This window comes from Urocampus carinirostris, chromosome 20, assembly GCF_059441175.1.
Source record: "Urocampus carinirostris isolate Australia breed hairy pipefish chromosome 20, RoL_Ucar_1.0, whole genome shotgun sequence".
Classification (NCBI taxonomy): Eukaryota; Metazoa; Chordata; class Actinopteri; order Syngnathiformes; family Syngnathidae; genus Urocampus; species Urocampus carinirostris.
In genome coordinates this window covers 28,283,646-28,424,970 of record NC_142368.1, presented here as the reverse complement: position 1 = coordinate 28,424,970, position 141,325 = coordinate 28,283,646, and the positions used below count along the sequence as shown (strand labels likewise).

General features: G+C 40.7%; 2 protein-coding genes, 1 long non-coding RNA gene, 2 other non-coding genes and 1 pseudogene across 7 annotated transcripts; 2 read left to right on the top strand and 4 right to left on the bottom strand.

Annotated features, from left to right (window-relative positions):
• Positions 1 to 310: 310 nt before the first annotated feature.
• LOC148346803 (5.8S ribosomal RNA) lies at positions 311 to 464 on the bottom strand. The gene has a single exon (XR_015848366.1). It is a non-coding gene; the product is annotated as a 5.8S ribosomal RNA (ribosomal RNA).
• A 14,173-nt stretch (positions 465 to 14,637) lies between these two features.
• LOC148346802 (18S ribosomal RNA) lies at positions 14,638 to 16,626 on the bottom strand. The gene has a single exon (XR_015848376.1). It is a non-coding gene; the product is annotated as an 18S ribosomal RNA (ribosomal RNA).
• Positions 16,627 to 21,275: 4,649 nt separating this feature from the next.
• ezrb (ezrin b) lies at positions 21,276 to 98,587 on the bottom strand. Of its 3 annotated transcripts, none has more exons than XM_088324648.1 (14): positions 98,457 to 98,587; positions 98,116 to 98,198; positions 88,481 to 88,564; positions 70,404 to 70,499; positions 65,259 to 65,533; positions 51,091 to 51,174; positions 50,877 to 51,023; positions 39,894 to 39,990; positions 39,106 to 39,269; positions 32,567 to 32,697; positions 29,244 to 29,404; positions 25,700 to 25,792; positions 24,090 to 24,554; positions 21,276 to 22,629 (listed from the first exon to the last, which is right to left on the bottom strand). In XM_088324648.1, the coding sequence occupies exons 2-14, from the start codon at positions 98,125 to 98,127 to the stop codon at positions 22,465 to 22,467; spliced, it is 1,974 nt and encodes a 657-aa protein (XP_088180774.1). In that variant the 5' UTR covers positions 98,128 to 98,198; positions 98,457 to 98,587; the 3' UTR covers positions 21,276 to 22,464. The 3 variants fall into 3 exon arrangements, with proteins under 3 accessions (XP_088180774.1, XP_088180773.1, XP_088180772.1); XM_088324647.1 differs by having other exon boundaries at positions 98,116 to 98,201; positions 98,457 to 98,585; XM_088324646.1 differs by having other exon boundaries at positions 98,116 to 98,275; positions 98,457 to 98,569.
• LOC148346801 (U2 spliceosomal RNA) lies at positions 36,561 to 36,645 on the top strand (annotated as a pseudogene).
• A 309-nt stretch (positions 98,588 to 98,896) lies between the features above and the next one.
• Positions 98,897 to 131,134, bottom strand: rsph3 (radial spoke head 3). The gene is made up of 8 exons (XM_088325020.1): positions 130,881 to 131,134; positions 119,597 to 119,678; positions 117,375 to 117,510; positions 115,083 to 115,228; positions 114,374 to 114,577; positions 109,579 to 109,741; positions 109,416 to 109,502; positions 98,897 to 100,975 (listed from the first exon to the last, which is right to left on the bottom strand). Exons 1-8 carry the CDS (start codon positions 130,997 to 130,999, stop codon positions 100,905 to 100,907), a joined length of 1,008 nt encoding a protein of 335 aa, XP_088181146.1. The 5' UTR covers positions 131,000 to 131,134; the 3' UTR covers positions 98,897 to 100,904.
• LOC148346799 (uncharacterized) lies at positions 107,508 to 116,274 on the top strand. Its single transcript, XR_015848276.1, has 2 exons — positions 107,508 to 107,730; positions 114,410 to 116,274. It is a non-coding gene; the product is annotated as an uncharacterized LOC148346799 (long non-coding RNA).
• Positions 131,135 to 141,325: the final 10,191 nt, after the last annotated feature.

Sequence of the window (141,325 nt, the reverse complement as noted above, 5' to 3'; positions counted from 1 at the left end):
TAAGTACCCGCCGTACTCACCGGCAGCCGAGAAGCACCTCCGGACGCGCGGACGCGCGACACCGACGGGCGGACGGACACGGAGCGCCGCCCGAGTCTGTATTTGAGGGTACGAAGGGACGGGGGGTCCCTGCGAAACCCCAGCCGCGGAGTGGGCGGGGACACGGGTCGCGCGCCACCCGCCGGACGGACCGGCGGAATGTCGCGGAGGGCCCGAGCCTCGCCCGCGCGGACCGGGTTCTCGCGCCACCCGCCGGGCGGACCGGCGGAATGTCGCGGAGGGCCCGGCCCGCGTCCGATCGATTGGAAAGCGCCACTCAGACAGGCGTGGCCCCGGGGTAAAACCGGGGCCGCAATGTGCGTTCAAAGTGTCGATGATCAATGTGTCCTGCAAATCACATTAGTTCTCGCAGCTAGCTGCGTTCTTCATCGACGCACGAGCCGAGTGATCCACCGCTAAGAGTCGTACGTTTGGGCCCTTTTACGTCCGCCCGGGACGATCGGAGACAAATTCACGACAGGGTTTGTACCGGAGACGAACGCGCCGCGGGTGCCGTTCGGTCGCTCCCGCGAGCGAGCCCCTAGCCCGCGGCGCGGGTACCGACGGGCGCGATACGCGCGACGCCGCGACGAGCCGAGCGGGTCAGGCGCGCGGCGCTGAGGCCGGCGCCCGGCGGCGCCCGAGACGTGCGTCGGCCCGGGTAGGTCGGGCGCTCGGCGCTGAGGCCGGCGCCCGGCGTCTCCCGCTCGGGCCTGACACGACTCGGCGACCGGACTCGCCGGGTAGGTCGGGGGCTCGGCGCTGAGGCCGGCCCCCGGCGTCTCCTACCCGGACCCCGGAAGGCCATCCGACTTGGAAGCCCCGCCGCGCCGCGAAGCGACGCTTTGGGTGTTGCTACCCGTCAGCGAGTGGGTTTGGTTTACAAGGGCGGCGCGACCGCGCTGACACCGAGGGGGGACTGGCCCCCGACCCGGCCGCGGCCTGCCCGGACTATGGATGGACAGAGGAGACCGCGGCGGACCGCGCGGAACCGAACCCCCGGTGTCCGGAGCCCCGGGAGGGACTCCGGTGTCCGGGGGCCGGCCCACGCGCGCGCTACGCGGCCCCTCGAGGGCTCCGGCCGACGGACGCGTTTGGCCGGGGAAAAAGGTAGCCGGGTGGGAGCACCGTTTCATCGCCCTGAACCTTCGTCTCGGGCGGGCGTCCCGACGCCGCCGCCATACGGCCGTTGTGATCCTGTTGTGGCAAATACACTTGCAAATGTAGAATGGATTTGCATACATGTGGAAATTTAGAAAGACTTGCTTACGTTTGTGGGAAAAGGTCGGGTAGACATCCTTGAAGATACTCTTGGCAGACATTAAGTTTCCTTGAAGATAGCGTGCAAGGGACGGGACGCTCTGTACTTGATACGTGATACAGGACCGCCTTTTGGGGTGTACTCAATCGAAGCCTAATCGTCACTACCAGCTTTAAATACATTGTCATGTTCCTAGCTCTGTGAGATCTTTATTGACGCATCAATAAAGTGACATCTCCCTCCATAACGAAGCGGGCTCCTGTCTATTTCTTTTATCCACTTATGAGAAGACTTTCTCTCGATTATCGGACCTCCAATTTCTACAACATTTGGCGCCGCAACGTGGATTGGCACTAATTAAGTAAAAAAGAAAAGGGAAAAGACTTCTCAGTGGAACGGTCTCGAATGAGCGGTTGAGGTAAGGAAGATTTTTTTTTCTCTCCTTACTTCGGTTTGCTTGTGGAGATTCGTGGGAGGACGGGAGCCTGTGACGTCGGAGCTAAATTATGAAAATGCGTGCACGTGGAATTTTCCGTCTATAATCTGGCCCAAGTTCGGACGGATGAGATATGTAAACTGAGTTGAGATTTATTTTTTTTTTTTTTGTCCCGGGAGTTCGGTGCTCAAAGAATCCTGTTTGTTTTGGGACGTAGGCTGCTTGAAAAAGGAAAAAAGGCTAATTTTACCTGGATAAAATGGTGCAGCGGCGTCGGTATTTGTATATTTATGATTGTCTTGAGATCTGTGTAAAGCTGTGATAAGACGTCGTCATTTGCTGAAGTGACAGTTCGAGAGTGAACGATCTATATATGGTTAATACGGGGCATGTTTTATGTGTTTCCCTAGTCGATTGATGATTTGGGAGGGATATGTAACCTTGCACTTAGGAAAAAGTGTGGTGCATGGAACCTCGCCATTTTCTACAATCTAAAAGGTTATACCGGCGTTAGAAAAATGAGCAGTAATCAGATGTTGTATTATTAAGATATATTCGCATAGAAACAAGCGATACACAGAATGTGTGAGAATTGCTGACATGTTTTCAGTCTGGGAGATGTCTCATTCGGGAATGTTGGTGTGTGTGCCAGCTGGCGTTAATTGTGCGTGTGTCTCTCTGTATGTGGATGTGTGTTCTGTTCGGTTCGGTTTCTCCCCCGGCCGCCTGAGTGAGTGTGCGCGGGTGATTTATACTTAACTGTTTTTTGTTTTTTTGTGTTGTTTGGCGTTGGGAGGGGAGTTAAGGACGCATGGATGAATGATGGAGTGACTGCTTCTTGCTTTTTGTGGGTTATCCTGCCCCCACCCCACCCCCGTCTTTCCCCCGTCTTTCGCTCTGTGTGAGTTGAGCTCAACCGTGTATATTCCCGCCCCACCCCCGTCTTTCCCCCGTCTTTCGCTCCTTTACTGTATGGAAAAAAAAAAAGTGGAGGGATTACTTAATTCGTCAAGTGCTCCGTTTGCGTGTGGCCTTTTGATTTGTGGGATCTTGTTCCGATAAACGTGATAAGTATAGTTTGGGTAAATTGAGGAAACAATTTGGCAAGCATTTTCAAAAGACAATGAGGGGCAGATTACTCGATCTTGAGGAAGACCATGACAAATTTAAGAATTTAATTGCTTAGGTGATCTCTTCATGGTCATTTAACCTAGACTAAACATCCGAGTTTGTAAACATAACCGATTTAACAGGATTCAGAAGTCAGACGGACTGTTGAAAAGGGCTGAAGATGGCAAAAAACAAACAAAGACGTTCACTCATCCGTTGTCTGCGCCGCTTGTCTACAGCAGGGTCGTGGGGACACTGGAGCACATCCAGGCTGTCCTCAAACAGTGAGCGGGGGGCAATCTGAACTGATTGCAGCCAGTTTCGAGGAGAAAGAGGTAGACAACTGGGCACCAAGGTCAGTGTGGCACTGATAAAGCTCATGGCACATTCCTGCAGCGGATTGCGAGTGGAACGTCACGATGGACTGAGCCAGACGGCCAAGGCCGTCGACGAGGCGGTGATAACGAACAACACGAGTCTGCATTGAATCACGCTAGAATCTTGTTGATTGACGTAGTGTTTACAAATCTGAGGAATATTGATACGTTTGGATTGTGAATTATTTTATTTTTAACACAGAAATACTGCTAAAATTGTATTTTGAATCTGCTTTCCAGGAAAACGGTGATGTGTCTCCAGATGCAGGAGCATCAGGAGGATTATTAAGGAGAATAGGTAACAGGGGAATACCTTTGACTTTATATCAGATACAGGCCACGGTAGACGGAGAGAATAATAATAATAGGAGTAGTAGGAATAATAGGAGCAGTGCCATCAAAAGATCTAGGTGCGGGAACAGTAATTAGGTTTTTGATTAGAGAAGTTATTCCGCTATTTGGCATACCGTCAGAAATAAGCTCGGATAACATTTGTTCAAAAGGTCGTGAAGGGCATCTTACAAAAACTACACATTAAACAACGGTTCGGTGAGGTTTATCAACAAAGTCAAGGGATGGTGGAAAAGAGTAAATGGAATATTAAAATCAAAGATAAACAAGATCTTTGTGAGTACTAGGCTCGACTGAGGGGATGCGCTACAGTTAGCGCTGATGAGTTATCGCATGCAAACTCATTGGATCACGCATTTAACACCGCATGAAATGCTAACAGGCAGACCAGCGCCGCATCTGGGAGGTCCCTATAAGGGGCCCCCACTTGAGCAACTACAAACTGAACTGAGAGACTGAATGGGACAATTGACGGCTGTCATCTACCGGCTGGTTAAGAGACAAGAGTCCAAGGTCGAACAACCATTTGAAAAGACGTCCCAGGGGATCTCGTCTACATCAAGGTTTCGACGAAAGAGGAACCATCCGAGGCGTGAGGGACCGTACACCGTCGTGAGGGCAACGCTGGCCGCAGTCCAGGTCGAGGGCAGCTCAAAATGGTACCATCTGAACCACGGTACCACGGCTCACGCTGCCACCGTCAACGAGACCAAGCAAGATCAACAGGGCAGTAACGTTAAAATTAGGAAAACAAGATGTGGATGACAAAGCTGTGTGTGATAATAAATTGTCTGATATGATTGTTACTAGGAGCAGAGCTCGAGAAATCGCAGCGGCGAATGGAAATTGCGGTTCCGAAAGTGCAACCGGAGATCCCGACAGCGACGCTGCAGTTGCAGACCATGACGCATCCTAGAGACAGCGGCCCGGTTAAGTGTGACACTACTGTATAACATGCCAAAACGGTTGAGGATTTGGAAAGTACAAGTACATTTTACCTCATGAAGGGCTCACTGGCCCTGAGGTATGGAAGCTCGAAAGTACCAAAATTAAAAATATTACAGGAAAAAAGATAAAATGTGAGATATGACGGAAATGTGTAAAATATAATGTTTAAAATATGGTGCCATAAGAAACATGCACTCGAAATCTTTTAAAGGGACAGTGTGTATACATTGACCCCAAGATGTCTTTGCACTGTGGAGTGCAACCGAAGTAAAAGTGCTGAACAGGATAAATAAGGAGAGTCACAGTGCCCAAAGAAGCACTATTTTCTTCTAATTATTACTCTAGTTTACAGTCACGTAGTCACACCAGCGGTCCCTGTTTTGGATGTAAGTTGCTAAAAATACTTTATAAGAAAGCTAATTAAACGATTTAGGTTCACTATCAAGACATTTCTAATAAAAACTCGCAGGAAAAAACCTTAACCGAGAACGAACGTTTTATCCAGAAGCTGTAGCAAAGAAACTCAAACGTTTTGATTGGGTAAGTGTTAGGAACTATAAACAGGACATGCGCACTTTTACTCCATTGCCCAGCGCCTGTGCTAAAAGTAAATACGTAAGTATCTTCAGTTGTAAGAATTTTTGACATTTTCACAAAATAACTTGGCTTGCATCAGGTTTTGAATCAATAATTTGAGACAAAATGACAGACAAAATGAGCCTCAGCACTCATAAGTGACGGCGGGAGGGAGTCGAATTTTAAGTCGCTCGACACTCAAAACGTCACACAGTGAAAATTAAAATCGCTAAATGAAAGTACCGTAAAAATACTACGACAGTAATACGGTAATAGAGAAATGCCCCTAGAGCAAGGGTGTCAAAGTCATTTGAACTCGGGGGCCACACGATAGAACAAACATTCTGTCGGGGGCCTGACTGATAGATTCAAGAGAAAGAAAATGAGAGAGAAATAAAAGAAAAAGAGGGAAGGAAAAGGAGAGGCGGAGAGAGCATGAGAAACAAAAGAGATAAAAAGTCATGAGAGAGGGGGAAAAGAAAGGGGGAGAAAGAAAGAAATCCAGAGAGAAATAGAAAGACAGAAGGAGAGAAAAGAAAGCGTGAAGGGTAGGAAGAAAGAGAAAAGAGAGGAAAGGAAAAAATGAAGTTAGAGCAAAAGAAGTTAAAAAGAGAGAGAGAGAGAAAGAGACAAAATAACAAAGAAAGAGAAAAAGAGAGACACAGAGAGTGAAAGAGACAGAGACAGAGTGGGAGAAAAGGGGTGGAAAAGAGAGAGAGAAAGCGAAAGAAATACAGAACAGTGTCTTTGTTCAAGGCACCTGGGTTTCATAATTCAACCTGCAGCCTCTTTGACACCTGTGCCCTAGAGGTATACTAAACAATATCACAAAACTAACGATTCAATATAGTACTTTGAAACAGAGACATAGTACACTACATCAATTAAAAATAAATAACTACAGAACTAAATACCAAGTTAAGTGCAAGAAGGGCATTTATGAGCTGGCTCTCTTCAATAAATTGAGAAAAAAGCAGTTTTGTCCAATGAAAAAGACTGACTTAACCAATTACCAACAGCAATGACGTAATCTCGAAGCGACGAGATCTCATTAGCTAAGGTCGGCGTGCAGGAAAATAAAATCTCATACAGCAAGACCAAAGTAACGATGATGTAATGCGTTGAATCTTTGTTATAGAGGAATTAAATGATAATGACAATTTAGAGGAAAAGTTTGCGTCCCCAGCATGGATGATGCATCTGGGACACAGGAACATGGTGAAATGAAAACACTGAGTGTATAATACAAGATAATTATACAGAATAGTTTAAAAAGAAAGAATGTTTAAATAACAAAACTAATCATCTCTCGTTGAATATGCGAATGGCAAAAGGGTAAGAATTTTTAAGACGTGTAGTTATGCTCCTAATAAAGCAAGGGCGAGTAAAACAAAGAAGACGACTGGAAACCGTCCATAATGTCAGTGTCCATCTTTTCGTTGGTTATAAATGGACAAATTCAAAAGAGGCGTAATACATAAAAAGATTGTTTCCTTAGTTTTTCTCATATTCAATAATAGATTACTAGTGGTATGTATGATTTCGAATTATCAAAAATTGAAAGAAGTTTGAAAATGACGACATATTATCACAGGGAAGAAAATTCGAGACTAGAAATCATTAATAACGTAGCTGAAGCTATTTCAGTCACTGAATGAAATATTTCTTTTAAAAAGAAAAGAAAAAGAAAAACAAAGGGAACTAAGACAATTGCGTAAAAACGAAGATTGTTGCGCGGAATAAAAGATTAAGATAGTAATATAAAATAAATACGATTCAACAAGATAATTCATGAGTGACAAGTAGGTATTGCTTTATATCGAATCAACAATAAGAGATTATGATTACAGAGGGATGAAAAGACAATTAGAAATTTTTGACATTGAGTTCACGAATGGCAGTTTTTTTTTGGGACAATTGATTCCACACTGAATTTTTTAGAATGAGTGTTACGTTCGACAAATGATTAATAAATGTGAAACAATAGCTGACTTATGGTTTGGTTAAGTTAAAATGAAACATTGTCTATGGAAAAGAGCATTTTGAGAAAAAGATTGATCAATCCTGGAAAAGGATTAAAGGAATTAAAAATAACGGATTAGTGGATTTAGAGACAACCATACAAGACGATTTTGGTGATTTAGAAATATAACTGCATGGGAAATGAATGGAAATTAATTAAACTAAGATAATTAATGTCTACTAGTACTTAAATTTAGAGAAAAATTTAGAAATTGAATAAACTGGCTAATTTACTAAAACATCTCAGTACGTAAGCACGATAAAACTTAACGAGACTCTAAGTGCCCCTGAATTACACAAAAAAGTTAACCTAGTATATTGTTTTGCTTTAATTCTGAAAGAAAAGGAAAAAGAAACACTAAGACAAACATACAACATAAGTTATTTAAACAAGGATAATTTGCTGAAAATTGGGTATGAAAAACTTGAGACAAAAGTATGAAAAACAACACATTAGGTGGTGTTTTTGGAGTTCCCCAGGGTCTTGAAAAGCACTATATAAATCCAGACCATTTATGATGGAATGGAATATGCCTTTACGGACATAGTTACAAAACGGGTTCACATATTGTAACTGACAATTAAATTTGGCATGACACTCCATCTTCAGAGTTAGGTAAAGGATCGGAAAAGATAAGGTTATAGTTATAATTAATACAATATTTACACAAGAATGTGCATTTAAAATGTTACATACAGTTGAGGTTTGTGTAAATATGCATTTGGTGAAAAATAGTCATTGTAGTGAAAAAAAAGTTGTCAGCATTGTGCAAAACATATAACAGTATTTTTATAGATAAGCTATGAGAATAAAAGGAAATAATTAAAAGGATCAATATCTAATTGGAGGCAAATAAACATAGACATAACATGTTGTTTTGCTTTAGAATAAGAAGATACGTACCACGCAATACATAAAATTTTGTTATAGAAAAAGATGCTGAGCACAGGGGTGAACGAATTAATCAGATAGATAGATAGATAGATACTTTACTCATCCCCTGAGGGAAATTCACATTTCCAGCAGCATCCCTGAGCTGAGAACAATACAATAATAAAGCCAAAAGAATACAATATACAAATACCCAGTGTGACGTGCAAATGCCCACTTTAGCATGTTATATAGAGTAACTAAATAGTGCTACACGGAATACATATTGCAGTAAGATTCGGTAATGTCCAATGTAGGTGGTGTTGTTTAATGTACGTATTTTTGCGAGATGAAACCCATATCCATAGGATAGAAAGTAATCCAAGTGTTGCAAGGCACTGATAAAGTAAGCAAAAATAAATAACCAAATAAATAAATCACAAAAGTAGCGAAAATAACACGGGAGCTGCTGGAGTGGCTACCATTCGTGACGGCGCCGGAAGTGACATTATCAAATACATTTTTCCACAATTGGGTCAGAATTAAACCTCTAGGGTTTAATCCAGCCATTCATGTGCAGTAAACCAAAGGAGAGCAAGAAATGGGATGGTAAAGTATTACGATAATGTAAATCCTACTACAGAAATTCTATGAAATTACTAGAAAACGGAATATAGAGCTTGAAAAACGGGACATAGTATATGGTACGGCTATAATTCTAAAAAGACCAACTACAGAAATTCTGCAAGAATACTGCTACAAAACTACAACGGCATTAATACTAGCGCTACTAAAAAAAAAAAATCCTTCAAAAATACTACAACAGACTTCGAAAATATTACAGAATCTTATTTAATCTTATTTTGTAAATATTATAAGATACTACTGCAGAAATGGTTGAGTTAAGTGCAGAGCGGACCAGAACTCAATCGCTTAACGACCAGTTACTTCTATTCAGCAAAATTGTCCAACGCTTAGGGAATAAACAAAACAGCAACTGGCTTACAGGCAAACAGGAACTCAGACTAGGAATACTCATAAAACAGGCTTTTACTCAGAACGGGCAAGCCCTTACGAAGGACACACGCAAATTAGACGGTCGCCACGGCGACCATGCTGGACATGACAGAAATACTACATACGTGCACAACTACAATGACACAGTTGTACCTCTACTTATAAGTTTAATTGGTTCTAGCAGTAAATATGGAATGATGAAACTATTGTAAATTGAAACACATTAACAATTTGAATCAGTTGGATTGAAACGGGATTAGTCCGTTCCGAAAGCAAACGAACCTTGTTGAATCAACTGCAATTGCCCTGAAGGTATGCTGGTGTTCAGTAGGGGTTCATACATATACACAAAATAGATAAACATGAAATAAATACAATGAAATATAACATCATAACTGTAAATGAGAAAAACTGGGTGTGTCCCCAGGCTCGTGACGCCAAAAGTTTGCCCACCCTTGACTTAGAACCATTGTTTTTGGGACGATGGACTGGTGGTTAATTGCGCTTTTAATGACGGATTTCTTTTTAGGTTCTTTTTAAGAAGCAGAATGTTGGAAAAAATTTTTGAGCTGATTGTAGGCGATGATGAAATAGGTCGATAAATTCTCTATAGAGCGTGACGTCTCGTTTGGTTTCATGTTATAGTCATCATAGTTCCATTCCACTCCATTTAGTTATTAGTATCGATACGACGACACACACACACGCACACTGCTGTCGTCTTAATAAAACTGAATCGTCTCTGCACCGCACAACACAGTGGCCACGATCACACTCTCAGTCCACTCTTGGCGCCCATACTCAGTCATCCCTCTCCTCAGAGCGCCCTAAACCTTGCTTCCTTGATTGAGTAGAAGGACGTGTATAAATAGTGCGATTGCGATAGAAGACAAGTTTGAATTACTGAAATTCCGAGTATTATGGGATGAGTCAGACGAAAGAGAGACATAGATTGTGAACTTAGGTTTTAACTCAGGGGGGAAGTTGAGACATTCCGTAAAAATAAGTTAAAACCTAGTTTTTTCCGAAATTGATGAAAAATTGTCTTCTGAATAAGCTCTCCATATAACTGTTTTTTGAGATTCAAATTACGAAATTTGGACGGATAGAAAAATATTACACAGAAGAAATGTTGTAATATTACAAAATTTGCAATGTTTGTCAAATTGATTAACAAAAATCAATTAAGATAACCATTCACCATTAGCAAATCGCCCACATTGAGAACATTTTGGGATGGTATTTTTCATTTTTGGCAAAATCATTCACTTTGAGCGTGAATTACCTGCTTCTTTGCAAAATACTGTTATTTTGAACAAGTTTACTTACTGAAGGGATCATATATAGGTTATGATTTTTATAAAAGGCAAAACAAAGAGTGAATCATAACAATAAAAACGTCTTTTCTTGGGTTAAATTGACAATTTAACAATCTATCCTGGTCATCTGCCTCGAGGGGAATGGCCAACAGCAAGATGACACGTTGAAAATCAAAAGAAAATGCAAATAAAAAGTGCATACAAATTTTTTCTCGAATGTGATCAATCTACAAAAGAGAACACTCAAACACTCAAATCAGGGTAAATGATTCTGACAGGGATAATGGTTAAACTGATCCAGTGACTGTATTTAGTGAAAAAGCAAAATTTGAAATTTAGAACTGACAATTTAAAAAATAAATTGTTTATCTTCTAGTTAGAATTTTGGGATAGAATGCTCAAAATGGATAGGGCATCTTATAGTGGGGATTTTGATTTCCACTTAAAATAAATATAAAGACGTGCAACCAATCGGAGTGCCGATGGACTACCGAAAACCAAATGTGTTAACGACAGTACAGACTAAAGTGACTGATAATATGCTAGACCTTAATGTGACGATACAGGCGAGAAGGGTACCGACACGCCGAAGTCCAGAAAAACCTACACCAACGCCGACAGCCAAAAATGTGTGCACGGCAAGTACGTAAAATTCGGGAAATTGTGTAGAAGAGGAAAACCATAACCCTAACTCGGTAGTTGTGTAGGCGCATGGTCTCAATGTGCACTGACTTAATTTGACTAATTAAAATTAAATTTTGTGGGCCATTTGTCTTGCTTTATGTTTTATGTTTGTTCAATGTTGTAAGTGTTTGTATTCTTTCCTGTAGTCTTATCTTTCTTGTCTATATGGTTGTCCAGCGTTTAATCGGCCCACGTAACTGAAAGGATTAACAGAAAAATATCGAAGGAAAAGGAAAAAGGGAACAATACAGTACTCATTGAGACGAGAAAAACGTTTTTAAAGAGGTAGACGGTTTAAAATGTATTGTTTTAGATAGAACCGATAGCACGTCTCGTTAGGAATCGAAAACGTTCGTTTTTTTAGAAATCGTTTTGACGCTAAGGGTGTGCAACATAACGTCCGAGAGCCTATGGAGTTCCCAGAAAAATAAATGTTTTTTCAGTTGGGAAACGATGAATTTAGGGGTGAAAAGTCTAGAAAAATTATGTTTGGTTATTTTAGGTGCTTTAGATTATGTTAATGCCAGAATAACACCAAGAAAGGATAGGATAATAACAAAAAGAAATAAGTTAACCTATTCCGGTTTTCAGTTCAAAATTGGAAAATTAAGGAATGTGAAGACGAGGAAAAATCCAATTGAGTGAATTGGAATGGAGTAATTTGAGAATGAAAAGCATTGTTGTACGAGAATAGTGGAAAAGCGTGAGTAAATTCTTTCTTTTCATTGAATATGGAGGGAAAATTCATTGAGTCGATTAAAAATGAGTAAGATGAAACATTGTAGATCAATGCACGTCATTTTCACATTAAGTAGGTGAGGCTAAGATAGTAGATTGAATTGGTTTGGAAAGAAAAATAAATAAATAAATAAATAAATAAGTGAGATGGTTATATGTCAATTTCCCATTAAACTAGTGGGCTAAAAAGCATGTGTTAGAGGGCGTAGGAGAAGGGAAAGTTATGTAGAAAATTGATTGTTGGCAGAGCAAGTAAGGAAGTTACAAATACAGAAAGATAAAAGTTAGTAAAAGAAGGTAAAAAGGGGAAGAGATAGTAGGCATTGAGGGAAAGAGAAGAGGGGGACGTACAAGTGGGAAAAGGAAGAAATGAAAAGGGGAAAAAGTAATTAAATGAAATATTTTTGTTGACAATTGGCCGGAGTTAAAGAGCATATATTCCGGATGGACGTGTATAGTTAGATACCATCGGACAACCGAGAGGAATTCCAGAGGAATTTAAAGCTGGGAATGAAATTAAGTCTGGATTAGAATCGATATGTATCTGGATAACTCCGAATAAGAACGCAGAATGGATTAATTACATTTATTACAACCAGCAACGTTTTATTAATTACACTAACGAGGCCTTTAGTGCAGTAGGAGAGCAATTACATGAGACATCTAGGTTGGCCTGGCAGGATCGTCGGGCCCTCGATTTTCTCTTAGCCAGTAAAGGAGGCGTGTGTCATATGATAAAGGAGGAATGCTGTACTTATATACCTTTATACACAGCCAAAGCAGGAGGCTTCACAAAAGCACTGTCAAAGATTCGTGAGTTGAGCAATGAAGTGACAGTAAATACTGAAAAGAACAGTATCTCTTTTGATTGGTTCTCGTCTACATTTGGGTACTGGGGTGGTATGTTAGCTAAAGGGGAAATTCTTGTACTAACTGTCGTAATAATTATGTGTATGTTGTGTTTCTGTACAATACCTATTCTTAAAAGAGGAATTCTTAAGACTTTTGGAGAACAAATGACAGTAGTGGCTAATACTAGGGTGGCAGAAGCTCAATGAGCACGGTTAGTGATTAAGTATCCAAGCCTATTCCTTAGTGAGGAAGAACAGATGACTCAACTAGATTCAACGCCTTGAATTTTATCTGGCAACGTTAATAGTCAGTCTACATTATAATAAAAAATGGAGCATCTGCGGAAAGAGACACATATGATGATCTGGACTAATAACAATATCAATTAGCACTACTGTTAAACACGTAACACACTATATAGCACTAGGAATAACAGCAACAAATATATATTGGTTTCTGATTGTGATTCTTTTGTTGGTATGTCACACTGCCGGGGAGCAAGCTGCTGTCTGGGATGGTCAGGATGCATCGTCGCTTCCGGGTTTTTGGCTGCATGGAAACTGAGCGTGATGCCTGCTGGGATGAACACTCACTCCAACATCTGACTTCACGACACCCGTTGACGAATACGACAATGCATGGTCTTCAAATTGTTCACGGGGGTCAGGCCAAAGGCCAATGTGGATATCACTATCCTGTCATGCACTCATCTTGAAATGTATCATTTATTCATTTACCTTTATCACGTACCGATCAACCGTCGACGGTCCGCGTGTATAATCCAGTGTGTACGGATAAAGATAAATGAAGGGGGGGTTAGTGCATGGGTCAGATGTTTGGAGTGTTGGGGGTTTTTGTAAATGAAACATGAACAATGAAAGTTAGAATGATCACAGCAGGCTGACCGCCAGAATTGTATTTTATTTTCGATTCGCGTAAACTCTGTCCGTGTATTGATATCTATGATTTGTAATACTTTGCCACTACTCTGTATTGATTTTCAATTTTAATTTCCATTCAAAATGGGAGTATAAACTCCCAAAAGGGGGGATAAGGTAACAGAAGAAAAAAAAAAAAAAAAAAAAAAAAGGGGGGATATGTTGTGGCAAATACACTTGCAAATGTAGAATGGATTTGCATACATGTGGAAATTTAGAAAGACTTGCTTACGTTTGTGGGAAAAGGTCGGGTAGACATCCTTGAAGATACTCTTGGCAGACATTAAGTTTCCTTGAAGATAGCGTGCAAGGGACGGGACGCTCTGTACTTGATACGTGATACAGGACCGCCTTTTGGGGTGTACTCAATCGAAGCCTAATCGTCACTACCAGCTTTAAATACATTGTCATGTTCCTAGCTCTGTGAGATCTTTATTGACGCATCAATAAAGTGACATCTCCCTCCATAACGAAGCGGGCTCCTGTCTATTTCTTTTATCCACTTATGAGAAGACTTTCTCTCGATTATCGGACCTCCAATTTCTACAACAATCCGTGCGGGGATCCGCTTGCTCGGCGACCCTCGCCGAGAGCAGCCCCGCGCCGCACGGACACGCGACACCGACGGGCGGACGGACGCCGGGGCGCCGGCCCGAACCGTTACCTTTAAAGGACGGGAGGTCGTCGAGGCGAGTGCCGCCCCGGAAGCGCGCGCCGGAAGCGCGAGAACTGCGCCGAGCTAGGGTCGTCGGCATAGGGGGATTCCCCGGTTACGGGGGTCCCGCTCACGGCCGCCGCCTTTCGCCCGTCGCTGGCGGTCGCCTGTCGTCGCGCCGCGCCGCGCTACTGGGGTCGTCGGACGAGCGCGCTACCCCGCTCGCACGGAGGTAGCGCGACAACGCCCGCCGCCTTTTCTCGCGTCGCGCCGCGTGGCGCCCGCCGAACTCGCTCCGACGCGCGGCCCGGGAGTGACCCGCGCCGCGCCCCCCGTCCCGTCCCGTCCCGGTCTACCCTCTTCCTCCGCCTGCGACGACCCGCCGCCCTCGGCGTCTGGCTCGTCGGGGGTGTACCGAGGCGGATCTGCTGCCGCTCGTACGTTAATGATCCTTCTGCAGGTTCACCTACAGAAACCTTGTTACGACTTTTACTTCCTCTAGATAGTCAAGTTCGACCGTCCTCGGATAGTCCCCGCCGGAGCCGGGGCCGGCCCCGGCGGGGACTATCCGAGGACCTCACTAAGCCATCCGATCGGTAGTAGCGACGGGCGGTGTGTACAAAGGGCAGGGACTTAATCAACGCAGGCTAATGACCCGCGCTTACTGGGAATTCCTCGTTGGTGGGAAATAATTGCAATCCCCAGGCCCTGTCACGAGCGGGGTTCATAGGATTACCCGCGCCTGCCGGCGCGGGGATAGACGACGCGCTTATACGCTCAGTGTGGCGCGCGTGCAGCCCCGGACATCTAAGGGCATCACAGACCTGTTATTGCTCATTCTCGTGTGGCTGAGAGCCACTTGTCCCTCTAAGAAGTTTTCTGCCGCCGACCGCGCGGGGGGCCGCGGTACTATTTAGTATGTTTGAGTCTCGTTCGTTATCGGAATTAACCAGACAAATCGCTCCACCAACTACGAACGGCCATGCACCACCACCCACGGTATCGAGAAAGAGCCTTCAATCTGTCAATCCTTTCCGTGTCCGGGCCGGGTGAGGTTTCCCGTGTTGAGTCAAATTAAGCCGCATGCTCCACTCCTGGTGGTGCCCTTCCGTCAATTCCTTTAAGTTTCAGCTTTGCAACAATACTCCCCCCGGAACCCAGACACTTGGTCGGTTTCCCGGGTGCTGCTCGGCGGGTCATGGGAATAACGCCGCCGGATCGCGAGTCGGCATCGTTTATGGTCGGAACTAGGGCGGTATATGATCGTCTTCGAACCTCCGACTTTCGTTCTTGATTAATGAAAACATTCTTGGCAAATGCTTTCGCTCTCGTCCGTCTTGCGCCGGTCCAAGAATTTCACCTCTAGCGGCGCAGTACGAATGCCCCCGGCCGTCCCTCTTAATCATGGCCCCAGTTCATGACAACCCACAAAATAGAACCGGAGTCCTATTCCATTATTCCCAGCTGCGATATGCAGGGGCGGCCGTGTGGCCTGCTTTGAACACTCTAATTTCCTCAAAGTAAACGCTTCGGGCCCCGCGAGTGACACCCAGCGAAGGGCATCACGGGGGCTTTTGCCGAGAGGCAGGGGCTGGGACAGACGGATGCACGCCTCGCGGCGGACCGTCAGCTCGCGTCCCGGGGTCCAACTAGGAGCTTTTTAACTGCAGCAACTTTAAAATACGCTATTGGAGCTGGAATTACCGCGGCTGCTGGCACCAGACTTGCCCTCCAATGGATGCTGGCCGATGGGTTTGTGTTCGGCTCATTCCAATTACGGAGACTCGAACGAGTCCCGTATTGTTATTTTTCGTCACTACCTCCCCGTGTCGGGAGTGGGTAATTTGCGCGCCTGCTGCCTTCCTTGGATGTGGTAGCCGTTTCTCATGCTCCCTCTCCGGAATCGAACCCTGATTCCCCGTTACCCGTGGTCACCATGGTAGGCGCAGAGTCTACCATCGAAAGTTGATAGGGCAGACATTCGAATGAGTCGTCGTCGCCGCGGGTGGGCGAGCGATCGGCACGAGGTTATCCTGAGTCAACACAAAGGGGGGGCCGGGCCGGCGGAACAAGGACCGGCGCGCGCGGAGCCGCCCGCGCCGCTTACGCCCCCGCCCGGAGAGGCGGAGGCCGGACGCGGGGGACGCGCGCGACGGCTGAGCCCCCGCCCGCCGGACACCGCGTGGGTTTTTGTGTCTGATAAATGCACGCGTCCCCGGGGCGAGGCCGGAGCCCCGCCCGCGAGTCGGCGCTCGTTTGCATGTATTAGCTCTGGATTTGCCACAGTTATCCAAGTAACGGTGGAGCGATCAAAGGAACCATAACTGATTTAATGAGCCGTTCGCAGTTTCACTGTACTGGCCATTCGTACTTAGACATGCATGGCTTAATCTTGAAAACAAGCATATGCTACTGGCAGGATCAACCAGAGTGCGTCTGCCGCCGGGGGGGGCGCTGCTGGTGGCGGTGCGGCCCTGGTCCGGGACGAGGCTGTGGCTACAGCCGGGCCCGGGGGGCCGCGCGACACTCGTATACGTTCGGACGGGCTGACGAGCGGGTGTCGTGAAACGATGTTTCGCGCGGAGCCCTAGCACGCGTGGCGTCAGGCTCCACGACGTTCGGACGTCTGGGTGTGGCTCGAGACGGAAGCTCGACCTCGGTTCGTCTTGGTTCTGCCGCCAAAAGGTTCACGCCGAGGCATGGTTTCGCAAGAGGGCCCCGCGAGTGCCAGCCGTGGATCCCGCCTCACTCCTAACTCGCATCGGATTCGTCCGGCCTCACTTTCGTTCGCACATCGGACAGTTATACGTGTGCTTTAGTAGCTTCCGTTTCCTTTTAGTGAGGCCGTCCGTACGTACCGCCCCAGCTCTTTCTGAGGCGGGTATCCACTCGGCTCGGGGGGGCCCAACGTTTGCCTAGTATCCTCGGCGCTGGAGCTTGACCCGCAAAGCCGGAGGAGCCGCACGCCCGAACACCGGCTTGCGCCGGCCGACGTGGGCCCTCCGAGGCGGGTCTCGTGTGCCAATCGCTCAGTTGGGGAACCGGCAGGCCCGTGGGCCGACGCCGGCTCACCCGGGGGTGAAGGGTGCTTCGACGGAGGCCCCCTGTCAGCCTCCGCGGAAGTCCGGTTTCAATACTTTAAAATTTGAAAAACTTAGAAATTTTTCGAGCACCGGGATCTTCCCTCGGTAATTGCGAGATGCGAGGCCGCCCCTAGCCTCTGCTCTGTCGGACTCAATGGCCACGGGTGGCCGCTGTTTAGCCCTGGTGCTCAATACTTTAAAATTTGAAAAACTTAGAAATTTTTCGAGCACCGGCATCTTCCCTCGGTAATTGTGAGATGCGAGGCCGCCCCTAGCCTCTGCTCTGTCGGACTCAATGGCCACGGGTGGCCGCTGTTTAGCCCTGGTGCTCAATACTTTAAAATTTGAAAAACTTAGAAATTTTTCGAGCACCGGGATCTTCCCTCGGTAATTGCGAGATGCGAGGCCGCCCCTAGCCTCTGCTCTGTCGGACTCAGTGGCCACGGGTGGCCGCTGTTTAGCCCTGGTGCTCACCTCTCAAAATTGCGAGTCCCTAATATAATTCTGGCTGTCGGCTGGAGAAGGGGGTATAAAATTGGCACTTGAGGGAACGCCGGGCCCTCAAGTTCGGGGCCCTCTAGCGGATTTTTGAGGTACTGCACTCCCATTGGAAATGCATTGGCCATAGGAATACATGGGCGCTCCGTCCACTACAATGTAATTCCCCCACAATATCTGCCCCCGCGTGGCCGCGCGATGCTACTGCTGCCCCGTTGGGAATGAATGGGCCTTTCGGAGGCCATAAATACAGCGCCGCTGCATGGATTTTGGCGGTACTGCGGCTGTCGTTGAAAATACATGGACCCGTCTGAATGAATGGGCCTTTCGGAGGCCATAAATCCAGCGCCGCTGCATGGATTTTGGCGGTACTGCGGCTGTCGCTGAAAATACATGGACCCGTCTGAATGAATGGGCCTTTCGGAGGCCATAAACTCAGCGCCGCTGCATGGATTTTGGCGGTGTTGCGGCTGTCGCTGAAAATACATGGACCCGTCTGAATGAATGGACAAAATATAAATCAGACACTACAGAACACAAGCATAATCCAAGATTACAAAATCATCTCAGCCTTTAAAAGAAACAAAAAGCTGAAAGACTACCGTACTTTCCGCACTATATGGCGCACCATGTTATAAGGCGCACCTTCAATGAAAGATATATTTTAAAACGTGTGCCATACATAAGACGCACCCCCTTATAAGGCGCATGGTCAGCTTTTGAAAAAAAACAAGACTTTTAGGTGCGCCTTATAGTGCGGAAAATACGGTAATATATTCCAATTCACTCAATTGGATTTTTCCTTACTCTTTCCAGTCCTTAATTTACCAATTTAATTAGGAATATTTGATCTTTTTTTTGTATCAATCTGGCATTATCTTGAATTAACGTATCCCATATCACTCACTCATGTTTTTTCTAACCTTCTCACTCCTTAATTTATCGATTTTAAACCAAACAAACTAAAAAAATTCGGACCGCAAAAAAAAAAAAATCGTTGGGACCACCAGTGGCCCCCGCTCCCTATGTTGAACACCCCTATGGTGAAAACCAATTCCTCATAAATATCCATTTTTTTCCGACTCCTTACCATATATCCTCAATTTTTCTTGAATATCGCTTATTAATTAATATCAGCTCTTTTGAAAGCGTTTTTTTTGACGTTTGAAAGCAGTTTTTTGACAATCTGCCCCCGTGTGTCTTGGCCAAATTTTCAACAAGACAGTCCAAATTGTAACACAGCCACATCGCTTCAACTTCACACTCTAAATTACAAAATCGAAATTTTTGTTGCTTCAACTGACTTTGTGTTACGTAAATACCAAATTTTACACAGTATCAGGACCACAAATAGCACCCAACTATTCACGTAGGAAGTATACCAAATTTTGCTTTCCTACCAAACCGCGAAATAATACCAGAACCTTCGTATTTCAGCGGGTCCATGAAATAGTACCGAGACCTTCCTATTCTAGCAGTAAATGAATCCCAGATTTTACACCTTTCTATAATCCATTTCCTCCGTTCAATTTAGTAGTCTTCCAATTCTGCCAAATGTATACTTTAAATAACAAATATTGTGCTTACCTTAAAGAACGTGGCCACCAGAGGAAAAACAGGTTGGAATTTGCGATGTATAATTTATCAGGTCGAACTCTAAGGTCTCTCGAAGTCTTTTCCCTATTAAAGTCACGTCGGGGGTTGCCAAAATTGTTCGGAAATAAATATTACAAATGTATCATTTACCAAATTGTTTTGACTTCATTAACCAAACACAGCCTTCATTCTCCTAACAATGCGTGCTCGATTCTTTTTGGGAAAATATGGACAAGAGACCGGCATTTGTACACGGGGGCAGATTTAATGTCTTAAAGTATTTAACTAAGTGATTTCCATCAAATTAGCCGAATTAGTGTCGCTTGAGTCTCCGTCAAGCCTCCTCTCGATTCTCCTTCGATCTTCTGAAGGTCTCCCGGCCCACACCTTTTTTCCGCCAGCTGGTGCGCCGGCTCCTCCCATGGGCGCGCCAGGAAAAGCCCCCACGTGGCCCCACCATCATGGAGAAGAGCGTCTCGATGTCTGGACCCAGAGAGTATCTGCGTAACGAAGGCCCCTCTTGCGTCGGGAAGCGCTGATTATCATATCAGCCCTTCGTCCCAGTTCCTGTTTTCTGTAAACATCATCCTCCACTAGGTTGCAATGACCTGCCCCACAGCTCAGCCAGTGAATATCTTTTGCATTTAAATGTAATTTGTATTTGAACGTACAAAAATCCTCCATGGTAAAATGTACAAAATCCTTCACAAGTTAAAATCTGACCTTTTTGCTTGCAAGATAAATTTTGGCCTTCATTCTAGCTATCTATCTAGATTTTTAGTTGGCTTTTTACTCTTTTAGATAGCTACCTAGCTAACTACTTACCTTTAGCGTTGTAGCTAAATATTATCTTACTTTCTTTTTAGCTATTAAGCAACCTCTAAATACATTTTTAAATTTTATGCATGCTATCTAGCTATAGTTCACCTTTTTGCTAGTTTTCAAATTAAATTTTGGCCTCATTTCTAGCTAGCTCTTTTTTAGCTTTCTATCTGGCTGTTTGGTTGGCTTATTACCTACAGTATGTACTTTTTTATCTTTGTAGCTAGCTATCTTCCTACATTTTTTCGCTATATTGCAAGCTATCTGGCAAATCTTTAATTTTTTTTTTCGGCACGCTGTCTAGCTAACATTTTATTTTTTTGGCTAGTTATCAAGATTTGGCCCTGTTTTCTAGCTATTGATCTAACTTTTTAGCTTGGTATCTGGCTATTTTCATACATATTTTTCAATTTAGCAAGCTAGCTAGCTAGCTTCTTGCATCGTTTGCATGCTATCTTGTCAACCTTTTATCTTTTTGCTAGTTATCAAGCTATTTGGCCTTATTTCTGTAGCTTTTTTTTAGCTTTCTATCTGGTTATTTTAGCTAGCTAATAAGGATGATTGGTTACTTTCAAACAGGGTTCTTACACCTTTTTTGATGGCCATATTTAAGCACTTTTCAGGCACAGTGCCTTCAAGAAATAAATGTTCTTTTGCATCATTTATTTATAGCAAAACATATTAAATTACTAATTGCTAAATTATTTCATGCTTAATGTTTTATTATTATTGATAACATATCATTACAAAAAGATGTGTGCAGAGCCAAAAGAGTCGTTTTTTAAAAATAGAGCTGTCCTCTTGGGTGCGACCAGGATGGAGCTCTGACGCTTCACATGACAACGCCATAATTGCAAGCCAACAGAGAAGGCGTTTTGCCGTCAATTTCAGGCACCTTTTAAAACAAAATCATTTATTGCGTGGTCCATCGAGTCAGACAGCCCAAAAACATGGCAATGGCAACCATTTCACGCATTTACAGCAATTCACCCACAATTCAAGCATTTCCTGACCTTGAAAACACATCATTAAATGTCAAGCATTTTCAAGACTTTCAAATTTGGAATTTTAATTACAAAGAGTTTAATCATACTTGTTTCTTTTTATTGGCATTATATCTCAAACACACGTACATTTTCATTACAGTTGCTGTTGGCGATGGCAATAACCAAAATACTCACAATAATCCTCTCAACCAATTACTTTTCTTTCTCTTTGCTTCAGAAAGGCACACGTGCTTTGAATTCCATTCCAGTTGAACAGGCAACGTAAACAACGGACTGTTTTAACGGCATGTCAGCGCAATAATTTATAACCAAAGTCTTCTATAGGAGGGGTGTCAAACTCATTTGACAAATAAATGAAAGAAAGACAGAAAGAGAGAATGAGAGAGAGAGAACAAGAGAGGAAAAGAGGGCAAACAAGAGACAGAGGGGAAAAGAAAGACAGAATGACAAAAAGAGGGGAAGAAAGAGAGAGTGATCTAGAGAGAAAGAGAAAGTGAAAGAGTTAAGAAGAGACGGATAAAGAGGAAAAGAGGAATAGAGAAAAAGAGAGAATAGGAGAAAAAGAAAAAGGGAAAAATACAGGGAAAAGAAAGAAAGAAGAGAGAAAAAGAGAGAAAGAGAGACTTGTAGAGAAAGAGAGAGAAATAAGGCAAAAGAGAGATACAGAAAGAAATCTAGAAAGAAAAGAAAAGATTGAAAAAGAGAAAGTGAGAAAGAGAGAGTGAGTGAGAGAAAAAAAGAGAGAAAGTGAAAGAGATAAAAGGAGAGACAAAGAGATAGAAAAAAGAACAAAAAGGGGAGGAAAAAAGAGAGAGACAGAAAAAAAGAAAGATAGAGAGAGAGAAAGTAATACAGCTCCAGTTGCTTTTCAAGTGGAACTTAGCTTTGTCAACATTAAGTGGACGTATTTCAAACTGCAGCTTATTTTTCCCCTGTGCTTTTCTGGGCTGAAAAAAAACGTGCATGATCTGGGTTGTGGGGTGCATGTTTGACACCTGTGTTCAAAAGTCTATCGATTGGTAACTTAAAAGCGAGGATCCGAAGAAATGGATATTTTGCTCAGTGTATAAATGTTCATTGATAGTATAGAAAAACAAAATATACAAACAGAGATGACCCCCCACATTTTTAATGTCCCATATACTTTATAAATATGAAACTCAACAAATCAGGGGAGCTTAGGTCGCCCCCCCTGGTGGTCGGGCAAAGAGGCCGAGAGAGCAAAAAGTGTTCCCATCTTAATGTGGCAGAGACCGCTCACCCTTTACAAAGCCTCAAACTCGTCAATTCTCTGCTTGGTGTTGCCTTGGCGGATTTGCTTGAGGGTTTTGTATTTATCACGGCCAGCTCGGACATTTTCCGAGTGGAGGAGATCATTTTGGGTGTTCCTAGAATGGTCCCGGGATTGGGCCAGCTCGTCCGTCAGATCCTGAAAGAGATCGGCAAAATTGCTTTAGATGATAATGATAATTTTGTATCAAAGATTGGTTACCTATGGCTTGCGAGCCATATATGGCTCTTTTCATGAGCACATAAGGCTCGGAGATAAAACCCTACTCATACAAATCTCATTTATAGCATTCCAAATCTGATTAGCGTGGATTCGAATCAAGTGCCCACATCGCTAACGCAGCGCTAACAATTTGAATCATTAAGTCCAGTATATAAAGAGCATACTTCCTACTTAAGGGTAAAATCTTGAGGATAAAATGTCAATCATGAGGGCGGGCCGCTTCGCTGTTTTTTTTTTTTTTTTAATCCACTCGTTGTGTGTTCTGTTTCTTTTTTTGTGGAGGAGCTACACAACTTGCACGATACCCTGACGACCCCGGAGTGGTAATTTTTGCCATCTCTGACAAGCCGTTCGTAATCAGTAAAGGCAAATATCGTGCTTTCGAGATCGGCAGGGGAGCGTGTGTGCTGCGCACTTAAGAGTTGAAGAGTGCACTTAAACGCCGGGGTGTTCATTGTCAGGAATTGCAAAAATCACCCTTCTGAGGTAGTCAGGGTACCGTGCAAATAAAATGTAAACATTTCAGGTTTTTTTCTTTCCTTTTTTCTCTCCTTTCTTTAATTGCTTTCTTTTTTTTCTTTTCTTATTTATCTTTTTTTCAACTGTTATAAGGTGCGTTGCGGTTGTTTTGAGTCTCTTTATTTTGTCTTCTTCTGTGGTGCTTTTACACTCGTTTTCGGTGGCACAACAAATTACAGTGACATCTATTGGGCAAATAATACATCCTGTCCCTTTAACTTTCCTATTAAGGCAGGGGCCTCAAACTGTAATCCTGGGGTCCGCACTTGGCCCCTGGACAGCGAGTTTGAGACCCCTGCTTTGTATGGAAACTCGATAAACAATTTAGGTTCACTGTTAAGGCACTTTAAGATAAAACCACAGAAAACCTATAAAGAGCCAGAAACACCAGCCAATCACAGTGAGGAGTTTGGTTTGGTGAGCAGTGGGAAAGGGTGGATCTATACAACAAAGCACACTCCCCTCACTCTCACACTTGCACGGTGCGCTGAAGGAAAATACAGCCATGAACTTCATGCTTGCAGTTTTTTGTGACATATTTTCAAAAGAACTCTGCTTGCATCTTGTTTTAAAACCAATATTTATGAAAAAAAGTCTTGATGATCTTAAATAACTGTGAGGGGGAGACGAGTTTAAAGTGGTATATTTGTTGATATGTGACACAAGAATAATGCCAGCGCCTATTTCATAAATTTGTCAAATAATCTAACGTCACACAGTGAAATAAAATGTGCTGAAAATTTGGCTTTCTTTTGGAGAGTGAGTTTGCTGAATTTTGTCATAAAATATATGGTATGGCTCCTCAAAGAAAAACATACAAAACAAAATATTTTCCTGAGCCCTTCATTAAAAGTTACCTTGAGCTGCTTCTTAAGGCGCTCATTTTTCTGCGCCTCGGTCTGGCGGTCTTCCTCTGTGCGCTGCAAGTTGTTGATGGCGTCATTGTGCAGATCAGCGCTGTGCATGCTGCCGTTCTCGTCGTCTTCGCTATTGTCGCTAAAGTTGTACATTAGGGAAGGCGGCGGCGGTGGCGTGGACATCCTCTCTACCGCAGCCTGCCTCCCTGTCTGCGTTCGAGACCAAACGGGCGGCGGCGGCACCACGGGCGGCGCCGGTTGTACGGGCACCGTTTGCATCTGTGGCTGCATGGACGCTAGCGTCTGAATTTGCATTGGCGTCAACATCTGCATCTGCGTGGGCGTTAGCATCTGCATCGGTGTCAACATCTGCATCTGCATTGGCGTCAGCATCGGCGGGGCGGCCGTCTTGACTTTATCCAGCTCCTGCTGGGTCTTGATCAAATCATTTTGAGCTTCCTTGGCCTAGTGAAGAGATTAAAAGTCGTTTCTAGTTTCTAAACTTGCAAAATGTAGGGAAATAGTACATGCTTTTGCATGAAATCTATGTATTATATGTTTGTATTTCATGATTATACAGGGATTAGGCATTGTCCAATGTGAGTTTATGAGGGCCGATACCGGTTATTAGTAGTATTAGAAATGGCTACGGCCACAAACGCGAAGTCAGCCGGGAATAATCACACAAAGTAATAAGGTAACCACCAATACATCAGGCTAGTCGACTAAAAAACACCCAGTGAGAAGCCAGAACAAATGGGAACCAGCAACCAAAAGCGGCAACGGCTAGGGCGACATACGCAAAACAATCCGGAAATAAACAAACCAAGGAACATGGTTAAACTGCCGCTAATGCCAGACTATCTGATAAAAATCACATGGATACATGGCCAGGCTAACCGGTAACCAACAACAAAAAGAGCTACCAAATAAAGTGATAAACGCGGCCGAGATAAACCAACTAAGAACCACGGCAAAACCGGCGCTGATGCCAGGCTAGACGATCAAAACCACTGGGTAGACAGCCAGGCTAACTGGAAAGCAACAGCGAAAAGAACAAAGGGTTATAGCGATAAACGTGAAACTAGCCGGGAATAAACCAGGGAACACGGCATTACCAGCACAATATTACACAAGGCTAGCTGGCCAAACAACACGGAGTGAGCAGCCAGTGAGCGCCAACCGGGAGCAAACAAATCAGGCCCGCTATGGGGTTAATCTTTTCTCTCTTTATTTTTCTACATCACTGTCTCTTGTTCTCTGTATTTACTCTCTGACTTTCTTCTTATCTTTCTTCCTCTATATCACTGTCACTCTTTCTCTCTTTATGTCTGACTTTTTGGGCTCTTTTTTTCTTTCTCTCTCTCTTTAACCTACTAATCTGGCCCCCATAAGTTTTTTTTTTTACTATGTGGCCCCCGAGCCCAAATGAGTTTGACACCCCTGCTTTAGAGTAAAGAAGTGAGACTACATTTCTCGAGTTCCCTGGCACATGGAATATTTTGCACCTTATTTGCATAATGGTGGGGAGGAACAGTACGCATTCTGTGTCTGGTTTAAAAACAAAATTCTGTTTAAACAATCCAAGGTCATTTAGACCAGGTTCTTACCCTGAGCTGCCACTCATCCACCTCGTTCTCCTTGCGTTTCCTGGCGTCCTCCAGCAGGGAGATTCTGGATGTGTGCTCCTTCAGCTGCGCAGCCTAAAATCATATTCTTAAGTGATGACCAAAGAAGACAATCTCTCGTAAAAACTAACCTAATTTCACAAACATAATGCGAACATAAAATTCCCAGATTTTCTTCAAAGTATGCGGCATGCCCTATCGTGCAGTGCCACATGTGTGTGATGAAAAGCAGCCAACGCACTGTAGCTGAGGACACCATGAGGCTGCCATTCACACTGCAGAGCATAATGCTCAATTCTCCAATGTTTTTGTGAGATTTTAACTAAATGCATACATCTGCGTGGACGCCACCATGTACAGCTTGCGCAGAAGAGGAAACGTGACTTCACAGGCAATGCATTGTTTGTAAAAGTACTCCTGGACGCTAACGTTGTAGCGTATTTAGCATTTTGAAAGTTATTGTGCTACCGGAAGCTGAACAGAGTCGTCCCCTCGATCATTAATTAAATCCAAAACCTCCCTTTCCCTCCATCGAATGCTTTCCGTGTTTTCGTCCGCTATGGTGTGTTTATTTCTACGCTACGCGGAAGAACACGGAAACTGAGCAGCCGCCCGAGAAGCCTTGAGCGGTGAATCATCCAGCAAAGCATAGCAATAAAAGATGACTTTTAAGAACCTGTTTTGCGTATCGTTACAGTGCAAGTTTAAATAAAAATGTTTCGTGTGTTTTACTTTGTAATGAATACTTAAATAAACCACTACGAAACACAGTTTTGCTCCTGCTGTATTTTTTGAATACGCACTTTTACGCTGGTGTGTGTTGTAAGGTGCAGTGCCTAAATTTGACTTCCCTGAGAAATCAGACTCCCCTTGTGTGAACGTGCAACACTTCCGACAGAACGTGTGTCACAATTGTAGTCTGTATAATGTGTTAAGGAATATTGATTGAAGTGATTAAAACAAAAAAGCAGTTGCAGTTTATATAAAACGTTCAAGAAAACGTCACCAACATTGCAGCGCTGAGAAGCATAGTTCACGCGAAGGGGATTCAGATTTTGCAAAGGAGTCGGATTTACGGACAACAGTGGCTGCCGCAGAGAGCATCTGTGCCCTATCGTGCCATGAGCCTTGTGTAGTGTTAAATACAGAAATAAAACCAGCTATGGAGACTGTGCCTTTTAACACGGTGCACCTTATGGTCTGAATTATACTGTACTGTATTTTCAGGGTGAAATATCATTGGACACTAGGGTTGTCCACTCACAATTTAAATACATCTTCTAGCATTGTTTTCCTTTCCGCTCAGACTAGCGTTTCTTTCTGAACCATGAGTTAGCTCTGTTGCCTTATATATCGAAAACGTACGCAGTTTTCTATGCTGAAGAATAGCTACATTTTTGGATGCGAAAAACTAGCATTATGTACAGCGCCAAATGTTAGCCTTGTCTTCTCATACGTCCATAACTCACATGATTATCTGCATCAAAAGAGTAACAGCCTTTCTTGCATGCTTAGACTTGCATTATGATCTGCTCTCAAAATTACCTTTGACTTCTTATAATTAGAAAACTATGTCATCCTCTACACTGAAATCTAGCATTGAGTTCGTTTAAGTCAGGGGTGTCAACTTCATTTTAGCTTGGGGGCCATATACAGTGGCTTGTGAAACTATTTGGGCCCCTTGAAATCTGTGACCTTTTGCCACATTTCAGACTTCAAACATCAAGATATAAAACTGTAATTCAAAAATAAGTGGGACACAATCATGAATTGGAAAACACATTATTGGATATATAAAACTTTTTTAACAAATAAAAAACGAAAAAGTGGGTGTGCAAAATTATTCAGCCCCATTGAGTTAATACTTTGTAGCGCCACCTTTTGCTGTGATTACAGCTGCAAGTCGCTTTGGGTATGTCTCTATCATTTTTGCACACCGAGAAACTGATATTTTTGCCCATTTCTCCTTGCGAAACGGCTCGAGCTCATTGAGGTAGGATGGAAAGCGTTTGTGAACAGCAGATTTCAATCCTTTCCACGGATTCTCAATTGGATTGAGGTCTGGACTTTGACTTGGCCATTCTAACACCTTGATATGTTTTTTGGTGAACCATTCTATTGGAGCTTTTGCTTTATGTTTTGGATCACTGTCTTGTTGGAAGACAAATCTCCGTCCCAGTCTCAGGTCTTTTGCAGACTCAATCAGGTTTTCTTCCAGAATGGTCCTGTATTTGGGTTGTTAACCATCTTCCCTGTCCCTGCTGAAGAAAAGCAGGCCCAAACCAGGCTTACAATGACACCATCGCCTGATCTTAAACCAATATGCTGACAAGGAAAAACTCAAAACCTCAGCGTGAGGAAAAAAGAAGCCTTGAGAAGAGGCCTCACAAGTGGTAATCCCCCTTCCAGGATGACCGAAGTGGAATAGATTTAGCATTGGGTCACACACACAGTATCAGAAAGGCAAAGAAAGAAAAGAGGCAGAGAAAAAGAAAGACAAACACAGAGAGAAAGAAAGAGAGAGACAAAGCAAAAAGAGAGAGAAAAATAGAAAGAGAGAACAGAGCGAAATAAAGAGAAACAAGGAAAAGTCAGAAAAAATACGGAGAGAAAGACAGAATGAGAGAGAAAAAGGGAGGAAAGAGAGAAAGGGGGAAATAAAGAAAGAGAGAGAGACAGAGAGAGTCAGAGAGACAGAGAGAGAGAGCGAACAGCTAGATTATTTTCTGCCACGCCTCCCCTCCCTTGGGATCTTTTAATTGATCCAATAATATTGGTTGGGACAAAACAACGATTGGTCAATATAAGTGGTAACACGTTACCTCTATCCACGACAAATCTCTGCCTTTTGGCACATTGTTCCTGAAAAAAAACCTCAAGCTTCTTACGAGTGATTGGGTTGTAATGTCCTTAAGGAACAACTTAACTTTTTTGACATGGTGCTGTCCACTGCAAACAAACAAACAAAGCAAGCATGTCAGTCTTTGCTGTCTCCCACCGTGGTTGCTACTTTCGCTCTGCCAATGAAACGCTACTCCGTCCAAGCAATTCCAATTTATCGTAGGAGAGGTAAAAAAAAAAAGTTCTCCAAAGTCAAACGCACCCTTGCTACCCTTGACAGAGCTTTGCGACCACGCAGGGGTCCCTGCACCAATATTTGAGAACCACTATTCTAGTGTTACCTTCTATGCAAAAAATGCCATTGTCATCCTCCACACCAAAAATGACCATCTTCTATGCTGAAAACTATCGTCGACTTTTTGTGCGGCAAATACTAGCGTACTTTTCAACTAAAAACTAGCATCAGAAATTAGTATTTCTTTCTTCTGTGCTAAAAACTATCATTACTGTGCCAAAGCTAGTGTATTTTTCTTTTCAAATTAAAACTTGCAATTGTTCATATGCCCAAAAATCTGCGTGAAAAATTGCCCCCATCATCTGGGCTAAAAACTAGCAGAGTTCTTTTAAAAAATTGTGACTTTTGATCTGGAAAATTTTATGTATGTAAACAGTTGCAAGCACAAACCAGCTGGTCCTGACTAATCTTCTGGCTCTCGGATTGGCGAGCGAAGGCTTCTTTGGCAAGGAGGGCCGCCTGACGTTCCGCCTCCAGACGAGCCGCCTCCTCCTCTGCTCTTCGACGCTCCTGCTCCAACATCAGAGCCCTATGGGTCTGTTCCTCCAGATCTGAAAAATGGTTTATGATTCATCAAGATGTTATTTTTTTTGCCTTGAGTAACAGTAATCTGGTCCCAAAATAGTAGCCAACACTGTTGAGAATAACAAATAATGCCATTACTTAAACGCGTAAATTTTCAGTCGCTGGGTAATCTTGCTAATTGTTTTTTTCTGCCGTTACCGTTACTGACGGTCAAAAGCGCTGAGTTACTTGGTTTGGTAAAAATTAAGCATGTTGTCTCATGTTTAAGTTGAATCAAAGGGTGCAGTCTTCTTGTGCGTAAGGAAGATAAGCAAGACATCCTCGGTCAGACTTTAGATAGATAGATGGTACCATCTATAGATAGATACTTTATTCATCCCCGTCGGGAAATTCACATTTCCAGCAGTATCCTTGTGTTAGAAAATAATATAAGAGATATAGAATACAAAAATACCCAATATAACCTGTGGAATAAAGAGCATTTAAAAAACTGTTCCGAAAAATAGACACTGTAATAAAAATGAGGTAATATGTGGGGTTGGGGTTTAATGTGGGCTTTTACTCCCCCGGGTGGAGTTAAAGAGCCTCATGGCATGAGGGAGAAATGATCTCCTCCGTCTGTCCGTGGAACAAAACTGTGAGAGCAGTCTGTCGCTGAAGCTGCTCTTATGTCTGGAGATGATGCTGTGTAGTGGATGTAGTGAATTGTCCATGATTGACAGCAGCTTGTTCAGTGCCCGTCTCTCTGCTACAGTAGTCAGGCTGTCCAACTCTGTGCCCACAACAGAGCCCGCCTTCCTCACCAGTTTATTAAGACAAGAGACATCCTTCTTCTTAGTGCTGCCTCTCCAACACACTGCCGTATAGAAAAGGGCGCTTGCCACAACAGTCTGATAGAACATCTGCAGGAGCTTTTTGGAGATGTTGAAGGACGCCAGCCTTCTGAGGAAGTACAGTCGGCTTTGTCCTTTCCTGCATAGAGCTTCTGTGTTGGCAGTCCGGTCAAGTCTATTGTCCAGCTGCACACCTAGGTCTTTGTTGGTCTAGACAAACTCTACACATTCTCCTTTGATGGTTCCAGATTCCAGGTGAGGTCTAGGCCTCCTGAAGTCCACCACCATCTAGAGGGTCTGCCAGCTCCAACGCACAGGCCTTCAGCTGTCAGGGCAATACTCCATCTGGACCAGCTGCTTTGCTGGGTCGCAGCTTCCTCAGCTCTCCACTCACCTGGGCTGCAGTGATATTGAGTGTGGGGGGGTGTCCTTCATTCTGTTGTCCAGAGGGGGAGGGACAGCTGCAGTCTGGGGTGAGAACAAGTGGGGGTGGTCAAACCTGTTACAAATGTTAAACTGGTTAACCTTCCCCACATCTCCTTACACGGCCGCACCCCGCTGGAGCCGGTGATGGTATTTATCCCTTCCTGGATCTCCTTTATGCTGTTCTTCTGTAGGTTTTTCTCCAACTTCCTCCTGTACTGCTCCTTCGCTTCTCAGAGCTGCCTCTGCACTCGCTAAGGCCCTCTTCTTCTGGTTCAGAAGGCACTTGATGTCGCTTGTGATCCAGGGCTTGTTGTTGGCATAGCAGCGTACAGTTCTTACAGGAACAACAGCGTCCATACAGAAGTTGATGTAGTCCGTAGTGCAGTTTGCCACCTACTTAATGTCCCCACTGCTGAACCCTTGCAGGAGATCCTAGTCCGTAAATCCTAAGGAGTCTTTCAGAGCCTGCTCTGCCACAGTAGACCATTTCCTGAAGGAGCGTGTGGTTGTTGGTAGCTTCTCACTTATGGTTTATGGTGAGGTATAAGCAGAATGAGGTTGTAGTCTGCTTTCCCCAGTGCAGGCAGTGGAGTAGCACTGTACGCGTCCTTAATGTTTGCATACAGCAGGTCAATAGTCCTATTACCCCTGGTGTTTCAGTCCACATACTGGAAGAGAGCAGGCAGTGTTGTATCCAGGGTCACGTGATTGAAGTCCCCAGAAATTAACAGGATGGTCTCGAGGTGCTGCGTTTGTAGTTTAGCAACAGTGGAGTGAATAACGCACACTACTTCCTCGTTAGCGCGCGGTGGGATGTAAACAATGACAACAATGGCATGTCCAAACTCTTTGGGCAAGTAATAAGAACGCAAAATTACGTCCCTGCAGCAGATGGAAATCTTTGTGTTCACATGCCCAGGATTACACCACCTCGTGTTCACGTAGTCAGGGAGTACGCCTCCTCTCCACTTTCCGCAGGCTTTTGTGTCTCTGTCTGCCCTAACAGCGCTGAAGCCGGGTAGCTCCACGTTACCGTCCAGGATGCTGGATGTGAGCCACGTTTCAGTATAACACAGCAAACTGCACTCCCTGCATGTCTAGATGTTTTCACCAGCACAGCCAGTTCGTCGGTCATATTTATTTACCAACAACACGCGAAAGTGAACATGCTAACATGTTAGACATCTACAATAACACAAAACAATGTGGTACGTGCGGGATGGCATAACAGGTAAGACGGCTATCAAATTTCAATCCATAACATCTATTTGGTGAAACTCGTGAGGAATTTTCTCAATGGTCCCTGCGTCTGAAAAAACTAAATCTTCCAAAACTGTTGCTCTCTCCTCACTGAGAGAAGTCTTATTAGCTATTATAGACAGAGAGAAAGAGAATGTGGGATAGGGAGAGGGGAGGAGTGAAACAGAGGAAGAGAAGGGAGGGAGTGAGTGAGCGAGGTAGTGAGAGGAATTGGATAGTCACTTCTACTGTTAACTTTTGTTGTGAATACAATATTTGGAGTGCAATTGCCTATTTCTACTTGAACAGTTGTCTCAGATCGTGAGAGTTTGATTTTTTTGTTGCACTTCAAGTGTAGGATAAAACTTTTGCTGGTGAGGCACAATAAATATCACAAGGTTCTATAATACAACTATCTGTCTGTTCTTTTCTATTTAGCTGACCCAAATACTGCTCAGAAAATTTCAAATTCTTTGACATCCATCCAGTTATTATTAAAGGTAGGAAATAGTTACTTTCCCTAGTAACTGGTTACTTTTACTATAGAGTAATTCAGTTACTAACTCTGTTTATTTTTGGAAGAAGTAGAGCGGTTACTATAACTAATTAATTTTTTAAAGTAATGTGCATAACACTGGTAGCCAACCCCTAAATGTGTATTTTAAGCACATTTGAGGCTTTTCCACACACCTTGCTCCGCCTTCTTGGTCTTCTCCTGAAACTGTGAGAGCCTCGACAAAATGTCCTTCCTGTCGCGCTCCATCTGTTCCTTCTCCCTCTCAACAGCTTCCCTCTTCTTCTTCTCTTTCTCCAACTGAGCCCTGAGGATAAATAGAAGTCGTCAACTAGAGAGGATGCTAACACAAGGTGCCCGAGATCTTTTAATGGTCAGGGTTAGCCTATTTTAGCCCTACATCTAATAATTACAACCTGGCAAAGTGGGAATATTGATTGAAACCAATGGGAACTAATGAGCCTGTGTTAGGAATTAGCCAGGGACTTGTTGACCAAGTTAGCAACATTTGGCTGTACATATAGCGCCAAGGAGCCCAATTTAATAGGTGGAGCCACTAAGAACAAAGACAATCACCTCAATTTTCTTTTCATTAGCATTTAAAAGGTTGAGGGCCATCCAGGCTTTAATGTCATCAAGACAGGAAAGTAGGTGTTTAATTACAAGGTGCATTTTTCTTTTTTAATCACACATACACACACTGTTTTCGGTGCTGGGTATAAATATCACTCTGACACGCTATAAAATAATTCTAGATCTTTTAAATGAGTTGATTCCCTTAAAACCAGGTTTATTGATCAGTACTTTTTATTACTCAAACACTTTGACAGAGGTTTTATTCCTCCATCATACAGCAACACAAACAAAAAATATATACAATTGACATACTCATAAATAACAAGAGAAACAATAAAAAATGTTAATAAAATAAATAAAATAAAAAATTAGGTGTTTAGACATCAAGTAAAAATTGTGTGATAAGCTCTGTTCTCGAATTGAAGTCTTGCAGTGATTTTTTCCATTAATTTGCTTTAATTTGTCTCTCCATTGTTTTATGTCAGGAGGTTGTGGTTTGAGCCAGGACACTGTGATTTCTTTGCTACCAGAAGCATAACCTTTAGTACATATTTATGTTGACCAGTCAATAATTCTTCTGGCAAAAATTCCTAATACATAGGTCACTGGATCCAACCGCAACTCCCACCCAATAGTTAATTTTATTTCTGTCTGAATACTTCTCCAGAAATTTAATATTACAGGGCAATATGCTTAAAATCACCGACCCTCCCAGTTATGCCAACATAGATTGGAGGTATTTTTTATATTTTGAAGTGATAGAGGCTGTATAGAAGAATCGCATTTTTACAACATGTCATCATTACTGAGATCCACTCGCAGAGCGTTATACAATTTTGAGATAACCCCCTTTATTGACTGTCCTTTAGAGTACGATATTAATAATTCCTCAAATTTAGTTGGCTCCTTAGATATTTTTCCCCATTCATCATGTTTCTGGAGGTAATGCATTAGTTGAAAAATCATTTCTAGGTAGGGCAAATTCTTGTTGGAGTTCGAACGATTTCAATGCTTGTCCTTCGAACACTTAGGTAATCAACATCAATTCTTTTCACGCCCAATTTTCAAATCCCACATCCATATCCCCAGGTTTAAAGTCTGGATTTTACGCTATTTTTGGAAGACCCTGATATTTATTTTTTATTGTTGATCATGTTTTAATAGTTCCCTTAAGCCATTCATTCTGGATTTTTAACTTCTTCCACATCACTACTGATATGTATGGTAACGATTCCACAGGCACATTTGGACAAGACCGCTGCTCCATGTCCACCCATATTGTATCTTTGTCTGTAGTAATCCACAAAATAAGAGCTTTAATTTGAGCTGCCCAATAATAGCATCTAATATTGGGTAGGTCTAAGCCCCCCTTTTTCTTTAGAAGCTAAAAGGGTTTTGTATTTTCCGATAAGACTTAAGGGCAAAATTTCCCATCTTTCCAAATCCTTCCTTATTTCTTTCATCCAATTTCCATAATTTGCATCAAAAAGCTGTGTGGAATGTGGTGTAATAGTCACCCCCAAATATTTAAACCCTTTATTTGTCCATTTGAAATCAAATCTTTCTATCAAATCTGTCGGACATTTTCCTGATATCATCATTGCTACTGATTTGCTCTCATTATTTAAATACCCAGCTACTTCTCCATATATTTTAAAGTTCTCCAGTAGTGGTGGTATTGATAAAGAGGGCTCTTTCAGCATTACCAACAAGTCATCTGCAAACAGTGATATTTTATGCTCTTCTCCTCCTTCATCTAATATTCCCCTAATTTGCTCATTTTGTCTTATTGATTCTGCGAGTGGTTCTACGCTTATTGCAAACAAGAGTGGACTTAAACAGTACTTTCATTCCTGCTAAAGATTGTCTCACCCCCTTGACATGTAAATAAAATGTAGTTTGTTAGAATCAAACCGTTTGCATAATTTATTTGTGTTTCTCTATTGTTTTTTTTCGGACTGAACAATCAATATCCATATCAATGAACTGCAAATCGATCATTTAAAGCTACAATTACAATATCTTGTAAAGATTGCTTCCTTCTTAATTCTAAAGACAAAAAGAGGCTATTTTGGGAACTAATTCTAATGGTAAATTGTGAGCACCACCCGCTGGCCGAATCACTAACCACCGAATTTGATTCTGAACCAAATAAATATAATTTAAAGCAATTATCTCTGCATGTGGGTAAGCATTTTAAAAAGATAGATGTGGGAACATTGGTAGGAACCAATAAATAGAACTAATGTGCCTATGTTGGGAGCTGACAGGGACATAAAATGTAATGCCCATTCCCAGAGGAAGTATGTTGTGAGATGCCGTTGACCACGGATGTAAGATTAAAGAGGCAGAAAAAGATACATTCGTCTCATGAGTCTTAGTCATACAGAAAATGTATTGAACAATTTATAGTAATACAGACAGTAAGACCTCGGTTATCGCGGTTAATGGGGACCTAAACCACCCGCGTTAAGTGAAAATCCGCGAAGTAGCGGCGCACCTTCAAAAAAAAAAAAAAAAAAAAAAAAATTTTCATTATTATTTTTTTAGATCCGTTTAATGGGGAGCAAAACCACCCGCAAAAACTGAAAATCTGCGAAGTAGCAACGCCCCTTCAAAAAGAAAAAAAAAAATCTCATCTCATCTCATTATCTGCACCGCTTATCCTTATTATTCGCGAGCGAGCCCCTAACCCGCGGCGTGGGTACTTTCGGGCGCGATACGCACGACACCGCGGCGGCCTGTCGGAAGTGCAGCAGAATGCGCGTTCATGCGAGGGGGGGGGAGGATTTTGTACGGGAGTCGGATTTGGGCACAACACCGGCGCGCGGTTTTGGTGCGGCTTCCGCTTCACCGCCGTAACGCATAATAGTCTTTGAGATCCCGTCAGCAAACACGAGCTTTAACGTGCGCCACGAGCACCATGCTAAGCCGGGAAGGCTCTCGACTTACTCTGGCCGTACTGATGTACTGGTAGCCCACGGCTGCCACTGCTGGGTCCACGCGGCTTCCGCTTCACCGACCCCTAGCCCCCACAGGCCCCCCCTACACCTTTCCCCCCCATCGAGGGCCGTGTAGAGCCATCGCGGCCCGAGCGGGAGACGTGACGTTGGTGACTTTTTCATCCGCGTAACGAACGCATTTTGTAGAATACGATTGCGCTTTATTGTTTAAATAAACGCATTAATAGACCACGATGGCCCAATTATTTTAATTAGCTTGCTTTATGGTTTCAATAAGCGTATTATATAGAATACGATCGCTTTTGTCGGACGATTCTGTACGGGAGTCGGATTTGGGCACAACACCGGGAAACGAGAACGGCGCGCCGTGCTAGGGTCGTCGGCCGAGAGGGATTCCCGCAGAAAGTAGCGACGCCCCTTCAAAAAAAAAGAAAAAAAAAAAAAAAATTTTTTTTTATTTTTTTTAACCATTACAGACCGCGAAGCTCTGAATCCGCGACCGTCGAACCGCGAAGTAGCGAGGGCCCACTGTAACATAATAACCTAGTTATGACACAGTAGTAATACGATCAGTTGTTATTTTAGAAAAGCATATCAAACTGGTAGCAGAATTGTGTCTTATCCGCTGTGGTTTTTGGCCTGTGGAGATGGAATAAGAGCTTGCTCTGTCCACTCCACGCATCGGCCCGGTATTGCAGTACCTCCGGGAACGGTGCATTCGCAATGATCGCAACAAGGCTATAGGGCTAGGACCTTAGCTTAGCCTTTTGGCTGAGAGTAAGTGTCCCGGCTCCTAGGCTTTGTAGCGTATAATGAACTGACCGATTAACGGATAATGGATAATGAATAACGAAGATAGATCAATAACCCTTAAAAACCCCAAAACCCCAAACCCCAGCAGGTAACACTAATCAGTAACAAAAAAGTACTGGTAGCTCTCAGCTTCAAAAACGTTGGTGACCCTTGTGCAGCCAATAGCAATCTATAGAACTTGTTTTCATTGCTTGCTCAAGATTTAACCCATTTGGCTTTTACCATTATGCTTTCAAGATCGTTTACAGCTGCATTCCCAAAGCAGACTAGCACATATGCGGACTAGGTGTTAAGGGACCTAGATGTCACTGTGCCTCCCCGTAAGACAGCTGCAGCACATGTTTTAACAGCTGTAAAGGAGAGGCAGGGAAATGACAGTGACGTCCCTTCACATCCCATTCAAGAAAGAAATCGACTGAGTGTTTATCAAAGAGGTAGAGCCGTTTCCCTTTGAACATTTAAACTGTTGAGTTTGACAATAACAAAAGGGATCAGCCTTTGGTAAATAGGCTTTGTTTTTTGCCGTCGAGGAGCGTTAATCTGCTTCGAGGAGAGAAGGTTTAAGAAGGGTGAATTCAATGTGAAAGAAAAATGCCTGCCAACTAGTATTTTGGTTCTCTGTGCGTAAGTTGGAGTGATGTTAAGGTGATGAAATGATTAGTGTTTAAAAATTGTGTTTTGAAATAGGAGTTGATGTGCTCAAAATGTCATTTTTACATATATGTAGAATAAATATTTCTCCTCTATTTGCAATTGTTTATAAATGACTGATTAACTTCATTTTCTCGTACTTTTTAAAATGTTTTTTTCTCACCATTATTGCATGGAGTCAGTGGCAATGGCAAAAGTGTCAAGTATTTTCAAGCACTTCACCCAAAAATCAAGCATTTTCCTGTTCTTGAAACCACAACATTAAAATTTTAGCACATTCAAGGATTTTAAGCACCCATATGGACCCTGATGAAAGTACTGAAGAGCAGATGTAAGGGCAGGATGGAAGGGATGAACTGAAGGAGGACAAGTTGGATGGACAGATGGTTGGAAATTTGCTGACTAAGTCTGATGTTAACCCAAGGGCTGGTACCATTTTTGACCCAAAGAGCCATTAAAAACAAAAATATTTTGAGAGCGAGCCACTCCATATACTTTGAGACAAAATACAACAAAACTGTCAAACCCGCTCTCCAGACAAAAGCTAATTCTTCAGTGCTGTCACGGACCAGGAACGGAGACAGGACCCAATTGCGTTCGTTTTACTCAGTTTTATTTAGAAGAGGAAAAGGACTTGCATCCACGATGATCGTCGGTCACAGGTAGCAGATAGCTGGAACGCGGAAGTGGCACTTTCGTTTCGAGTGAAGGTAGTCGTTGACAGCGCAAAAATACAGGTCGATGGCCGCGGCGGAGGAGCAAAAACATAAACGGGTCTAAAAAAGAGGTCGGCAACAGGAATGAGACGGAGAACATGGCAGGATAGAGTCAGGAGTCACAAAAGTTTACCTAGCGTGTAGCGTAGGTTCACAAACGATCCGACGAGGGTTGTCAGGAAGGCGGGGGTTTAAAAAAGAGGAAGCAGCCAATCAGCGTCCGCGGCTGTTGGCGCCAACAGAGCAGACTCAGGTGCCCCGCATCAGTAATCATGACAAGTTAATTTGATCTTACTGAGTAATGTTAGATCATATGATAAACTCTATAAAATAATAATTATGCCAGAGCCTGTTCTCCATTTCAATATAAATATACCACTTAAAATAGGTCTCTCTCCTGCAGTTACCTAAGCGTGTTGAGGCATTTTTGTCCTAAATAATGCAAAACATGGTGCAAGCAAAGTTTATTTTTAAAAATGAGACAAAATTCTGCAAAAGATGATACCAACGTATTTACCTTCAGTGCAGACTGCTCTAGGCTGAGAGAAAGACTGCCCACTCTGTGTATAGCTAAGCTCATTCCTACTGCTCACCCAATCAAATTACTGTAGGTGCTTTTGCAAGCGCTTCTGTGGCTTTTCATCATACAGTGTCTCAGCAATGAACATAGATGTTTTTATGAGCTTCCAGATAAAGAATTATTTCGCCATTTACAGCCAAAAGGGGGTTTATTGGTGTGACACCTGGACTTTAAACCGTAGTTCAAATCGTGTCCCATATATACAGGACCAAAGCCTTTGTCCATCATTAATAACTAAGTTTCACATGTGTGAAAACCAGCTCTGCAATAAGCAATATATTGAAAAATTCCACAGGTACTTTATAATATCAGAGCCTTATGTATTCATGAAAGAGCCATATATGGCTAGCAAGCCATAGGTTTTTGACCCCTTTGCTAACCATAATACAAATCACAACTAAACGAAAAGCTCTTACTTCTCCTTCTGCCTATGCATTTTCTCCTCCCGAGCTTGCATCTTCATCTGCTGCACCTCGATGGAGTCGGGCTTGCGTCGGTTCATGTATTGCTCGTGGTTGCCCATGCACAGCTGCAGAATGCGCTTGTTGATGCGAAGTCTCGGGGAATAGAACACAAAGTCCTAAAAGGAAAATACGGAGTTTGCGTTAGTCATCAGTAGTGCTGTCAAAAGTTAGTTTTCTGAGATTTACCTGCAAAAGCTTTCAGACTTTAACTCAGTCAAAGCTTTAAAGCTAAATTAACTCAACAATGGAGCTGCTTTAAATCTTTACTCTGAGTGAAAGCTTTTCCTTGGAAGTTACAACACATTTAAGACTTTAACTCTGTTAAAGCTTTAAAGCAACATTAACTGTAGCATTGGAGCTGCTTTAAATCTTTAAGTCTGAGTAAAAGCTTTCTCTCAAAAGTTAGTAAAGCTTCAAGGCTTGAGTTAAAGCTTTTAAGCAACATTAACTGTAGCATTAGAGCTGCTTTAAATCTTTAACTCTGAGTAAAAGCTTTCTCTCAAAAGTTAGTAAAGCTTCAAAGGCTTGAGTTAAAGCTTTATAGATGCATTACCTCAAGCATTGGAGCTGCTTTAAATCGTTAACTCTGAGGGAAAGGTTTCTCTCAAGAGTCTTCTGTAACTTTGAGTTAAAGTTTCATAGGTGCTTTTAATCAAGAATTAATGTCTAATGCTTAACTCAGTTGGTGAAACTTTAAAGGTTTAACTTTGACCGTAATAAAGTCTCTGGGAATTACTCACTGGTGATCTTTTGTCGATGGGCTTGATGGTAAACTTCTTGTCGTTGAAGGAAACATTTTTGATTTCACTCCAGGGGAAACCGATTTTTGGTGTCAGTCTGATAGAAAAAGACAATAAGATGAATCGGATGAGAAGTGAAAGCTTTCAACTATCAAAAACAAATCCCTTCCTCCTGATGAGTTGTAAACAGTGTAGAGAATATCGCCATTTTTTTTCTCAGGAAAGTGTCACCTGACTTACAATTGTTTCCACCGAGACAACACTGTTACCGTTACTGAAGGATCAAAAGCGCTGTGTTACACTTTCCGAGTTGTTTACATCGTCATCACCATGCAAAATAGCAGTTATCATATAGTTCATATGTGTAAACATGTGGCCCACAGGCCGGATCAGGCCCGGCAAGTGTTTTAATCCGGCCGGCAAGACAATGCAGAAGGAAGCGCAAGAGAAAAACAGATTACAGTTTGAAATAGGTCCACTCGATGTCGACTAAGCCAGGTGCCACTCGCGAAGCAACTGAAACTGTATTTTTTCCTCTTTGTTACTCTCTTTCCTTTTTTTCTTTGTCTTTTTTCTCTCCTCCTTTTTGCCCCTCTTTTTTTCTCACTCTCTTCCTCTCTCCTTCCTTTATTCTTAATATTTTTCTCACTGTATTTTTCTCTTTCTTTGTTCAAACTTTCTAATTAAGGCTGAGTGGCGAGCACTCAACTTGTGACATTGGCAAACAAAACGACCCTATGAGAGAATTGTCCCCCTGCCGAGAATTGTCCCCCTAGCGGGAGCGTGTACACGTCACTTGCGCTATGCCAATAAAACCATAAAACCATTTTGTATCTCACTTTTATCTCACTTTTTAGGAATGTAATAGCGAAAATGTCACTAAAACCATTTCGTCTCACATTTGTTGGTAATGTAATAGAACGGTAATGCACATTTGAGCAAGTAGCATGTTTATTTTGCCTTTTCTTCCCAATATAACTAGTATTGTTATTTCATTCAATCAACCCGAATACTCCTAATAAAAAACGTAAAATTCTTTGACCTACAACTCATTTTTCAGGTAACGAAAATAGTTACTTTCCCTGGTAACTTTTTACTTTTACTATTGCGTCATACAGGTACTAACTCCATTACTTTTTGGAAGAAGTCGTGAGTAACTATAACTTAATACTTTTTTTAAAGTAACATGGCTAACAAAGGTTACGTATGTTTTTGTGCGAGTTTACGTACGTTTTTGTACGTGTTAATGCACATTTTCGTGTGTGTTACATATGGTTTTGCGCGTGTTTATGTTAATGCTGAAGTAGGCTCCCTTAACTAGACCGGTTGTCTCAGGCAGTGATAGTTATATTTAATTTATTAAACTCACTTTATATTGTTAACTGCTGATTGTTAATTTATGATATTGCTTACTGTTTGTTTTTGTTGCACTTCAGGTATAGGATAAATCTGTTGCTGGTGAATTACAAAAACTTGTTTTTAAAGTAACAGAAATCTTTTCTTTCCCTGGTAACTAGTAACTTTTACAATAGAATCATTCAGCTACTAACTCAGTTACTTTTTGGAAAGAGTAGTGAGTAACTATCACTAATTACTTTTAAAAAAATATATTGCCCAATACTGGTTATAAACGATGTTCCCTGTAAGGTACCACGGGTCTGAGCAATCACACAAAGTCTGTGACTAAAAACAGTGAGCAAGATTTTTCCTGCATGTAGCAACCAAAACATGTCCAAAACCTGACATCAAGTTACTTTTTGCCGATTTTCCGAAAATGCAATTATTTTTCACATTTTACTGAATTGAGTAATGTAATATTGGAAAGATTGTATGACCCAAAAACGTCAGCTGTTTTTACAACAACTTTACCAAGAGATTTACTTTTTTTAAATGATCTTTTATTACTTAATAGTTACATTATGTGCATTTATTTAGTTGGTTGCACAATAAATAACTATATTTCATCACATTTTTTCTGTGGAAGTAAGCAAAAATATTGACTAGATATATTTGAATGCAAAACAAGACCAATTTTTCCTTTTTTTCCTTTTTTCTTTTTCATTTTTGTCTATTTAGTTTTTTAGCTTTATTTGTCCAAATGTGTGGCAAGTACAAAAGAAGGGGGGAAAGTGGTAATACTAGGTGACCTGAATGCTCGAGTGGGTAATGGAACGGAATGGAAATGGTTTAAAGAGGCAGTCTTGAAGAGTGCGAAAGAAGTGTGTGGAATGAGAAATGTTGGTCGGGGTGTTAGGAAAAGAAGTGAATGGTGGAATGATGAGGTCTCAGAGGCTGCGACAGAGAAGTGAGGAGTGGCTGCAAGACAAGAGTGGTAATGCGTATGAAAGATATAAAGTGGAGAAAAGGTTGGTATAAGGGGTAGTGGAAGCAGCAAAAAAGAAAGCAAATGATGAATGGTGTCGAAAGATGGGAGTGAATTTTGAGGAAAGGAGAAAAGTGTTTTGGAAAGAAGCTGGTTGCTGGTTAGCGGTAGTGCAGTCAGGACGAGATGGGCAGAGTATTTTGAGGAGTTGCTAAATGTGGAGGATGGGAGGGAAGTGAAAGTCGAGGCGATCGGTAGTATGGGGAGAATGCCCGTGTTGGGTGATTTAAATGTGAAGCCTGTGGAAACATGGGAGGTGCAAGAGGCGGTGAAAGAAATGAAAGAGGGGAAGCCGCCTTGGATGGTTGTACTGCTGAATGCTTGAAAAAAGGTGGCACTGCTGTGATTGATTGGTTAGTGCGCTTGTTGAATGTATGCTTTTTAAGTGGTGTGGTTCCTGTTGATTGGTGTAGTGCATGTGTGGTGCCATTGTATAAGGGTAAAGGTGCTACGTATGAATGTAGCAATTCGAGAGGTATCAGTTTGTTGTCCGTGACGGGTAAGCTGTATGGAAGAGTCTTGATTAAGAGAGTGAGAGGGAGAACGGATGAGGTGGTGATGGAGGAGCATAGTGGTTTCAGGAAAGGAAGAGGATGTGTGGATCAGGTGTTTGCAATAAGACAGGTGTGTGAGAAATATTTTGCAAAAGCTAAGGATTTTAATTTGGCTTTCATGGACTTAGAAAGGGCGTATGACAGAGTTGATAGAGAGGCATTATGGCAGTTTAAGGTAATGTATGGAATGGGTGGAAAGTTGTTGGAAGCATTGAAGAATTTTTATGTGAACAGCAGAGCATGTGTAAGAGTAGGGAGTGAGACAAGTGAGTGGTTTCCTGTGTTGACTGGTGTGAGATAGGGGTGTGTTATCTCACCATGGCTGTTTAATGTGTACATGGATGGTGTGGTGAGAGAGTATTTAGCAGGGGTGTAGAGATGATGGATAAGAGTGGAACGGTGTGGCAGGTAAGTCAGTTGTTGTTTGCAGATGACACAGCGCTTGTGGTTGATTCTGAGGAAACATTGAGAAGGTTGGTAACGGAGTTTGGAAGAGTATGTGATAGGCGTAAATTATGTGTGAATGTTGGGAAGAGTAAGGTGATGAAGTGTTCACGTGATGGAGTGGGCATGGGGTTAGAAATAAGGTTGCATGGACAGGTGCTGGAAGAAGTTGAAAGCTTTAGGTACTTGTGTTGTGATATGGTTGCAGTTGGTGGAATGGAATGCGAGGTATTGCACAGAAAGAATCAAGGAAGCAAGGTTTTGGGTGTGCTGAGGAGAGTGATGAGCAACAAGAGTATGAATATGGATGTTAAAAGGGGACTAAATGAGAGTCTGATTTTGCCGACTGTGTTGTATGGTGCAGAGAGTTGGAGCCTGAACGTAGATTTGAGAAGGAAATTATTTTTTTTTTTAGATGAATTGTTTGAGGAGTAAGCTAGGAGTGACAAGATTGGATAGATTGAGAAATGAAATTGTGAGAGACAGAACTGGAGTAGTAGTGTAACTGAGCAAGCGTGTGGATAAGAGAGTATTCAGTTGGTTTGGACACATGGAAAGGAAGGATAAGGAGCGAATGTTGAAGAAGATCTAAAGAGCAGAAGTAAATGGAAGGAGACCAAGAGAAAGGCCGCGATTGACGTGGATGGATAGTGTTATGAGTGCACTGCAGGAAAGAGGTCTAAATATAATGGAAGTTAGAGCTCTTTTAGATTAGATTAGATTAGATAAGATAGATAGATAGATAGATAGATAGATAGATAGATAGATAGATAGATAGATAGATAGATAGATAGATAGATAGATAGATAGATAGATAGATAGCTTTTATTTTTTCCCCTTTTTATGTCATTTTGTGAATAATGTTACATGGATGAAAGCAACAAAAACAATCTGGAGAACTGTTTGGGAGCTGAAAGAGCCGGCTCATTTTAGTGAAGCCGCTTCTCTGTAAAGAGATGGAACCTTAGACGGCGACACTGATGTAGGCACGTAGGTAGGAAAGGTCCCCTTGCTACGTAGTCCAACGAGGCAGGCAGTAATTCCAGTAAACCACAGTTATCAGTCTATATTTCAATGTCTTAGTGATAGAAAAATAATACAATGATAATATTTTGTAAAAGCAAACTACTGCACTGCACCACTCACCCACAGCCTCTCTCTCGCAATAACTCGAGCCCACCTACATGCTTGCTCTCATTTTCTCAATCTAACGCTGACATTGACTTCAAAATACTGCACTTTTAACACCGCAGAGGGTACCCGCGCTGTTTCTGTCTGCATGCACTGTAATTCTGGTAAATTTCTCTTGAGAATCAGTTTCGTAATGAAGAGTCATGTTTTTGGTTCGTAGGATACATTTTCTTGTGCACTGAGACAGTCTGGCTGGTGCAAAATTGCGCACACGCGCAGATTAGAGGGTACATTGGTTATGAAAAAGAATTCAGAGACAACAGTCCCTAGTTTGAGGGATTATTTTAAGGTGTGGCGGCTGACATTTTTGGTGCCAGTCTCAGTTAATGACAGGGACGCACAACAATTGGTGTGTCGTAATAAGAGTGACGAACAGCTGCCAGCGAAACTCCCGTTCGAAAGTACACCGACTAAACTGGATTTTCACTTCATTGCTTTTGCTGACATATGTTGGTGGAATTGCCACGACAACAATGTGAACGCTATTTTAAAGCGTTATATCGGATCCGGGCATCAAAAAAAAAGTTTAGGGATTATTGTGTCGCTCTCTTGAGACATAACATACTAATCACTAAACCAGAGGTCTAGAACTCGCAGCCCGGAGGCCAGTTGCATCCCCTCCCTGGATGATAGTTTGAGGCCCGTGCCTTAACATGAAAAGTATAGTTTGTATAATTTGCCCATTAGATGTTTCTGTATTCTGTCATGCCGCCAAAAACGAGTGCTCAAAGCACAACGGTAGAAAGCAAAATACGGAGACTCAAAGTGATCAAAACGCAGGTTATTATATTTGAAAAGAGAAATAAGAAAATAAAAAGACAAAAACATATTGTAAAAAAGGAAAAAAAACAGAAACAAAAAAAGGCAAAGGTAAAACTCAAGAAAAAAAGAAAAGAAAAATTAAGAAGTTGAAAGAAAAAAGAGAAAAAGAAAAAATAAATAAAAAGGAAAAGAGAGAAAATTGATGTTTTTTCTGTCTCTTATCTTTCTATCCTTACTTGTTTCTTTTACTCAATTTTCCTTATTTTGCCTTCTTTCCCCCTACTTCTGATTTTGTTCCATTTCCTTTTTTACCTTCTTTTCCCTATTTCTTCTTCCCTATGTTTTATTCCTTTTTTTAAATAATCCTTTCCCTTCTTTTTGTCTTTATTTGTGAAAGGCTGAGTAAAAATTGAAGAAAAGTTATTAGTGGACAAATATAAAATACTGTCCCTTTAATAATAGTGGGATGTTTTTAATCAGTGCTATTTCTGTGGAAATCCCCATTTTTGCCCAACCTCACCCAGATCCTAACTTCAGCGGCCCCCAACTCAATTAAGTTTGAGACCCCTGCATTTAACTGAAAGGTGATTATCAAAGTAAAATTTGACTTAAGTGGAGAACCTGTCACGATACTTCAGAGGGGCTTTATAGGCCAATCTGCCCACACGGTTGCTGACATTATTTTTCTTTTTCTTTTTCACAATTTTTACTAGTCATAAGGTGACGAATCCCCCCCTAATCCAACTCATAATGCCGAGCGCCAAACCACGGGTACCAATGTTATAAGTTTTAGGAACCACTCGGCCGAGGCTCAAACCCGTGATCTCCATGTCGTGGAGCGGGTGCCCAACCCTAAGGCCACCGCGCTGGCGCTTGCACACATTCTTTAAGTGTTGTGCAGCTTGAAAAACCAGTTGGCGTAACCGTGGTTACGGCAGAGGTCATTGCAGAGGAGGCGTCTCTCCCATGATTGTGATTTGTACAGAAAACAAAGATCGAGCCACAATTTGTGAGGCATGACGGCAGGTTGGGCACTATTGTTTACTCTAACAACCATGTAGGGTCCGTTAAATTGCGGCACCCAGCAAAAAATGTTGCTAGAGGTTTAACAATATTTTTATCATCAAACGGTAAATGGTCTGCATTTATATAGCGCCTTTCAAGTCAATGAAGACCTCCCAAAGCGCTTTACAATGTGCTTCAGATTTACCCATTCACACAGACACTCACACACCAATAGAGAGTCAGCCATGCAAGACCTGCTTATTGGGGGCATTAGGGATTTAGTGTCTTGCCCAAGGAAACTTCGACAAATAACACGGAGGAGCCGGGAATCGAACCTGCGACCTCTTGATCCCAAGAAGAGCGCCTACCTCCTGAGTTAATGCCGCCCTAAAACTGCATTTAATTGTATTATTCTTTTTTTCCATGGTTTAATTTATTATTTATTTATTACACTGGAGATCAAAATTAGAGAACAACTTGTAAAAAATTGAATAATTTTGGGATAATACGATCTTCACGATTCCATAGTTAAATAACATTAAATTTTGTTTACATCAAAGTACAAAATCACTTTTTCACAAAAAGACTAAGAAAAAATACTTTTCAGAAAACACACTGCTCAAAATTACAGAACCCACTGCTCAAAATGAGAAAAACAATCATGACTTTGGCATGGAAAAAAAATCTGAAAGTCAGCAATTAGTAAGAAGTGTGCAGGCCTCTGCTGTGAATGACTTCAGCATATCTGCGGCAACATGATAGAACTAGTCTCTCACACTGTGTTTGTGTGATTCTTTACTATTCTCCTCCCAGCCTCCACCACAGTTCAGTAATTGTAGAGTGTTTTTTGACAATAACTTTGTCTCCAAGGATTTTTCAGAGGTTCTCTATTGGGTTGAGATCAGGAGTCTGGGTAGTCCATGCCATTATTTCAATGTTTTCATCCTCAAGGAAATTATTTACCCGTTTAGCCGAGTGACATAGAGCGTTGGCCTGCATTAAGACTGCAGGCTGTTTGGGCGATTAACGCAAGTAAGAAACCATGTGCTGTTGAAGAAGGTTCTGATACACATTTGCATTCACTCAGCCATGTAGCTGTAAAAGAGGCCAAACTCCTGCTGCAGACCATGGCACTTACTCCTCCACCTGTTACTGACCTTTTTCTCAAATGTTTCACCGGACATAATGTTTCCCAACAGACCTAAATAAATTAAATTTGCTTTAATCACTGAAGTGAACTCTGGACCAGTTCTCATTGGTCCAGACATAAACCTCATCAGCAGAGCTCAGCTTAGTTTTTGATTTGTTTTTCTAATGAAAGGTTTGGTCACTTCAGTCCAAATGCTCTTAAATGACGAGACATATGCTTTCCATGTTCTGCACTTACTGTAACTGGTGAGCAATTCCAGCTGCAGTGTGGAATCGATTACCCATTGATATGCTTTGCAGTGACCTGTCCTCTCTTGCATTTGACGTCCGTGGACGAACAGCCTTCTTGGGGGACTTGAACGAGTTTGTAGTTTTCTTAAGATTTAATATTCTTGAAATCAAAAGATTTGGAATGATCAATTTGTCTTGCTATGGCTAATAGGGTCATCTCTTTCGTTTTCATCCGGACAACCTGCTGCTGAAGTCTTTCAGTCACTTTAGAACAGCCCACCATCTTGCAAAGTCAGTGTAACTGGAACTTAGAATGCCCGTTAAATAGGGGTTGACAGATAATCAAATACATTAGCATCATGTGCTAAATTAGCACCATTAAGTGGGAGGCATCTGAAAGTGTTCTCTAATTTTGATCAGTGCATTTTTGGCAAAACACGGGTTTTTTTGTTGAAATGTCTTATCCATTTTGTGAAAAGTGTTGTAGTAGCATGGTATAGACACAACACAATGTCTTAAACTGTTGAGCAGTGAAGATGGCATTTTTTTTCAGAATCATTCAATTGTTTGTAAACTGTTCTCTAATTCTGATCTCCAGTGTATATTTTCTTTTCCAGCGCAGAATTGCAAGAAGAGGGAAATAGATGGTAAGAGCCAAATAGAAGATTGTATTTGGCTGCTTGTAGTGGTAGGTAGTCAGGAGCTGCAGTACCCGATTTGGCTGCCATTGGGTGTTAGAGGCCCCACAAAAGCAGACCACAAGATAGCAGATGTTTCTTGATTTTGTTGGTATTTATTGGAGGTGCCTTGACACGAAACCTAGCGAAGAACACTTGCGGAGGCCTAAAGTACAAATAATAATAATAATAATAATAATAATTTCCTTGTATTGTCATTCTTTGTAACAATGTACACAGAACGAAATGTCGATACACCTGACCCGTTGTAGCGAGTCGGTGCAGCCGCAGCCAGAGGGCGCCGCCATTATACCAATTAGGTATGTGTCGGTCGAGGCGCGAACCAGCGACCTCCCAGTCTCAAAGCCGGCACACTACCATCTAGGCTACTGAGTGTACATTTTGCCAAAAATTGGTTCACAAGTTCACATACAAACACACATACACACAAATCAGGATTTAGAAAGTAGTTTAGATTCTGAAAGATTAGATTGATTAGATTTGGATAAATTGCATAATACATACAGAGTGAAATGGCCAGTCTTCACTTGAGACTCTGACCATATGCTCACTGAGGTAGTTGTCGTGATTGCCTAAGTGAAGTCACCTGGGGCAATCGTTTGGCGCGCTGGAGCGCACTTCCTGATTGGCTGACGTTCTCTCCTTAAGCGGTCTGCGTCCAGAGATGGATGTCGGATTGTACTTTTTGTATCCCTGTGTGTTCTCCAGACTACAAGGTACCTACGACTCTTCTTGCCTGATTCATGCCTGCCTTTCATTTTTGACCTGTTTCCGTCCCACGTTTTGCGACCTGCTCTCCCGCCCTGGCCATCGACCACCCATACCTGCTAAGCTCTACCTTCCAACTACCTGCCACGGAGCTGCCATTCCGCCCGAAGAGGCTGATGACCGACAAGCGCCGGCGTCCTGAGCCAGCTCCAACAACTCTTTCTAATAAAATCTTTTTTGAAACTAACGCTATTGGATCCGAGAGTCCGTCCTGGTTCTCGACAGTAGTAGTATTAAAAGTTTACTCTTTGAATGTGAAATTTACACTATTTATTTTAAGGTGCCGTATTTTCCGCACTATAAGGCGCACATAAAATCTGATTTTTTAAAACAAAGCTGACTATGCGCCTTATAATCCGGTGCGCCTTATATATGGATCAATATTGAATTGCAAGGTCTCGCAACTAAGAGAAGCAGCCACCGACTCCAATTTTCGCGTAGAAGAAGAAGTGCGCTGTGCATACTGGGAAATATAAAACAACGATTCTTTTATTTTTGCGTTTGTATAAAGACCCTGAAATGGTTCCTATTAAGAGACACGCTTTCAACGCAGAGTTTAAACTCAAGGCGATCAGTCACGCAGTAGAACACGGAAATATAGCAGCAGCGAGAGAGTTCAACATTAATGAATCGATGGCCAAGTAAGGAAGACTAAACAAAGTTTCCGTGGCAATAAAGCGAGATGGCCACAGTTAGAGGAAACACTTGAACAGTGGGTTGTTGAACAAAGAGCAGCAAGTAGAAGTGTCAGTACAATAACTTTTCGAATGAAGGCAACAGCGCTGGCACGGGAACTTAACATTAAAGAATTCAGAGGTGGTCCTACTTGGTGTGTGTTTACGTTTTACATTTTACAGTTATTATGTTATTGCTTTATTGTTATTGTTTTGCACTTGTTTTTTTTTGCACATTACGAGTGTCACTATATTGCGATTGCACTAACATTTAATTTACCATAACAGTATCAGACGTTTTTTTGCGTGTTGACTAAATGGAGGAAAAGTAAAATGTTATGCCTTGCTGTTGTTCAAAGATGTTAAAGATGTGTCACGAAAATGCTTTCCCTCAGAGGAAATAATAAAACAGCTGTTTATTCATTTTGGGAGTGAATGAAGATTGTGGAAAGATTGTTTGTTATCTATTAATAAAGTTTGACTGACCTATCTGACTCTTTTGTTGACATTCCCTTTAGCACGGCACAATCTAATGGTCGCATAACGTAACTACATCCTCTACAGTAGTCAAGTCAAGTCACATTTATTTATATAGCCCTTAATCACAAAAATGTCTCGAAGGACTGCACAGGATTACAATTACAAAATTGCACAATTACCTGATCTTAAACCAGCATGCACTTATAGTGCCTTATAGTGGGGCGCGCCTTATGTATGGAAAACGTTTAAAAATATATCATTCATTGAAGGTGCGCCTTATAACACGGTGCGCCTTATAGTGCGGAAAATACGGTACTCAATAATCTTGTTAATTTAACCCTTAAATAGTAAACTATTTTAAGGCACTTAGTAATAGTGTTAATCCTTAGCTACAAAGTCTTAAATTAACGCTGGTAATTTCACTGTGTATTAATTACAGTTTTCATATTACTTTGTTTTGAAGTGTTTTTATGTTTATCATAAAAGAGCCACCTTGACTGACACATAAGTGCTCTCTTTCCCCCCGCTCTCAGCAATATGTGATTGGGGATAAATGATTGCGGAATATGCACTGAGGTCGGAATATCTGAAGTGCGAGGGATAACAGTAATTACTTTTTTCTGCTTAAGTTGACTTCAACTTACTTGTCATCCTTCTCATAAATGTTGAGTCCCAAAGAATCGACTCCGAGCCAGAGCAGCGTTCCCTTCTTATTTTTGATGTCAAAGTAATTGACGCCGTACATCTCCAGGTCCTGAGCGATCTTCAGATATTCTAACATGGCGTCCTCCCTGGAGGAAATACCATGTTAGTACAAAGAATTGCAGATTTTCACGTGTTAACCACACACTGACTCACTTGAGCATCCCACGGTGCTCCTCATGCCACACCTGAATCCTCTCCTCCCACTGTTCTTGGGACAGTTTATGCTGATCCAGCACTCTGATGAAAAACAGGGCAACATATAAACCAGGGGTCTCAATCGCACAGCCCGTTGGACCAATTGCGGTCCACGATGTTATAGCTTTAATATGAAAGTCTAAAGGGACAGTGTGTCTTATTGAGAACCTTCTGGTGAAAAAAATATTATTCAAAAACAATTACTGATTCGAAAATTAAGCAAAAATAATAAACTATTAAATGAACACCAATGTTTTAAAAAACTCATACGCAGAGATTTTTTTAAATTTGATTTTACATGATATTAAACTAACTAAGAAGGAACTGTCATTATGGTCGGCCACCTCGCTTGTATAGGTACTTACAGGTCTTCCCCACCTTTTTCCTTGTTTTTGCCTAGCTTTTTCCTCCCTTTTTTTTATCTTTCCGTTTCTTTTTCTTCTTTCTTGTCGTTTTACTTTTTTTCCCTATTTCCTTAGTTTTCCATTTTTTTTTCTTTTTCCACTTTTTTCTTTTTATTTCATTTTTGCCTTTTTTTTTCTTTGCTGAAGACTGTTGCTAAAAATGGTGTGGTTTGGTCATTTTTAGTCTGCAGTTTGTCTTTTTTTAATTTTAGCACTCGTTTTTGGTTGCACATTGCAATAAAGCAACATCTAGATAACACACACTTTTTGATGTAAGTGCAGCTCACTCAAATTATGAATTTGTTTGTTACGGATTAATTTAATTGATTGAATTAATTCTTTGTATTTCTTATTTTTAGATATTATTTTGTGTGGCATTTGTTTTTCAAAACGTATTTGAGAAGAGTGGATTTTTTTTTCATCATAAGTTTTCCATTTTGTCCCAACTCCAACCAGACCCTAGCTTTTGCAGCCCTCATGTAAATTGAGTTGGACATTTTTATAACCTACACAAATTGGAAAAAAAGAAGAAACTTGTATATTTTCCATCCATCCATCCATTATCTGGGCCGCTTATCTTTATTAGGGTCGCGGGTGTGCTGGAGCCCATCCGAGCTATCTCCGGGCATTAGGTAGGTGTCACCCAAAACTGGTTGCCAGCCAGTTACAGGGCACACAGAGACAGACAACTCACTCGCTCATTCACACCTTGGGACAATTAAACTGACATGCATGTTTTTGGAATGTGGGAGGAAACCTGAGTGCCCGGAGAAAACCCACGCAAGCACGGGGAGAACATGCAAACTCTGCACAGGTAGGCTCGTAGTTGGACAGCGAATGAGGTGAAGTCAATTGTTTCAGCCCAATTAAAATTGACACACATAGTAAAAAAATAAAGTAAAAAAATAAACCTACTTTTTCACAGTAAAAACTTTCAGTTGGAGTAACTTGGATTAAAAAATATAATAACAACAATAAAGATAGTAATTTGAAAAACCTTATATATCGAAATATTTGCAAAAAATACAAAATAAATGAAAAATACATTTAACTGAACAAATCCAGTAAAATAGAAAAAGGGGGCAAAAGTATTTACGGTAAATACTATTGGGATATTTTTGTAAGTAAATAAGTAGATATTGAAAGCCATATACAAATATTTATGCAAAATGAGAAAGAAATACTTTTCATGAGGATTCCTTAAAATCAATTCTGTTAAAAAACAAAAAAACAACACTTTTTATGCAGAAAACTGTCAGCTGCTGCCATCAGGAATTTTTGAAAAAAGATAAAATTGAATTAATAAATAAATACAGTACAAACGATAAATACAAACGTGAAAGGGAAATTGAACCACATAAAAATGTAATTTAACTTAAACAAAAAGTGTAAACATCATAAAAACAGCAGGATCTAGAGAAAAAATATTACAATTAATCCAAAATTTTGGATAGATAATGCTTTGACTCATTGAGCATTTCTTCACATTAATTCAGTATTTTTACAGAATAATCCGGATCAAGATCTCCAGTAACAAATTTCTTCAATTTGATTCCCGGCAAGTTTTTATTTTTGTTCAACATTTTTAAAATCTTGTGAGTGACATCTATAACCGTCAATGGAAGGGATTACGTTAATATGCAGTGACAGTATAGAAAGGCATGTAACAACTAGAACGTTTTAATTTCTTTATTTTCATAAGACTGTACAATGGCCGGGCAGGTTGAATTCGATAGAAATCAGGATAAAAAAAAGGAAAAGCTAATAGAAGAACGTTGAATACTTGAATTGATAATTCTAACTGCTAAAAAGTGCGTATGTGTGACACAGAAACTGAGATAACAATGCAGAAAGCACGATGCATGCGTAACCTTTCTCTTTTGTTTCGACGGTTGCCAGGTGTAGCTTGATAATTTCCTTCCTGGGACAGGTTCATCCAGACAGTAGAAAGAAAAATATGTGTAGTTTGGGTCCATCGTCTCAGTAAAGATCAATGAATACTACAGATCCAACATTTTGAGTTTTTTAAGGCCGATAGAGATAATGAGTATTAAGATGAGGCCTATTACTGATATTCTGAGCCGATATTCATTCGCTGTAAAAGCTTCAAAATTAAGAGTAAGAAAATCTTAAAAATGCAAAAAGAAACACAGAACATTTGTTATAAATTCAAATAAAACTTTTAATAGCTTTCTGGAACAATTATTATTATCTCATCTCATTCTTATTAGCCCTACCGCTTGGAGCCCATCCATCTCCGGGCAATGGGCAGGGGACACCCTGAACTGGTTGCCAGCCAATCGCAGGGCACACGGGGACAGACAACTCACTCGCTCAGTCACACCTAGGGACAATTTTGACCGGCCAATTCACCTGAAATGCATGTTTTTGGAATGCGGGAGGAAACCGGAGTGCCCGGAGGAAACCCTCGCAAGCACGGGGAGAACATACAAACTCCGCACAGGAAGCGCTAACCACTGCGCCGCCGTGCTGCCTCAATTATTATTATAATAATTTAAAATATTAACACAACTGACATGACTAATCTTTCACTTAAATCAGTAACAGTTCAAGAAACAAAATTAGGCTTAGCAGCAAGTCTTAAAAAGGTACATGAAAAACTTTAATAGCTCCCTGATTATTTTTTTACAATAAGTAAATAAAATTGTCAATACAACCAATATTACTTATAATAATTAAAAACAAAAAGTGCATTGAAATTTCAACAGCCTGCGAATTGAAAATTGTGGGCAACCCTCTTTTAGAGCCAGATTGATGAACTAATGTCAACAGCTAATTAATCACCTAGCCGTCCTCCTTTAGCGTGCTTTGTATGCTCACCCTGATTAAAAAAAAAACACAAGCTCGATTGAAAAACTAATGTTAGGATAAGAGCTACAGTAATTTATCAGTTTCCACTTGAACTTGCTTCCTTGTGACAAGTTAACTACTTTGTCGACATCTTTTAATCACACACACTTTTCTGCCAAAGCACAGACTATAAAATCTCAATATTATCAATGGCTTGATCCCAGTCAGAGGGTTTGGAGTACGGAAAGCTTCTCCAATCAGAAGGCGCGGGGTGGGTAGAGAGGAAGAGGGGAGTAGGGAAGCAAGTGAGGGAATGGCTCGTCTTTAAGGCAACACTTTCTACTGCTTCTCTAACCCAGTTTTAAATATTTTTAATCGGACGGTCAAATGAATAAAAATGCAAATACCGATATCTGTTGAATTTTCAAATATCAGTGCTGAAAATCGCTCGACAATCAGTCGACCTGTGATGAATACATCATCGTTCAAAAGTTTTGGGGTCATCCAGACAATTGAGTATTTTCTATGAAAAAGTCACACTTTTGTTTATCCATTGTTCCCCCCCATATTTATCTCTTCCTTTTGTTGGCAAGTCTCAGATATGTGTGGAGGCTGCAGCGCTTCCGACTGGGGTAGTGTGAGGAGGGTGACGAGGACAGCAGAGAAAATCATCGGGACTTCTCTCCCCTCCATTCAGGACATTGGCCAGAAGCGCTGCCTATCCCAAGCCAAGAACATTATCAGGGACCCCTCTCACCCCCATCATGGACTGTTCACTCTGCTAGCCTCTGGGAAGAGGTACTGCAGTGTGCGGTGCAGGACCACCAGGTTCCACAATAGTCTTGTCCCCCTGGCCATTGGACTGTTAAATGGTCAATCAAACACATAGTAAATCTAAACTGCTGCTAATCTGTACATCTGTTGGTTTTGTTTGACTTCTTTGCACTACTGGCAGTTCTTTATAGCTAGCCACTCCTCTGCACTACCGTACTACAGTGTTATAGTTACTGTTTACCTGACTTGTTTACCTGACTGCCCATTTTGCACATCTGGTTAGCTGCTCCTCTTGCACTCTTTGCACTACTCTTTGCACTACAGTAAAATACTATACATAGCCATAATCTCATCTCATCTCATCAGCCGTACCGCCTATCCTCATTAGGGTCGCGGGGGGGGGGGGGGGGGGGGGGGGGGGGGGGCTGGAGCCCATCCCAGCCATCTCCGGGCAGTGGGCAGGGGACACCCTGAACTGGTTGCCAGCCAATCGCAGGGCACACAGGGACAGACAACTCATTCGCTCATTCACACCTAGGGACAATTTGGACCGGCCAATTCACCTGAAATGCATGTTTTTGGAACGTGGGAGGAAACCGGAGTGCCCGGAGGAAACCCACGCAAGCACGGGGAGAACATACAAACTCCGCACAGGAAGTCTGGAGCTGGATTTGAACCCACGACAGGTTCCCATGACATGAACTGTGCCGCACAAGCGCTAACCACTGCGCCGCCGTGCTGCCCCATAGCCATAATTATTTAGTATATTATTAGTACTCAATACTCCAACTCAATACAACATTTTATTTATATCTGTACATTCAAGGAAACTGTGCGGGTCAGATGTATCGAAATTTCGTTCTGTAGTCTGTGTAATATAGTGTAATAATCTGTGAAGCCCTTTGAGACTCTTCGTGATTTAGGGCTATACAAATAAAAATGACTTGACTTGACTTAAACACGCGTACTAGAATGACAATAAAGTAGATCTGAATCTGAATCTGAATATGAATATGGCCTTTTCACTGGACAGGGTTCATACACCTTTTTCATGGCCAAATTCAAGCACTATCAAGGCAAAGTTACAATTTTTCAAGAACCTTTAAAGGAAGAAATCCAGCGCCATCCCAATAAAAGCATCTTTTTTTTTTCTTTGATGACTAACACAAAGTTGCTGCTAGCACATAGTCTGTGCTTTTTAAAGATGTGCCTATCTATGATATACAATCTTTTTGTGTCAATGGGCTGCTTTAAACTGACATAGATTCTGCCAGTCTGCCTCAACAATGCAAGCGGAGCTTGGCTATGTCACACTTGTTTACAAACACGGAAAGGGCTCTGTAGGTGTTGGGTAATAATCGAGTTCAATATGGAAGACAAAAAAAAAGAAATAAAGTCATGTATGTATAGAAAACAGAAAAATAAACCAAAATTTGACTCATTTTAATGATATTAATTCCATTCAACCTTTAATCTTACAGACTGCTGATCTTTTTCTTATTGTTTTAATTATTTGAATTGCATGTTTTTTTAGAAGATGTTATTGCAATTATCATTCATTTATAGCACTGAAGAGTTCATATGTTTAATTTTTATTTTATTGTTTCACATTTTCAATGATTTGATATTGTTCGACCTAAAATATGTTCAATGAGTACAAATCTAAAATATATTTGTATTTAACAATTTGTTTTGTAGATCTGTGAATATTTTAATTTATATTTCATGTATTTTGCAGGGATACCCTGCAAAATATATAAAAATACTAATCACTAAATAATTTGGTACATAATGCTTTTATTATTGATTATTTATCATAAAAAATAAATATGAGAACCTGTTTTGCAGCCTAAAGTGAGCCAAGCCGAAAAGGCCGCTTCTCGAAAAATAGTCGAAATTTCCCATGACTAGTCTGATAAACTTGTCCTTGGTCCATTCAGTCAGAATGCCAAGAAACACGGCGATTGAAATAATTTCAAGCACATTAAGCACTACACACAAAATTCAAGCATTTTTCTGACCTTTTAAACACAACATTAAAAATTCAAGCATTTTTTTAGGATTTCAAACACCTGTACGTACCATTTAACAAAAAGCTAGTTAAGACCAGAAGGCAACTATTTCTCAGACTTTCTTGTATTGGTCCTTTTGCTAGGTACTCTTCTATTCTGGTTAGGGCATATTTGTGCTGTTCTCTGAAAGGATAAGTACACACCATTGTAGGGGATCTTCAGTTTCGTCACAATTGCTCGCATTGAAGATCCTTCCTTTCTTAGAACAAGAATAGACTGTGGAGTTTCACACAAAATTTTTGCTTTTCTGGCCCTTCAGAAAATGTTCATTCATTCATTATCTGCACCGCTTATCCTCTGTTGGATGGCAGAGGTGCTGGAGCCCATCCCAGCTATCTTTGGGCAGTGGGCAGGGGACACGCTAAACTGGTTCCCAGCCAGTCGCAGGGCACACAGAGACAGACAACTCACTCACTCACTCACACCTAAGGACAATTTGGACCGGCCAATTATCCTGACATGCATGTTTTTGGAATGTGGGAGGAAACCGCAGTGCCCGGAAGAAACCCACGCAAGCACGGGGAGAACATGCAAACTACATACAGGAAGGTTCGATCTCATGACTTTAGAACTGTGTCGCACACGTGCTGACCACTGCGTCCCCGTGCTGCCCGAAAATGTTGAATCAAACCCAAAAAATATTCTCCAGATACTTGACCAGCGCAAAGGAAGGTCAGTTTTGTAGCTTCTCTAACCAGCTAAACCTTTTTTCAGCACTGCACAAGGGTTTTCTAATCATCGCTTAGCCTTTTAACGCAATTAGCAAACAGAAAAGCACTATTAGGTGGCACGGCGGCTGGGTGGTTAGATAGATAGATAGATAGATAGATAGATAGATAGATAGATACTTTATTCATCCCTGAAGGGAAATTCACAGTTAGCGTGAATTATTATTATTATTCACGGTTAGCACACCGTGGTTACAGAATTGAAGCCTCCCTGTGTGGAGTTTGCATGTTCTCTCCATCCCTACGTGGGTTTCCTCTGGGCACTGTGGTTTACTCACACATTCCAAAAAACATGCATGTTAGGTTAATTGGCCAGTCCAAATTGTCCCTTGGTGTGAACGTGCGGGTGAGGTGTATGTCTCTGTGTGCCCTGCGACAGGCTGGCAACCAGTTCAGAGTGTCCCCTGCCCACTGCCTGAAGTTGGCTGCAATGGGCTACTGCACGCCCGCGACCCCAACTGAGGAAAATCAGCGCAGAAAATAATTGAATGAATGAATAACTAAATACACTATTAGAAGACTGGAGTATGAGTAGTTGGAAATGGGCCTCTACACACCCATGTAGATATTGCATTAAAACAGACATTTGCAACTAAAATAGTCATTTAAAAAGTTAACAATATCAACCACATTCCCGCTGCTCAGTATCAACACCAACATATCTAAAATACTCGACACAGCCATTCTTGCACACAGCACAAGGCACTCACCTCTCTCTCTCACTTAGTGCTGTCTGAGCCGAAGGTAAATACAACGATGTAATTTTCGTATGTAGTATTTTGTGACATTTTTTTTTTCAAAAGAAGCTTTCCCGCACCTTGTTTTGAAACCATTGTTTAGGACACAAAGCATTGATTGGGTGTGCCGAGATCTGCCCACCCAATCAAATTGCTTGCTGTGGTTTGCTGGATTTTTCAAGTGTTTACAATTTGGTGTGTGGCTTTTTATTACAAAATATCCCAACAGTGAACATACATAGTTTACGGGCTTCCATATAAAGAATTTCTTAGTGACCTACTGCCAAAACGCGTAATGTTGGTGTGACACTCTGACTGTAAACTGTAGTAAAGAATGTGCCCTAAATAGACTGAACCTGTTAGAAATTCATTGATTCCTCAGCTTCGCCTTTACCAAAATCTGGATATATCCATCTGGCTTGGAAACATTGCACAAATATTGTCTCCGAGCCATATGTACTCATGGGAAAGAGCCATATACGTCTTGCGAGCCATAGCTTCCAGACCCCTGAGTTAGAGAATTAATGATTTACAAATATGGCTGACGATTAACTAAATGATTTATTAGTTTGAGATTCATCGATTCATTCTTGCTAATTAAAAAAGGCAATGATTGGATTTTGAGAGCGACAAAAATTCTATTTTGTTGGTCCTTTTATATAATAAGACCAATTTTGTCTTGTCCTAATATTTGTGCCATTATTTCAAAAAGATCTGACTGGCAGTTATGTATCATTTATAAACTGTTCACTATTGGGAAGTATCCCTTTAATTTCAGTTCAACAGATTCTGCAGGCTCGCCCAGGAAACTCTCAGCACCTTTTTGTTCTCAATCCGCCCTTGTATGTAAAAGTGTTATTCAAAGAAGAATCTGTGAATATTTAATACATCGTTGCGCACACGTAAAAAATAAAATACAATAGAATATACATATATATTGTCACGTCCTGCACGGTTGTCATGGCGCCCAGCTGGCCCCGCCCCTTGACACCGGCTGAGACGCATTGGACTGATTGCTCTTGGAGTACTTAAGCGCGCTCCTTTGTACTGTGCGTTGCTGGAACGTTTGTTAAATCTGGTTAAACTCCGTGAGACTTCTGTTAAAACCTGTTAAATGCCTAGTTCTGTGAATCTGCCTGTATTTGATCCTGTTTTGTTTTTGGTCTGATCCGTTTCTTTGTTTTTGACAACTTGTCTTTTGTTTGGATTTCTAATCCACTCCGCGACCAGCGATCCCCGGATCGAGTGTGCGCACCCTCCTCATCCTTTCCCCAATAAATTGTGAGTACGTCTACGCGAATGGGTCCTTTTCTCCTGTTTACCGCTCTGCTTCGTGACATATATACATATATATATATATATATATATTTTTTTTTTTTTTTTATTATTATTTTTTTTCACAGTCTCTCTCCAGGCCGTTTTTTTGGGGGGTAGGGTTTTTCTAACTGACATGAAATGGATAGTACTGGTTTAAATGGATACCATAAGCAGGAGAAGCCTTCTGATCTGACTCAGATACATCGCCTTCATCATCTGGTCACTGTTCTTTTTCTTTGTAAAGCGTCATCCCGCTCTTCAGAGATCAGTCGGATTTTGGCATTGACGGGCTGTGGCATACGGAAAATACTACAAAAATACTACTACAGAAATACTACTACAAAAATATCTTAAAAAATACGACAGAAATACTACAAAACCTCACTTTTGAGAACTGGTATGCACTCTACCATAGAGCTTATTATGCTGAAATAAGCTTTCAGCTTGGTAGAGTGCATAACAGTTTTAATATGATTAATACGATTTGAGTAGGGCAGCACGGCGGGGCAGTGGTTAGCGCGTATGCGGCACAGTTCTAAGGTCTTGGGAACCTCCTGTGTGGGTTCAAATCCAGCTCCCGGACTTCCTGTGCGGAGTTTGTATGTTCTCCCCGTGCTTGCTTGGGTTTCCTCCGGGCACTCCGGTTTCCTCCCACATTCCAAAGACATGCATTTCAGGTGGATTGGCCAGTCCAAATTGTCCCTAGGTGTGAACGAGCGAGCGGGTTGTCTGTCCCTGTGTGCCCTGCGATTGGCTGGCAACCAGTTCAGGGTGTCCCCTGCCCACTGCCCGATGATTGCTGGGATGGGCTCCAGCACCCCCGCGTCCCTACTGAGGATAAGCGGTGCAGCTAATAATGAGACGATTTGAGTAGAAAAAGGCAAAATAAACATGTTACCTGCTCAAAAGTGATTTATATATGGTGTGCATTACCGTTCGATTACATTCACAACGCATACAAAAGACAGAGTGGTTTGAATTGTATTACATTCCCAACAAATGCAAGACAAAGTGGTTTTGGTTATATGTTCGCCATTACATTCCCGAAAAGTGATATAAAAGTGAGACAAAACGAGGTAAAAGTGGTTATAGTAGCTAGGGGATGCAAATCTCGGCAGGGATGCATATCTCGCCATAACACCAGTCAGCCTAACAGCGCATAAACAAATGGACACCAAAACAAACGCCACAGTTTGTAGCTTTACCAACTCGTTACATTGAAATATATCTATAATTAAATCGTATTTTGAAGAAAGTCAGAAAAGCACAAAGAAAAGCTAGTGGTGCCAGGATTTTAATGACGTCCGGGAATTGACTGAGGGTGCGTCAGATGGCTAAGCTAACAGCTAGGCTAACAACTGTTAAGCCACCACTGCCAAACGTGGCTAGTCACAAACACCAAATCCATTTGTAATAAAGCGGACGACTTGGAGCTACCACTCGTGGAAAACCGCCACATTTGAGACTCTTGTATTTTAATCATCACAATGACATTGCAGAAGTCGCAGAGACCCGACTCTAGCGTGTAGCTTGCCAGCCCCTTAATCGTTTATTTACACTGAAAACAATAACCCTCCAAATTCGTTGTCTGTTTGTATAATGACAATAAAGACCATTTATTCAACTGCAATTCTGTTTTTATTTGTACATCTGTAGTTGATGCGTTGTAACTCTGTCTCTAAGTACGTCATCTCAAGTTATGTTTGCATGTCACTATGTTTATGTTCTCCGAGGGTAAAAAACTAGCACAGAAAATGCACTTTTCTTTTAAAAACAAAAATGGGTTCAAAATAGCAATTTAGGTCTGAAAAATAGCAAATGGGTTTTTTTTCCAAACTCGTGCAGCCCTCGTTCCTTTTTTTCCAAATGGTATTAATGATACAGTTTTACTTTGTTTGGTGTGGGTTATTTTAGGTACGCAAAGTTTATCATTTATACTGTAGTGTGCAAACATTCTTGAATTTTTAATTAATAGTTTATTATTTCCTTTTTTCATATGTTCTTTATGTTAGAGGTTGACTTTGTTTGGTTATGAACACATGTCCAAATAAATAATTGAAATGTTATTTTGTGATATGTATTTATTTTGAAAATTTTGTCAACAGACAGCTACCATAACAAAGCTCCCCAGAAGAAAGCATGAAAATGATTGAGAACTGACAAAAAAACAATGAGCACAGAAAATGCACTTAAAAAATAAAGAAATCGAAAAATGCCATCGAAATCGCAATTATGTTTTGTTTTTTTTTAATTGTGGAGCCCTAGAAACTGGGGAAAAGAGAAAACGAAGTAACAAATAAAAAGAAAAAAGAAAACAAAAGAAGGAAGCCAAAGAAATAAATGGCTAGACAAAAAAAAAGAAAATACTTGAAAAAGACAGTTTATGTGGTCTCTTTGATTGTCTTGTGATGCATTTAAATAATTTGCAAATATATCAAATCCATCTTTTTGCTAACATTGTCCATCCATCCATTATCTGCACCGCTTATCCTCAGTAGGGTCGCAGGGGTGCTGGAGCCCATCCCAGCGACTGTATCTTCGGGCATTGGGCAGGGGACACCCCGGACTGGTTGCCAGCCACCTAGGGATAATTTAGAGCAGGCATTGAACCTGACATGCATGTTTATGGAATGTGGGAGGACGCCGGAGTGCCCGGAGAAAAGCCAAGCAAGCACGGGGAGAACATGCAAACGCCACACAGGAAGGTTTGATCCCATGACCTCAGAACTGTGCTGCACACGCGCTAACCACTGCGCTGCCGTGCCGCCCAGCACCAATGCATTATGTCAACAGTGGGATGCTAACATTGTACTCCCACTAAAAAGTGCGATTAAATATAGTTCTGTATTTTGCAGACAACTAAATAAATCAACCAAATGTAAGTATTATGTAACAAACGATTTTTAAAAGCAGAAATCTCATCTAAAAATTGTTGTAAAAACAACTGACGTGTGGGGGCCATGCAACAAGACAATAAGAGTAGGAGGGCCAGCCTCTGGAAAAGCCTGATCCCCTCTGCCCTCACCATTCTAAAAAACAGGCCCCAGTGACCCATCCAATCAGTGTGCCCACATTGTCCCACTGCCATGTATGTTTTTTTTCTTGTAATGTATTGTGCCTGTTGTTTTCCCCTAGTACAGTCGGTGGAAGTGAATTTCCCAAAGGCAAGGGTGTCAAACTCAATTAACTCGGGCGCCACCAGAGCTAGGGTCTGGGAGAGGTTGGGCCAAATCAGGTTTTCCACAAAACATTCTGATAAAACACTCCACTGCTAGCAAATATCGCTTTTAAAATGTCCTTGAAAATCAAGAATAAAAAATAAATAAATAAAAGAAAATAATACATTGGGGCAGCACGGCGGCGCAGTGGTTAGCGCATGTGCGGCACAGTTCATGTCTTGGGAACCTCCTGCGTGGGTTCAAATCCAGCTACAGACTTCCTGTGTGGAGTTTGTATGTTCTCCCCGTGCTTGCGTGGGTTTCCTCCCACATTCGAAAAACATGCATTTCAGGTGAATTGGCCGGTCCAAATTGTCCCTAGGTGTGAATGAGCGAGTGAGTTGTCTGTCCCTGTGTGCCCTGCGATTGGCTGGCAACCAGTTCAGGGTGTCCCCTGCCCACTGCCCGATGATTGCTGGGATGGGCTCCAGCACGCACGCGACCCTACTGAGGATAAGCGGTGTAGCTAATGAGATGAGATGAGATGAAAATAATACATTGATGATTGAGGATGATTAATTTGGGGCAGCAGTAGCTCAGGAGGCAGACCGCTCGTCCTTGGGCAAGACACTGAAGCCCTAATTCCAAGGATAACAGGTAGGCATGGCTTGCATGGCTGTCACTGCCATCAATATGTGAGAGTGTGTGTGCATGGGTAAGTGTGAAGCAAATTGTAAACCGCTTTGGGAGGTCTTCAGTGACTTGAAATGTGCTACTGTATATAAATGCAGACCATTTTGTAATCTTTTATCCACTTAAAAGGACAGTGCCTCCTGGTAGTAAAATCAATTATTTATTAGAAAATAAAAATATTACATATTTAGATAATTTGCAAAAATACATGAATTATCATTAAAATGTGTTGTTTTTTTAAATACTCGTAGGTCGAGAATTTTGTATTTATTTTACATGAGCCTCAACCATAGGGAGAGGACATAATTGCAGCTACAGGTACCCAAAAAACAAACAAAAAATAGAAGAGAAATAGTGCTTTATGGTCACTTTGAGTCTCCATAGGTTGTATTTTCCCTTCTGATTCTTTTGCATTCGTTTCCAGTTGCACACAAGAATACAGCGACATCTAGTGGTCAAATAATAAAGAGTAACTCAAACTAAGGCGGGGGCCTCAAACTATAATCCTGAGCGCCACAAGAGTGTGACCCCTGCCCAATGGATTAAGTCTAAATTTATATGGGGTGTATTTCCGATTGGTTTAGTGTTATGTTCAGGGGAAGAAAAATCTTTTTTTTTCTTCAAAAATAAGGACATTTCCACGCAACCCTAAACTTAAAATAGATTAAGAACATGGGCATAACCAGGTCAATTTGGGGTGTGCTCAAGCACCCTCAAATTCCAACCTAGCAGGACCCAAAAAATGTTGCATTTTGAAAACTCTCTTTTCCTTAATATAAGCTCAAGTATCAAAACCCTAGATAATAGTAAAAGAGTAAAACAAAACACAAATGTGAATAACACAAAGTCAGAAATACTACACTACCTTCAAATTGTTCAGTCCATGGGTGTAACCTGCCCGTTTAGACTGGTGCTTAAGCACCCCCAAATTCAACACAAGCACCTCCAAATATTTTAGCATCTTTAAAACCCATTTTTCCTTAATAAAGAAACCGACAGGCTTTAATATTGTGAAAAACGCTGGAACAAAACACAACAAAAATTAGAACAGCGCAGTGTCAAAAATAACCCAATGCCTTGAACTGTTCAATCCATTTGATTCCAAGCATCGCTCGCTTAAACATCCCTTCCAGAATAAAATTTGAGATGTATTCTGAGAAGCATGTGTTTTCTCCTCATCAGTTGACTATACTATTATCACATTTTGATGGATCATCAATAAAAAAAAAAATTAAATGGTACTGAATTCTTTACTTCATTGTCATAAAACAGCTTTTGTTTGAGAACACAGAGGTAGGTTTTTATTTTTTTAAATTTTCAATTATTTATTACTTATTAAAAAAATGTTTTTAACCATCCAGACACTCAGGGTGCTTAGCCTTCCCAAAGCTCTGAACCTAACATTGCCCCTAATTTAGTGTATCCGACTTACCTGCGTGGCAGCAGCCTGTCAGAAAGTAGGTACCCGGGCCGGTGGGCATCTTTGTCATAGTCACCGTACTTGGCCTGAACAGAGTAGGACGCCAGCAGCACGGCCGTTTCGGGCGGACAGTAAATCTGGTCGCTGAGGATGTTGTCTTTGACTTGCAAGTAGAAGAGTTTCTGAGTGATGTCCTGGATCAACTCCTCGTTTACTTCCTCTGGGAAGTACTTGGCCCGGAACTTGAAGTGCAGCGGGTTGTCTTTCCTAACGTCCTGTTGTAACACCTGCAAAAATATTTATGAAAACGGGAAAGATTTCAGGGAGAATCGGGATGATTCAAGGCGATATTTTGATGTTTTCGGTTCTTGCTAAGGGTATTGATACTGGTTTAGCAGTGTGATCAAAATGTATGGCTGATATATTAGGAGTAGGACGATATGGATTGGTAAATTTTTGATTGTATCACGGTACTAAGGTGCCGAATCGATTTATATCAAAATTCTCAATAAGTGAGTCGATATAATTGATGGTTGCAATTTAATTTTCTTTCCTTAAAAACAAGCAACTTCAACCATGCACTTTGAGGACCAACAACCATGAACAATGTTCAAACAATGCACATGTGTCCGTGTCGGTCAGTCCGAAACCTGACATTTATTTCAACTGAGATAATGAGAACATAACATGTGCAATGTGCAACAGGTTTGTAGCCACAAACAGTCATGAAATGAAACACAAATGTGGTCTTTGAATGATCCTATTTATGATCTTTCTCATGCTGATGTCATGGTTGCCATGGCGCTCAATTGGCTGCGCCTGTGTGTCACGGTTTCCATGGTGCCCAATTGGCCCCACCAGTGTGGCGCAGCTGCGGCTCGTTGAGAGATTGACTTTCTGTTTATACAGAGCTCAGCGCTCTCTTGCCTCAATGTCAGCCCGTCAAACGGACTTCTGCCCCACAAGACGTGGGTTCTGGCTTCTGACTCCTTTCCTGTTGGTATTTCAAGTCCGGTATGGTTTCCGTTTATTTGTGTCCTGTTTAATTTCGGGTTCCAGTTTTGTTTCCGTCTGTTTTTGTCCTGTTTGTGGGTTTCTCCAGTTTTTGTTCCCGTGTAGTTTCTCCTGTTTAATTTCGCTATCCTGAGTTGTTATTGATCTCGTCGGTCTCTGGCTTCCTGTCCTTCCGCGCCAGACCGGCTTCCTAACGTGCATGACTCCCCATTTCTCATAAAATAAAAGGCTTGTGTGAGACCGTCACGCGATTGGGTCCTGTATCTGTTCTGGTTCTGACAGCTAAAGTTTTTTTTAGTTTTTCCTTGCCCGCATGTTGGTTTAAGATCAGGGGATGGTGTAATTGTAACCTGTTCAATTTTGAGACATTTTGTGATTAAGGGCTATAAAATAAAATAGAAGCTCTATAAGAGGGGTCTCAAACTCAATTGATTTGGGGGCCGCTGAAGCTAGGATTCGGGTGAGCTTGGGCCAAAAAAGGGTTTTTTCTCCAAAAACAACGCAAAAACATTCCGCTGTTCTTAAAAAGGCAGAGTTTTATATTTGTCCACTAAATGTCGCTGTCATGTGTAGCGCAATTTAAAATTAGTCCAAGGGAGACTACTAACGACAGAGACTGAGAGTGATCAAAAAGTACCCTTTTTCTTCACATTTTTTCAAAGACAAAAAAGGAGGGAAAAATATTTTAATTAAAGAAAATCAAAAATATAGAAAGACAAAATAAAAGGATACAAAAAATAGAGAAAAATATATATATTAGCTCATTTACATTCAAAAGGTGTTCTACTTACAAATGTTTCAGGTTTAAAAGCTACTCCCAGAACAAATTAAATCTGTAAGTAGAGGTACCACTGTATTTGAACATATAGTACTTTGTTTAAAAGTTTAATTTTTTAGGTATTAAAACAACTAGTAGTATTGGTGGTGATTAGTATTAGTTGAGTTTAGTACTCGTATCAATATCAGTCCGGAAAAAAAAAGTTATGAGCAACTCACTCTTTTATTTTAAGTAGCAAGAGTTGCAACTTTAGAAAAATCAAAATTTAGGTGCCACTACAAATCATAATCCAAGAAATCGATTAACTTTTAAAATGTTCACCCAATTAAAAAAGGATCTGAATTTAAAATGGAGATACTGGTTTGGATGATAAAATAACTGTGAGCATCCAGGCTATTTTTAATACAATATTTTCCAGACGGGAGTATCGATACAAAAGATCAGTTTTAGTTTATATACAAGGCTTATCATAAGTTATTTGTATACACAATGTAGAAAAACTAAAGGAATGATGACTCATAACTTGTTTCATAAAAGTTTGATGAAAAATGTTGGGAAGATTAACAGAACATTTACTTCTCGGCATTACTGTAATGTAGGGGTATCAAACTTTTTTCAAGCCAAGAGCTACTTTTGGTTTCTAATTAGTGCATAGGGCACCCAATTGCATATGCAGTTCTACAACTGTTTATTACTATGTTATTACCAGGTTAATTATAGGAATTAGGGTTAAATAGACTCAGTAGAGAGAAAGAAAGAAAAAAAAGAAAGAAAGAAAGAAAAAGAAAGAACAAAAAAAAGAATGAAAGAACAAAAGAAAGAAAGAAAGAGATAGGAATAAGAGAAAAAAGAGAATAGGGAAAAAAGACAGAAAAAGAGAGAGGTAGAGAGAAAAACAGAAAAACTGAGAAAAAAGAAAGAGATGCAACTAGAGAAATAAAAAAGAGAAAGAAAGAAAGAATGAAAGAGAAAGAGAGTGAAAGAAAAAAGAAATACAGAGAGAGAAAGAGAGAGAGAGAGAAAGAGAGAGGGAGAGATAGAGGAAGAGAGAGAAAGAAAGAGAGAGAGAGAAAGCGGAATAAGATAGGAGAAAAAGAAATAAGAGGCAACAAAAGAGAGTAGAGTAAGATAGATGAGAAAGAGAAGGAAATAAAAGAGAGAGAGAAGAGAAAAGTGAATGAGAAAAGAGAAAAGAGAGAGAAGACAGAAACAAGAGAGAAGATAGCGAAATAGATTAAAGAGAGATAAAAAGTGAAAAAAGAGGTAAGGGAATGAGAGAGGAAAAAGGGAGCAAGAGAGAATAGAAAGAGAAAAAAGAGATAATATAGAGAGCCAAAAAAGACAGAAAAAGAGAGAGAGGAAGAGAGAAAATGTGACAGAAAGAGATAAAAGAAACAGATGGAAATAGATAAATTAAGAAGAGAGAAAGAGAGCAAAAGAAAGAAAGAAATACAGAATGAGATAGATTGAGGGAGAAATAGAGAGAGGGAGAGAGAGAAAGAGAGCAAAAGAAAGAAGAAAGATATAGGAGAAAGAGAAAAAAGACTGAGGCAACAAAAGAGAGTAGAGAAAGATAGCTGAGAAAGAGAAATAAACAAAAGAAGAGAGATAGACAAGAAAAAAAGTAAGTGAGAAAAGAGCGAGAGGAGAGAAAACACAGAGGAAAGAGAGAAAGAGACAAAAGACAGACAGAAAAAGAGAAAGGAGAGAAAGAAAACGAGAAACAGAAACAGAAAGGAGAGAGATAAAGAGTGAAGGAGAAAAAGAGAAAGAGGACCCACAATTATTCTATAGCTTATGATTGAAGCGGACCTCCTACTTTGCTTTTCCTGTACTTTCCTGCCACCTGGACCAGCCTGGATGAGTCAGTGCACCTCTACCTGAATCATGTCATCATCTCCATCGAGCAGCCGGCTTAGATGGGAAGCTGTGTCCTTTCTGACATGGACTTTTTGAACAATTTTAGTTATTACCTGATAATTGTTGATGTTGACGGCATTTTGTGTAATGTTACCAAATACAACATCTATTGCAGCCTGGTTACCACTTGTTTGGCGTGTTAGATTATTAAAATTTGTCAAAGGGTATGTTGTCACTATCGCATGAGTTTTCCAACTATATCACTTTTATTATTTAATCATCACCTTATTACTTGGGCAATAACATACTGTAGGTTGTAATACACGCACCTTATTCCTATCCACATATTTGAAGGGAGTATTTACATTCTGTATTCGTGAGATGTTTTAGGGTTTCAATAAATTTGGTACAGAACACCTACCTGCAAAATCTAGTTAGATCCAGTCCGAACAAAGGTCTCTTGCGAAGAAGTCCTTTCCAGAAAAACTACAGCCAATGTAAGTTTAATTTTCTATTTTGTCAAATCCACACATTTTCTTATAAGAAAGAGGGATAGACATTCTCCTATGCCCTTTGGTGGGAGAACGCTCTCCTAAACAACCGGCCCAGAGTGACTCTGTTTTTATTTTGTAACCTCGTGATACAAGTTCTCAGCTGAACTGCCCTCAACAGCTTTTTTTTCATCCAAAGGAGTTAAACATATGGCGAAACACGGAATGTACACAACAACAGGCCCCTCTCTCAAGGTGTCTAATTTTTCCCTCGTGTTGAGGTTTTTGAGTTTTTCCTTGCCCGCATGTCGGTTTCAGATGATGGGGTGACGTCATTGTGGTCTGTGCAGTCCTTTGAGACATTTTGCGATTAAGGGACAAACAAAGAAATTGGACTTGACTTCTATGGTTTGACGTAGGTTTTGCCCACGCACTGAAAACGGAATGTAGTGGTGAGGGCAGTCTCAAAGAAGAAAAAAGAAAACAAAAGAAAATAGAAAAGGAAAAAGATAGGAAAAAAGAAAACAATAATAAAGCAAGGGAAAAAAAGTAAAAAGCTAAGGGAATAAATAAAAGAAAAAAAAGGAAAAAAGAAGGAGAAAACAAGCAGGAAAAAAGAAATGAGTAAAAAACAAGAAAAAAAGAATTAAAAGCTAAAAAAAAATGAAACAAAAGAAGAAGAAAAAAATGAAAGTGGGGAACAAAATAAGACAAAAAGTGGAAAAAAGAAGTTAAAAGAACAAAAAGAAAAAAAAAGAAAAGAAAACAAGAAAAAAGAACAATGAAGAAAAAACAGGAAAAAAACTTTGGGGGCTCCCTTTGTCGTAAGAATATAGTATATTACTCCCAGTGTTTGGACAAAATAAATTAACAAGGAAAATAAATAATAAACAATAATAAGCATTTTGGCGAGGTAATATTATTAGTACCCCCACTGATATCCACCTCGTGCATTTGATATGCCGCCCTGAGATTCATGTCCGGCAACGACCCCACTTTCAACAATCAACTCACCTTTTTATCCAGTTTGAGCCAGGTTAAAGAGTCCTTCCCATCCATATACTGGAGTCCAAAGTACCAGACCTCGCGCAAACCGACCGTTTTTACCACCTGTGGATTAAAAACATAGAAAAAGTAGGATTTACATTTTCACAGTAGCATAAACACTGTCAACAACTAGCCAATGACCACGTGAAGAATTCAAGGACCTGCTATGTTGGATTAGCATGCTAACCATGTCAGAGAATCGGGGCGGCAGTAGTTTAGGAGGTAGAGTGCTCGTCTTGGGATCAAAGGATCCCAGTTCGAATCCCGGCTCGTCCTTGGGTAAGACACTGAACCCCTAATACCCCCAATAAGCAGATTAGCGCCTTAAATGGCTGCAAGGCCGCTATTGGGAAATGTGGAGCACATTGTAAAACGCTTTGGGAAGTCATTGACTTGAAAAGCGCTATATAAATGCAGATCATTTCATTTTCATTTCATGGTCATTTCCTAGAAATGTCTGACAAATTATAGGAAGCAAGTGATTGGAATTAATTATTTCATTAGAACAAGGGTTTCAACCATGCGGCCCGCAGGCTGGATCAGACCTGTCAAGAGTTCCAACCAGCGGGAAAATGTTGAGAAAAGTGAAGTCAAGTGACACACACAAAGACACTCTAGATGTACAGCATTCACTTTCTCTTTCTTTGTCTCTTTTTCTTTCCTTTTTCTCTTCTCCCCTTTTCTCATTTTATATGTATATGAAAAGTAAAGAAAATAAGTATTAAGTAATACCTTGCTATTTTGCCAATTCTCTTACTTAGAAATCATGAAAGCGTCTGAAATTTTCATTGTAGGTGCATGTCCACTGTGACAGAGATAAACTAAAAGGAAAATCCAGATATCACAATGCATGATTTTTTTAACAATTTATTTGTGTGATATAGCTGCAAATAAGTATTTGAACAACTGTGTATCATCTAGAATTCTGACCCTGAAAGACCTGTTAGTCCGCCCATTAGAAGTCCACCTGCACTCCATGTATTCTCCTGATTCAGATGAACCTGTTTGAGGTTGTTAGCTGCATAAAGACACCTGTCCACCCCATACAATCAGTAAGACTTTAACTTGTAACATGGCAAAGACCAAAGAGCTGTCCAAAGATACCAGAGACAACATTGTACACCCCCACAAAGCTAGAAAGGGTTATGTAGCAGTTTCCAAGCAGCTTGGTGAAAAAAGGTCAACTGTTGTAGCAATCATCAGAAAATGGAAGAAGCTAAACATGACGGTCAATATCAATCAGAGTGGAGGTAGAGTGCTCGTCACGGGGGTCTCAATGATTCTAAGAAAGGTGGGAAATCAGCCCAGAATTACACGACAGGAGTTGGTCAATGACCTGAAAAGAGCTGGGACCACCGTTTCCAAGGTTACTGTAAGTAATACGCTAAGACGTCATGAAATCATGCTATGGCACGACAGGTTCCACTGCTTAAACCGGCACATGTCAAGGCCCGTCTTAAGTTTGCATATGACCTTGTGGATGCTACAGAAGAGTCATGGGAGAACATTTTGTGGTCAGATGAGACAAAAATACAACTTTTTGGTCATAATTCCACTAAGCGTGTTTGGAGGAAGAAGAATGAAGAGTACAATCAGAAGAACACCATCCTCACTGTGAAGCATTGCTGTCTCAGTCGGATGCGGAGATTATAATTCATGCGTTTGTTACCTCCCGTCTCGATTACTGTAATGCACCAGTCTCCGGTCTCTCGAAGTCCAAAATCAAGAGCCTTCAGCTGGTACAAAATGCTTCAGCAAGGCTTTTTACTAAGACAAGAAAGTTTGATCACATTACCCCGATTTTATCTAACCTGCTTTGACTCCCTGTTAGCTAAAGATGTGATTTTAAGGTTCTGTTGGTAGTATACAAAATCATGCATGGACTTGCTCCGTCATATCTTTCAAATATAATTTCCCCCTATGTTCCGGTCCGGAGCCTTCGCTCTGAAAATGCTATTCTGCTAGTGATCCCAAGAGCCAAGAACAGATCCCCAGGTTCGAGAGCGTTCTCCATTCGGGCCCCGGTGCTGTGGAATGTTCTTCCCCCTGAGATTCGATCTGCAAGCTCAGTGGAAATGTTTAAATCCAAGCTTAAAAGCCTCTTCTATTCTATTGCATATGAATAACCTATGTTTTATGTTGACAATATCTTTGTAATATTTGCAGTCATGTAGGTTTTAAATCAGGGGATGGTGGCATGATAGTCACATTTTATGAGGAATACCTGGAATGTCAACTGTATTTTATTTTTAACGATTTTGAAGAACAACCCTCGCGGTTATTTTTATTTCTCCACTTATGCAGTCGCGGGTTAAAACTAGTGACTGAGCCATCTGTGGTTTTCAATAATCTGTGGTCAGTGCAGCCCTTTAAGAGTCTTTGTGATTAAGGGCTATACAAATAAACATGACTTGACTTGACTTGACTCTTTTGGCAGAGCATGTTACATAATCTGTGTGATTTAAAAGGAATGTTCTAAAAATGGTTGGAAGGTTTCTCTCTGTTTTTCTTTCCTGTTTTACGGAAGGGTGGAACTGACAATCTAGAGGAACCAGTTTTGACTGGACTATGACGTTCTAATTTATTGGTGTATGTCACAGCTATCAAACGTGCGGTCCACGAGCCAGATCAGGCCCGCCAAGGTTTTTAATTTGGCCCACGAGACAACACCCAGAAAACAACAGGAGAAAAATCTGCTGCAGTTCAAAATATGTCCGCTTGATCATGACGAAGCCAATGACCACTCACAGAGCTAATAGAGGTATCTTACTTTCACTATGTATCTCTCTCTGTCTCTATATCTCACTCTTTTTTCTTTTTCTCTCTCTTTTCAACTTTTTCACTCTCTCTTCAACACTTTCCGTTTCTTTCTCTACAACTTTTTTTCTTATTGACTTTCTTTTTTCTGTCTTTCACTATCCCTCTTCTCCCCTTTTCTCTTTATTTAACTTTCTCACTCTCATACATAATTTTTTCAGTTTTTTCTCTCCCTTCTATTTTCGTGCTTTCCTTTTTATCTCTATTACTATCTTTCTTTTTCTCTGACTCTTTTTTTTCTCACTCTATCATTTTTCCCCTTCTTTTATCTCTCTCTCTCTTGCACCCTCTTTGTTCTCTTCTATCTCTTTTTGTTTGCTTTCTTTCTCCCTGGTCTCTCACTTTCTCTGTTATTTCTTTCTTTGTTCTCTCTCTCCTTTTCTCTTGTTCTCTCTTTCTCATTCTTATTTCTCACCGTCTTTCTTCCTTATTCACCCTCTTTCTTTCTTTCTTTCTTTTTTCTTCATCTTTCTCCTGTTCTCTTTCTCTCTTCAATCTACTAGTTCAGCCCACGTGAGAGTGTTTTTCTATTGTGCCCCTGAAGTTCATGTGAGTTCGACAACCCTGGTATAAGTCATTTAAATGTATAAATAAAGTTTTTTAAAAACATGACAAAGTTATTAAAAGTTTTTTTTTGGACTGGATCAAGTCATTCAAATGTATTTAATATGAATCATAGCTTAGCTCTTGATAAATCTCACCTTATTTTTAACTGTTTGAATGTATTCGTACAGACATTAAAATGTATTCGTAAATTCGTTTATATGTATTCGTAAAAGTCATTTGAAATATTTCGTAAAGTCATTTATTTATCTGTGATTTCGAATGTATTCCTACTACAATCATTCAAGTGTAGTCGTTCGAATGTATTCGTAAAATTGTTCAAATGTGTTCCTTAAGTTGTTTGAATGTATTCATGAAGTTTTTCGAATGTATCGTAAAGTCTTTCAAATGTATTTGCAAAGTTGTTTAGATGTATTCAGACAATCATTCATAAGTATTTCCTGAACGCGCGAAAAATTTCGTTTCCCCTTCTTGTACAGAAATCCCTCGGTTTCGCGGTTAATGGAGGGGGCAGCACCCCTGGCGAAACTTGAAAATTCGTGAAGAGACGTATATAGTGATTTATTACTAAAGAAAAAAACCTTTCACAGACTCAAGTACTAGTTTAACATATAAAAGCCCTGTACTACATAAAAAAAAATGTTTTACAAATAACTTACTTCTGCGCTGTCAAATTATATTCAAAATTTTTTGGGGGTTATTTTATTGCACAACTTTTTGAATTGAGGACCACATCCATTTTACCTTACGGGGCCTTTAAATTGCATTTACCTTCCAATTCTTTAATACAGAAATCGAACTTTTTTAGAAAAGCGCCATGGAGCTACAGTAAGACCTCGGTCATCGCGGTTAATGGGGACCAAAACCACCCGCGATACGTGAAAATCTGCGAAGTAGCGGCGCACCTTAAAAAAAAAAAAATAAATAAATAAAAAAAAAAAAAAATATATATATATATATATATATATAATCTCATCTCACTCAGTAGCCTAGATGGTAGTGTGCCCGCTTTGAGACTGGGAGGTCGCTGGTTCGCGCCTCGGCCGAGACATACCTAATTGGTATAATGGCGGCGCCCTCTGTTGGCTGCGGCTGCATCGACTCGCTACAACGGGTCGGTGTATCGACATTTCGTTCTGTGTACATTGTTACAAAGAATGACAATACAAAGGAAATTATTTATTATTATTATTATTATCTCATCAGCCGTACCGCTTATCCTCATTAGGGTCGCGGGGGGGCTGGAGCCCATCCCAGCCATCTCCGGGCAGTGGGCAGGGGACACCCTGAACTGGTTGCCAGCCAATCGCAGGGCACACGGGGACAGACAACTCACTCGCTCATTCACTCCTAGGGACAATTTGGACCAGCCAATTCACCTGAAATGCATGTTTTTGGAATGTGGGAGGAAACTGGAGTGCCCGGAGGAAACCCACGCAAGCACGGGGAGAACATACAAACTCCGCACAGGAAGTCTGGAGCTGGATTTGAACCCACGCAGGAGGTTCCCATGACATGAACTGTGCCGCACAAGCGCTAACCACTGCGCCGCCGTGCTGCCCTATATATATATATATATATATATATATATATATATATATTATTTTTTTCAATTATTATTTTTTAGACCCGGTTAATGGGGAGCAAAACCACCTGCAAAAAGTGAAAATCTGCGAAGTAGCGACGCCCCTTCAAAAATCTCATCTCATTATCTGCACCGCTTATCCTTATTATTTGCGAACGAGCCCCTAAACCGCAGCGCGGGTACTTTCGGGCGCGATACGCACGACACCGCGACAAGCCGAGCGGGTCCGGCACTCCGCGCGCAGGCCGGCCTGTCAGAAGCGCAGAATACCCCCCAAAGACCCCCATGTGGCTCCTGTGAGGGTTAAGCGGGTGATGAGGTCAAACTCTGTTTGCGATAGAAAGCATCTACCGTATTTTCCGCACTATAAGGCGCACCTAAAAGCCTTTATTTTTTTCAAAAGCTGACCGTGCGCCTTATAATACAGTGCGCCTTATATATGGATCAATATTAAGTCGCAAAGTCTTGCAACTAAGGCAAGCAGCCGCCGACTAGATCTTCCCCCGAAGGCGAAGTAGTCCGCGGTGTATGCTGGGATTTATATACCGGCATTTCATTTCCTAACCAATGTGTCAATCATCATTTGAATCAGTCACTATTGGCTAAAGTTATTCGGAGGTTAAGGGGGCGGATCCTTTTTATCATTTACAGGTTCGCATAGGCTAAAGGGGCGAAACAAAGCCTGTAATTGGCCGAAAAAGATGAATGTGAATCACAGTTGGGTTGCACTACGGCATAGAGAAAACATGTTTTACTATTCTGTATTTGTAAATATTTTACTCTCCTGGATTTACTACACTCACGGTTGTAAGAAGACCATGGTTACGTATCATTAATGAACGTGAAGGCTGCAAGAGAACTTAGGTGAGCTATGCGGCTTTATATTTTCCCGTTATCTTGTTTTAGAACGATCTTGAGGTTTCTGTGATGAGTCTATTTTTAAACTAAATTCAATTCAAAGTGTTTATTGTCATATGCACAGTAAAGAACCCCGTTTCCCTGCCCAATAAAATTCTTACTTTGCTGTCCACACAGTTGCCAGCAAAAAATAAAATGGAAATTAAGAAATGTTGGTTTGGTGACATCGTACAGACACTGTTTCCGTACATATCGGAGACACGTATTTGCTTCTTTGCAAGCTTTCGGAATGTTAAGGGGGTAATAAGTTTGACTGAACTATCTGACTGTTTTGTCGACGTTCCCGTTGTAGCGCCTTATAATCCAGTGCGCCTTATGTATGGAAAATATATGACCAAAAACTATTTTTTGGGGGTGCGCCCTATAACCCGGTGCGCCTTATAGTGCGGAAAATACGGTACCTCCTTTTAGCTAATCAGAATGCAGGGCAAAATGAAACTCTATCTAGCATTGAACCAGCGCTGACCAAAGTGCGAAGTAGCAAAGTCCATGTATCCATTGTCTTCCGCTTATCTGAGGTTGGGTCGCGGGGGCAGCAGCGTTAAAAGGGAAGCCCAGACGTCCCTATCCCCAGCCACCTCCTCCAGCTCATCCGACGGGACCCCGAGGCATTCCCAAGCCAGCCGAGAGACATAGTCTCTCCAACGCGTCCTGGGTCGCCCCCGGGGCCTCCTGCCGGTGGGACATGCCCGGAACACCTCCCGAGAGAGGCGTCCAGGAGGCATGCTTATTTGATGCCCGAGCCACCTCAACTGGCTCCTCTCAACGCGGAGGAGCAGTGGCTCTACACCGAGTCCCTCCCGGATGACTGAGCTTCTCACCTCATCTCTAAGGGAGAACCCAGCCACCCTGCGGAGGAAATTCATTTCGGCCACTTGTATCCGGGATCGTGTTCTTTCGGTCATGACCCAAAGTTCATGACCATAGGTGAGGGTAGGAACGTAGATCGACCAGTAGATCGAGAGCTTTGCCTTTCGGCTCAACTCCATCTTCACCACGACGGACCGGTACAGGGTCCGAATGACGGCAGACGCTGCACTGACCCGTCTGTCGATCTCCTGTTCCATCCTACCCTCACTCGTGAACAAGACGCCAAGATACTTCAACTCCTCCACTTGGGGCAAGACCTCCTCCCCGACCCGGAGGGAGCATACCACCCTTCTCCGACTGAGTACCATGGCCTCGGACTTAGAGGTGCTGATCCTCATCCCGGCCGCTTCACACTCGGCTGCGAATCGCTCCAACGAGAGCTGAAGATCACGGCCTGAGGAAGCCAACATCACCACGTCATCTGCAAAAAGCAATGACGCAATGCTGAGGCCCCCAAAACGGACTCCATCCCCGCCAAGGCTGCGCCTAGAAATTCTGTCCATAAGAGTTATGAACAGAATCGGTGACAAAGGGCAGCCCTGGCGGAGCCCAACCCTCACAGGGAACGTATCCGACTTACTGCCGGCAATGCGGACCAGACTCTGGCACCGGGCATACAGGGACCGCACAGCCTGAATAAGACTGTGCGGTACCCCATACTCCCTAAGCACCCCCTACAGGGCCTCCCGAGGTCGAATGCCTTCTCCAAGTCCACAAAACACATGTAGACCGGACAGGCAAACTCCCATGCACCCTCAAAGACCCTGGAGAGTGTATAGAGCTGGTCCACTGTTCCACGGCCAGGACGAAAACCACACTGTCCCTCCTGAATCCGAGATTCGACTTCCTGGCGGACCCTCCTCTCCAGTACCCCTGAATAGACCTTACCAGGGAGGCTGAGAAGTGTGATTCCCCTGTAGTTGGAACACACTCTCCTGCTATTTGGTGCATAAGCACAAACAACAGTCAGGACCCGTCCCCCCACCCGAAAGCGGAGGGAGGCTACCCTCTCGTCTACTGGGGTGAACCCCAACGTACAGGCGCCGAGCCGTGGAGCAACCAATATGCCCACACCGGCTCTGCGCCTCTCACCACGGGCAACTTCAGAGTGGAAGAGAGTCCAACCCCTCTCGAGAGGACTAGTACCAGAGCCCAAGCCGTGCGTGGAGGTGAGTCCGACTATATCTAGTCGGAATTTCTCAACCCCACGCACCAACTCGGGCTCCTTCCCTGCTAGAGAAGTAACGTTCCATGTCCCAAAAGCCAGTTTCTGTAGCCGGGGATCGTCGCGCCAAGGACCCCTCCCTAAGGCCGCTACCCAGCTCTCTGCGCACCCGACCCTCTGCCCCCTCCTACAGGTGGTGAGCCCATGGGAAGAGGGTCTCACGTCGTCCCTTCGGGCTGTGCCCGGCCGGCCCCCGTGGGTAAGGGTCCGGCCACCAGGCGCTCGCCAGCGGACCCCACCTCCAGGCCTGGCTCCAGAAGAGGGCCCCGGTAACCCGCGTCCGGGCGAGGGAAATTGAGGACCAACGTTTTGTCTCATCATAGGGGTAGTAGCAAAGTGTCTCTGTAAAATCTTAATTCATTGGAACATGTTGTTTTAGACCAGGGGTCAGCAACCTTTTCGGTGTGGAGTGCCACTTTCAAATTTCATTGTAAATAAGTGTGCCACACCAAGATTAATGACTCACACAACATTTTTTTAATATCCAACAAAGCTGTCATTTCACACCAGTCCAAATATACAACATGGATATACATTTTAATCGTATAACTCAGTGTTTTTCAACCCTTTTTAAACCAAGGAACACTTTTATTTATAAAAACGTTCTGAGGCACACCGTCCCTTTGAAAATGGAGTTATGTCAAATATTTCACTGGACTACCTCATAAGCATATAATTAGTATATAAAAAGAAGAAAATAATACTTAAAATAAAAAAGAATGATGTGCTTTATGTTTTTATCTTTAACCGCATTGTTGAACAAATTAAGTTATTAAATGTACTGTGCTACCTCAAGAGCAGATAATTAGCACATAAAAAGTATATAAAAATCTACTTCCATCTACTGATATGGATGACTATTACAGTTCCTCGTCTGAAGATTGCAAAAATACTGAATAATGGCCTGATTTTTTGGAAAGATAAAATTGGGCAAATTCCAGCGGCACACTGTTTGAAAAACACAACCAATTTATCTTCCACTATTCTTGTTCATCAATCAACTAAAAAATGAATGTCAATAACAAGTGGAAAGGCCTGTAGCCATCCATGAATTCAACTTTTTGCCCCAAGAATCACCCAGAATCAACCATTCTTCATTAACAATAAGCTACAATCAAAAAACAAGTGCTATGGAGAGCTACCATACCATTCATCAATGATATCTTGTTGCAGAAAATATCAAAACTTAAAATAACAGCAGCAAAAGAGAATGAACGTGCGCGCACACACACGCACACACGCGCTTTTTAAAATATTCGCCATCAGTAAATGGTTTTCTGTGCTTTGCTATGCAGTGAGCAATGTGATTGCTTGTGTTTTAGTAGTGACAACGGTTTTCAGGGTCTGTGTTTGTTTGTCGTACCTGGACAAAGCGCATTTTAATGTCTCCGCCTTCACAGATTCATCCTTGAATTCAAGTTCATGTTTCGTCTCGTATTGACGTTTAACACTTGCTGTGCGAGATACAACGCTCTCGAGGCATAATGCACTTAACAGCACGGTCATTTTTTGCACAAAGCCTCATTCGTCTGTCCACGCTGGCCGGAAAGAACGAGATGTTTTCGCTAGAGAAGCTGTCATGATTTGTTCATTTATCGCAGGCGTGTTGGCTGGATTAAAACATGAATCTGTCCTCTGCGAGGCGCCGCGCAAGCACACACTGAAACACAGAGCAGAGGGGCGCTAACGTAAAGCCTCTAAATAACACGGCGCGCAACTGAAAATGTCTAAATTCCAGGTAAAAATGTGTATTTTAGAAATATAAATCATTATTATTTTGCTGTGCGCTCGCGTGCCACTGGTTAACCCCTCACTGCTGGCACGCGTGTCATAGGTTGCCGACTGCTGTTTTAGACAATCGAACAAAGTAAATTTGTACCTAATGCAAAGTGGATTAAGTGTTTCGCTAAAAAGTCGTTCAAACATGTCGGAAAATTGTGAAAATGTAAATCGATACTTTACAGTATTATGTGGAAAAATTTTGTCTTTCGCATTACACCCAAGGTTTGTACACTTTTCACTGCCAAATTCAAGCACTTTACAAGCGCTTTCTTGGTCAATTTTTCCTGTTCCTTCAAAGGAAAAAAGTTCAGAGCCCATCAAAAAAAAAATTGTTGTTGACTTTGTTGACCAAAACAAAGTTGATATCTTGCTGCTAGCACATACCTTTTGCTAGTTTGAGATGTTCCTATCCGGGATCTTTCTTTGTCAATGGGCTGCTATATCCGACATTAATTCTGACAATCTTTTTTAACAATGCACGTGCAGCTTGGCTATGTTACACTTGTTTACAAACATGAAAAGGGCTATAGATTTTGGGTAATTAAATACGAAAGATAAAAGAGAAAGAAATAACTTTTTGTATAGAGACTAGAAAAATGAGCAAAATTTTGACTCATTTTAATGAAACAGATTGCATTGAATCTTTCAATCGACTGCTGATCTGTGTCTATATTGGTTAAAATAGAATTGTAAATAGTTGTTTTTTTTGCATTTTATTGTTTACTTATATCACTGAAGAGTTAATATTTTACATTTTTATTTCATTGCTTTGCCGCTTCAAGGATTTTGTATTGTTCGACTTTAAATCTTTTCGTTGAGTAAAAAGCTTAAATTGTATTACAAACATTTTTGTAGAGCTGTAATTTATATTTCATGTGTTTTGTAGGGATCGACTGCAAAACATATGAAATAATTTGGTGCCTAAGTTATAAAATGGTTGGGTGGTTGGTTGGTTTATTGTATACCTTAACCACTAGCGTTATCGGGGCACCATTTCCTGAGGTGTGTTTTAGGCAAGTACAGCTTGGTGGTACCCATCCCAATCCAGGCCAACATATTTTATCTCGAACCAGGGACCTTTCGCGTGTTAGGCCAAGGTGCCAGCCACTCCACTTATTATTAAAAAAATATTTTAAAAAAATAATAATCAGCGGAAAGAGACGGTTTTTAAAAGCCATCCGCTTGGGTGTGACCAGTGGGGAACGATGCAGCCACATATGACAACGCCATAATGACATGCCACCAGAGCAGGCCAAGTCAAGTCACGTTACATTTATTTTAATAGTAATCAATCACAAAATGTCTCAAAGGACTGCACAGATAACAATGACACCATCTTAAACCAACGTGCGGTCAAGGAAAAACAAAAAAAAATTAAGCATGCGGAAAATAAGAAACCTTGAGAAGGGGCCTCACAAGTGGTAATCCCCTCCCGCAATTGAACTTCAATGATAAAATACATAGGTAATATGTAGAAATGTGTCCATAAAGTGCACAACGGCAACAACCCATTTCTGTCGGCTGGTTGATGCAGACGTGCTTGTCGGTGTCATTTTCACACACTTTTTTTGTAAATTTTCAAGCACGTCACCCAAATTCAAAGCATTTTTCTGACCTTAAAAACACATTAAAATTCAAGCATTTTCAAGGATTTCAAGCACCTGCATGAACCCTGTACACTATATTTTATAATCACTTCGAAGAAGTCCTTGGTTACAACTTTATCAATGGATTTGATACCCCTTTTATCTGTTCCAAACTTTTAACTCACATTTGTATTGAACACTCATGAAGTAATTTCAAAACGAGCAGGTTAGGTGACAAATTAAACAAACGCCTTTGATCTCAGTCAAAGATACTGATCCGCTCCAAATAGCGTGCCTCAAAATGCAAATGATCTTTAGGTGACTCGTTAAAGACTTTGTACTGAAGTTTTGTTCCAACTAAAATTAGAATTTTCAAATTGTCCCTCAAGGCTAAATGACATGCGATTCAGGGTGTGTGGAAGGAAGAGGAGCTGACTCGTTTTTGGTATGACAGTGTCACAGAATGGAGCAGGAAACAGGAAAAAAGGGCCCATTTGCGTAGACGTACTCACAATTTATTGGGGGAAGGATGAGGACGGTGCGCACACCCGATCCGGAGATCGAGGGTCGAGGAGTAAATTAGAAATCCAAACAAAAGAAAAGTTGTCAAAAACAAACAAACGGATCATGCCAAAAACAAAACAGGATCCAATACGGGCAGATTCACAGAACTAGGTATTTAACAGGTTTTAACAGAAGTCTCACGCAGTTTAACCAGGTTTAACAAATGTTCCAGCAACGCACAGTAAAAAGGAGCGCGCTTAAGAGCAATCAGTCCAATGCGTCTCAGCCGGTGTCAAGGGGTGGGGCCAGCTGGGCGCCATGACAACCGTGCAGGACATGACAGAATCCCCCCTTCAAGGGACAGCTCCTGAGGTCCCAAAAAGAAACAAATACCTCGGCCCCCCAGAATGGGTCGACGCTCCCAATGAGGGCAACCCCACTCCCTCTTCTGAAAACGCAGGAACGGGGAGAGGCAGGGGCAGCAGGCGGACGAATCGGAGCGTCGAGCTGACGAATCAGACGTGCGGACGGGTGAATCAGGCAGGCGGACAGGTCGACAAGCAGGCATGCCAGGCAGACGAATCGGAAAAGTCGGGCTGGCGATCGGCGGAGTCGGACTGGCTATCGGCGGAGTCAGACTGGCGATCGGCGGAGTCAGACTAGCGAGCAGGGGAGTCAGACTGGCGAGCAGGGGAGTCAGACTGGCGAGCAGGGGAGTCAGACTGGCGAGCAGGGCAGTCAGACAGGCGAGCAGGGGAGTCAGACAGGCGAGCAGGGGAGTCAGAAGCCGACAGGCGCGGCGTTGAGGCCGACAGGCGCGGCGTTGAGGCCGACAGGCGCGGCGTTGAAGCCGACAGGGACCTCGGACAGCTCGACGCCAAATCTTCCCGGAAACCCCATTCGAGGCACAGCAATGGCCATGGCGAGCGGGGCCGTGGTTCGAGAGGGAAGGAAAGGTGACGGCGCGGCCGGACAAAAGACCCAAATTTGCGCTGGTGTGAGCATCCGCTGGGTCCAAAACTGCCTGGAACGTTCTGTCACGGAATGGAGCGGGAAACAGGAAAAAAGGACCCATTCGCGTGGACGTACTCACAATTTATTGTGCGAAGGACGAGGAGGGTGCGCACACTCGATCCAGGGATCGATGGTCAAGGAGTGGATTAGAAATCCAAACAAAAGAAAAGTTGTCAAAAACAAACAAACGGATCAGACCAAAAACAAAACAGGATCAAATACAGGCAGATTCACAGAACTAGGCATTTAACAGGATATAACAGAAGTCTCACAGAGTTTAACCAGGTTTAACAAACATTCCAGCAACGCACAGTACAAAAGAGCGCGCTTAAGTACTCCAAGAGCAATCAGTCCAATGCGTCTCAGCCGGTGTCAAGGGGTGGGGCCAGCTGGGCGCCATGACAACCGTGCAGGACATGACAGACAGATACGAGGTATCCATTTTGAAACGTTGACATCAAGAAAAAGATAAATGCTATACATATTTTATTTTATATATATATATATATATATATATATATATCAGTGTTCATTTTACCTCTAAAAAGTGATGGGTCCCGGGGACTCGCATGCTCAAAAATCTATGGGTCCCGACAGAGATCTATGGGTCCCCAAAATTTAATGTGCTCCATGCCCTTACAAACTCGTATTTTCCCTTACAAAATACAAAACAATCTTTTTTTTTCAAACATGTTTATTTATGTAGTTTAAGATGTTATATTGTACATGTGTTTCCTTATATCATATATATTGTTAATGAACATTTTGTTGTGAGACACTGAGTTGCTCGACATGAATGAGGTTTATTATAAAAAAAAGTTCAAAAATGAAGTAGTTTGGACGTTCGCTGTAGAAGGAAAAAATACATGCAAATATAATTAAGTAGAGTAATACATTTTATTCAAATTATTCATTCATTTTTCTGCATTAAATTCGTGTTGGTAATATACTGATTAAAAGGGATCACCACAAACCTGTCTTTTTTCATTTTCTCCTTTTGTACTTCTTTTTTTCTTAACTTCTTTATACAACATAATCATTCGTAATATAATGCATCAAAGCAAGTGAGCCGTTTGAGAGTCATCTCTCTTTAATGAGTTGAGCCGAAAAAGCCGGTTGTCTGAAAAGAAACAGACTTTTTACTCAACTGGAGATCGGCGTGCAGACGAAAACTCAAACCGCGAGACCAAAACAATAGCGGATCTGCCTCACGAAAAGTTTGGAGTGCGGTAAATATTTGTTAAAAAATGATAATGACAATTTCGTGTCAAAAAAGTTGCGTCCCGGGGACGCACGTTGATTTGACACGATGCATCCCCAGCAAAAATAATGCGTCTAGGACGCAGGGACGCGGGCAAAAAGGAACAATGATATATATCTCATCTCATCTCATTAGCTGCACCGCTTATCCTCAGTAGGGTCGCGGGGGTGCTGTAGCCCATCCCAGCAATCATCAGGCAGTGGGCAGGGGACACCCTGAACTGGTTGCCAGCCAATCGCAGAATGATATATATATATATATATATACACATTTATTCATTTATTTTTAATTATTGGACGGACTTTGATGATTTGATGATCTTATTGAATGGTTGTTTACAAAAAATCTTTAGAAAAGATGTTGCTAAAGTTACTCAGTACTTGAGTAGTTTTTCCATTTTTACTTTCACGCAAATCATTATGTGCAAGAATACTTTTTACAACTACTTCAGTCATTATAGTCTGAAGTATCAGTAACATTTTGGGCTACTCTACCCACCTGTGCTATGTTGGTTAATTAGAATCAGTTTAAATGCGTTTGCTTTACTTTTTTCTCGGTAGATTGACAAATTACCATCAACGGCAAGAAGAAGGGTTGGTCCCCTTGACATGCAACTGCAACATGGATAGAAATTGGCGACACTAGCATTTGAAAAAAACCAGTGGAACAGGAAGGTGCGAAACGAGTTCACTTCGATGACTGCGGAATTTCCATCACAGAAGTTTACCTAAAAGGTGTTAAACATTCGGTCCACGGGCCAGTTCAGGCCCACCAAGGATTCTAATCCGGCCCGCAAGACAACAATGAGAGAAGCACAAGAAAAAAATGAGCTGCACTTTAAAAGATTTCCACTTGGTGTTGCCAAAGGTGGGTGGCACTCACAAAGACACTCTAGCTGTACAATATTTGTGTCTCTGTCTAGCTTTTCTCTCTCTCTCTCTCTCTCTCACACACACACACACACACACTCTCTTTTTCTTCCGCTCCCTCTTTGATCTCTTTATCTTCCTTGTCTCTCTTTCTCTCTCACTCACCCGCTCCTCACTTTTTCTCTCTTTCACTGTCCTTCTCTCTTTTACTCTGTTTGTGTGTCTGTCTTATTTTCTCTTTTTTTCTGTTTGTCTCTTTCTTTGTCTCTCTTTTCTCATGTAGCCCCTAAACTAAAATGAGTTTGACAACCCTGTTCTAGAAGATAATTCCCAAGAATTAAGTAACAAACAGTATTTATACTTGAGTGTAAAGATTGCACATTTCAGGAAAGGGTATAACTTCATGATAAATGTTTATGGTGTCTGTAAGAGACGGTAAATAAAAACAATGCACCTAAATTGAGGACTTGCCCATTGTTTTATTTCCTAAACAATGAGCATGGTCCTGTTAATCTCTGGGGACTTCAATCACGTGACTCTGGATACAACACTACCTGCTTTCTTCCAGCATGTGGACTGCAACAACATGGGTAATAGGACTATTGACCTCCTGTCTGCAAACTTAAAGACGCAGACAGTGCTACTCCACTGCCTGCACTGGGGAAAGCAGAACATACCCTCATTCTGCTTAAGCCTCACTACAAAGCAAAAAAGTGAGGAGTCGACGAACAACCACACAATCATTCAGGAAGTGGTCAACTGAGGCAGAGCAGTCTCTAAGAGATTGCTTTGGATCTACGGACTGGGATGTACTGCAAGGGATCAACAGTGGGGACATTGAGGAGGTGGCAAACTCTATCTATCTATCTATCTATCTATCCACATCAACTTCTGTATGGACACTGTTGGACTGTTGGTCCTGTAAGGATACGCTGCTATGCCAACAACAAACCCTGGATCATGAGCAACATCAAGAGCCTTCTGAAACAGAAGAAGAGGCCCTCAAAAGATAACGATCAGCAGGATCTAAAGCGAGTGTAGTGGGAGCACAGAGTCCTGCTCTAGGAGGCAAAGGAGCAGTACAGGAGGAAGTTGGAGGAGAAGCTGCAGAACAACAGTATAAAGGAGGTGTGGGAAGGGATGAAGACCATCATCGGCGCAGCACTAAGCAGGGTGCAGCCATGGAAGGAGATGTGGGGAGAGTTAACCAGCGGAACAACTTCTTTAACAGGTTTGACCACCCCTACTCGTTCTCAGCCTGGAGTACTGCAGCTCCCCGTCTAGCTCCCCCCCACTCCCTCCTAGACACCAGCAAGGAGGATTACATCTTCCCCCCACTCAAGATAACTGCAGCCCATGTGGGTGGAGAGCTGAGGAGGCTGCGACCCAGCAAGACAGCTGGTCCAGATGGAGTATCCCCCGGCCTGCTGAAAGCCTGTGCGTTGGAGCTGGGAGACCCTCTACAGCGCATCTTCAACCTCAGCCTGTAACAGGGGAGGGTCCCCTAGCTGAGGAAAACATCCTGCATCATCCCAGTACCAAAGAAACCACGACCTGAGGAGCTCAACGACTTTAGGCCGGTCGCCCAGACATCACATGTGATGGAGACCATGGAGCGGTTGTTTCTACACCACCTGAAGCCACAGGTCGGCCATGCTATCGACCCTCTGCAGTTTGCCTATCAAGAGCAGGTGAAAGTGGAGGACTCTATAGTCTACATGCTACACCAATCCTTTTCTCACCTGGACAGGGGCAGGGGTGTTGTGAGGATTACTTTTTTGGACTTCTCCAGTGCCTTCAACACCATACAGCCTCTGCTACTTAGTTTTAAACTGACAGAGATGGTAGTAGGCTCACACCTGGTGGCATGGATTACGGACTACCTGAGAGGCAGACCCCAGTATGTGAGATACAGGGGTTGTACATCTGACACTGTGGTCAACAGCACGGGAGCGCTGCAGGGAACCATGCTCTCTCTGGTCCTGTTCACCCTGTACACGTCGCACTTTCAGTACAACTCTGAGTCCTGCCACATGCAGAAGTTTGCTGACAACACTGCTATCCTGGGATGTATCAGGAGTGGGCAGGAGGAAAAGTACAGGAAACTGATCCAGGACTGACGCAAACCAAATGCACCTAAGACCACGGAGATGGCGGTGGACCTCAGGAGGCCTAGACCTCTTCCGCTACGTGTAACTATCAAAGGAGAATGTGTAGAGTTTGTCCAGACCTACAAAGACCTGGGTGTGCAGCTGGACAACAAACTGGACTGGACTTCCAACACAGAAGCTCTGTGTAGGAAAGGACAGAGCCGACTGTACTTCCTCAGAAGGCTGGCATCCTTCAACATCTCCAAAAAGCTCCTGCAGATGTTCTATTAAACTGTTGTGGCGAGCGCCCTCTCCTATGGAGCAGAATCTTGGGGAGGCAGCACTAAGAAGAAGGAAGCCTCTCTGAGTAAACTGTTGAGGAAGGCGGGCTCTGCTTTGGGCACAGAGCTGGACAGCCTGACAACTGTGGCTGAGAGACGGGCACTGAACAAGCTGCTGTCAATTATGGACAATTCACTACATCCACTACACAGAATCATCTTCAGACAGAAGAGCAGCTTCAGTGACAGAATGCTGTTGCTGTCATGTTCCACGGACAGACTGAGGAGATAATTTCTCCCTCATGCCATGAGGCTCTTTAACTCCACCCGAGGGAGTAAAAGTCCACACTAAACCCCAAACTCACATTCACATTGTAGTTTACTCTGTTTTTATTTTTATTACAGTGTCTATTTTTTGGAAGATTATTTAAATGCTTGTTATTCTACATGTTGTATTGGGTATGTTAGTATTCAATCTCTCTTATTTTATTTTATTTTTAACATGAGGATACTGCTGGAAATGTGAATTTCTCTGCGGGGATGAATGAAGTATCTATCTATCTATCTATCTAAATCGTTCATCTAATCAGTTCAATCAGGAGGAGTGTTCTGACAGGTATCAAGTAGGATTTTGATAATTGAGTCTGATATTTCAAGCGTAGACGGTGCAAAACGTACCTGTTCAAACACAACTCTGCCGTATGCGCTTGGCAAGATGGCAAACTCCAACTCTGAGTCCAAGGCGTTCACATTAATGTTGACCTGTTGAGGGGTAATACAAGAAAGTATACATGAAAAAATTCTCAATTAATCTGAAGAATTTAAATCAAATTTGATGTATTGTCAAGACAACTTCTACTCCATCCATCCACAAGCTATAATGTTTTACTAATTTTGATCATTTAAAGTATAGCGATTATGGGTAGTAAATAAATTATTTTAACAATTTATAGACCAATTGAATCAAAAAGCTGAGTTTATTCTTTCCAAAACTCGTCTCGCCTTTTGGGAGCACAACATACATTTTTAGATCATGTCAAGAAAATGGATGAAAAACCTTGTTTAGTGATTCTGAAGAGTGGCTACACACACTTAAGGTGAATTCTTTTTACCGTTTTGATAGTTCAATATACTTTAATCAAGACAGACACATTCTTCGATTTATGGACTTTTCTTTTACTAATCATATACTGAAGAAGATAGTAAGAAAGTAAAACAAAGAACACTAGAAGTTGAGAACTTAAACTGGCACCATTTGGATGAACAAAAACATTAGCTTGATCATTATGTTACTGTATTTTGACAGAGTTCCCCCTTTAACGTCACACCAATACTTAGCAACCACGAGATGTTCTGCGACATTCTGCTTTTATAAAGATGATGGCCCAGTCTTTAGGTCCTCGGCTCTAGAGCGATGAGGAATCCTGGTAGGCTTGAGAGGACCATAGGATACAGAGTGTTGAAGTGTTGACTGGTGGTGGCTTGAGGCTTCTCTGAGGTAGCTGGATTTATCCCACTGGTTTGGCCGCTAGCTTGATTAAGCTTGGCTGCTGACTTGGCAAGGCTCTCTGGCTGCCCATTGAGCTGAGACTTGGTCAGGACCAGCCAGGGCGGCCTTAGTCCAGTTCCTCCTGTTAAGACATGCCCTCTTGCTTCTTGCTAGCCAAAATTCAGATTGCCCTTGCGAGGTGAGACGTGTACCAGCTCTCAGTTCTGGTCTCCTGGGAGGGGCGTACCCCCTGTGGTGGAGTTGTCACGGCAACCCTTGATGCGCAAATGCAAGATAACGTCCCTCTCCCCTAACTCACATTCAACCAGTATCAGTCCAATAACTTATCTATCTGATTGACTTAAAACACATTATTCACTTCACATGTCTTGACAGGGTTTAAACATTTTCTGACATTGCAAAGCGGAATTCTGACCAAACGTCTACAGAAGTTTTATCAAGAAATAATAATGTCATCTGAAAGATGTTTTTATTCTTCTTTGTCTTTTAAATCAAAAATATATTTTTTAGTTACATTCATATAGCCATCTATTTTCTGCACCGCTATCCTCACTAGGGTTGCGGGTGTGCTGCAGCCCATCCCAGCTATCTTCAGGCAGTGGGCAGGGGAAACCTTGAACTGGTTGCAAGCCTATCATTGCAAAATAACCCGACATGCATGTTTTTGGAATGTGAGAGGAAACCGGAGTGCCTGGAGGAAACCCACGCAGGCACGGGGAGAACATGCAAACTTTGCATGGGGAGGCTGCGGTAGCAGGAGTTGAACCCTGGACCTCTGCACCGTGGGGCTGCGCGCCAAGCACCCATTCACCATGCCGCCAATACTTATGAAAGAGGTTATTTTTTAATCTGTCATTTTTCATACATGAGAAAGCATGTGGCAAAATTATTTACAAAGCCTATTACCGTAAATTCCGGACTATAGAGCGCACCTGATTATAAGCCGCACCCTCCGCATTTCAGGAGGAAAACCGATTTTGTACATACACAAGCCGCACTTGTATATTAGCCGCATGCGCCCTCATTGCATAAACGCTATACAAACACAAGATTAACCCTTACCCGATACAGTGCAAAAAACACAGCCGGCTAAATGAACAGAAAATGATACCAGTACTTGAGATTTAATGCAGACCTGCAGAGTCCAGGTGCCCGTTGAAAGTATTTCAAGGAAAAAAGTGAATATTTCCAAAGGTAAGGGTGGGAAATATCCACTATTGTCGGCCGCGTCCACAAACATGTCTCACCTTTACTCCACTTCCCGTCAGCCCACGTTTGCCCCGCCCCTTCTTTCTCATTTGCTCGTACAAAACATATCAGAATAAGTTTCTAAAATAAATACATTACCAAAATATACAGTTGCAAATACATAATATACATGGTTACACATATTTACAAAGAAAGACGGTACACCAAGAGAGTTTTCAAAGCTTTAATAATAATATTATAACTTTCATCCCAAACCGTGCCTGTGAAGGGTAGCAAAACGCTACTAGCAACACGCTTGCAACTCAGTAAACAGCTCTGTAAAAAAAAAAATTACTGTACTTGTATTAAGCACGGTAAGCCATCCTCATCTTCCTACTTATAACCGACGTAATCAAAGTCATCTTCTTTCAAAATGGGAAAGAGACTTTGTCATATGAGCGTGGTCGCACACTCCCATATTTAAAAACACGCTAGCATCACGCTCGTAAAGTAAGTCCTATATCGGACTGCTCGAATGTGTTTAGCTTGAAAGTTGCGAAATGTGCCTTTCTTTTTGCAATTTTCATAATGAGAATATGTCTACGCTAATTTAATTTGTGCACAAGCTAAGTAATTGCAGTTTAAATCTCACCTTTTGTACTCGACCTCCGCTGGCGGCCGTTAGAAAAACTACATAAATTGGCCGCATCACTGAATAAGCCGCAGGGTTGAAAGTTTGGGAAAAAAGTAGCGGCTTATAGTCCGGAATTTACGGCAACTCAAAAAAGCCGGAAAACATCCGCTAACACACAAGTGTCAAAAAATGCGGCCCGCAGGCCACCTCAGGTTTTAGCTGCAGTTTTAAATATATATAAGTGATGTTACCACTTGATGCCCCTTTTGCAAAGCAACTGGAGCTGGATTTCTCTCTCTCTCTCTCTCTCTCTCTCTCTCTCTCTCTCTCTCTCTCTCGCATTCATTCTCTCTCTCTCTCTCTCTCTCTCTCTCTCTCTCTCTCTCTCTCTCTCTCTCTCTCTCTCTCTCTCTCGCATTCATTCTCTCTTTCTCTCTCTCGCACTCTCTCTCTCCTTACCAGCCTCTCTCTCTCCTTACCAGCCTCTCTCTTTTCTTTCTTTTTCCATTTATCTTTCTGTCCTTTTTACTCTCCTTTTTTTACTTTCTCTTTCTCACTCTCTTTCTTGCTCTCTCTCTTTCATACTCACTTTTTTTCTCTTTATCTTTCTTTATCCATGTGCCTCTCTCTTTTATCTTTATTTCTCTCTTTTCCATCTGTGCCATTCTCTCTTTTTTACTCCTCTCTCTTTTTCCCTTTTTCCTTTTTTCACCCTCTCTATCTTTTCCCTCTTTCTTTCTCACCCTCTCTTTCTCTCCCTTGGTCTCTATCATTTTTATCTCTCTTTCTATTTTCCTTCTCTGTCACTCTCTCTTTCTTTCTTTTTCTTTTTCTCCCAATCTCTGTGAGTTTTTTTAGTAGTGGCCCCCATCTAAAATGAGTTTGACACCCCTGCACTAACAGAACACTACGTCAGCATCATTCATCCCCGGTTTATCGTAAATGTCTAGATGAGACAACTAGGCCAAGGCCGTGACCCCGCCCACAACTAACCGGCTTACATGTCGCCAGAACGACAAATCTGATCGAAGCGTCTCATCCCCACGCAACTGAAAAGACTGCAGGAAGGATGCAAGTTTGGAAAAATTGGCTTCATACAGCTTAAGGCAAGGTCAATTCAAAAACATTCAAGTCCTTTTTTTTTTAATGCTTTTTGAAATCAAATTAAAGATCAAGTCAACAAAAAACCTACAGTTGAAACAAACAAAATGAAAAAACGCAAATATTTCTTACAGACAATATATGGTGCCTCATACACATTACCTGGCACAGCTTTTAGCCACGGTGAAAACCGTTCTCATGAAATGGACACTTTCCCATGGTCAAAACTAAACGTCTATGTCCCAAGTTTCTATGTGTATTGTGGGCAGTGTTGGGCAGGTTACTTTAAAAATTAATTAGTAAAATTTACTCACCACTTCTTCCAAATAATAACTGAGTTAGTAACTGAATTACTCCATTATTGACACCGAAAGTAATTATTTCTGTTACTTTAACAATAAGTTGTATGTCAAAGAATTTGAAGTTTTCTGAGCAAATACAAAACACTATGGTAAAGTTTTTACTGGAGTTTACTTGAAGTGATGGGAATTCTGACTATTTTTAGGGAACTGTTTTTTTTTTTTTTTTGACCTGCTCACTAAAAAGAGCCAGGTCCCACGGGTACGATACATCTCTTCAGGTTGTTTTTGTTGCTTTAATCCCTATATTATCAATTAAAATGTAACAATATGCACGGAATGACTTAATAAAGGGGGCAAATTAAGAAAAAAGGACAAAAATGGAAAAATTAAACAAAAGGAAAAGTACAAAAAGGAGGGGCGACAGTTGCTCAGGAGGTAGAGCGCGCCTGTTGAGATCAAGAGATCGCAGTTCGAATCCTGGCTTCTGTGTTACCTGTCGAGGTGTCCTTGGGTAAGACACTGAACCCCTAATGCCCCCAATAAGCATGGCTGCACGGCCGCTATTGGTGTGTGAGTGTGGGTGAATGGGTAAATGTGAAGCACATTGTGAAGCGCTTGGGGAAGTCTTCATTGAATTGAAAAGCGCTATATAAGACAGATCATTTTATTTCAAAGGAAAAGAAGGGATAAAAGAAGGCAAAAGAATAAAATTTAGTTTTTTATATTAACACACTAACACTGAAAAACACAGGAAATGTAATTAAAATATTTATAAATCAACAAAAAAACAAACAGACAAAAACTATTTTAAACTTTTTTCGCTTAACAAATTTAAAGTCAACCAAACAGAGTCTCCACCAAAAAAAATGTGAATTGAACAATCCCAAGAGAAAAAAAAAGCATCTCTGAGGGAATCGGGCAGCACAGCGGCGCGGTGGTTAGCACGTGTGCGGCACAGTTCTAAGGTCATGGGTTCAAATCCAGCTACCAACCTTCCTGTGCGGAGTTTGCATGTTCTCCCCGTGGGTTTCCTCCGGGCATTCCGGTTTCCTCCCACATTCCAAAAAACATGAATGTCAGGTTAATTGGCCGGTCCAAATTGTCTCGAGGTTTGAATGAGCGAGCGAATTGTCTGTCCCTGTGTGCCCTGCGACTGGCTGGCAACCAGTTCAGGGTGTCCCCTGCCCACTACCTGGAGATGGCTGGGATGGGCACACGCACCCACGCGACCCTACTGAGGATAAGCAGTGCAGATAATGGATGGATGGATGGATGGATGGATGGATGAGGGAGTCAGCTGTTGATTGGTGGGGAGTGGGCTCCCTTCGTTCGCTTCCAAGAGCCGCTCAAAAGGCGTTTCGTTAGCAAACGACTCGAGTCAATACTGTCAAAACTCAGCTCTCTCTCATAGGCCGTTTTTTCGGGCGCATTAGTGTTTCAGAATGCCAATATGTTGGAATGACATTACGATTGTTTCATGTTTGTGATCTGAGTTTTTTCTACAGAATAAAATGTCTGAGTGAGCTTGCCCAAGACTGGTGATTCCATACTTTTTGCTAGAGGTTGTATATACTATACTCGTAATCGCTATCTAACTATGTGGTAGTGGCTTCTTTGAATGGTGACTTGATCTGAAAAGACGTGATGTAAACAACTCAGACCGGACCGGAGAACCGCACTGCTGAAAACAGCGTCAAGTGTGCAGTGACATGCCGGGGTTGGTGTTCTGCAGAGAAGTAAAGCACCGCTGTTAAGTCAGTAACGATAACGGCGTTGTAACGGAGGAAAAAGTAATGAGTTACATTACCCTGTTACAGAAAAATATACGCCGTTATGTAACAGTGTTATTCATAATGGCATTATTACCAATACTGATAGTAGGTAAACAGAAATTACAGAACACTAGATATGACGTGCCCCTTTGATCGGTGTGCCAACTATGAGACTATGCTAGTTGGTTCAAGCAATCGGAATCTTCCAGTACGAGCGGCCGGAGCCCAAAAAATCCAAAAGAGAATGCAGGGCGGGTCATTGTGCTTGCCTAAGGGTGCAAACAACGCCGTGCCATAGAGTCCCAGAAAGCTGGAATAAACTTTCATAGGTGAAAATATTTTAGAAGTGATTTTTTTTTTTTTATTATTTCATCTAGTTAGGTACGTCCAGCTCCTCTTGGTGGCTTACATTGTTTTAAGGTTTTTCAGAAATATTGCATATAGCATTGCATATCGCCAGACTCATTTCCCGTGATTTACAAGGTGGGAGTACATGAAAAAAAATCTTGTATAACGGTCCTCTTTTTTGGTTTTTAGAAACGATTTATAGTCTTAACCTTCCGTGTGGCAAGTGACCATACTGTATAAAGTCACTTCAGTAGACATCAAAACTAGATAAATAACTTCCTTAAACTTTTTTGTTTCTCTTTGAAATACTTTTTCACCTATATAATTTTTAGTTGCTTTTTAGCCTCGACTGGCGAGTGACTACATTTTGGTGATGTACAGTATATGGTAATATGTCCATTTTATTACTATATATATATATATATATATATATATATGTATATATATATAGCCCTGTCATGTAAAAACTTGGAACACTAAGTCACAGAAAACTTTTATGAGTCTTGACGTGCGTGAAAAAGAGCCTCTACTCAAAGGCGATAAAAATAGCTCTTTGAGTTGTAGTCTGTTGCTACAGTTTTGGGAAAGCAAGTTAGTACATTAAAAACAATCACAAACTTAAGGAAAAACTTACTGTTTTGCGAGAGAATAACTCATACATTAAAAACACCTATAATTGCGCTCACAGCAGGTCACACCTAAAAATATAACTTGGCATAAACCTTTAGTAGGTTACACCTAAGCAATGGATAGGAAAGAACAAAGACAAGGCAGACTTGCAAACAATGATGCATTGTGCTCTGATTCATGCAGATTGTTCATTGAAAATTGTGACAAAAAATGACTAACCGAAGGGACCACATAAGTAGCCAACGGGTCATACTAAAAATAGCAGCGATGGGACATTGACTGAATTAAAAATAAAAATATAATCAGCAAATAATCTGGTTATAGCAGCTATGTCAAACAAAGGGCCTGTGGGCTGGATCGAGTCGGCTGGATGATTTAATCCAGCCCACTATAAATTTCCGAGTAGGTAAAATTAAATGATTCTCTAGGTGATCGCTATCAAAAATTATATATTTTTTTTAAATTACTGAAAACCAAATGTTCTTTCCAGTCGCAAGAGGGCGACGTTGAGTTTGACTACCGTGGTAAATTGGTTTGGGTGTAAAACTGCATTCACTCAACTGTTAAAATACAGCATTTGATACGTTCAATGCGAAACATGAAAACCTTGTTCCCCGTTGTAGGTAAGAGAAGATGTGTTGTGCTTTGAAAAGATCCCTTTTCATCCCTGATGCTAAACTGTAGGGTAGGTTACTAACATAGGCTGTATGAGAAAGCATAATACTGAAAGAGTAAGCTTAACATTTAGAGTTGATATTCTTTAACAGATCCGGCCCGCATCAGAACAGAAAGTCTGGATCCAGCTCCAGAGCCAAACTGACTTTAAGATCCCCGTGGTAATAAAATTAATGTTTGTAACTGAATTAAAAGTCCTTTGCAAAAAAAATAAGTAAAATAAGTATTTTCCATATTATTTTATTTTTAATTGTGATTTTCATAATTAGAGAAATGAGTTAACTGTGTAGTAAAACAAAAATCAAAACCTGAACTGAATTAAGAGCTCTCTGCAATAAAATACTTCTATCTACCAAGGTCATATCCCTCGAGAGGGTTGACTGACAGCAAGACAAACACATACACAAAATTAAAGAAAATTTTAAAAAAAAGGGAAAAAGTAGCAAAAAAACACCATTTTTTTTTTTTGACCATGGCCAACCCAAATGCCCAATCACCCAAACAGGTTAAGCACCTCGGCACCCAAGTTGGTCATGCTTTTGTATCCCCAGATGAAACAGGACACAAGAAAGCAGCCATGTCCCTCGGGTCAGAGTGGCACAACACACTCTTCTGTTCAACAGCAGGGCCCAACAGCTTTCACTGGTTTACCCCCGCCGCATCATACAGGTGCCCCGCCCGTCCCTTAGAACATGTCTTAACATCCTATTATCCTTTTACAACACCTCTCCACCTATTCCTATCAGCAACAACATAAAATACATCAAATAAATAAATCTTACCTCATTGGAATGTGTAATTTCTTAGTATTATATCATTATAGAGTTACTGTTATTTTCAAAACAAAAGAAATACGTTCACAATGCAGAGAAAGAAAAAAAACGAAAATGAGCAAATTGATCTGGTTACTGAATTTCTGTAACTAATTATTTTATACTTATTTTTAAATAGATTAATCTCCTTCATATTGTGCTACAAGAAAAGAAAATAGAAAATTAATTAATACAATTAAAATCAGGAAAAAACAAGACTTTAATGAGCAAAATTATTTACCAAAAGGGCAAGATTTTAGGGGACTGCGTGTTAAAAAAATGTGGTTCTTATATGTACACTTCTTTTCTGTCCTGACTGCATGATACTTTATTTCATTTTAACATACTTTCTGAATTACCTAAAATAATATATAAAATAAATACTGAATAAGATCAAATATAAAATTATTAGTTGTGAAAAAGGGAAAAAAAAATATTTAATTAAATAATATACTATTTAATTATTGTATAACTTCAAATATTATAGTTGTTTTATTTTTAGGATGTTATATTCTGTACCAGAATCAATCGTTAAAATATTAACTTAGCCAAGGCACATGAAAAGCCCAATGGGAAAAAAAAACTTGCAAAACTACATAATTGTTGTCACATAAAACATACAATTCACTTCTAGTATCTAATGCATGACTGGAATATTGAACCAAATGGCACCTGGATATAAATTTCACCCAATGCAAATACCAAATATTTATGACTATTTTCACGTAGTAAAATAAAGAAGACGTTGTTCTAAACTCTAAAAAGAAGTTTTCAAACAGATGTTTGACTGGAGTGTAATAGCAGGCCAGGGTGGGGCAAACTACTCAGAAGCAAAACCTGATCTGTTGGAAAAACACCAAAAAACTATGTTGTCGGCAGCCAAATGTACATTTATAATCCAGCACTGCACAAGTAATTTAGTAGTCCGGGAACAGACACACACGGAAATGTTTTCCACTAATCCTATTATATTCCATGAGTTAATCTTCCACGTCCTTACTTTAATTTATTTTGTATTGTTATTGTTCATTTTATTACTGACTGAGTACATATAATTATATTGAGGAAATTTGGCCATTCATGTTTTAAAGAGATTTTCAGGAGCTGAAATCATAATTTTATTCTAAGGGAATTGGGTGAAAAGTGTTTTTGGGGGGAGGTCATTTTAGTTTTGAAAGGACACATCCTCTTTATTGCTAATAAAATTCACAACAAATGTGAATGTCATATACTGTATACATATTGATTATAATTTTGACCCTGACGTATTATTTTATCTAGTATTCATTAAAATTGCTCATCAGGTGACCCAATTACAAGCAATACATATAAATGACTTACCGCTTTCGGCATCTTTTCTGTCCTTTGCAGCGTTTAACCAGAGAAAGAGGTGTTTTTCGTCAGAACTCTTGCAAGTACAGAACCTTCTTGGGGGAGAAACAAGTTTTGAGTCGGACCTTTCCCACTCATGCAGGTAACATTCAGTTTCACGCCAGACAAGCTAAACAAAACAAGCGCAGAAAACGACGATGACTTTTCAAAACAAGATCTCTTCATATTGTTTTGACGATTTGCAAAGACAATTACATATTTATGTACGTGATGATTTTATGACACTTTTATTACATTTATCTTTGCCCAACCCACTTCATAATTCTGAATGCTGGAAGGAGTTGGTCTACCTTAGAACGCCTTTAAGATGGTAAATATACCATACACAGGAAGCTGGGGAGTTTTAAATGACATATTTCAGCTGTTATTGAAAGAGCCTGCCTCGCCCACTGGGCACGGTCAATCACTCCCGTATTTTCCCTTTATTATTTTTTTTTATATAACGAACGAAACTGAGAAAAAAAGTGACTCGTCGTCACTCATACGTCTCTATGACGCCAATAGGCAGCACTGGTTTTACAATCAAAAAGACAACAAATGTTCCCTGAATTCATTAGCAACTAGTTATCAATTAATTGCAAATTTTTTACTTGTATTAGTCAAGTCCAGGATCTGGAATAATGTCATAAAAGGTAAGAAAAACAACTTTGTTTTTCGTTGTAATTCTGTTGCAAGGGAAAATAATTTAAAACAAGGTCACAAATGTCACACACAATAAGGGCCTAAAAAAATCAAAATTTAAATCAGTTTAATATTTACAATACAACCTTGTACAGTCAACACATCATCATCAACCCACAAAGTGTTATTATTTTTCTTTTTTGTAAGTTTACAGAGTTGTGAATTATTTGCAAACCAGCACAATCACCATGACAACAACAAACAAAATGTTTCCAAAAAGATTTTTGGAGCTTTATTATCCACACACACTGTTTGAAACCCACGAAACATGTTTGATACGAATAATATGTTCGAATGAGTCAAAAACAACAATACAACTAAATTTAAAGGGGAAAAAGGATTGTATATATATATATACATATATATATATATATATATATATATATATATATATATATATACCTACCCTGGTCATATCCCGACAGCAAGACAAACACTTACACAAAATTAAAGAAAACTTTAAAAAAAGGGAAAAAGTAGCAAAAAAAAAACACTAACATTTTTGGACCATGGCCAACCCAAATGCCCAAACAAGTTAAGCACCTCGGCACCCAAGTTGGTCATGCTTTCGTCCCTCCAGATGAAACGGGACACAAGAAAGTGGCCATGTCACTTGGGTCAGGGTGACACAACACACTTTTCTGTTTAACAGCAGGGCCCGACAGCTTTCAATGGTTTACACTTGCCACATCAAACTTCTCCACAACAGTACCTCGGACCTGCCTGGTGTCTTCCTCATTCATAATGATGCTCACGCCGCTTTAAACAGACCTCTGAGACTATCACAGTGCAGGTGCATTTATACAGAGAATTGATTACACACAGGTGGATTCCGTTTATCATCGTTAGTCATTTAGATCAACACTGAATCATTCAGATATCCTCACTGAACTTCTGGACAGAGTTTGCTGCACTGAAAGTAAAGGGGCTGAATAACTTTGCACACCCACTTTTTCGTTTTTTATTTGTTAAAAAAGTTTAAAATATCCAATAAAGTGTGTTCCACTTCATGATTGTGTCCCACTTATTGTTGATGCTTCACAAGAAATTATAGTTTTATATCTTTATGTTTGAAGTCTGAAATGTGGCAAAAGGTCACAAAGTTCAAGGGGGCCAAATAGTTTCTCAAGCTATAGATGTGTGTGTGTATATATATATATATATATATATATATATATATATATATATATATATATATATATATATATATATATATATATATTTACATATATTTATATTTACACAGAAAAACAATTGTGATTGGATGACTAACCATGATATGGCCAAAATGAATTCAAAATGTCCAAATTCTTGTAAGGTTTAGCATATGATACTAAATCCTTGTTTTCTAAATCTTAAATATATTCTTGCGTGTACCAAATTACATGTTTACACCCTTTAATACATTCATTCATTCATTATCTACACCACTTATCCTCAGTAGGATCGCGGGCCCTTTTTTTTTAAAAAATAGTGAAATGTTGTGGCAACCATATGGGGCAGGGGTGGCGAACAAGTTTGACACAAAGAGCCAAAATTTTTAACTGAGCGCCAAAGAGCCACCCAACGCACTGACCTGCCATGACAGACAGACACACACAAACACAAGCAATTAAAAACATTATTTCCCATAACATACTCCTCTCCTTACAATACAAGTATTCTTCTTGTGTTGATTTCAAAGAAATTGTCCACCCTCAATACACACAAAAAAAAACTAAACATAAAACAAGGCAAATAGCCGCAGTATATGGAAAATATGATGAGGCAAAGAGCCGCATTCTTATTGGCCAAAAGCCACGTGTTCCCCACCCCTGATATGGAGCTTTTGGTAAGTTAAAAGGCATAAAGACAATTAAATGTTCCATGCCTAGTTTCGTAGGATGTCTTCTGAAGGAGAAAATATGACAAATAAAATAACCCAAAAAATAATTACTTTTTGTGTGACATTAGCTCATTCAATCCCAAGTTCCACATGATTATTTTTACCTTAGTAAAATGTTAAAACCAGTATAGCAAATAGTACACAGATCACATTTCTAAAAGACAGGGATACTCTATTTCTCCAGTTGTTGCTCCATACGTGAATAGAAAGGCAGTTGTATCTGGGCAACGTCAATGATTAGCTCTGTAATGGACAAAAAACAGAAACAGAAAACAAAACAATCTCTTTGAATCAATGCAATCAGGATTCAGGGCTAACCACTCTACTGAGACAGCTCTGATTAAGGTAACCAATGATCTCCTACAGGCAATGGACTCTGGCGCATCATCACTTTTGCTGCTGCTGGACCTTAGTGCTGCATTTGACACAGTGGACCATAATATCTTGCTAGAACGGTTGGAAAAATGGATTGGTCTCTCAGGAAACGTCCTCTTATGGTTCAGATCCTACCTCTCAGATAGGACACACTGCGTTAAATATGGCGAATTGACATCTGAGCCCTTTAGTGTTACCTGTGGTGTTCCGCAGGGTTCAGTGCTTGGCCCCCTTCTCTTCAGCATTTATATGCTTCCACTAGGTGATATTATTCGCAAGTATAATATCAGTTTCCATTGCTACGCAGATGACACTCAACTCTATCTCCCGATGGAGGAATCTGCCACACTAAACTGTGGAAATTTGGAGGCCTGCCTCACTGAGATAAAAGAGTGGATGTCACTCAATTTCCTGCGTCTTAACTCTGAAAAGACTGAAATGTTAGTTATTGGTCCATCTAAGTCCCGTGACTTATTCTTTAAAACCGCTGTGAACATCGACAATTGCCACATCACACAGAGCGACTCACTTAAAAATTTATGTGTCATTTCTGACCCCGATCTGTCCTTTCAAACACATGTGAAGAAAATTACTAGAACCACTTTCTTCCATCTCCGTAACATTGCTAAAATTCGTCCTATACTTTCTCAGTCGGATGCGGAAATCATAATTCACGCGTTTGTTACCTCCCGTCTCGATTACTGTAATGCACTACTTTCCGGTCTTCCGATGACCAGACTCAAGAGTCTTCAGCTGGTACAAAATGCTGCAGCGAGGCTTTTAACTAGGACAAAAAGTACGATCACATCACCCCAATTTTGGCTAACCTGCATTGGCTCCCTGTTAGCCTAAGATGCGATTTTAAGGTTATCCTATTACTATACAAAATCATACAAGGACTTTCCCCCTCATATCTTTCAGATCTGATTTCCCCCTATGTCCCGGCCCAAAGCCTTCGTTCCGAGAGCTCCTGGTGATCCCAAGAGCCAAGAAGTGTTCCGCTGGTTCGAGAGCATTCTCCATCCGGGCACCGGTGTTGTGGAATGCTCTTCCCCCTGAGATCCGATCTGCAACCTCAGTGGAAATGTTTAAATCTAAGCTTAAAACTCACTTTTACTCTATAGCATACGAATAACCTAAACTTCTTATATGTAATAACTTGTGAAGCCCTTTGAGACTATTTGTGATTAAGGGCTATACAAATAAAAATGACTTGACTTGACTTGACAAAAAACAGTGAATTATTGAAATTTTTTATTTGGAAAAATAGCATAAAAATGTCCACTAAGTGGCAGTGCAACAGCAAACAACGTGCATACGGTCACAACTTAATGTACTGTATTCATTTAAAACAGAGGTGGGCTAAAAATTTGAGTTGTGGGCGGCATTGGTTTGAAAAAATTTGCACGAGGGCCGGAGGAAGAAAATACCAGAACGATGTATATAATTGGATTTACCTGCACATATTTTGTTTCATTGTCTATGTGTTTATAAAGGGACCATTTCACCCAATTTGTTTTGAAACACGAAAACTAAACAAATATATTCATTTACAAATAAAAACCTTCATTAAGAGTAATAGCATCGCAATACCTCTCCTTTTTTGCCACTAAATTCGATCATTTGCAGCGAAAGACTCAATACAGTAGGGATACTTGTAAGTGAACACCCAATGTAAATATCTTCTCCCTTTACATGCCCACACTTTCTTGTGTAAATATTGTGTAAATTGTCTTTTTATCTTTTTTATTCTTACAGTTAAATATGTAACTGCGTCCAATTTCGTTGGCACAATATGTTCATCCCATTTTGTGACAATGATAATAAAAGGATTATTCTATTCTATTCTATTCTACTTCAGAAGTGTTTTATTGCAACACATCAAACATCCTAATAAATTCATGGTTTGTACACAATTTTTGTGTCAAAATTCAAGAACTTTTTATGGACTATCAAAGACAATCATCCAATTCCTCCAGTACCATCAAAAGAAGCAATTTGATGTAAATCATGTATTTTGCAGAGCCACACATACATTTGTAATATCAAAGATATGCGATTTTAGATAGATAGATAGATAGATAGATAGATAGATAGATAGATAGATACTTTGTTCATCCCCGAAGGGAAATTCACATTTCCAGCAGCATCCCTGAGCTGAGAACAATCGAGAACAATCGAAAATAACACGGGAGCTGCTGGAGTGGCTGCTGGAGTGGCTGCCATTTGTGACGGCGCCGGAAGAAAAGATTCAATTTGAATCATGTACAAACAAACAAACAATTGAATCATGTACAAACAAACAAACAAAAGATCTTGCATACTTATTAAGTTTCAGCATTTTGAAATCGAAATATTTTTTTCCCAGAGCTGCCACGCGCCCTCTGCGACGCCACAAATTGAATGAATTTTTAATGAAGGAAAATTATCAATAAACAAAGCCATTCTTTTTCCCTTCATTTTTTTTCATTTTTGTAACCACATTATGAAGCACCTGATAAAAAAAGTCACATAATTGTTAAAAAACACTACTACACATGCTTACTTACTTACAACCTAAAAGGAGTCAATGTTCCTACACATACTTATATGTTGCCTGTTTTCCAATTTTACACAGTTCAGGACTGGGCCTGCATTTGAAATAAGCCAAGTCTGTGTTTAATTTTGTTGAGCCTGGAATTTCTACGGAGTCCTCAAAGTGCGATATTTATTTTTTTTCGAGACGCCATTTTGAAATCGGCAGAAATTAATCTGGTGGCGGGAGACTAGAATTATGCATTTAAATCGGGAGACTCCCGACAGAATCGGCAGACTTAATAAGTATGATCTTGAGTAAATTGCTAATATATTTGTGGATCTGAAGAATTTGTTTGTAAATTTTTTTGAGACGGGGCAGCATGCCGGCGCAGTGGTTAGCGCATGTGCGGCGCAGTTCAAGTCATGGGAACCTCCTGCGTGGGTTCAAATCCAGCTCCAGACTTCCTGTGCGGAGTTTGTATGTTCTCCCCGTGCTTGCGTGGGTTTCCTCTGGGCACTCCGGTTTCCTCCCACATTCCAAAAACATGCATTTCAAGTGAATTGTCCCTAGGTGGGAATTATCGAGTGAGTTGTCTGTCCCCGTGTGCCCTGCCATTGGCTGGCAACCAGTTCAGGGTGTCCCCTGCCCACTGCCCGATGATCGCTGGGATGGGCTCCAGCACCCCCGCAACCCTACTGAGGATAAGCGGTGCAGCTAATGAGATGAGATGTTTTTGAGACAAATCTCTCCCCATATACAGTGAAGAAAATAAGTATTTGAACACCCTACCATTTTGCTATTTCTCTCACTTAGAAATCATGGAGGGGTCTGGAATTTTCATCGTAGGTGCATGTCTACTGTAAGAGATAAACCAAAGAGAAAAATCCAGAAATCACAATGCATGACTTTTTAACGATTTATTTGTGTGATTTAGCTGCAAATAAGTATTTGAACACCTGAGAAAATGACTGTTAATCTATGGTACAGTAGCCTTTGTTTGCTTATACAGAGGTCAAACCTTTCTTGTAATCTTTCACCAGGTTTGCACACACTGCAGGAGGGATCTTGGCCCGCTCCTCCACATAAATCTTCTCTAGATCAGTCAGGTTTCTGGGCTGTCGCTGAGAAACACAGAGTTTGAGCTCCCTCCAAAGATTTTCGATAAGGTTTAGGCCTGGAGACTGTCTGGGCCATGCTAGAACCTTGATATGCTTCAAACGGAGCCACACCTTCATTTTCCTAGCTGTGTGCTTTGAGTCGTCGTATTGGAAGACCCAGCCACGGCCCATTTTCAATGCTCTGACTGAGGGAAGGAGGTTGTTCCCCAAAATCTCACAATACACAGCCTGTCCCATGTAAAGAAAAACACCCTCAAAGCATGATGCTACCACCCTCATGCTTCACAGTGGGGATGGTGTTCTTTGGATTGTACTCTTCAGTCTTCCTCCTCCCAACACATTTAGTGGAATTATGACTAAAAAGTTCTATTTTGGTCTCATCTGACCACAATACTTTCTCCAATGACTCATCTGTATTATCCAAATGGTCAGATGCAAACTTAAAGACGGGCCTTGACATGTGCTGGTTTATGCAGGGGAACCTTTCGTGCCATGCATGACTTCAAATCATGACATCTGTATTACCTACAACTAACCTAGCAAACGGTGGTCCCAGCACTTGTCAGGTCATTGACCAACTCCTGTCGTGTAGTTCTGGGCTGATTCCTCAGCTTTCTTAGAATCATTGAGACCCCACAAGGTGATATCTTACATTGGGCTCCACTCCGATTGAGATTGACCGTCATGTTAAGCTTCTTCCATTTTCTCGTGATTGCTCCAACAGTGGACCTTTTCTCACCAAGTTGCTTGGCAATTGCTCCGTAGCCCTTTCCAGCGTTGTGGAGGAGTCCAATTTTGTCTCTGGTATCTTTGGACAGCTCTTTTCTCTTTGCCATTTAAAGTCTTACCTATTGTATGGGGTGGACAGGTGTCTGTATGCAGCTAATGACTTCAAACAGTTACATCTGATTCAGGATGATACATAGAGTGCAGGTGGACTTCTAGTGGGCGGACTAAAAGGTTGTTCAGAGTCACGGGTGTAAATGATACACGGGTGTTCAAATACTTATTTGCAGTTGTAATTCACAAATAAATTGTTAAAAATCATGCTTTGTGATTTCTGGATTTTTGTTTTTAGTTTATCTCTCTCACAGTGGACATGCATTTACGACGAGAATTGCAGACCCCTCCTAATTTCTAAGTGGGAGAAATAGCAAAATAACAGGGTGTACAAATACTTATTTTCTTTACTGTAGGTTTTGGGTGAGATTGAGAAAATGCTTCTTTATTTTTTTTCCCTGGCCCATAATAAATGTCCACAATTGATAGGTTAATACAAATTTCATAGTACCCTGTTTAAATGTAGCACGCACATGTTCTCTTGGGTGCCACCCATATTGACGATGACACTTCATATGGCATGACATACAAACTAATGCCAGGTACAGTAAACCACGAGGGAAGAAGTGCAATGGCAAAGTGAAGCCACCAGAGAGCAGTGAATTTATTTTCAAGCAGACTTGTTGAGAAACACGGCAACAATTTCTAGCATTTACATGCACTTCATCTAAAATCTATCACTTTTCCATCCATCCATTTTCTGCACCGCTTATCCTCAGTAGGGTCACGGGAGCCCATCACAGCTCTCTTTGGGAAGTGGGCAGGGTTCACCCTGAACTGGCCAGCAAGTTGCAGGGAACACAGAGACAGACAACACACTTGCTCATTCACACCTAGGGACAATTTGGACCAGGCAATTGACCTGATGTTTTTAAACGTGGGAGGAAACCAGAGTGCCCGGGGGACACCCACGCATGGAAAGGGAAAACATGCAAACCGGAAGGCTGGCAGCTGGATTTGAAGCTATGACCTAAGAACTATGCCGCTGAGGTGCTAACCACTCAGTTGCCATGCCACCCATTTGCTTTCAATCCTTAAAAATACATCATTAAAATTAAAGCGTTTTCAACTATTTAAAGCATCTGTACGAACCCTGTAAATAAAAATTGATTGAAAAAACTCACAGGCATCCCCGTTTTTCCAGTTAAAGCCCTGCCGAGTAGCCAACTGAGTGAGTGAGCCAGAGAGAGAGAAAGAGAGAGAGAGAGAAAGAGAGAGAGAGAGAGAGGAAGAGAGAGAAAGAGGGGGATGCAAGATTCAGGCAACATGACAAAAGGAGCAGAGAATTCTTAGTGAGATGCAGCAACACAGAACAGGTGTCTGAATTCTATATAGTATAAAAGAAGCTATGATACAGGGTTTGTACACCCTTTTCATGGCCAAATTCAAGCACTTTACAAACACTATCAATGCCAATATCTCAATCTTTCCAGTACTTTTAAAGGAAGTAGTGCAGCGCTGATCAAAAGAAAAGTTTTTGTTGACTTTGATGACTAAAATAAAGACATTATCTTGCTGCAAACACATATTTTGTGCTATTTTAAGCTGTTCCCATCGATGATCTAGGATATTTTAGTGTCATGACATGAATTCTGCCATTCTGCTCAACAATGCACGCGCAGCTCGGTGTAGGGCAAATAAGTCCAGCACAAAAATGACTTCCACCTTCTTTGATTCAAGTAACTTTGGAATGGATGAACTGAATGTGTCTTCTTTTGTACAGTTACCGGGCGTACCAATTTACTATGTACCATAATGAAATCTGATAACATGAAGTTTTGAATGTAATTAAAACATCCAAGCCAATATATTGATAAAATAATGTTCTTACAGTATGTAATTATGTAGATTGGAGGGACATTCTCAAGTACCGAATATTACACAAATTTCTCACTTCTTTGGCTTTCTAACAAGTTTAGCAACTTCAAACACCATTAACTGATTCTGAGAGGATCAGATATCTGAGACCACGCCCATAGAGGCATGATCTGGTCGAGCGTCGCTGGTACAAATAAAAGGAATTGGCTGAGCTATAGCCGGTCTCTTTTTCTGCTACCTGCGGTTCTCCACTACAGCCTTGAGTTCAGCACGTGGACCACATATTGCGACCATCCGGAGCACGAGACCATATCTCTTCACAACAACAAGTAAGATGACTGTTTCAGATTTAACTCCATGTTTTCTGGTTCTTGGGAATGAGTTGGGAATGTTTTTTTCTGTACAAGGGAATCTCCCTAAATCAACTTGCATTACTGCGGAAACTTTTTTTTTTGTGCTCGTAACTTCCAGACTTTCAGCGGTCGCTTCCCCTCCCCTTTTTCTCCCTATCATTAATTCTCTGTGTTAATAAATTGTTTGTTATTTCAAACGGCACGACTCTCCGGTCTCCTAAAGTCCAAGGTCAAGAGCCTTCAGCTTGTACAAAATGGTGCAGCAAGGCTTTTAACTAGGGCAAGAAAGTTTGATTACATTACCCCTAATTTTAGCTAACCTGCATTGGCTCCCTGTTAGCTTAAAATGTGATTTTAAGGTTCTGTTGGTAGTATACAAAATCATGCATGGACTTGCTCCCCCATATCTTTCGGATTTAATTTCCCCCTATGTTCTGGTCCAGAGCCTTCGCTCTGAAAATGCTGGTCTACTAGTGATCCCAAGAGCCAAGAAGAGATCCGCAGGTTCGAGAGCGTTCTCCATTTGGGCCCAGGTGCTGTGGAATGCTCTTCCCTCTGAGATTTGATCTGCAACCTCAGTGGAAATGTTTAAATCAAAGCTTAAAACACACTTCTATTCTATAGCATATGAATAACCTCTATTTTATGTTGACAATAACTGTGTATTATTTGCCCACATGTAGGTTTTATATCAGGGGATGGTGTCATAATAGTCTGTGGTTCTGCAACAATCTGCGGTCTGTGCAGCCCTTCTAGACTCTTTGTGATTAAGGGCTATACAAATAAACATGACTTGACTTGACAAAAAAGGAAGTGTGCCGTATGTATCAAAAGCAGGAAAAATTTGCTGAATTTGACTCATTTTAATGATATTGATTGCTCTGAAGCAGTGTGCATTCAATCTTTCAACCTACTGCTGATCTTTTGATTTGGGTTTTACCTATTTCATTTTTACAAGATTTTGCATGTTTTTCAGAGGATCTGTGTATAAATTGTTTAAAATAAAATTGTAAATAGTTTTTTTTTTGCATTTTATCATTTAATACCACTGAGGAGTTAATATTTTTATTTTATTGTTTTTCATTTTCAGGGATTTTGTTGTTGTTTTTTTACTTAAAATCTGCTCAGATGTAAAAAGCTACAAATATTTTGTATTTAATTATCAATTAAAATTTCATGTGTTTTTCAGGGATCCCTGCAAAACATATACAATTACAAATTACTGAATAATTTGGTGCATAATGTTTTATCAAAATTGATAATAAATCATTAAAAAAAACTTCTAAGGAGCCGCAAACTGAGCCAAAAGAGACGGTTTTCTAAAGAGCTGTCCTCTTGGGTGCAACTAGTATGAGACGGTGACGCTCCACATGACAACACCATAAAGACAAGCCACTCGAGCAGGCATCTTTTTCACATACTTTTAAAAATAAATTATTTGTTTATTGCATGGTCTATGGAGTCAAACTGACAGAAACATGGCAATGGCACAAATTTCAATCTTTTTTAAGCACTTCACCCAAAATTCAAGTATTTTCCTGACCTTGAAAACACAACATTGAAATTCAAGCATTTTCAAGGGGTTCAAGCACCCATTCAAGCAATGTATTTAAAACCCTGACTTAAAAGATATAAAACAGACTCATTCATTTGCAACTTACTGTCCAGAATCTGTCTTGCAGCATTTCTGTTTTCTAATTTAGTGTTTACTTCAGCCATCAGCCACGGAAAGAAGTTTGTCTCAATATCTGCAAATAAAAACAACCACAACTCTTTCAGCAGCATTCATCAAGCATGACCAATTTATAGTTGTTTTTTTCTGACCTTTCTCCACCGAATCGCTGAAGAACCTTTGTATCCTTAGGGACTTAAAAACTCTTGGGACTAGGTCGGCCAAGTACTTTTGTGTGTAGGCACGAGCCGCAACCTTCTCGACAGTCTCTTTTTCGATGGTCAGTGCCTCCATCTGTTGGGCAATACGGCGCTCCTAGAGAAAGGGTTGAGATTTACTACCATGTTTTTGAGTTAATTTTGTTCATTTACTGTAGGCTATAGTCATTGGAATCCTGGAGTACTTCTTTGATTGATTTCCTTTACTCGCTGACCAATTTTCCCTCTAAGCTTTCATGGGTCTGAGCGATCACACATGGTCTGTGAACGTCACTTGAAATATTGGTGAGCAAAATCATTCCCAAGTTGGGCAACCAAACAATTAGCAAACGTACAAAACCTGAGTTTGAATCAAGTTTCCAGCGACACTTCTTAGTGTTAGTTATTCAAATTTTAATTAATTGGCTAATGTAATACAGTGGAACCTCGGTTTTCGAACGCCTCTCATTTGGAACAAATCGGTTCTCGACCAAAAATTTTGAGAAATTCTTGCTTCACTTTTCGTTCAAAAAATCGGAGTTCGAACGCCGGTACGCTAGGGTGCGATGCTGAGTGGCGTACGAGTGTAGATCGTGTAGATTGCCCCCACCCTTCGTGAAGAACTGTTATGACGTGAGCGCGCACTTCTTTTCGCTTTCGCTTTTAATATTGGTGAACGGAGTGTTTTAGCTCCTAATTATAGCAAAATATGAAGAAGGTGTGCAAGTTTCCGATCTTGCTATACATACAGCATGGCTTCTGCTGAGCACCACAAAGGTGAGAAATCCTATTCATAATTCTTTTCTTTATCCTTTAACCGCTCACCACTTTTTCTGGAGACCCGGGTGCTAAATGACGTATAAACTACCTAATTTTTGTATTTTTACACGTTCATGTTAGCGTAATCTTTCGTATGGAAAATTACGCTAACGCGAACGTACGATTAGCCTGGGTTAGCTTCATGTTTACGTTCATGGTAAACATTCAGGGTGTTGGAACGGATTAAAACGATTTTACATTACTTTTAATGGGAAAAGCGATTTTCGGTGATCGAACAAATCGGTTTTTCGAACAGGGTTCTGGAACGGATTATGGTCCATAACCGAGGTTCCACTGTACAAAGGAAAATTCCACTTTTAACAAAGTATCTTTACATAAAACTAACATTTTGTGGATTTATTCAGTAGATTGAACAACACTGAACTGTTTTTGATTACATTTTTAGTAGAAGCACTATTTTCCACACTATAAAGCGCACCTAAAAGCCTTTACTTTTTTTTTTAAAAGCTAACGATGTGCCTTATTATATAATGCACCTTATATATGGATCAATATTGAGTCGCAGGGTCAGGCAACTAAGGCAAGCAGCCGCCGACTAGATTTTCCTCCGTAGGCGTAGTAGTCCGCGGTTTATGCTGGGATATATATATACCACCGTTTCATTTCCTAACCAATGTGTTAATCATCATTTAAATCTGTCACTATTGGCTTAAGTTATTCTGAGGTAAAGGAGGTGGTTCACTTTTAGCATTTACAGGCTTCCATAGGCTAAAGCAGGGCAAAACAAAGCCTGCAATTGGCAGAAAAAGATGTGAATCACATGTTGCTCTACGGCCTGGAGAAAACACATTTTACTCGTCTTTATTTGTAAACAGGAATTATGGGGCTAAACAGACAGCTAGAAACAAGCAATGTCCATTGATGCAGAGATGCTTCTCGGCTGATTTTTTTCTTTTATTTGTTGGCATTATTGCATGTTCAGAGTATGTAAATAATTTACATGGTTGGATTCACTACTCACAGATGCAAGAGACCCATGGTTATGTATTATTATTGAATGTGATGGCTGCAAGACGACTTTGGTGAGCTACCCTGGCTTTGTATTTTCCCAGTATCTTGTTTCAGACTGATCTTGATTTTTCTGTGATGAGTCTATTTTTAAATTAAATTCAATTCACTTCAAAGTGTTTATTGTCATATGCACAGTAAAGAACCGTGTTTCCCTGTACAATAAAATTCTTACTTTGCCGTCCACAGAGTTGAAAGCGAAAAAGAAAATAGAAACTAAGAAAAGAGTTTAACCTTCCTACATTGTACAGACCCCATGTCCGTACGAGTCTGAGACACCTATTTGCTACTTTGCGAGCTGTCGGAATGTTCAGAGGTTACTAAGTTTGACTGAACTATCTGACTGTTTTGTTGACGTTCCCACTATAGAGCCATATAGTCCGGTGTAGTAAAGTGGCCAGTAATGTGCAAATATGCAAAGTCATAGAAGGTGTGCAGTCTCAAGAGCACTGCTTATTATATAGTCTGACGGCTGCAGGAAGGAAGTATCTGCGGAACGGCTCATTCGCACACTTGGGGTGAAGCAGGCTGTCGCTGAAGGAGCTCTCCAGAGCAGATATGGTGTCCTGCAGGGGATGGGAGATGTTCCTAGTCATGGATGACAGCTTAGCCATCATCATCCTCTCCTCCACAACCCCCACTGAGTCGAGGGGACATCCCGGGACAGAGCTGGCCTTACTGATCAGACTGTCCAGTCTTTTCCTGTCAGCCGTCCACTCCGTAGAAGATTTTTTTGTACAGATCAGTTGTGTTATGGGTCCAGTCCAGTTTATCATTCAGGTAAACGCCCAAGTACTTGTAGGATGTCACCCTCTAATATTCGTTCCCTGAATGTTCACCATTGTTGGGGGTGTAGACTTTGTTTGCGGAAGTCCAGCACCAGTTCTTTTGTTTTTTCTCAGTTGATCTGGAGGCAATTTCACTGGCACCAGTCCACAAATTCTTTAGCAACCGTCCACAGTATGTGGACGGTTGCTAAAGTAGTCAAAAATCCAGTCTGTGAGGTGAGGGTCCACCCATCTGTTCTCCAACTTGTCCCCCAGAAGTGCAGGCTGTATAGTGTTGAAAGCAGTGGAGAAGTGGAAAAACATGAGTCTGACACTGCTCCCAGGTTTCTCCAGGTGAGAGAGAGCTCGCTGTTTGAGGAAGATGACGGCATCACCCACCCCAATGCCAGGCTGGTAGGCAAGCTCAAGTAGATCCAGCGATGGTCACACCAGGGGCGGAGATGGAAAAGGACCATCCGTTCCAGGGTCTTCATCAGATGTGATATGCACCACTGGCCTGTAGCTGTTAAAGACTTTGGGGTGCGGAGTCTAGGGCACAGGGATCACGCAGGATGTCTTCCACAGCTGTGACACTACTCTCCCCAGCTTCAGGCTCAGGTTGAACAAGCGCTCAACAATCCCACACAGTTGATGTGCGCAGGACCCAAGGGGTTGTGTACTGGTGAGTTGAGGTGAGCAGTGGGGGGTGGGATTTGGGGGTGGCTGAGGGCTGGGTGTTGAAAAGGGGGAGTTGGGTACGGAGGTGAGCAGCATGGAGGACTGGGCCAGGCGAGGATGATTAATTAAATCTATTGAAGGAAGTGTTCAGGTCATTCGCCTACTTTTGGTCCCCTACAACTTGGGATTCTGGTTTCTGGTGGCCAGAGATGGTTTCCAGGCCTCTCCAGACTCCACAGATGTCTTTCTGCTGCAGCTGGTCCTCCATCTTCCTCCTGTAGATGTTTCTCCACTCTCTGATCTTCCATCTCAACTTTTTCTGCACAGCCCTGAGCTTGTTCCTACTTAATGACTTAAGACCCTCTTCTCCTTAAGCAGGGCCTTTATTTCAGAGTTAATCCACGAAACACCGTACAGTCTTTTTGGGTACAGTGTTGCGATTTGGGTGAGACTGTCAATGTCCTCTTGTGCGAATCACAAAATTCCTCCCACAAAGTTGTGTCAAAACAGTCCTTCAGAGCCTCATCAGACCATCTCTTCACTGTGTGGGAAACAGCTGGTTGCCTGTGTACGAGATGTTTGTACACAGGCAGAAGATGAACCAGGCTGCGGTCAGATATTCCCAGGAGGTGAGGGGTGATGAGGTGTACGCCTCTCTGGTGTTGGGATAGCACAAGCCCAGTGTGTTATTTTCTCTAGGGCTGCATATTACATATTGGGTGAAAGTGGGCAGAGTGGAGGATGAAGGGGCATAATCCCAGAGATAGTAAAGAGGGCCTGTGGGTGCTGTCTGCAGCCTGACCACGATGGAGTGGAGAGCGTCACAGGCTGCGTCAACGGTAGCAGAGGGGGGAACAGACCCAGCTATAGCGATAACATGCAAATATTCCCGCGGAAGATAATATGGCCACATGCTAATTGCTAACAGTTTGATGTCCCTATTGCAGAGCTGTTCCTTGATAGTTATGTGCCCAAAGTTACACCATCTATCATTCACAGACATCGATAGCCCTCCTGCTTTCTTCTTACCGCTCTCTCTTATCCAGTCAGCTAGCCATCTCTTTTAAGCGAGCCAAGACAAAAGAGCTGCTTCTCTAAAAAGAAAAGGTGTTGATACGTATTCTAGCAGGGGCAGGCGATAATTAAAACCAAAGTAAACCACACTTGTGTCTCTAAATTTAAATTAGGGAGTGATTTAAAAAAGAAATACAATAATATATTTTTTTAAAACCTTGATACTCCAACAGCCCAAAATTGCACTGCACAAAACAGTGACATTTAGTGCTAAAACAATACTCAATGTCCCTTTAAGGGATATATTAAGGATAAGGGTGGAAAGTGAAGGCTTCTGGGTTCTAATCTTGGCTCTGACCCTCTAATGTGTTTTTTAAAACTACTTATTGTGCCTTGATAGGTTTTTAACTAGAATCTCACCTATCAAATTATCAATTCTGCACCTTTTCTTTCCTGTGGCGTCTTTCCTGCTCCTGCAGCCGCTGCAACTCAGCCAACTCGGCATTGCGGAGCTCCTGGAAGGCCTTCTGCTGAGCCCGAAGGCAGGCCAGCTCATCCTCCTCCATCACTTCCAGCAGAGATTGTTCGATAGTCTTGCCCACCAGGACCTCCAGCAACGGTTTCACTTCTCTGTTGAAGTCAAACAACTGCAGAAGACAATCGCTGAAATTTTTCAACTGGGACACATTTAAGAAATCAGAACGATTGACATTATTAGGATTTTGATCAAGTCCAGAAATGTCAAGAGTGTAAAATTCGTTTTCAAACCTGTTATCAATCATGTTATTGCTATGGCAAGCTAAGAGAGAGAGAGAGAGAGAGAGAGAGAGAGAGAGAGAGAGAGAGAGAGAGAGAGAGAGAGAGAGAGAGAGAGAGAGAGAGAGAGAGAGAGAGAGAGAGAGAGAGAGAGAGAGAGAGAGAGAGAGAGAGAGAGAGAGAGAGAGAGAGGAGATGTATGGAGAGAGATGATTAGAGAGAGTGAGAGATACATATGAAGAAAGAATTAGAGAGTGAGAAATATATATGATGGCACCAGAACATCTCAGTAGAACAACCGAAAATGCTTTGCTGTGGTTAAGGATAAGTCCGATAGAAAAATACTACAGGGCGAGTACATTGTGGAAAACCACAGTAGATGTTTCTGCAGCTTACCTCCCCTTCTTCTATTTGTGTTTCAACATCATTGCCATATTTGGCGGGTATGAAAAGTGGTGTTGCGCCTCTGTCCAGGAGGGGATCAGTTTGGCACTGAATATCTGAAACTTTTACGTTGTAGCTCAGTTCTTCAAGATAAATCTCTGGAAAAAAATAATATATATGTATACCGAGCCGTGAAAAAAGATTTGCCCCCTTCCTGAATTGTGTGTTTTCTGAACATTTTTTACTCGCAATGGTTTCAGAATATCAAACCAATTTTAACGTCACACAGGGACAACCTAAGGAAACACAAAATACAGTTTTGCAATATTTATTCCATTTATTAGGGAACAAATAAATCTAAGACTATCTGGCCCTAAGTGAAAAAAATACTAACCTCTCTGTTGTTGAATCACAAAGAAAGACCACTGCTCTATCTGAAAAAAAAAACAATGATATGAAGGTTCTGGACTGGCCAGATCAAAAGTCCAATTTAAATCCAATTAAGTTGGATGATGGAACCTTAAGGGCAGTTCCTGATAGAAAACCCTCCAGTATGCCAGATTTGAATCAAGAGTGGGCCAGAATTCCTTCACAGCGTTATGAAAGACCAATTACAGTAAATGTTTCTGTCATTGCTGACGAAGGTGGCCCAAAATGCTATTGGTTCATGGAACATATCCTTTTTCACATAGGGGCAGATTAGTTTTTATGTTTTTGTCCTTTAATACATGGAATCAACATTTAAGTCTGCATTTTGTATTTCTTTGGGTTGTCTCTGTGTGATTAAAAATTGGTCTGATGATCTAAAATATTTGTGAGTGATAAATACCGTAAATTCCGGACTATAAGCCGCTACTTTTTTCCCAAATGTTCAGCCCTGCGCCTTATTCAGTGAAGCGGCCAATTTGTGGAATTTTTCTAACGGCCACCAGCGGCGCTGGAGTATAAAAGGTAAGAATAAGACCAGTAGAATATGTGCGCCAAGAAAGACTGCAACCTCTAAGTTTGGAAGACGCCCTTGATGGCGATAGTTAAGAGGAGGAAGTTGAGGACGATCTACCGTGAAATTCACAATTACGGGATGCTTTTTCTTAACAGGCACGTTTGATACATTGCGAGCGTGATCCTATTAGTGTGTTGGTACCTTTAAAAGGCACGGTTTGGGATGAAAGTTATATTATTATTATTAAAGCTTTGAAAACTCTCTCGGTGTACTGTCTTTCTTCGTAAATATGTGTAACCATGTATAATATGTATTTGCAACTCTATATTTTTGTAATGTATTTATTTTAGAGAGGTGGTGGGGGCGCCAGAGGCCACGGAATATTAGGGTCATGTACAGACTCCGAGTCCACTAGCGTGAGGTTGAGGGAAAATAAAATGGGGGTTGTGGAATTACGCCAGTCCTCTCTCTTGAGGCGTTTTGGACCGTGCTTTTGGAGGAGTACTCTCTTGTGATCGTTGGGAGGGAGGTGGAACCATTCATCAGCTTTCCTAAGGCTGGTAAGCTGAAGTCGGGAGGAGAGCGGTGGGAGCTGGGCTTCATGGAGGACAGCGTCGATGGGAGTAGATCGAAGTTGGCTAGAATTGCTCGAGCCGCGTCCGATTGTGCCCTCTCCAGTTTCTGGATATCGGTGTTGGAGACCCAGGGTGCCCAGGCAGGAGCTTCATATTCAGCGAGCGATCTGACGGTGGCAATGTAGATCGTCCGCATCTCCAAGCCGTTGAGATTGTTGAGAGGGGTTGTTCGAACCTCACATTGTTTGTTTGCTGCTGTTGGTGTCAATGGATTTGTTCAGACCAAAAAAAACAACCGCGGGACTTTGGCCTGGACAGATCTATTGACACTAGCAAAGATGTTAAAAATGTCAGAAAAAAATGTTAAAACATCATATTGCCAGACATAACGAAATTGTGAATATGCTTGATTGCTGTTAAGATTGTCGAGAAGGGTTGTTAAACCTCACATTGTTTGTTTGCTGTTATTAGTGTCAATAAATTTGTTCAAACTACAAACCACAATCGTGGAACTTACAGCCTGGTCTGGGTTAAACTTGTGTTTGTGTCGCAAGCTTTGATGCGGGCGCAAGCGGCTTATACATGGGTGCGGCTTGTGTAAGTACAAAAGTGGCAAATCACCTGAAAAGTGGTGGGTGCGGCTTATAATCAGGTGCGATCTATAGTCCGGAATTTATGGTAAGTAAGAACACAGAATTCAGGAAGGGGCAAATACTTTTTCATGACACTGTATATAATAGATTATCTTCATGAACAGAGCAGGAAACATGAGAAATAAATAATAACCAGTCTGAACAATGTTGTGTTCTCGGCCTTGAACGGCCTCTGGAGTGGAAGATCTCAGCTGGACTTTGGTCTTCCTTGTAGTTGCTATTTCCCTCCTTCGCATCTCTTGCCGTCTTTGCATTTCAGCGATGTCTTCCTGTAACATTTTTGCACACAATGAAGAACATATGCAGCTTTTCCCATATAATTTTGTGAGACCCTGGTGGGAGGACAGCAATGTTTCCTCTAAACTTCCACGGGTTTGAGCAATCACACAGTCTGTGAGTTGAAACAATTGAAACAGGTGAGCAACATCAATCCTGCGTCAAACGAATCATGATAGATATGTCCAAAACCTGAGATCAAATCAAGTTGCAATTTGCTTAGTTTATTTTTACCCTTTATTCTTTAATTTTTCTTCTTTGGTTTTCTCTTTTCTTTTTTATGTCTTACTTGCTTCATTGTTTTTTTTCTCTTTTTTCTTGCTTTTTCCCCATTTCTTCTATTTTCTTTCTTTGTTTCAGTTGTTTCCTTTTCCATTTTTGCCTGTTTTTCTTTTATTGCTTCATTTTTACCATCGTAAGTAATTCCATGCATAATATTAACTAATAATTGGTAATACATGGATGGAAGCAACAAAAACAATCTGAAGAGCTGTTTGGGAGGCAAGCCGAAAGAGCCGCTTCTCCAAAAAAAGACAGAAAATTGTAGTTGGGCGCCCGCTCCCGAGAATAGGAGGTTACAAGTTCGAGCCTTGGCTAAATCAAGCCTTACAAGAGGACGAGTGACGTCACACGCAATACATTGTTAACAGAAGTGCTCATGGATGCTAATGCCGTAGCGGATCCAGTATTGTGCTACCGTTGGCTGAACAGAGTTTTCGCCCCGAATATGTATTAATTTCAAATCTCACTTTCCCTCCATCCGCCGTGGTGTGTTGATTTCTACGCTGTGTGGAAGAACATGAAAACCGAGCAACTGAAGGTTTAAAAGTTGCTGAGGAAGCTGAAAACGGACTACAACAAGTTTTTATCATTGTGTTTTACTTTGTGATTAAGGGCTGTACAAATAAACATGACTTGACTTGACTTTGTAATTAATACTTAAAAAAAACACAACCAAACTCAGTTTTGCAACAGCTGTATTCCAAGCATGCACACTTGTATGCTGCCTCGCGGCGTAAACGTTACTAAAACGTCTTGAAATGAAATGATCTGCATTTATATAACGCTTTTCAAGTCAATGAAGACTTCACAAAGCGCTTTACAATGTGCTTTACATTTACCCATTCACACACACTCACATACCAATAGCAGCCGTGCAGCCATGCAAGGCGCCAACCTGCTTATTGGGGGCAATAGGGGTTCAGTGTCTTACCCAAGGACACTTCGACATGTAACACGGAGGAGCCAGGGTTCGAACCTGCGATCTCTTGATCCCAAGACGAGCGCTCTACCTTGTGAGCGAATGCCGCCCCTCATTTTTGAGGGGATTTATAGAACAGTAAAGCACGGAGCATTTGCACCTTGTATGAGCGAGTGGAAACATCTCATGCAAGCCGAGGGCACCCCGCCTTATCAGGCGGGTGCGGTTTCAGTGTGTTAAATTCTGAAATAGAACCAACTCCGGGCATGAAAATACAGTACACACAAAGCATGTTAAACAAGACAGGAGTTTAATCCATCTTGACAGAAAGACAGACTATATAGAATGAAAAATATTTTGGTGTACCCAACAGGCTTGAAAAATAAATGCTTGATTGAGGACAACATTTGCTCATGTAAAGCGGCAATATTATCTACCAAGATGTTATCTATTACCACTGATCGAGATGACCAGGATTAGGAGCCGAGACCACATCTGTCTAAAAAGGAACAATTTTTTTCCCCAGAACAAAATTGTTATATGGCACACATTATTTGAAATGATCGAAAACATATGAGATAGAACTTATGAGTTGACACGTTTGTTATTTAAATGTGCAACTTATTAGTGAGGGGAATACGGCTATTTTATAAAACTGGTCGGCTCTTTCAGCTCGGCTCACAGCAAAGAAGCAACTCTTTTGGTTCTCAAATGGCTCATTGGATTATTTTTTTTTTGTTGCTTTAACCGATCGATTTATGTTGAATATGGTGGAGGAGATGTGAACACCAACAAGCTCTGTTGATAAAGTTAAAGCGGCAAAATTGTTACGTGCACCTCTTTTTTTAAAACAATCGTAAAATATTTTGTTTACTTACAGTTGATAGGAAGTGTTGTGCATAAGTGTTTCCCCTGATGACGCGGCGATCGTACATGATGTTTCCATAAGTGGTGGAAGACCTGTAGACAAAATAATAATCATTGATAAACTGGCAGCAAATTATTTACCTTCACATGCACCAGCTCCACTAATTAAGTCAAGTCATATTTTTTTCCATAGCCCTTGATCACAAAAAGTATCAAAGGGCTCCACTGACCACCATTACAACATCCCCTCATCTGAAACCTAAATGAGGGCAAGGAAAAACTCAAAAACATAAAGAGAATTAAGAAACTTTTATTTTCGTCTAAATAACAAACTGGCATCCCATGATTTTTCCTTCGCAGTTGTCCAATATTAAAATTAAAATATACCGTATTTTCCGCACTATATGGCGCACCGTGTTATAAGGCGCACCTTCAATGAATGATATATTTTAAAACTTTTGCCATACATAAGACGCACCCCATTATAAGGCGCTATAAGTGCATGCTGGTTTAAGATCAGGTAATTGTGCAATTGTAATCCTGTGCAGTCCTTCGAGACATTTTTGTGATTAAGGGCTATTTACGGTAAATAAATGTGACTTGACTTGACTACAGTAGAGAATGTAGTTACGTTATGCAACCTCTAGATGTTGCCATGCTAAAGGGAATGTCAACAAAACATTCAAAATGGTCAAACTTTATTGTTAACAAACAAGCTTTCCACAACTCCATTCACTCCCAAAATAAATAAACAGCCGTTTTATTATTTTCTCTGAGGTAAAGCATTTTCGTGACACATCTTTAACATCTTTGAACAACATCAAGGCATATCATTTTACTTTTCCTCCATTTAGTCAACACGCAAAAAAAAAAAAACGTCTGATACTGTTATTTTAAATGAAACGTTAGTGCAATCGCAATAAAGTGACACTCGTAATGTGCAAAAACAACAAGTGCAAAACAATAACAATAAAGCAATAACATAATAACTGTAAAATGTAAAACGTAAACACAAAAAAGAAAAACAAAGATCACTCTATAAGCTCCTCATCGACGAATCCCTCGAATTCTTCTTCTGCAGTGTTCGAATTGACCATCTCAGTGAATGGGCCATCCAACACGTCCGGCTCCGTTTCATCAAGGTCGTCATTAATTGAGTCAGTGTCGCTGATGTTGTCTGGCTGTTCGGGGACAATTCCCGTCTTCTTGAAAGCTCGGACCACAGTTGAGACTGATATATCAGCCCATGCATTTACGATCCACTGACAGATGGTGGCGTATGTCGCCCGGCGCTGTCTCCCCGCACGTATGAAAGAGAATCGTTGTTTAATATTTCCCAGTATGCACAGCGCGAAAAATGGAGTCGGCGGCTGTTTCTCGTAGTTGCGAGACCTTGCGAATTTAATATTGAGCCATATATAAGGCGCACTGTGTTATAAGGCGCATGGTCAGCTTTTGAAAAAAATTTAGACTTTTAGGTGCGCCTTATAGTGCGAAAAATACGGTACTTATCAGAAAGTGAAGGATTAACAACAATAATTGCTGATGAACTGAAGTGCAAAACAAAGTTGCATTAATCTATCAATCTATCTACCTTGGTCATATCCCTCAAGAGGGGTGACCGACAGCAAGACAAACACACACAATAATAAGGAAAATATAGCAAAAAACACACTGCGCCTCTTACGACACGCAGCGGACCAAGGTGGGAGAATTCTCTTACCTGAACGAAAGGAGGCCCCCTCTCTACAGGGTTTAAAGTTGCAATAATAAATAAAGTATAAAACCGGTCGTATCATTCCCAGGAAAACTACTGGAAAAGCGAATCTGACCATGGGACATTTCTGGTAAAATGTGTCCTCTTCTAGTTTTTTTCCCATCAAGATTAAGCACTCATTTCACATTTAGGTGGAAAAAAATTCAATTTTTTATCTATTATTTTAACCATTTGTAACTTCGAATTTTGTTTTGTTTTTAACATGCATGATTCTTAACTTAGTTGTATTTTGAATGTAAAAATTGATATGTTACACTTTTCACAGATATAATAATATAGTATTGCTGTAGTAGTATTTTTGTAGTAATTCTATACTATTTATTTATTTTCAGAATGTAAGCAAAATAATATACGAGGTCCCTCTTTTTAAGCATTATATTTGATATTTAGTATTGTAATTATTGTGTAGTATTTTTCTTGTATTTCTGTAGAAGTATTTTTTGACAGGACACACAGTGACAATGAGGACAATGTTGGCACCAAAAAAGTTAACCATTTAACTGTGGTTAAATTATGGTTGAATTCAGAGCTAAGCAGCTGATTAGGCCAGACTAGCTGAGTTCAGAGGATTTCATTAAAATGTACACGATAATTGGGGTTAAATTATGGTTGAATTCAGAGCTAAGCAGCTGCTTAGGGCCCCGCAATCACTAGGGGGCCCCCAAGAGTGGTTAACTTTTTTGGTGCCAACATTGTCCTCATTGTCACTTTGTGTGTCCTGTCAAAAAATACTTCTACAGAAATACAAGAAAAATACTACACAATAATTACAATACTAAATATCATATATAATGCTTAAAAAGAGGGACCTCGTATATTATTTTGCTTACATCCTGAAAATAAATAAATAGTATAGAATTACTACAAAAATACTACTACAGCAATACTATATTACAAAATACTACTACATAATTATTTACTCAAAAAAAGATGACAACTACAGTAATATTACAAATATACAAAAGAAATATGACACAATTACTACAATGAAAATACTAAAACAATTCTAGAAAAACACTACTAAAATAATTCTACTTAAATACTAAAAAATATAAATACATAATACTATAATATAAAAAACTACTAGATAAATATTACTACAACAATACTACTACAACAAAAATACTGCAAATTACACCTATAGCGATACTACAAAAATTTCCAATGGACACAAAAATATGACAAAAGTGAAACTACAGTAAAAATACTACAGATATACAACAAACATTCTTAAATGGAAATACTACAAAATACTACAGAGATAGTACGAAAATACAAAAAAAATACTACAAAAATTCCATAATCATAAAACTACAGTAATTGTCATGTTTGCCGTGGCACCCAATTGGCCACACCCGTGTGTGTGTGTGTGTGTGTGTCACTGTTGCCATGGTGCTCAATTGGCCCCGCCCATGTGGTTCCAGCTGCGGCTGCACATGTATTTTATCTGTGCAAATATAACCATTAAACAGTCTCAATAATGTTCATCTCTCACAATGGTGCCAAGTACCCGAGTTGGACCACGTTTTTTTTACTGTCGATTCTGCTGGATTAGGAGAATTTTTAGCACATGGGACCATAGGGTTAGCATACCGAGGTTAGCATCCAAAATGCTTTGGAATCGAGTAAGAACGGGCTTCAACGAACCAGAGTGGTGTACTTGCTCAGGTAAAATGCATGTAATAAAATATAAATTTGAAATAATTTTAGGAAGAAGCCATTTTGTAATGAAATAATCCGGATTGGGCCGTTGTGAAGCTTTGGAACGCACAGGAGAGCATCTAATGCCACTAAATTCCTAGGCACAAAGAAAAGAAAAGATAACGGTTAAAAGCATAGTATCAGGTTGGATTACAAAAATAAAGGAAGTGGGAGTTGGCAGCGCGCAGCAAAGGGCAGGGACCCTCGTTTGAATAAGCCCAGCTGGCAATATATTATCCAGATAACCCAGGAAACCATAAAAAAGGAATTAGAGTTGGTTTATATTTAAGTGTAAAATAACGACTAACATTAGTTGGTGGTAATAGCACTTACCGGGATCGGGTTTTCTGGGTCGTGGAAATTAAACGTTGGTGTCTACGTAACAGTGACACAAAGAGAAGACCAACCCCACCTATAATTTTTAAAGGGCGGCTTTCCCCCTGAGGAAATTGTGTTAAAAGAAAAAAAAAAAAAAAAAAAAAAAAAAACTCAGTAATTGTAAACGCATGGCTTCTAGGTGCACCGTCTAAAACTAACTAAATTAGATTAAACTAAACGAATTTTTGTGGGCCCTATGTCTGTACATGTTCGTTCAATGTTGTGAAATGTCTGTTTGTTTCTGTCCTATATACTTCTCCTTCTTGTGTTCTATGTTTGTCTTGCGCTGGCTTTTAATCGGCCCACGTAACTTAAACGTAACTTCAACGTAAATGAAAATTAAAAAAAATAATAAAAAAATAAAACTGAAAAATACGAAGGAAAATCGTCAAACGGGAGAACGCTCCTGAACTTAGAAAAGAAAAAAAAAGAGGAAAAAGCGACGCAAATGAAGTGCACAGTAACGAGAGAAACCTTTTTTTTTAAGAGTAAAACCGTTTAAAATATGTTGTTTTTGGGTGGAACCGAGAGCACATCTCTTAAGAAATCGAAAACGTTCGTTTTTTGGAAAATCGGCGTTTCACGCGAAGGGTGTGCAAAATAACGGCCGCGGGCCTATCAGGTTCCCCCAAAAATATTTTTTCGGTCCAAATTTTTTTTGGTTTGTTTTTTAAATTGGAAAACAATAAATTCAGGAGTGGAAAGTTTAGGAAAATTATGTTTGAGTTATTTTAGATGCGTTAAATGAAGTTAATGCCAGAATAACACTTAGAAAAGATACAATAACAAAAATAAAGATAAAATATTCCAGTTTTCAGTTCAAAATTGGAAAATTAAGGACTGTAAAGACGGGGAAAAATCCAATTGAGTGAATTGGAAGAGATTGATTTGAGATAAAAGCATTTTTGTACAAAATTATCAAAAAGAGCGAATAATTTCTTTTGAGTGGAATACAAATGAATAGAATGACTCGTAGATCAATACACGTCATTTTCACGTTAAATAGGTGAAGCTGAAATAGTACATTTAATTGGGTTGAAAAAAGAAAGCTAAAATTAAGTGAGATGGTTATACGTCAATTTCCCATTAAACTGGTAAGCTAAAAAGCTAGTGTTAGAAGGTGCAGAAGAAAAAAATGTTATGTTGAGAATGAATTGTTGGCAAAGCAGGTAGGGAAGTTACAAATACAGAAAGATGAGAGTTGGGAAAAGAAAGTAAATCATTAAGGAGAAGAGCAAGGAGAATACAAGTAAGAAAAGGAAGAAATGTAAAAGGGAAAAGTTACTTAAATAAAATAATTCCCTGAAAATTGGGTATGGAAAACTTGCAAAAAAAGTGAAAAACAACCCATTATGTGATGTTTTTGGAGTTACTCATGGTCTTGAAAAGCACTGTATAAATGCAAACCATTTATAATAGAATACAATATACCTTTACTGACATAGTTACAAAATGGGTTAATATTGTGACTGATAGTGAAATTTGGCATGACACTCCATCTTCAAAAGTGAGGTAAAGGAACAGAGAAGATAAGGTTATAGTTATAACTAATACAATATTTACACAAAAATATTTCGATTTGGCATTTTTTTAAAGATTTTTTTTTAATTTTTAGATCTTTTGAGACTTTTGATGTTTAGATAGTGTGAGGGTTTGTAATTTTGACAAGTTTAGCCCAAAGGACTGGATCCTCTGGGAGGAAAATTGATTCCACACTGAATTTTTTTAGAATGAGTGTTACGATTGACAAATGATAAACAAATGTGTAACAAATACTGACTTAGGGTTTGGTTAAGTTAAAAGGAAACAGTGTCTATGAAAGAGCATTTTTAGAAGACAATGAGAAACAGATTGATCAATCTTGAAGAGGAAGGAAATAAAGGAAATAGGAAATAAAAATAACGGATTAGTTGATTTCGAGACATATCATGCTAATTTAAAAATAATTGCACGGGAAATAAATGGATAGAAATTGATTAAACTAAGATAATGTCTACTAGTTCTTAAATTTAGAAAAAAAATTAAGACATTGAATAATCCGGCTAATTTGCTAGAACATCCCAGTACGTAAGCACGATAAAATTAACGAGACTCTTAAATGCCACTGAATTCCACAAAATACTCTTTCTTTTCTTTCTGAAAGTCAATGCACTCTCCAAAGGGAATATCAACCTGTCAAAAAGAGGGCATATCATCCTGTCAAAAAGAGGACATGGGCTAATTGTTAGTTGCTGCCAATGTCAGACATTTTTCATCTATTGTCTGCGCCGCTTATCAGCAGAAAAGCCAAGGGGGTGATGAAGCGCATCCCAGCTGCGCTCATCAACAACGAGATCACGGGGGTGATGGAGCACATCCCAGCTGCTTTTCAGACAGCTAACAGGAGATACCTGCACTCGTTGTCAGCCAGTTGAACTGAAACCAAAGACAATAAGTCATTTCGTGTTTGACTTGGACACATTTTGAAAATATGCCAAAAGCAACATTCAAATGGTGAATGTAAAGTGGAATACGCAAATCAAAGACAAACACAACTTCATTCAAGAATACTTCTGCTTGAAGTTATATAGAGTCTTGTTAATACAAAGTGTAAATGTACGTGAGGAAGATTGATAAATTCATCTTGCAAATTTATAAATGCTGTGTTATTTCACTCGTATTCATAGATAGTGAACTTGGGTTTTAACTCAGGGGGGAAATTTTGAGACATTCAGTAAAATAAAAGTTAAAACCTAGTTCTGTCCGCAATTGATGAAAAATTGTCTTCTGAATAAGCTCTCCATCTAACTGTTTTTTGAAATTCAAATTACGAAATTTGGACGGATAGAAAAATATTAAACAAAAGAAATGCTGTAATATAACAAAATTACAATGTTTGTCAAATTGATTAACAATAATCAATTAGAACAACCATACACGATTAGATTATCGCCCACATAGAGAACATTTTTGGATGGTATTTTTCATTGTTGGCAAAATCATTCACTTTGAGCGTGAATTACCTGCTTTCTTTTCAAAATACTGTTATTTTGAACAAATTTACTTACTGAAAAGATAATACATCGGTTATGATTTTTACAAAAGGCAAAACAAAGAGTGAATCATAACAATAAAAACGTGTTTTATTGGGCTAAATTGATAATTTAACAATCTACTCTGGTCATCTGCCTCGAGGGGAATGGCCAACAGCAAGATAACACATTGAAAATCAAAAGAAAATGCAAATAAAAAAGTGCATACAAAATTTCTTTCGAATATGACCAATCCACAAAAGAGAAAACACTCAATCATTCAAATCAGGGTGAATGATTCTGACAAGATAATGGTTAAATTGATTCAGTGACTGGATTTAGTGAAAAAGCAAAATTTGAAATTTTGAACTAACAATTTAAAAAAAAAAATAGTTTATCTTCGAGTTGGAGTTTTGGGATATAATGCTTAAGATGGATAGGGCAACGTATAGTGGGGATTTTGATTTTCACTTATAATAAATATAAAGACAACTTAAGAAAATATACGAATCTATAAATGAATTTGTTGTTTTTTTTATTTAAATTGAGCCACAAAAGTGTCTCAACAAGGGGGAAAATATAGGGATAGCATAAACTATTAATAAAAAAAAAATGTAAGTCCCTCTATCCTTTTTTCCATCTATAGCTTTCCCTGAATATTCAGTTCTACGGTATTCATTTATGTTTTTCTCATCCACACCGGCGATAGTGACCCCTGCTGACCAGAGGCGTAGTTCAGTCAGTCCTTTCGCCATCAGCTGTGTCTCTCCTACACACGTCCGCATCGAGGCCGTTGTCATCTCAGCTGCCACACGAATTTCCAACACCACGCCAGGGGGGCGTGGGGATCTTAAATGTTGCCATGCTCATGAAAAACGGCATCAAAGCCGCCAATAATGCCCTAATCTATACTACCGAAAGAATAGGTATCAGACTCCACAATGATATTTAGAGAAATGGTGGTCATAAAAGTACCAAAATAAGACTCCAAAAACAGGGGAAGAAAGGAGTTTTGTTCAATTTCTGCTATTGTTTTGTTGAAAATGTTGGACTTTGCGGACTGCTTTGCTACATTGGTATCAGTTCCCACACATTACACATTCAGGGATCAGAATGGAGATTTTCATTTTCAGCTGAAATAGCCAGGGTCCAGGGGCCGCAGGCCCCGGCCAGGTCCAGGGCGGAGCCCGGTGGGGGCTCAGGGGGGCAAACCCACCCGAAGCCAACGGCATTTATCTTATTTGCTATGTGAAAATTGCACTAGAATGAATTAAATCCAACAAAACCGAAACCATGTATTTTTTTCAGTTTTAAGATGTTTAAAACAATTGGGGGATTACAATGTTACAACCATCACCATTGTTGTTGTGTTTTGATGATGAAGATGGACCTTGTATTTAGCTACTAATCAACAATATATATGAAAATATATACATTAATAACCATTCATCAATAATTTGAAAATAGAATGCACAAACTGAACATGCTTAAAGAAAATACATGTCAGTCTGTGACAGTCTTCTCCAGCCATGACCACTTAAATTTATTCTTGATTCCTTTATCAATCTCGGAGACAAAAGCCTCGTCTTCTTTTCTTAGTATTTTCATATTTACTTTTTCAAACACTCATTTCACCGTTTGAAAAGACCGGAAGGAGCGCCATGTTTGAGAAAGCCAATGCTCTGAACAAAAGCTCCGCTGATTGGTTATCAGCGAACCTATCGACCAATGGTAGGAGTCGATCTATTTGTTGTGTGTTATAGATCTAATGCGCTGCGCTTCTTTTTGCCGATTTTTCTCGCGATCTCTAACTGCTAACTTGGGGTGATGAAACAGTCACGTATCATACCTCACCCCCCCAAAATATTTTCTCATCGAATTTAGACGATTTACGGAAATGAACTTTGGGGTTCAAAAACGGCGGAAATCTGCGGATCCGCGGAAAATTCTGATCCCTACACATTACACAATTTACATGGACTTAGACAACGTTGTCTAAAAGGACTCAACCCTAACAGCTAAAGAGAAAACCGCCCCATTGCACACACGAAGATCCGAGCGGGTAAGGCTAATCTAGCCCCCGTTTACGAAGTCACCCAGGTTTGGGTTAGGCCCTGTGGAGACTAACGCGCAGGCAGGGTTCTTTTTTTTGTGTGTTTTGTATTTGTTTTGGTTTTTGTTCGTTTTATCTGTGATTCTTATAGTTAACCATCGCTCATTACTACTACGTTTTCTAGTATAAGAAACACTCTCGACCTCATGGAAACGAGGTGGGAGGAGGGGAATTTTTTCCTTTACGAAGGTTTTTCGCCCCTCCACAAAGCTACTAACCTGTTGGGTTTCTTAATGATGCTACAGTTTCGAAAAGGATTTTGGGGATCTTTTCATTCTGTTTATCTTAATTCTCGCGGTCTCCATCAATGACCTTAGAGTTAACGATTGCTTAGCTGGAGATTTTTCTTCACTTTTGAACGTTTTCACCTTTTTGTTATTGTTCGTTTTATTTGTCCAATTTTTGTATGTTTATGTCCGTTTTTGTTTTATCCTGTTTTTCCAGCAAGAGGAGGGGAGAAAGTTTTTTCCTTTTTTGAAGGTTTTTTTGCTTCTCCGTGTAATTACCAATCTATTTTTTAAATTCTTCGAGATTAACAACAGGGGGGAAAATGTCAGGGTTTCAATGTAAATCTCTTGAATTTCTGTCTCAAGGTAATTAGCTTGTTTTTATATTACTAAATATAAAAACAATGTTTCTCATACACACACACACATAAAGTAACGTTTCAATAATGAGTGTAATTATATCTTTTGTACGTTTATCAATCTTGTATTCTTTTATTTTGAAGTCATGTTCTTGTGTGCACTGATCTCTCTGACGCAAAATAAACGTCCCTCTCTCTCTCTGTGGACTTCGACCAGGTCGGACGTGAGTTATTTTCTCTGCCGTTATAATGTAGAATTAAACTATATACATGTATTTTATCTGTGTAAATATAGCCATTAAACAGTCTTAATAATGTTCATCTCTCACACCTGTCTGTCCCTTCCTGTCCAGTATCGACCCCATCTCTCCGACATCAACTCGGGCTATTGGAATCGGTCTCATCGGTCTCTGGCTTCCTGTCCTTCCACGCCAGACTGGCTTCCTAACGTGCATGACTCCCCATTTCCCGTAAAATAAAAGGCTTGTGTGAGAACGTCACGGGATTGGGTCCTATTTCTGTTTCTGTTCTGGTTTTGACAGTAATGATACAAAAAACTACAAAAATACTACAAATACACCAAACAAAATCTACTTTGAAATACGACAAAAGTACTACAGAAATACTAAAAAAAATACTACTATGGAAATGTAACATTAAAATTACTTCAGAAATACTACAAAAATAATTCTACAGTAACACTCCTAAAAATTACAGAACTTCAATAAAACTCAGACTTCAGAAATACAAAAAAAACCCTACAGTAACACTTCAAAACTAAATAGCAAATAGAGTGCTTAAAACAGGGAACCAATATACTGTACTATTTTGTTCTAATTATGGTCATTTTAAAAACAATTTGATGAAACGAATCTATCTAAAAAGAAGTCTAACATGACACATGAGGCCCCCGACTCCTAATAGTTGCCCACCACTGGAGTAGAACATGGAATGAGTCTGGTATGGAAGCAAATTATCAAGTATTAGGGGGCCCCAAATCAAATTTTGCTTAGGGACCCATGAAGGCTTGTGCCGGTGTAGTGCCTAATTTCGACTCCCCTGCAAAATCCTCCCCCCTCGCGTGAACACGCATTCTGCTGCACTTCCGACAATAGCGATCGATCGTATTCTATATAATAAGCTTATTAAAACAACAAAACGAGCTAATTAAAATACATTACATGGCTATTAAAGTACATCAAATTAAGGATATTTGTGTACAATTAGTTGTGATTGTGGATATCATAGCGTACATTGTTTCGTCTCCGGGGTTGGTGACTTTTGCATCCGCGTTAACAAACGCATTTTGGAGAATACAATCGCGCTTTATTGTTTTAATAAACGCATTATATAGACTACGATCGCTTAATTATTTTAATGAGCCCGCTTTATTGTTTTAATAAGCGTATTATATAAAATACGTACGCTATTGTCAGAAGCGCAGCAGAATGCGCGTTCACGCAAGGGGGGGAAGGATTTTGCAGGGAAGTCAAAATTAGGCACTACACCGGGAAATTAAGTAAACATTTCATGCGCGTGCAGACTGTTCCCCTCATGGTCAAAATGGAAAAATGCAAAGCGAAACGGAAATATGAAGATGAACACAGAGCATTTGAGGAAGAATTCTACCCCATGACCCCAACAATTGATTCCCTTTGATAGCTTAACGTTACCAGTATGTATAGCATAAATGGGCAGAAAAGTTAATAATTCGGGAAAAATAGCTTACTTTTCTGTCTTTTCCGGTGGATTTTCTCTGTATTTGGAGCGGTTCTCAACAGGTCTGGGCTGACTGGAGAACGTGTATGTTCCGTTTGTTTCTTTTCGGTTTTGCGAAACATAAGACATTATTTCAACAACGCCCCCTAAAAATATTCGATTTACTGAATCTCTCCTGTTGCACTTTACCCCCTTCTATTTACTGTTAATGTGGGGTTGCAAGAGGGGCATCAGCAACACGCCACTAAGCAACAGTAACCAGGAAGTGAAACGTAGCAACCTTAACCAGAAATTGATACTACTGCCGTAATGGCTTTAAAACTACTGATGAGTTACATTTAGAAATGGGAACTCTGTTTCGGCTGAGGTTGGTTTAAAAAAAAAAAAAATAAATAAATAAAAATAGCGAGCTCTTCCGGCTCCCAATTATTATGAAAATTACTTCAAAAAAGTGAAACATAACCAAAATAAGTATTTTTAAAAATGAAAAAAAAAATAGCTCGAAAATATTGTATTTTTTTTTCTTAGACCCTATTGCTTCGTGAATAAATAACCCAATAAATTACCAAAAAGTTTGGGTGCGGGTTATAAACGAGGTAGTATATTTTGGTGACAATGACAAATACCGCTCAGTATGGGATGCAACGGGAATCAAACGCGGATCCTAACCGCTAGTCTACTAAGATTGTAGATGACGGGAAAAGGCTCTAGACATTGTCTCATCATCACACTTTTTTAACAGTGTAACATTATACAACATTGTAATAGAGCATTATGTGTAAGAGTTTAGCCAAAATGATGTTGTACAACATGAGTAGAAAAGAATGAGGATGAGATAAAATCTCATGCTTTTCCCTACTTCATTTACATCCCTATTGGAATAGTAATTACACAGTGGACTTAAGCATATTAATGTTAATTTTATTCTTATTACTTTTGTTATTATTGCGCCGCGCCTATGGGTGCTGTTCAGAATTTGAAAATGTTCTACTCACCGATGCCATCTTCTGGCTTGAATCAACATTGCAGCCTCTGTCAAGCTGTTTGTGGTTACAATTAAACAGTCCCCCAATCTTAAACCAACATGCAGGCAAAAGTCCTTTTCTTACTTTCGACATTTTCATGTTACACAAACAGAAAACTGCAACCAAGAGCATGAAATCACTTTCCACCTCACCCCTTACTCTTTTCTGCTTTCTAATAAGTTGTGAGTCCTGAACAGCTCTTGATAAAAGTAAAATGATAAAGGCTCTTTGAACTCAGTTGGACATTGTTAATATTTAGTCCTCCCATTGGTACAAAAAAAACTTTCATTCGGTAAAAAAACAAAACACATTGATTTGAATACTAGGAAAATACTGTATACATGAACTATCATACTTATATTATTTTTCAATTAAAAAATAACTAGGGTCAAAAGATTTGTATTTCTTTTACACAGTCGAATCCAACACTTAAGTCGTTGTCATGTTTGTCATTCATACGCCACGCTGTCCTCTGTGACACTGGCCCTCGCTCGCACCAGACAACACGGTGGTATTCAGTGGTCCACTATTACCCACTGTGGCTTTAATAAAGACACGATTCTACTTTCAGTCTTTTAAGTACCAACAGGCAAACAACACACCCCAACTTCAAGTAAAATTATACATAGATATAATTGTAATGGAAAAATTAAATCGTATTTACCTTTGGCTTTTTATATTTCATATTCCATTTATTTAATCCCAAGCTTAATTTCCGTGGTTATCGTCATTTTGCTTCTCCTATTAGCATCAGTGCAAGACTTGGAACCGTAGCAAATATATAATAGATTTAACCTAGCCTAGATGGTAAGGCGCCTGCTTTGAGACTAGGAGGTCGGTGGTTCGCGCCCCGGCCGAGTCATTCCTAAGACTTAAAAAATGGTCGGCGGCGCCCTCTGTTGGCTGCGGCTGCATCGGCTCGCTACAACGGGTCAGGTGCAATCGACATTTCGTTCTGTGTACATTGTTACACAGAATGACAATACAAGGAAATTATTATTATTATTATTATTAATAGAGAACATTTTCTACTTTCAACTTTTTAAATGCATGACATTATACATTTGATTACACTGTGCTAAATAGACCAGGAACTGTGTATTTAAAAATTATTGTAGCCCCCAAAATTAAAGAAACACCCTTTAAAATAATGAATAATTGTACCCATCAAAATAATCATTAAAACATCTGCTTGTTTTTGATTTTGAAACCAATGACCACATGTTCTTAACTTGTCCAATTTTAAACTGAAAAATATCTGGTGAGATATTCATTTCCTGACTACCAGTAGTTCAGATTTGTCCTCTATCTAAATATCTCCCACCCAGTGCATCCAAACACATTAACTCCTTTTGAGCTCTATATAGGACATTCATTGCAGTGATACCAAATTTGTAGGGGTGGGGCTTTGTTACCTTGGCTTCCCTTAGTGAAAATACGTTTTATGAGAAGAGGAGAATAGCTTTACTACTTTTTATCAAAAACATTTTGTCTTGAAATTCTTTTGACATTTTATTAATAGGACTCTTAGAAATATGTTAACGTGTTGTTTCAGCAATTTTAAGGGGATTTGAGCCTAGTTGTCACGATTACTCAGTGCCCTCACCTTAGCCCGCTCGTTTGGCGCCAGCTGTTGCTCGTTGCCTGATTGGTTCCCCCCCTATTTAAACTCAGTACTCCATTTACTCCTTGTCAGTCAGTCAGCAAACCTCCACATACGCAAGGCAAGCACTATTTGACCCTGGCTCCCGTCTGTCCCGTCCTCACCTGTATCCTGCTCGTCTGTCCCTGACTTCACGATCGTCCCCGGCTACTTGACCCGTTTTTGCCCACCGACCACGCTCTGATCTCCCGCTCTGGCTACTTGACCCGTTTTCGCACATCGACTACGGTCGGATCGCCCGTTCCGGCAACTCCACTCGTTCCAGCAGTCTGACCACGCTCCGATCCCGTGAGCTCCATGTCCAGCGATCACCGGATCGCCGTTTTTTTTTTTCCCCGCACCTGACTTCCTCAATTCTCCAATATAGCTTTGTTTGAAACGTTTCATGTTTGGGTCTACCATCTGTTCTGATTCTGACACTAGTATTTGTGTTTGAAAAATGTCCCCTGTAGTGGACTAAATTTTGGCGGAATCCATGACCCAAGATCGGTTTTTCATTGAGAAACTCCATCAAGCTTGTCAATGACCATGATGTTTCAGATGAAGAAAAAACAATTGATTTTTTTGTGGAGAATAAGGCCACTCTTGAACAAAGTGAGGCGTGGACTGAGTCTTCCAAGAACAGAATTTTCTCGTACATTGACAGAAAATGGTTCTCTTTACTGGACAAAGCCCAACAGTATGTACCGGGCAGACCAAAACCTACTGAGCTAAAGGTAATCATCTTGGCTGCACTTGGTCTATTTTGGATTTTGTTGTCTACCAAGTCGAGACGACTTTCATAGCTACAGGAGAAAAGGGCATCAGGTAAAAGGTTGTTTTTCTATTGACAAAGTCTGTTCCCCAAGGCACCCGCTTGTTCTGTAACCGGTACTTTACAACCATCCGTCTCCTTGAAACCCTGATGACCAAAGGAAGGACAGAGACTGGAACCAAAAGTCCAAAGTACTGCAAGATCATAGACAAAGAGCTCTTCCCCCCAAAAAAAGGGTCAGCAGAGATGGTGGTGAGACGAGCACATCTTAACTTGCTGTCATAAGATGGTTACAGTTTACTATTTTCTCTCTTCAAAGTCCGTGAGGAGAACTGCTGCATTGTCATGGTTGTTTTACTCTGGTCTTTTTGATGTTTCTTGTTTTACAATGGTGTACCCTTGATGTGTTAAACTCTCCTCCCCCAACAACTCTGTAACTACATTTTTTGTAATAAAATAGAGGTGCTGCTGGTCAGACGAGAATCGGGCTGAGGACTGAATCCATCTCGTCATGAGAAATATTCACTGTCTTTTGTCTCATATTGTGTGTTTTATTCAGAGATGTTGGTAATAAACCTAACAATTTGTGTAAGGGTCAAGGCCACCACTGGCAATTACACAGTAAAACACTAACCTGGGTAGTGTAGACTTGGTCAATCAAATGTTGAGTTTCTACAGCAGGGGTAGGGAACCTATGGCTCGGGAGCCATGTATGGCTCTTTTCATGAGTACATATGGCTCCGAAATAAAATGTAACTATTGCACATCTCTCTGTGGCGTTCCAAAGTCAAGTGATTTCATCCCTATTTTGGTCCAAATAAAGCCGAAGCAACTTAATGCAGAAATTCGATAAGAAACCATTTAAACTGATAAATAAAAACGATGGCAAACGACTTTGATTGGGTGAGCAGTACAGGCGGGTGGATCCCTGCACACAGCGCAAGGCACTTCCTTCTCTGTCTCTCGCTCAGTGCAGTCTACACCAAAAGTAAATATGACAATATGCTTATCGTTTGCAGTAATTTGTGACATTTTTGAAACCGTTATTAAGGACAAATTTAACGGCAAAAATTAGCCTCAACTCTCTTAACTGAAGGTTTAAGACAAATTTTAAATGGCACATTTACATTGATTTGGGACACATAATTTGGCATTATTAACATTTCCTACATTTGATTAAATCATCAAATGACACACAGTGAAATAAAATGTGCTGAACAATAAGCTTTTGTCTACAGAGCGTGTTTGGCAGTTTGTTGAATTTTGTCTGAAAATATATGGTGTGGCTTTCTCAGTTTCTTTTTGAAACATTTTTTGCTTTTATGGCTCTTTGGGTCAAAAAGGTTCCCGACCCCTGTTCTACAGGATGGCCTTTCGCACTAAAAAAATGGACAGTGGGTGCAGTTTTCCACTTTTTTGACCTGGCAATCACCAACCTATGGCTTCAGGATAAAGGTGACTGCTAGTCGCTGGGGAAGAAACCGGTTGCAACTCATTCAGGATAACCAGGTTTTGGATAACGTGTAACAGAAATCACCTACAACTGAAAAATGAGATAAGAAATTGAGTCAAACAAATTAAGGATGTAACAAAAAGGTAGAGGTATTTAGTAACAGTAGAGTAACATATCTTATACAAAATGTTCTCCATCCGGGCCCCAGTGCTGTGGAATGCTCTGCCCCTGAGATAAGATCTGCAACCTCAATGGAAGTTTTTAAATCTAGACTTAAGACTCACTTCTACTCAATAGCTTATAATTGATGCCCACATCATACTTTTCTTTTTCTGTTCTTTCCGGCAGCTTGGCTGTGATGGAATGAAATGAGGGAGAAAGACGTATCGAGATGAGTCAGGGCACCAGTGCCTGAACCTGAAGCAAGTCAACCAGCTGACAGAGAGGTGAAGTTGCGTCTTTGCTGTCATGGATTTCTTTAGGACAATTTCAAGGGCTCAAGGTGTTGTTGCTGTCATGGACTTTTTGGACATTACCTATGTTTTTCTTATTGATGTTCACTATGTTTTGTGTATTGTTACCCAATGCAAAATCAATTTCATCCCAGGCATCGTGGAAGGGGGATTACCAGTTGTGAGGCCTCTTCTCAGGGTTTCCTATTTTTCTCATGTTGAGATTTTTGAGTTTTTTGCCTCCATGTTGGTTTAAGATCAGGGGACTGTGTAATTGTAACCAGTCCAGTCCTTTGAGACATTTTGTGATTTAGGGCTGTACAAATAAATGTGACTTGACTTGAAAACTTACAGAACCAGGCCAAGTATGTCAAACCAAACAACTCAAAGAAACACCTAAGAAGGGAAGCAACTTAACTTTCCAACCAACTTCCCCACAGTAGCAGCAAGTCACTGTACTGCTCTAACCAAAAGTACAAGGGTGGCAAACGTTCTCTAACAGAGTGTACTTAACAAAAATAAATCCATACATGCATAGGCCTCTGTCTGGCCTGCTCCAGGGCCTGGCCGTACCAACATACCTGTCACTAGGAGTGTGGATCTGGCTGCAAAAAATGTATAGTCAAAGCCAATATCGTCTTTTTTGCTGAACGGCATCCAAGGTCAAACAAAAGAGTCAACTAAAAGGACGTCAACAGAAGAGAGTGAACAGCAAAAACAGGATGCTTTAATACTGAGACGATGAATGGCAAAAGGAACCAGGATGTGAGGTGGCACCGAGGTAGGATAATTAATTCTTGACCTCTGAAAAACAAAAACAATACTAGACAGTGCCACCCAAAGGGAACAAAATGACACAGGCTACTTGGCTTCAAATTGCTCCCTGGTGAAAAGTTAATTGCTCAGGCCCCGCAGAACGTGCAGCAAGAACACCAAAAATGACTACACTCCCCCACGTTAAAAATGGAAACCACAGCCAAATGCATTTCGAGACACTAAGGTGCTCTAGTTCTTCTAGAAAACTCATATGCATCAAGGTAAGGGTGACCAAACATCCATTTTTGCCCCGACATGTCCACATTTTACATCCTGTCCAGGGCGTCCAGCAGGGTTTTACAATTTCATGAAAATGTCTGGTTTTAATCATTTTTCACCAGACCAATTTTAGTGTGTTGAAAATGAAATTGACTGACGCTTTGCACGGAATACGATGGCATCCATCCATCAATCCATCCATTATCTGCACTGCTTATCCTCAGTAGGGTGGCAGGGGTGCCGGAGCCCATCCCAGCTATCATCGGGCAGTGGGCAGGGGACACCCTGAACTGGTTGCCAGCCAGTCGCAGGGCACACAGAGATAGACAACTCACCTGCTCATCCACACCTAGGGACAATTTGGACCAGCCAATTAACCTGACATGCATGTTTTTGGAATGTGGGAGGAAACTGGAGTGCCCAGAGGAAACCCACGCAAGCACGGGGAGAACATGCAAACTCCACACAGGAGAGTTTGATCTCATGACCTCAGAACTGTGCCGCACACGCGCTAACCGCTATGTACACACATACATATATATATATATATATATATATATATATATATATATATATATATATATATATATATATATATATATGTATATATATATATATATATACACACACACACACACACAGTAATTAGTAGTTTTTTTTTCAATTATTTCATTTAATTATTAAGCTCTGAGCCCGCGAACGTGGAACCACGAAGTAGCAACGCCCCTTCAAAAATACTTTGAGTGAGGTCCCACTGTACCACTGTATAAACATACATATATATATATATATATATATATATATATATATATATATATATATATATATATATATATATATATATATATATATATATATATATATATATATATATATATATATATATATATATATATATATATATTGTATATAATTAGATTACTTGAAGTTCTGCTAGTAAGCCAAGGTACATAATATTTGCGGCAAATTAAACACTATGTTCTCAACACAAATAGCCAAACAAAGCAATTTATCACTTTGTCAAAGCCAATATCGTCTTTTTTTTTGAACGGCATACAAGGCCAAACAATAGCTCTCCATGTTTGGACCGCTTTCATTTGTCTGCCTTTGAGATTGCGGAATAGAAGACGCGTTTATCTAGTCTCATTAGTGGGCTATAGGGATTACGCAATACATGGCACAGTGCTACGCATTTTTTTACCCTTGAACTCAGCGTCTCGTTTTTGCTACAGTGTGGACTGTAAACATTGGTTTCACGGCCGCAATTGAAGTAATTTAAAGCCTTGCTAAACAAGAAAGACATTTTTTTGTACTCTATGTATGGTGGACTCATTTGAGCTCGGAAGCCAAAATAAAAAAAACTAACACTTATGGGGGCTGGACTAGTGAATTAAAGAGTAGGAATGAGGGAGAAAAAAGAGAGAAAGAAAGAGAGGGAGAAGAGCAAGTGAAAGATATAAGGTATATATATATATATATATATATATATATATATATATATATATATATATATATATATATATATATATATATATATATATATATATATATATATATATATATATATATATATATATATATATATATATATATATATATAAGCTCCCCACTCCCCACCCCAAAATAACGCTGGGCATAAAAAGTGAGACAAACAATGGGCCCGTTTGGTCTCTGAGTCTCCGTAGTTTGTATTCTGCCTTGTGCTTTGTAGCACACATTTTTTGTTGAAGTCGATCAGTGACATTTAATGATCAAGTAATACATATGGTCCCTCAAAATAGCATTGCAATATGCGCTTAACATTGCGTAGGTGAACATAATAGTTTCTATTCAAGCAGAAGCCATTAAAGAAAATGTAATTTCTTAAAAACAGTGGAAAATACCCTATTTTCCAGGGTTGTACATATATATATATATATATATATATATATATATATATATATATATATATATATATATATATATATATATATATATATATATATATATATATATATATATATATATATATATATATACAGTGCATTCGGAAAGTATTCACAGCGCTTCACTTTGACACTGTTGTGGGGGCTTCACTTTTTCCACATTTTGTTATGTTACAGCCTCATTCCAAATTGTATTATTATTAATTTAATCTCTTATCTCGAAATGCTACACAAAATACTCCATTATGACAATGTGAAAAAGTTTTCTTTTTACTTTTTTTGAATTTATTAAAAATAGAAAACTAAAATTACATTTACATAAGTATTCACAGCTTAAAAGCCGGGGCCCAATGTGCCGGAAGCCTTATCGATTCATGTTTGATTCATGTTTTGATCAGTAAAAGGAACAGAACGTCCCATCTTTCAAGAAACATATCAACATCAAATTTAGTATTCATTCCATGCCAGCCACAGCCTGCAACAACAACTAGCCCCACTAAAAGTAATCTGAAGCTTGCTGTGCTCAATGTCAGATCTTTAACAAACAAATCATTTTTAATTAATAATTTTATAATCTTGATTTTAAGTTTTTAACTGAGACATGGCTAGATAGTGGGACGGGTAAAGCAGTTCTGATGGAATCCACCCCAGTTAACTTAACATTCATATCAGAAATACGGGAAAGCAAAAGAGGTGGAGGGGTCTGTGCATTATTCAGAGATGATATAGTTACCCATAGGCTGCAGCTTGGGGTGTTTTCATCTTTTGAATATGCATCTTTCAAAATGGAGCTAAAGCTCCTTCCATACTCTATGTCACAGGTGTCAAACAGGCGGCCCGCGGGCCAGATCAGGCCCGCTAAGGGATTGAATCTGGCCCACGAGACAACACTCAGAGAAGCGCAAGAGAAAAAAAAGCTGCAGGTTGAAATATGTAAACTTGATGTTGCCAAAGGAAGGTGCCTCGTACAAAGAGACTGTATTTATTTCTCTCTGTCTCTCTCTCTCTGTCTCTCTCTCTCTCTCTCTTCCACCCCTTTTCTCCCGCTCTCTGTCTCTGTCTCTTTCACTCTGTGTGTCTCTTTTTCCCTTCCTTTGTTGCTCTTTGTTTCTTTCTCTCGCTGTTTTTTTTTAACTTATTTTGCTCTAACTGCCTTTTTTCCTTTTCTCTCTGTTCTCTTTCTCTCTTCCTACCCTTTAAGCTTTCCTTTCTCTTTTCTCTCCTTCTGTCTTTCCATTTCTCTTTGGATTTCTTTCTTCCTCTCCCTTTCTTTTTCCCCTCTCTGACGACTTTTTATCTCTTTTGTTTCTCACGCTCTCTCCCTCTCTCTCCCTCTCTTTGTCCTGCCCTCTGTCCTTTTCCTTCCCTCTTTCTCTTATATCTTTATCTCTCTTTTTCTTTCTCTTTAATCTTGTAGTCCGGCCCGTGACAGAATGTTTGTTCTATCGGGTGGCCCCCGAGTTAAAATGAGTTTGACACCCCTGCTCTATGTGATCATATACAGGCCCCCCAACAGTGTCAAAGTTTTATTGATGATTTTACTGAGATGCTTTCAGTTGTGTGCACAGAGTTTGACAGGTGATCTGAATGTACATGTGGATAATATGTGTGACAGAAATACAAAAGAACTCTGTGCTGTCCTTGAAACCTTTGGTTTGATCCAGCATGTGAATGAGCCCACACACAGCAGAGGGCACACTCTGGACCTGCTCATGACTAAGGGGGTACATATTTCAAGTGTCAATGTGGTTGATGTTGCCTTATCTGATCATTTCTGTGTCTTCTTTGACTGTCAGTAACTCCCAAACCAACAGCTGGACCTGCAGCTGTTCGGAGAAGACACATTAATGACAGCACAGGTATGCTGTTTATGGAAATGATTAGGTTTGAAAACGCCTCCTGTTCTAATGTTGATGATCTATTGAACTCATACTCTTCTTGTGTTCTAGACGTTCTGGACACCATTGATCCTGTTAAGGTCAAAATGGTTAAAAATGGGCAGAAGACACCATGGAGAAATGATGACTCGGTCAGGGCACAGAAGATAGAGTGTCGGAGATGGCGCAAGTCTAAGCTTCAGATTCATTATGAGATTTACAAAGAACAGTTGTGTGCTAAAGACAGTATTAATTCAACACATACTAAAGC

Bases quoted from the DNA above. Each gene is read 5' to 3' on its own strand.
- ezrb (XM_088324648.1), bottom strand. The intron at 65,534-70,403 runs GTGAGTTGATTG...ATATTTTTGCAG, and splicing joins GGCTCAAACTGGATAAAAAG to GTGTTACAACAGGACGTTAG. The intron at 39,991-50,876 runs GTAAGTTGAAGT...TTTTTCTATCAG, and splicing joins ATTTATGAGAAGGATGACAA to ACTGACACCAAAAATCGGTT.
- rsph3 (XM_088325020.1), bottom strand. From the start codon at position 130,999: ATGTCTTATGTTTCGCAAAACCGAAAAGAAACAAACGGAACATACACG. The intron at 109,742-114,373 runs GTGCAGAATTGA...CCCTTTCTCTAG, and splicing joins GACGCCACAGGAAAGAAAAG to GAGCGCCGTATTGCCCAACA. The intron at 100,976-109,415 runs GTAAGTTGCAAA...TGTCCATTACAG, and splicing joins TGCAAGACAGATTCTGGACA to AGCTAATCATTGACGTTGCC.